General features: G+C 38.0%; 8 protein-coding genes and 1 pseudogene across 20 annotated transcripts; 6 read left to right on the forward strand and 3 right to left on the reverse strand.

The window, feature by feature from the left end:
• Nucleotides 1-2195: 2195 nt before the first annotated feature.
• On the forward strand, nt 2196-43233 carry LOC128017764 (CREB-regulated transcription coactivator 3-like). 8 transcript variants are annotated; one of them, XM_052603270.1, is made up of 16 exons: nt 2197-2529; nt 3503-3673; nt 16398-16508; nt 17158-17286; nt 22503-22564; nt 28612-28674; nt 29236-29339; nt 34821-34859; nt 35199-35284; nt 35650-35699; nt 35804-36021; nt 36736-37001; nt 37999-38271; nt 38396-38479; nt 38562-38787; nt 39624-43233. In XM_052603270.1, exons 2-16 carry the CDS (start codon nt 3542-3544, stop codon nt 39827-39829), a joined length of 2049 nt encoding a protein of 682 aa, XP_052459230.1. In that variant the 5' UTR covers nt 2197-2529; nt 3503-3541; the 3' UTR covers nt 39830-43233. The 8 variants fall into 8 exon arrangements, with proteins under 8 accessions (XP_052459236.1, XP_052459230.1, XP_052459235.1 ...); XM_052603272.1 differs by having other exon boundaries at nt 2198-2529; nt 3356-3673; XM_052603273.1 differs by having other exon boundaries at nt 2198-2529; nt 3445-3673.
• A 7123-nt stretch (nt 43234-50356) lies between these two features.
• Nucleotides 50357-64288, forward strand: LOC128017765 (ADAMTS-like protein 5). Its single transcript, XM_052603279.1, has 15 exons — nt 50357-50492; nt 51024-51211; nt 51311-51557; nt 53403-53475; nt 55741-55892; nt 56259-56319; nt 57219-57324; nt 57432-57559; nt 59929-60052; nt 61181-61264; nt 61545-61708; nt 61839-62028; nt 62289-62396; nt 63135-63206; nt 63306-64288. The coding sequence occupies exons 3-15, from the start codon at nt 51538-51540 to the stop codon at nt 63632-63634; spliced, it is 1611 nt and encodes a 536-aa protein (XP_052459239.1). The 5' UTR covers nt 50357-50492; nt 51024-51211; nt 51311-51537; the 3' UTR covers nt 63635-64288.
• A 43-nt stretch (nt 64289-64331) lies between these two features.
• On the reverse strand, nt 64332-73683 carry LOC128017766 (serine incorporator 4-like). The gene is made up of 12 exons (XM_052603280.1): nt 73329-73683; nt 71046-71213; nt 70667-70845; nt 70187-70266; nt 69283-69376; nt 68662-68873; nt 68387-68482; nt 66010-66136; nt 65863-65935; nt 65696-65735; nt 65453-65600; nt 64332-65273 (listed from the first exon to the last, which is right to left on the reverse strand). The coding sequence occupies exons 1-12, from the start codon at nt 73395-73397 to the stop codon at nt 65063-65065; spliced, it is 1497 nt and encodes a 498-aa protein (XP_052459240.1). The 5' UTR covers nt 73398-73683; the 3' UTR covers nt 64332-65062.
• A 4254-nt stretch (nt 73684-77937) lies between these two features.
• On the forward strand, nt 77938-78935 carry LOC128017768 (huntingtin-interacting protein K). Its single transcript, XM_052603283.1, has 4 exons — nt 77938-78132; nt 78455-78510; nt 78594-78645; nt 78729-78935. Exons 1-4 carry the CDS (start codon nt 77971-77973, stop codon nt 78822-78824), a joined length of 366 nt encoding a protein of 121 aa, XP_052459243.1. The 5' UTR covers nt 77938-77970; the 3' UTR covers nt 78825-78935.
• A 76-nt stretch (nt 78936-79011) lies between these two features.
• On the reverse strand, nt 79012-83714 carry LOC128017767 (microfibrillar-associated protein 1-like). The gene is made up of 8 exons (XM_052603282.1): nt 83546-83714; nt 82709-82925; nt 82495-82627; nt 82227-82414; nt 80226-80495; nt 79978-80137; nt 79811-79900; nt 79012-79426 (listed from the first exon to the last, which is right to left on the reverse strand). Exons 1-8 carry the CDS (start codon nt 83616-83618, stop codon nt 79247-79249), a joined length of 1311 nt encoding a protein of 436 aa, XP_052459242.1. The 5' UTR covers nt 83619-83714; the 3' UTR covers nt 79012-79246.
• Nucleotides 83715-84190: 476 nt separating this feature from the next.
• On the reverse strand, nt 84191-85995 carry LOC128017769 (guanosine-3',5'-bis(diphosphate) 3'-pyrophosphohydrolase MESH1). Its single transcript, XM_052603284.1, has 5 exons — nt 85884-85995; nt 85677-85793; nt 85542-85597; nt 85148-85388; nt 84191-85064 (listed from the first exon to the last, which is right to left on the reverse strand). Exons 2-5 carry the CDS (start codon nt 85789-85791, stop codon nt 84934-84936), a joined length of 543 nt encoding a protein of 180 aa, XP_052459244.1. The 5' UTR covers nt 85792-85793; nt 85884-85995; the 3' UTR covers nt 84191-84933.
• LOC128017770 (vacuolar protein sorting-associated protein 33B-like) lies at nt 85795-91904 on the forward strand (annotated as a pseudogene).
• Nucleotides 91905-92409: 505 nt separating this feature from the next.
• Nucleotides 92410-99890, forward strand: prc1b (protein regulator of cytokinesis 1b). 5 transcript variants are annotated; one of them, XM_052603285.1, is made up of 14 exons: nt 92410-92549; nt 93084-93216; nt 93302-93424; nt 94197-94430; nt 94533-94703; nt 94778-94927; nt 95053-95200; nt 95295-95431; nt 95500-95595; nt 96112-96258; nt 96466-96576; nt 96876-96983; nt 97099-97275; nt 99424-99890. In XM_052603285.1, the coding sequence occupies exons 1-14, from the start codon at nt 92539-92541 to the stop codon at nt 99493-99495; spliced, it is 1818 nt and encodes a 605-aa protein (XP_052459245.1). In that variant the 5' UTR covers nt 92410-92538; the 3' UTR covers nt 99496-99890. The 5 variants fall into 5 exon arrangements, with proteins under 5 accessions (XP_052459245.1, XP_052459247.1, XP_052459246.1 ...); XM_052603287.1 differs by having other exon boundaries at nt 97099-97209; XM_052603286.1 differs by having other exon boundaries at nt 97102-97275.
• An 854-nt stretch (nt 99891-100744) lies between these two features.
• On the forward strand, nt 100745-118162 carry LOC128017773 (tetratricopeptide repeat protein 17). 2 transcript variants are annotated; one of them, XM_052603291.1, is made up of 25 exons: nt 100745-100995; nt 101328-101417; nt 101550-101719; nt 101844-101955; nt 103064-103195; nt 103748-103857; nt 103997-104144; nt 104340-104479; nt 106328-106488; nt 106695-106807; nt 107646-107792; nt 108688-108803; nt 108937-109087; nt 109252-109323; nt 110192-110416; nt 111645-111831; nt 112477-112617; nt 114107-114369; nt 114458-114608; nt 114692-114812; nt 114894-115053; nt 115169-115252; nt 116315-116434; nt 116518-116661; nt 116758-118162. In XM_052603291.1, exons 1-25 carry the CDS (start codon nt 100786-100788, stop codon nt 116887-116889), a joined length of 3600 nt encoding a protein of 1199 aa, XP_052459251.1. In that variant the 5' UTR covers nt 100745-100785; the 3' UTR covers nt 116890-118162. The 2 variants fall into 2 exon arrangements, with proteins under 2 accessions (XP_052459251.1, XP_052459250.1); XM_052603290.1 differs by having other exon boundaries at nt 100761-100995; nt 114458-114617.
• Nucleotides 118163-122777: the final 4615 nt, after the last annotated feature.

Genomic DNA, 122777 nt, shown 5'->3' on the forward strand with positions numbered 1-122777 from the left:
GCTGTGCAAAAAAACAAATGCGGTTTTCATGCGCATCTCGTCAGTAAAAACGCTCTTGTGACTATAAATACATCTCCAGCACGTGCGTTCTAGCCCAATCACGTTACCAGGAGGGCAGCCTGCTCTCGGCTGCTGTCGAATCACTACACAGGAACCGCTGGCCCAATCAGAACTCGTCACGTATTTCTGAAGGAGAGGCTTCATAGAACAAGGAAGTCATCAGCCCGTTTTTGTGACAGTGAAAACAGAAGTATACAGATCAGGTGAATTGTGTGAAAAATACTGTTTTTTTACACGCGAAACATGAACACGTGTTATATTGCACATTGTAAACACAATCAAAGCTACAAAAAAACGCGTAAAACGGGACCTTTAATGACATAATTTTGATGATTGGGTGAACTAACCCTTTAATATAGAATCTGATTTAGTTAAGCAGCATCGAACGTGTCGTAGAGCTGTTCTTGCTGGTTGATGCTTACTTTTTGTAGTAGGGTGTGGAATAAGAAAACTGAATATATACCACAGCATTTAAAAAATCTTATTGACCCCCAAGTTTTGAACAGTAGACTGTGTGTGTGTGTGTGTGTGTGTGTGTGTGTGTGTGTATATATAAAATAGGGTTTGAATGACTTCAGATTTTTTAAAGTAGACATTTATGTGATGAAAGTCTAGTCGACAGGTCACAGGTCACAGGTCAAAGATGACATCATTGATGAACAAAAAATAAGCCTGAACCTTGAGCTGAGACTCGAACACCTTGAGCACAGCTATAGCATACTGTATGACACAGCACTGGCCACTTTTTGCCCACTGCTCATTTTTATCAGTTCTTTTGTCTTTGGGTCGTTATATTTCTCACAGATTTCTGCTCATTCTAAATCATATCCAGATAAAGTAGCACATTAAAGAATACATAATATAACTGTGTATGTGAATTAACCTGGCAGCGTCTCTCTACTAATAGTGAAGCTGTGGGTTTTAGTTACTAAGAAATAAATTATATTCAAAAAAACTGAAATACTGTGGAATAAATAATATTAAAAATAATATTAAAATAATATTAAAATATTAGTACAATTTAAAATAGACAGACAGCCAGATAGACGCCAGGCTGAGAGACAGATAGACAGCCGGACACAGACAGACAGATCGATAGGCAGATCGACAGACAGACAGATAGATAGATAGCCAGAGAGACAGATTGACAGACAGCCAGACAGATCAACAGACAGATCGAAAGACAGATAGATAGATCGACAGCCAGCCAGCCAGACAGACAGACAGACAGATAGACAGCCAGACAGACAGATCGACAGCCAGCCAGCCAGCCAGACAGACAGATCGACAGATAGCCAGACAGACAGACATAGAGAGAAAGACAGACAGATCGACAGACAGACAGATCGAAAGACAGATCGACAGATAGCCAGACAGACAGACAGACATAGAGAGAAAGACAGACAGATCGACAGACAGCCAGCCAGCCAGACAGACAGATCGAAAGACAGATCGACAGATAGCCAGACAGACAGACAGACAGACATAGAGAGAAAGACAGACAGATCGACAGACAGACAGACAGATCGAAAGACAGATCGACAGATAGCCAGACAGACAGACAGACATAGAGAGAAAGACAGACAGATCGACAGACAGACAGACAGATCGAAAGACAGATCGACAGATAGCCAGACAGACAGACAGACAGACATAGAGAGAAAGACAGACAGATCGACAGACAGCCAGCCAGCCAGCCAGACAGACAGATCGAAAGACAGATAGCCAGACAGACAGACAGACAGACAGACATAGAGAGAAAGACAGACAGATCGACAGACAGACAGATAGACAGACAGACAGACAGATTGACAGACAGATAGATATCCAGCCAGACATACAGACAGACAGAGGGAGAGAGAGAGAGAGAGAGAGAGAGACAGATAGATAGATAGATAGATAGCCAGACAGACAGATCGACAGACAGATAGCCAGCCAGCCAGCCAGACAGACAGCCAGAGAGAGAGACAGACAGAGAGATACATGTGGTCATTATTCACAATTTCAAGACAAGTTTTTAATCTAATATTGAGGAAATGTGGAGCAGAAGTTTTCATTTCTATTTCTTATACGATTTTTGAGCTCACTTTTAACATTAATAACTGTGCTGTGTATCCCTTTAAGGGAACGCCGCTGCCTCCTTGTGGCCACAACTTTAAAAAATGGTATACAGGTTTGGGGCAGGCTTGTGTATTTATTATTTTTTTGCTCGGCTTGTTTTTACTCGGAGTGAGGGATCGGAGTTGACAAAACAAATGTTTGCCGTGGAGTCACGAATCGGTGCATCACAGTTCAGGTGGATCTAGAGGATGGACACGGAGAAGAGAGTCCAAAGGAGTACGCGCGGACTACACGATCAGATTTCACCACTGCATTTCACGAACCAGTAACATCTAAACATTTTCTCAGACTCGTGTGACAACAGCAGGTCGATCACTGGCCGGTGGTTGTCCTGCCGCAGGACATTAAGTGAGTGTCTGATGCAGAGTTTGATTCGTTACCTTGCTGCGAGTTGCTGTCGCGCTTAAGTTACCGGTTTATATGAGTTTTGAATGCGTAATGAGGCTTACATTGGCGAGACCACTTGTTGAAATCTAACAAAACTAAGTTCAGGGTTGTGAGAAATAAGATTGATCGACTTTACAATACAAGTGGGCCGTTTAAAGAGTCGACCGACTGTTTGTTGTCATTTATAGTTCGTTTGTGTTTAATCGATTGTGATATTTTGATTGTGTCATATCGCTCATTAGCTGCTTAGCTGTCACGGCTGACTTTATCCTCTAATGTTAACGTTACCTGACCGAGCAGTTGCAATCAATTACACACATTTAGACGGTTATATCACCAAATTTCTATCTTAATTCATAAATAATGGTAGACACTTACATATTTATGCGCAATAACAAAAATATAACGTTTTCGTCAGAATCTAAAGTATTTAGCTCGCTAGCTCGAGTCGTTAACGTTTCTCAACTTGTTTCTTAAATCCAAGTGAAATATTTAAGCTTTTCTGTTTGGCGTTGCACAGTATTACACGTTTTTTTTTCTATATATTCCCCCCCACGATACAAAGCAAGAACTAGTTTACTGATGCCAAACAAAACGGTGATAAACGCTTGAATGTTTAACGTTAACGTTAGCGATGTCCAGTTTCCTGACAAACTTTTAGCAAATTCGGCTCATCGCATTTATACAAATATTGGCGTTGGAATTCCTGTATATCATCGTTACTTTGCACTTAAGCTGAATTAAGTTCGTTAAGTTGTTAATAATACGGTTTCATCGCGTTTTCCAGCTCATTAATGGTGGCAAAGCTCATGTCATTAAAGCCACATCGTCAAACCTCTCTAAAGCGTCTGGACTGCACTCTTACACGCTTTTCAGACATGGAAGGACAAATTAAACACATTTGACTTCTCTATCGACAACATTCAACCGTCAGTTCCCTGCGAAGTTGATCTCGAAACTCTGCGGCCCAACCATGTCTGGATCCCCGGGCTCGAGTGGCTCCAACCCGCGGAAGTTCAGCGAGAAGATCGCGCTGCACAACCAGAAACAGGCGGAGGAGACGCGGGCCTTCGAGCAGCTCATGACAGACCTCACCGTCTCAAGGGTAAGCACAGCCAGATTGGGAAATTACCTCGCTCCCTCGTTTTCATATATCAAAAGCAGCTGCCTAAGTGTGTCCTATGCACAGCTGAATCACTGTTAATGGAAAATACCCGGGCACATCGAGCTCAGGAGAAGGGATGAGAATGGCTGTGGCTGACTGCTGTCAATCACACTTCATAGGGACATCATTAAAGGGCTGATGCCTTGAGTTTATCTCACTATATTTACAAGTCTTCTCCTGATCAATGGTTAATTATATATTGCCTGAGCTGTAAGGAGCAAACCTATTTATCCTCTGAGTACAGATGATTTTGGTAGTCATGCAAAAGTCACCATGCAAATAATAGTTTCCAGCCTAGATGCCATGCTTACTACAGCTACTTTTTCTATAAAATTGTGGTGACAACTTCATATAAGAGAGGATGAGCACAGAAACAGCAATGTTACAATGATGCCGTCCCTCGGCAGGCATTTGGATAAATGTGGATGAGTAGCTCATGATGGTAAAAGTTCAAATACAATTTTCCCTGTAAAAAATCTTTCCAAGCATTTTAATTTCGAGTTAATTTGGACACATGGCCATTACTTTTATTTTTAAACTTATTATTTTAAGTGTGTGATTTTTTTAAAGTTTGTATATTGTACATTTGCTGCTGTGCTAAGGACGGAGATTATTTGTTTGTACTTTGTAATGTACAGTCAGTCATTGGTTATTGGAAAATAAACCAAACATGGCAATCAGACCCTTAAAATGGAAGGGTCTTATAAAAAAAACTGCCTCAGGTTGATATAAGCCCCCTTCACATTGAGGTCTTATTCAATCTATCCAATATATTTATAATAATAATAATAATTCAAAATCTTCCCTTATAAAACTCATGTTTTTTTTTTTTTTTACTGTATATGAACTTGCATATTACAGTGCATGGCTGCTTACCAAATAAATATAGTGGTTAGTGATACAGAAATACTTTACCACTGGTTGTAGTGACTAACCAACCAGAATCATGTGTTCCAAAGAATGAAAAATCAACTAACTTAAAAAAAATATTCCTAAAAGGAGTTTTCACAGTAATTACCTTTCTCTGTACTGAAGGACTGTACTGAATCTATGTTTAGCCTGGTAAACATAGTGGTCAAGTCAGAAGCTTTTTGTGTGCTGGGCTGCTTTGCATGTTCAGTTCATTTACATCCTCATCATGTAAACATTTAAAGGTGCAAATATGAACACATTTGTAACAGTGAACATCCTTCTCAAGCTTTAGACTGACCAGTAAAAGACGGGAGCTAAACATGTTCAGGCTGCTTTTCTGTGAGTTGTGGAAACATGCTGTGTGTGTGTATCTTGGCATGACTGAGCTTAGAGTCTGGGTTATGTTTTAGTTTTTGTTGGTGTCTATGGAATTGTTTTTTTTTTTTTCAGTGTGGTTTAGAGAATGGTTAAGAAATGTCAGTCAGGTGTAGTGCTGGTTGATATTCTGGTTCAAACAGTAAACTGGTTTGAATTCCTCACACGATATGAAAAAAACAAAACTGGCATACCGGTGAGGTGCAAGTGCCTGAGCAATGACAGCATCATGAATTGAGAGAAGATCCTTCTCAACTTAACCTGCGAAGATTGCCAGCAGCCTTTAATAGCCTCTGAATTGTTGTACAACATTCACAGCACACGCTTACTTGATCTGGACAGACTGTGGGAAGCCAGACACACAGAAAGTGGGACAAGATCGCACCACACGGACCTGACATAGCCGCACAACAAACTAGATAGTGCAGGGAAGACATGTTTGCTAGCGCCACTGAACGGACAGCACAGCATGAACATTACTCTTCATACTGCTCCTCAGAAGTTTGTGTTCTTCCCTGAATGTAACATAATGAAGAGACCTTAATGAATTCAAGTTATTGAGTTGCACAAACTCCTTAATACCACTCTGTTTCGTATTACTTTTGGGTTGTTTGGCTTCCCATAACAAACTCAGTATCATTTTCATTGATCTTTCGCGAGTTTAAGCACTCTAAAAAAAAAAAAAAAAAAAATATCTGTTATAATCACTAAAGCTGTATAAACTGTACAAATGAATCTCTTACTTAGTACATTCATCTGCGTTTTGTTGTTTATGATGAGGGATTTCGCAATAGTCCAGAATTCAGCCAGTGAACGTGCACACACTCAACAAAACTGAGGAGTTTCAGCGAGGACTCATCTGAATGCTTCTGTTTTGCCATTGCATTCTTAAACTCAACAGAATTGTGTGTGATTGGTTAAAATGCGCAACACTGTAAAAACGCCTAAGATAACATGAGTAGATCTTAATTTAATGCCGCAATCGACACTGTCTATTCATATTCATTTTGTTAGCAACAGACGTAATATATTATATTTGTTTGTGCAGGGGCATTTTTGTCCAATTAAGTGGCCAGTTTTTTCAAGTAACCGTGGCCAGGGGAAGGCTAAGCCTTTATGATAAAACTCAGTTGCAGTGACAGTAATTTAATTTATGTCTGGAGTGCAAAATAATCCCAACAGTAATTTATGATGTTTTAAGGCAAGGCAAGGCAAGTTTATTTATATAGCACATTTCGTACACAATGGTAATTCAAAGTAGAGTTGTTCCGATTCCGATACTAGTATCGGAAATATCTCCGATACCACAACAAATTCTGGCATCGGCACCGGCGAGTACATGAACCCATATACCGATCCGATACCATTTTCTTAAAAAATACCTAGTTATGACCGCAAGCTTTGCCTAACTGCTGCACGGTTCTTCTTCGCTGCTCAAAATGCATTGAAAACACAGGAAGTTGTGCTGTGTTGCCACAAGCAACCCCTGTTTAGAGCAGCGAAGAAGAAATGAAAACGCGTTAGCAGCCCTGATCTATATATGACTGGATCACTCATCACATTCTAAACTGCCAAAAGACAGTGAAGCCGCTTCTATATTATAGATCAGTGGTTAGCAGTATGTCTCTGTAGTACCGGTAGTTACAGACTCTCAAGTATATTCAGTACCGGCAGCTGCGTTCAGTCGCTTCCGTGTAAGTCAAAGCGCAGGGCTCCAGACAGTAGCCGAATATATACTAGTGTCTGTGAATATTAAACTGCAAAATACTATTTAAATATTACTCCCGCAAAATCTACATCTCTGTGGGTGACTGGCACAGATGCGCGAGAGCTCGCTGTTTTGTAGTCTCTGCTGTGTGTCATGAGGACACGAACGCATAAACCGTCACTTCATGAGAATTTACCGTTTCATTTGAGAATACTGTCATATCATAAACACAGACACTCAAAGATCTTCATGGCAGCCCATTAAAATAAATGTTTGGTTTACATGAGTAAATTGACAATATATAAAGCTACTGTTGTAGCCTACAGTAATAATAATACGTCTCTATAATAATAATAATTATGCCTAGATGGTTGCTTGTTTTTTACTTGTTTTGTTGTAAAGAGATTATCTGATTAATAGATCTTTTTTTATATTCCTAGACTTATTTGTTGCAGTTTTTTTATACAGTTATATTGTAAAACTTAAATACCTTTTTTAGTTTGCGGTGTTAGATTTTTGGCTGCATTTGAAGTTCTTTTTTGCATATGAAAATAAATAATACTGTCAAATTCATGTTAGATAATAAAAATACTGTAATAAATACAGTAGTTCACCATGTATTTGTTCATGTTTTATTGAGGGATCTGTCTGAAGCACACCATAAAAAGAATTCTAGCAATTTACACAGGGCTAGTAGTATATACAGCTGTATATACAGATACACACCCAGGTATCGGATCAGTACTCGGTATCGGCCGATACCCTGAGCCCAGGTATCGGAATCGGTATCGGGAAGAGAAAAAGGGTATCGGAACATCTCTAATTCAAAGTGCTTTACATAAAAGAAATTAAAATAATAATGAAGAAAAATAATAACAAGAATAAAACAAGCAATTTTAAAACTTTTACAATTATTTAAAAATTTACTCATTTAAAATTAATTTAAAACAGTTAGAAAATGATTTTACATAAAATAAAATAAAAAAAAAACTGTTAAAATATAGTGCAATCAGTTCGGACATAGCACAGTGCTCATTCAATAAATGCACAGCTAAACAGATGAGTTTTAAGTCTAGATTTAAATGTGACTAGTGTTTTAGCACATCTGATCTCTTCTGGAAGCTGATTCCAACTGCGGGTGGCATAGTAACTAAAGGCGGACTCCCCTTGTTTTGTGTGAACCCTTGGTATTTCTAACTGACTCGATCCTAGTGATCTGAGTGCTCTGTTAGGTTTATATTCAGTGAGCATATCTGAAATATATTTCGGTCCTAGGTCATTTAGTGACTTATATACGAGTAAAAGTACTTTAAAATCAATCCTAAATGTAAGCCAGCATAAGGACCTGAGGACTGGTGTGATGTGCTCAGATTTTCGGGTTCTAGTCAGAATCCTGGCAGCAGCGTTCTGGATGAGCTGCAGCTGTCTAATGGTCTTTTTGGGAAGGCCGGTGAGGAGCCCATTACAATAGTCCACCCTCCTGGTGATGAAGGCATGAACTAGTTTCTCCAAGTCTTGACTTGAAACAAAACATCTAATTCTTGTGATGTTTTTTAGATGATAGTATGCTGATTAAGTTACTGCTTTAACATGACTACTGAAACTAAGGTCTGTGTCCAGAATCACACCAAGATTCCTGACTTGATTTTTAGTTGTTTGTCCCCTAGAGTCAAGGGATGCTTTCACCTTGAACACTTCATCTTTGTTTCCAAAAGCAATGACCTCAGTTTTTTCCTTGTTTAACTGAAGAAAGTTCTGGCACATCCAACTATTAGTTTCATCAATGCATTTGCAGAGGGAGTCAATGGGGCTGTAGTCATTTGGAGATAAGGCTAGGTAAATCTGGGTATCATTATCATAGCTGTGATAGGCAATTTGGTTCTTTCTCATTATTTGACTCAGTGGAAGCATATACAGGCTAAACAAGAGCGGTGCAAGAATTGACCCTTGTGGGACTCCGCATGTCATGGACATCCAATTAGACTTATGCTCTATACTCACATAATAGCCTCTCCCTTCTAAGTGTGACCTGAACAATTTGAGTAAATCCCGACCCAGTTTTCCAGTCTCTGTAGTAGTATGTTATGATCGACAGTGTCAAACGCAGCACTGAGATCTAGCAATACCAGCACCGATATTTTGCCAGAGTCACAATTTAAGCAAATATAATTTATTAATTTAATGAGTGCTGTCTCTGTGCTGTGATGCGGTCGAAAACCAGATTGAAAATTGTCCAGGTATCCATTTGAGTTTAAGTCTTTGTTTAACTGATTAAAAACTACCTTTTCTATAATTTTGCTTATAAAAGGAAGATTAGATATTGGTCTAAAATTGCTCAAAATGGTGTTATCAAGATTGCTCCTTTTCAGTTTTTTTTAACAACTGCAGTTTTTAAGGAGTTTGGAAATGTCCCAGAAAGAAGTGAGGTGTTCACCACTTCTAAAAGATCTGCTTCTAAGCAGTTAAGCACACTTTTGAAAAAAAAAAAAAAAAATGAAATAACAACAGTCATGTCTGTGGGAGTTTATTTGACATGAACAACATCCATTAGTGCATATAGTCCACAAGTGCGTATACTGGGAGAAGTAATGCTTAGAAATGAAAATTCAGGACCGAAACAGATAATTCTGGATGCACTTGGCCAAAAACGGAGACTGAAAATGCTTTGTAATAATTATTTTTCATTTTATTAAAAAGTTTAAAGTAGCCTACTTTTGTAAGACTTTAAAAATGTGTAATAAATAATTTTATTGATGCTGCGAAACACAAGACAAAATAACCACACTTTTATTAAGTTACACAATATTAATATTATATATCAGTAAATTTTATTCATTTCTATGCAACAGAATCAGATATAACTGTTTTTTGAGTAATTATTAAATTATTTTGTTACTGATTCCAAATTACAATTAAAAAAAGCAATTTGACCAAAATGAAACATTAATTTATTTATAATGCTTATGGTTAAAAAATAATGTAATGAAACATTTTTATTCAACTGTTTTTAGAAATTTAAATGAGTTATGAACCGTACATATCAACTGCTCACCCTTTGACACATTACTGTCATAGACACAGTCACATGATCATAATTGAGGAGAAAAACGCTCTGGGGAGCAGAACAGAAAGACAAATTGGAAAAGAAAAATGATGCATTAAAATATAGCAATGTACAAGTGAAATAACATAAATTGGCAAGCTGTTATTATTATTATTTGTTCATCGTAAGTCATGATGTCTAAAGCTGGGATCACACTGTGCGAAAGGCCTTTGCGATTGTTGCTTATCACACTATACGAACATGATCCCCATTTCACACTGTAATTTCTCAGTTGTCATAATATCAGACTGTATGACGTACACAAGAAGACTTGTCTGGAGTTTTACGTCATTAGTTTATGACCCGCATTCCCTCGCTATAATGGTAGCTAGCAAACAAAAGCAATATCTAGCATTAATTCATTAATTACATGCCTTGATAATAAAAAAACGAAAAAACTAAGATGAAATCTGTGGAGCAAGTCATGGCTGGGCAAAAGAGGACTTTATGGACTTCCAGTTCTACAGAGCGAACTTGAGGTAATATTGTTATTAGAGTACTAGTACTAATTAGAACCTACTAGTACTTATTAGTACTACTATTAGAACCTACTACTCCTTTAAAGGCACAATATGTAATTTTTTTACCACTAGAGGGTGCGTATTCAAAATAAACAAAGAACAGGTTATGTAGTTTGATGCAGCCGTGACTGAGTGTGGAATAAAGGGAGCTGTCATCTTCATCCCCATAGCCGATGCAATCTTACGGGACTCAGGCAGAAATCATGAACACAAGGATGTGCTGTTTTATTTCAAATCAAAGCTAAATACACGTAGAAACTGTGCATCTTTGTGGCGTGGGTGACACACAGCATACAGTGATATTGAGAGACACAGAGGAGACCGTTGAGAAAGGAATTATTGAATCAAGTCGTTAATTTTGTTTTCTTCGCTTACAAAAAGTTTCCTGCCGCTTCATATACTGTAACCCAGATTGCACTTCTGATGGCAGATGGACTATTCTGACGACGACTTTCATACATTTTATGGACCTTGACACTGTTATTTACTTGCCAGTCTATGGGACAGTCTCAAGCCTGCAGGTTTTCATCCAAAATATATTAAATTGTGTTCCGAAGATGAGTTTTTACGGGTTTGGAATGACATGGGGATAAGTGGCGCAGCATATTTTTCGGTGCATCCCTAATATTTACATGTTTCATTCATATTTCTTAAGACAAAATCATAATTTCTATTAATTTTCCTCTGATTTATATTATCTGCTTAGCATTAGCACTTCATTCAGCCCTGCAAAGCTGCTTTGACACAATCTGTGTCAAATATATAAATAAAGGTGACTTGATCAGCAGTGTTGTTTTTTGTTTCTCTTTTGTTTTTTGAAAGGATGCTCTTTTGCTGCTCATAAAATGTCACTCATTTTACGCGTTTCTACCACTGTATCTATAATTGAGAATATTATATTATATTGTTGTATAGATTAGCAGTCCATCTCTTCCTATGACGAACTTACACTAGTGGATGGGAAAGCCATGTAATGCAAGAATAATGGATGAATAAAAACAAAACAATAATGATAAAAAAAAACAATGAGGATTGCATCTCATAATCTACTTGGCAGAGGTCACAACATAAAGAGGAGAAAATACTATAACAGTTAGCAGTCACAAGCAGCTGTTTGTCCAACGAATCACAAAAATATTGCATGAAAATCCTAAATATTGATTTGCAGTGTGGGTTTAAATAAATATATCTCTGAGAGGAACTGACTGTATTCAGAAAAGTTTAGATGTTTTTTTTTTTCATCTTTCCTCTGTGTAATACATATTAAAGTAGTGATTATAAGTAGGGATGGGCATGATTAATCGACGATCGATAATTGATCGTTAAGATTTTCCTCGATCATGTTAATTTGTTATCGATTAATCTAAAGCATTTTTTTAATCTAATGCAGGTTGCGTTGCGTAGTGCGAGTCTTCAAGCAATTAAATGAATTTCACTGTGTGGCAGCAATTAAATATTTTACCACCATGGGGCAATATTTGACACCCTACTCGGTTATCTGTGATCTTCCGTTTTGATTTCAAAGAATAATCATGAAGATGTCACGGCGAAGTGTGGCGTGGGACCATTTTGATTTAAAAAGCGAACTAGTTAACTGCAAACATTGCGATGCCGTGTTTAAGTACAACACGGCCACGACTCAAATGATGTACCTATGCATCCCGGCAAATTTTCATGAGGCTTTAACCCTTTCGAGTCGATTAACGCATATATGCGTTTTGAGTCATTTTCTCCTGATAACCCCTGATAAATTACACTCTCAGTTTTAATCGTACAGATAAGAGCAATACATTAATCGAATCTGTAAAGGGTCTAGTTTTTTTTTGGATACAGACATAATAACAAAAAACCTTTGTGCACTTATAAAATAAAGATAACAAACAAGGTGCGCTGTCTACAGTCTTTCTCTCCGCTGATCGTCATGTACAAACATTTCATTAAAATGAACCGTAACTCCGTGAATACTCAACGAAGAGACATGAGAGAGATATCTATAGAAAGCCTGGAATGTCTACTTTTAAACTAAACAAGTGCTTCCGAAAAACAAATATTCTCGCAGTGTCTGTTTTTCATATCTTCCGTCATTATATTTAATGTGACCACGCCCCCGCGCTGAACGCGCTATTCAGATTCAAACTGAAGCGCGCGGCTTGAATACGCCCACACAGAAGAAAAGGCAGCGAGACTGTTCTTCAAGTTTTTATTTTATTTTACTGTTTGCTTCGCGATGAGAGGACTAAGACATAATTCACCCCAAAAAGATGTGATGTGGTTGATGATTTGAGAAATGGATTTCCTCAGAAAAAAGAATGAAGCACTTTATTCAGACTCAAAACGCATATATGCGTTAATCGACTCGAAAGGGTTAAGAACGCCTGCTAGCAGCTGCAGGTTCCGCTGCTTTAGAGCACTGCATATGCACGCGGATATATGTTCGGTTTGCCTGAACGTAGTTTAACTGTCTGCCACAAGTTGATCTTGTAATAAAGGTCTCACCGAGGAAAAACACGCTGTATTTTTGTATTCATTGCATTTTTTTATTATAAAAATTAAATAATTAATTATATTATAAAAATATTAATGATTAATCGATAGTCGATCGTTAATTCTCCCGACGATCGACTAAGAAAATTTAATCGAATGCCCATCCCTAATTATAAGCACTGCTTTGTTTACAGCGGTAACCAAGGGAACGCTGTATAAGCGTCACCTGCAGTCAGAGAGTGAATTTGCATTTTCTTTATTTTTTTTGTTTTCTTTTTCATGCATGTTTTATGTAGCAAGCTTTAAATTGTTTAATTATCAAATTTACATCAAAATCTGATTATGCTCTATGTAGAATTTAGTTTAGATCGTAATTAAAATGCAGTGGTTCTGCAACTGTTTCATGCATTCTGATTCTCATAAAGGCTCGGTCAAAAGAAAACAAAACAAACCAATAAAACGTGATGAACTATGAACCCCCCCCCCCCCCAAAAAAAAAATCAAACAAAAAAACACCTTGATACACATTTCTGGTCAAAGCACAGAGAACTAGTCGGGTAACTCTAGGTCTTTCACCAATAGGAAATGTTTTAGCAGGAATCCGCTCTGCCTCAGGCTGCACTCTGTCTCTGTGTGGAGCCTGTAGGCGGGGATGAATGAATGTGATCCGCCAGTTCATGATTTGGCTGCCTTCTCTTCTAGGGCACTAGAACATGTGGTTGGGTTATATTTATTTTCAGAGTATAAAGTCATACTTCTTAATAAACAATCTGCCTTGACAATAGAATGAGCCCTGGAGGAAAATTTCCTGCATTTCAGAGATGTTAAAAATAAGCAAGTTTGTGATTTAAAAGAACATTTCTTGAATTGTACACATTTTTAAACATAGTGATCTGTCACTACTCACTAAATGCTTAGTTCTACATCCATAATTCTGAATGTTTCTGTGTGCAGAGCTCACAGCCAAATACTGATTGTTGTGAGAATTATGCTTAACAGAAGAAAAAAAACAACTGTTAGCAATGATCCACAAATGAAATGAATGTTTACTGTTGCCTATGTGGCATTAATCCCAAAAGAAGCAGAAACATCTGTCAGAACTATCCAGTTGAAATGAAATGACTAACAATATTTCTGGCTCCTCAAAGTGATCACATTTCATTATGTTTGATTTTACTTGAGCCACTCCAATGAAAAACAGCAATGCCTCAGTGTTTACACTTTAATCTTTTCGAGGACGTGAGGACAATTGTTAATTGTTAATGTTTATGGTGTCTGCACATTTAAGCTGGTGTCATCGAAGGGATCATTTGACTTCCCTTTTAATTTGGTTAAGCAGTTGTCTTTTTTTAAAGCGCGAATGGTTCAGAATCGGGTACGTCATTTGATCGTCTACTTATAGAAACAAGAGTGGTGGTGACTCTTTCCATTTTCAGTAGTGTAAACACAACTCGTCCATTAAAACACTTGTTGTCTATAAGCCCACTGCATGTTTGCATGCAGGAAGTCATCCAGCTGCTGGTGTGCTGACTGTCTATTGGCATGTCCAGACTTTGCAAGTCGTAGTGGATCAAGGAGTCTCTGTTATCTTTAGAGATCAGCACAGATTTTTAGGCTTTCACACATTTATTGGTAAAAATAAACAATAAAAACTAAAACTGAGAATTGAATGCACTGCTGCATATAGAAAAAGTTGAACAGGGGCACTAAAGAACTCTCAATGTTTAGTTGAATTTTAATGTAAAATAATAGAAAACTTTGGAGGTTGTAGTAAAACTAACAATGGGTGATGTTGACAGGAGAGGAAAAGCATAAGCTTAACCAAGCTGCCCCAGGGAAATCCTCTGCTTCACTAAGCAGCTTGGTGCGGCTCCACAGCTGGGGTGCCATTGTTTTGATACCGGCGTACATTGAAAGGCTCGACGTGACTCTCCATGACCCCTGAGTGTGTGCTGAGAGCGAGGATCCATGCTTGTTTGTTAACAAGCTGTCTGCCTGGAACAGTGTCAGCAATGGTTTGAAGTGACATTTTTCTTAGTGCTTTTAAACTGAGCAATGTGAGTGAGCTAATATTTTGTGTTGTGTTATTGTTTTATGACCAATCTTTTTAATCATGATAATATAGAGTGAGGAATGCAAGTAGAGGCCAGTATGGGCAAAGCATGATATATGAATGTGTTTCTCCCATCTAAATAGGACTGTGCTGTTCACAGAAGTAAAGCTTTTTAAATTATTAGGAAACGCATCATGCACTTCACAGATTCTTGTCCAATCAAACACTTCCTCTAATACTGCCTGTCCCACACTAGCAGAAAATTATGGTTTATTGTAACTAAAGCTTGTTGGCAATTTTTTTTTTTTAACAAATGCAATACAAGAAAGATACAAATTTAATAAATTACTTGTAATTTTTTTTAAAGATACTGTAGGTTTATTTAACAGCAGCATTCAAGTAAGAAATTAAATAACCAAATTATCTTCGCTGTATGTATTAAGAATACAGTTCTTCAGTTTTGTTATTTAATTAATATTAATGACACAGACATTTTAAAATCTTAATGAAGCACGTCTGATTTTCTCCCAACCGTTTACATTCACTTAAGACATCACATGCTGTGTTTTTGTGAACCTTGTGTGTTTTGTTTTTTTTTACAGTTTAAGTGGAAAAGGCACAGTTACATAAATTTCCAACTTGACTGCATTAGACTTAATTGTGAGTGAAGAGTACACTGAGACCCTTTGTACAACCAAAAGAACCAAAATTCCACTCACAAGTGAAGGTTCTTTTTGTCTTAGTTCACTTTTGAGTCAGCGAGAGAGCTCTGAAAGTTAAGACTTTTTTTTTCAAAGAGAAGTGTGAACACCCTTAAATTCAAAGTGAAATTCCACTACGATCACGTTATTGATCTAACTGTGAGCAACTAATCCATGCATATCTTTCATGTTACATTTCTTATTGACCTTGCAATAATTTCTATTTATTTATTTTATTTCAACAATGTGAGATAGTTCTTGAATTGCAATTTCAATATCTGTCAAAACAACTGCAATATAATTCAGATGATGCCAGGTGTGTGTGTGAGTGTGTGTGTGTGTGTGTGTGTGTGTGTGTGTGTGTGTTTGCCAAAACTATGCAGCCTTACAACTAAGCAGTATGTAGCTAAGGTTTTGTGCTCTGGCTTAAAAAATGTCAGTGTGTTGGATTAAAGAAAAATAGACTTGAGCTTATGTGTAGTAACCCATTGATATCACTAAATGAGGTCAGTCTTTGAGATTCAAATTTTGTCCTTTGGTTAGTGGGAGGAAGGAACGCCTACTGATTTGCTTGTGCCTGATCAGAATGGATAATTTTCATTGTTTACCCTTGCTGCACAACAAAATCCACACTGTCCTCCAGCTTGGGCTCAGAAGTACGCTTAAAACCAAACCCATTTCCAAGAATTTCTGTCTTAGTTAAACACATAAGTTACAAAAACAACTAAAGCGCCTCTGCAGACTGTCTCTCTGTCTGTCTGTCTTTCTTTTTCCAATGCATTCACTGTGTCTTCCTCTTGATTAAAGGTGCAGTTCCAGAAGATCCAGCAGCTCCAGCTGTCTCAGAACCGGGCACAGTACTACGGTGGCTCGCTGCCCAACGTCAACCAAATAGGCAATGCCAGCACTGATTTCCAGGTACCCGAGTTGCCCTTCATCCACTTATCTTAGTCTACTAAATCTGTCCAGCAAGTCATGTTCATTTAGGAGAAGATAAGCCCCAGCCATATACTCTGTTTTGCTACCCTCAGAAAAAACGATGTCAAAAGATGGTAATTGCAAACCTTCTCCTTAAAAAACAAAGAGGGTATTTGTCCCAACCTCTTAGTCTGCCCTTACTTCACCTAACTCCTTCAGTACACGGCTTTCCCCACAAGTACACCTGATACAGCGGTGCCCTCTCAAGAGCTGAAGAACTGTATCTGTGTCTATCCCCTATGGAGAGCAGTGTTGTATGCCTTCAGGTGAAACCGCTCTTGTTGCTGTGTATAAAGCTTCCTTGAGACAGAGCAGTGATCCCTACTTTTTGTCTGCCATGAGAAACCAAACCCAGAGAGGTAAAAGCACTTCGCAGTAGAGTGAATTCACCTGGGAACATAAACTAATGGTGGCACTTTGGAAAATCATGTGTGTTTTTTGTCTGAATATGGTTGTGTGTTTTTTCAATCATGCAATATGGACGCTCTGATGTCTTTCACTTTCCATTTTTACGTCATAGTTTAAGTCATTTCTGACAGATTCCTGCATTTGTGAAGAAAATGTTAACCTAGAAGGTGTTTCTCTACAGGGGACATTTCCCTCCGGACTGGACTCTGTGCGAGGGACCAGACACCATGGTCTGGTGGAGAGGGTCCATCGAGACCGCAATCGGATCAACTCACCGCACCGCAGGCCCATTGACAAGCACGGGCGGCAGATATCCTTTAAGTTCACTAGTCTAAAGAGCTTTGTAGAGGGAAAAAAGTGATCTGTGAGGGTCTTCGCTTACACTAGTAGATGCAGAATTTCACACAATGTTGCATGTGTCATACATGTTGACCTTTGCTCATGTGGGCAGCTTTTTTGAGGCTTCAGGGTGTGTGATGATCCTTTATGTATTAATATTCCCACTGCTGCACCGTGGGTGTAAATGAGTGGGTAACTGAAATAACCTGCTGTTTCTCCCCGCTTATGTTTGTTGTTTTTCTTCCTGTGAGAACTGGATATCAGTCCTCTGGTGTCCTCATTAGTGTGTATTGCACATTCTGCCGCTAGTTCTGCATTCATTCAGCACGCAGGTTGGTGAAATCACTGGATATGCCGGCCCGGCCGGTCTTTTTATCCTCCTCGGTTGTGTAGTTGATGGATTTCTTTCATCAATTTTTCAGTGGTTGTCTGTAAGCTTAATGGTCTGTGGGCTCAAAGATCATTTCTGTCCGCAGATTGAGCTTAGCGCTAAAGATTAAATAAAAAATAAAAAGGCCCCAATGCCTTCTGAGTTGCCATAGTGTTTTGAAAAAGTGGAAGGCGTGAACAGTCTTCCGCAGATCTAGTTTTGATTTCATATTCAATCTTTTGAAGCCACCCAGAGGTTTTGAATTATCTAGTACCAGAGTAAGAAGCTACTCCGTAGTCTTTACTATTGGGATAGTTTGTGAATGGTCCACTTGCTCTGATGCCGTGCCATACGGAGAGACAACAAAGGCAGCGTGAGGGAGACAGAAGAAAAAAAGTGTGGCAGAGTTGAGTTACGTAAGCACTTTGAATGATGGGTTCAAAGTAATTCCACACGGTGTGCCACGGCCGCCCTTCTTCTGTGAGCGGGGAGAAGGCATTTGTGACCGCAGTCATGCTAAAAACTGCAAGACCTGTTTGTCAGAACTCTGGCAGCCACAGCTCTGTTCTGTGAATTGAACCACTCCCTCCCCAAGAGATGAAGATATTCTGGTTTATTCTCATGGGTTCCTTCAGAGTCTCAGATTAGGTTTTTTTTTTTTTTTATTCTACATCTTGTTGTGTGTTTGTGATTTTGGATTGTTCTCATGAACACTTGTTTCTAGTTGTCTCTGTAATTCTGAAAATTAGTTTAATGGGTTGATATCGTCTTCAAAGGTCTTTGCTTTAGGCTCCGAGCATTCAGGTTTTTGTTGTTGCTTTCAGTTCAGCATGTGTTTCGTGCCTGTGAATAAGAAGGCTTACTAACACTCAGTCATTTGATGTGGTAAAGAGTCCATATTGATGTTGTTCAATTCCAACTCAATCTTCAGTCACTTGTTAGTACTGCTGGGCGATATGGCCCAAAAATTATCACGCTAAATTTTTTAATGTCAGTCGATATTGATCATTTTCACAGTAAATTTCGAATCTTTATTTCTTTCAGTTTAAAGGCAGATTTTTGCACCCAAGTGAGTGTTGTAGAAACCAGACTGGGTTTCAACTACTCTTTACGGTCAGAACATGACAAACTCTTTTAAATTCTTTAGACTTTTCGAGTCATTTTTCCTTCACAAAATAAATATCTTAATAGAAAAAAAGAATTTCTTAGTTTCTGCATGTTTTAATGAGTGATATTGTTTCAAATCATGAAACGTATCCTCAGAACAGTTTGCAGTGCAGCCTGCAATAATAATAATAATAATATTACATTTTGTAGTATCTTAGAAATGCACGTTTAAAGTAGCTTGAATTGACAGTAGTAGCTTGAGTTAGGATGCAGATGCAAATTTATATACATTATCAAAAACACTAATATTGAATGTAACTAAATAAGAAACGAATGTTCAAAAAAACTTCCAGAATCATCTTAGATAAATGGCAAAAGTCCTAAAGTTTTCAAAATCCCAAATGTTACCAACCAGGCACTTTTGAAGATCGTCTGGAAACTAAATCATTTGCCATGGTCTTGTCTGTCTCGCCTCACTCTTCTTGTCAGTCAGCTCAGCTCACTCTCCTCACTGGAGAAAATAAATGTGAACTGTGATGCGACTGTCGTTTAGCACGCTGCATTGAGCAGCCGTGTTCTGTTTTTAATTGTAGTGTCTGTTCTTTTACTGAACTAAATGATTTTTAAAACTATAAAGAAATCTAAACAACAGTGGGGGTCAGTGCCATGGTGGGCAAGTGACATAACCGGTGTCACAGCTTAACACCGGTATCACCATCAGCACCGTCTATCACGGCAAGCCTATACTGTATTCTATATATAGTACCAGTCAAATGGTTGGACACACGATTGGGAAAGTGTCAAAACTTTTGACTGGTACTGTGCTATAACATACACAATGAATATCATTTTTTATTTTTACTACCTAATATCTGTATCGGCCCCAAAAAACCCATATCGGTCAGGCTCTAATAAATAATACTAAAATAACACTGGCCTCCTCAGAACACCTTGGCAGCCAAATGGCAACACCATGAAACCCACGTACAATGCACTTGCAATATGATTACAGGTTTTTTTTTATAGCCATATGCTACACACATTTTCTTAAATATACATGCACACACACACACACACACACACACACATATATATATGCACTCGACCCACACCGCTCGTTCTCCAATTGGACATCATTCCAGAAATACAGACAAAGCAAGATCAAGGCATCTGGCATGATATATGCGGCGCAAAGGCAACTACATGGGTTAGGAGGAAGTTGGTTAGAGTTATATATATTCCTATAAATTGCAATCTGCATTCAATCGAAATAAACAGAGGCTCTCTAAATAAACTTTCGGTCACTAGGCTTTTCTCTTCATGTCTAAAGCATTTTCTAATTCTGCTGAGTGAGAGAATATATCAGATTTTTTTCCTTTCAGTGCCAGATGTCCCTAACAGTGTTGGCATGTTTTGCTCTCATCAAGTCAGCTATGTCTGCCAAGACATGACTCTCACACAGGCTCACTTTGCCAAACCTAACTCAAACCAACTTCCTCCTAACCCATGTAGTTGCCTTTGCGCCGCATATATCATGCCAGATGCCTTGATCTTGCTTTGTCTGTATTTCTGGAATGATGTCCAATTGGAGAACGAGCGGTGTGGGTCGAGTGTGAAATGTCAGAGCGAAAAGGTTAGCTCACCCACGCCATCCTGGAGCTTCTGAGACGAAGGTGCTGTCACAGCCACCCTGTCTCTCCACACCGCTTCAGCAGCCACAGGCTAATTAGATCTGAGAAAGGATCCCTCGTAATCCAAGCCGTCTGGCTAGTGTCATCATCGCTTTCCCCCTCTCCAGGCCACAGATCAACAACAGAATTCACACAATGTCACGCCAGGAATTTCATACATTTGATGGCAGTTATCGCTGCGTACAGTCTAACTAGAGTGTGTTTGAATGAGGTGGCCTAAGATGGTTTTTCTTTGGCCTGGCTTTGGCTGCTCATTGGTTGGATGTTCTGTGTTGTATCATCATGGTTAGGGTCACGGGGTGGGCTGGTGGTTGAAAGATTGGCTTGAAGAGCTCAGTCTCTTATTACTGCAGCAGAACTGATGACTAAGTTTTCCAGGCCTTAGCAGATGTTGAAAAGACGGTCCTGCTTTCTGTCTTGTAAATCCACCCCTCCCCCGTTTGGAAGTGAGAGTCTTGGCACAGATGGACATGACGAGGCAGCATTGTCAACATCGGCCTCAGTTAAAGAAACAATGTTTACTCAAGGAGTTCTTCAGCTGGGCTGTTTTTTTTTTGTTTTTTTTTCTCCCATAATTCCTGTAACTTTTGTTAGAGTGTTGAGGTGATTTGGACCGCACAAGGAAGTTTTTTAAGGGGTTGTATCATGAGAAATCAAATAAGATCCAAGTGTTTGCAATATGAAAGCATGATCCTTCTTCAGTCTGAAAAGACGTATTAATCTATGGTAACTAAGCTGCAAAATAGTGATTCAAATCAGTTGTGTTTGGAATCAATAAGATTTAGTTTTGTTTTAAAGTTAGTACTTTTGTTTAGCAAGGATGCTTTAATCAAAAGTGACAGTAAAGACATTTATAATTTTACAAAAGATTTCTATTTCAAATGAATGCTTGAATAAAAACAACATTTAAAGGGCTCGTGAACTGCATTAAAAAAAAATATATTTTATAATGTTGTCTGAAGTTCCCTTATAAAGTTAGTGTGAATATTTTTATCTATCTATCTATCTATCTATCTATCTATCTATCTATCTATCTATATATATATATATATATATATATATATATATATATATATATATATACGTGCTCATGGGTCATTTGGGTTAAAAACGTATAAATAATCTGTATTCATCACGGTCTGGAACAGACTATGCAATAGTGGTAAAAACACGTTTACTCGCACTTCTGTTGCTACATCACTGTTGGATACATTCTAGTCAGACTCAGTGCTACATCCTAGTTTACTTTCAGTCTCTCTGAATAGCCTGCATCATACTGTCTTGATTAAAAATTAATCCGCAGCAAAGTAAAGCAAACAAACAAACAGGGTTTCACTGATGCGATCTGGAGCTCTTTGCTAATTTTACCCTTTGTTTACACCAGACATGAGCGGCGCAACATGACTAGACGTAGAACCCATTATAATCTGTGATTCTGTCTACACTGGATGTGACACAACATGACACAACAATCGCATCCTATGTAGATCTCACAAGGATCACAAGGAGGCAATTGAAGACCATTTTCCCCAACTTGCACTGCACAGTGTTTTATAATCTTATAATGTCATCTGTATGGTTCTGTTGATGAAGTAACCCTGTGTTTGGATCTCTCTAGTATTTCCTCTCTACTACAAGCTTGTATCAGTGGGCGGGGCTAAAGAGGCAGTGCTGTAGAAGCAGGTGTTGATCTTCTCATAAAGTGGCACATTATAAATCTTGGTTTCAATACAAGCCGTTTTAAAACTTAACAAGAAAGCTTTGAGTTTTGAAACTTACAGGATGTTTTTATAGCACATTGGTCAGTTATATTGTCAAAAGATCAAGGGAAATTAGATTTCTAAGTTCAAGACCCCTTTAATAAAAATTCTAAATATTTCTTTCCAATATAAAAATACCATAAAACATTTAAACTAGATGAAGGGTGGAAAATGATCTTGAAAAATTTTTTTTTTTTGAAGCATATGTGATTGTGACATTACTTGTGAAAGCTTTGGAGAATTTCCTTGACTGAACTACGCTGAGAGCTCTCCATATGGAACGATGTACCTATCTCCTCCCCCTGACAACAGCTGGAGAAGGTGAGTCCTGACCTTAAAACTATTAGGACCAATATAGTCCTACACACATACAATCCACCGCAAACAAATATGCATCTGTGCATTCATTACATTCATTGTTACATTCTACTTCAAGCAGTATTTGATTATATCTGCTGTGAGTTGCAGGGCAGAGTGCAAGATTATGTTATCTTGAAATGAAGCCATCGCAGTGACATCAAGTGGTGTTGAGAGATCATGCCACATTAGAGGGAGTGTTAATGTGTGTTTTGCATTTGCATAGGCTATCCCCACAGATGCCTGAAAAGAAAACAGTAATGACACATTTGTTTTGCTAGCATGTGGAAAATCCACATCCGCAGTGATGATAGATAACACTGGAAAATGGTTAGGTAAAACAAAAGAGACATACGCACACCATTTAGCCGTTCTCAGCTCTTAGGAAAATGAAAAACTCTTTCTCTGACCACATACGGTCACACGTTTGCCCTGCACAAATGTCACCCTTCTCGGTTCAGCTGCGGTGAGGCGTAACCATTGGACGGTTTTCCTCATTTGTTTACAGAGGAGTGAATTGCAGCCAGTAATAAAAGGCTTAAGGAAGCTTCTCCTCATCATAGTCGTGTTTTGAATGCAGGCTTGGCTGATGGCCAGAATGCCTTCTTTCCTACAATCTGCTTCAGTCTCCATGTTGACTCTGCGACTTGTAAAACTTTCAGAGTCCTCGCCCTGTGGCATTGTTTACACCTGAACACTGGCTGGCCTGATCAGTTTTATCACAGCCAACTATTCCCACTGTGGCGAAACACTGCTGTGACAGCCATATGCCATAGAGTGGCTCACTACATACTAGATCCAGCGCTTTATCTTATGAACTTTATTGCTTTTAGATTGAAATGTGAAATTAAACATCAAAATTTGACGAAGTTTGGAATAATTAAGATTCTGTAATTTTTTTGAAAGACGTCTCTGAGGCTCAAGGCTGCATTTATTTTAATTTATTGTAAATAAATGTATTGTGAATAAAAAGTTGTTTATTGCTGTGATGGCAAAGCTGGATGAATGAATGACGGCACACTTTTCAGTGTCAAATGATATTTCAGAAATAATTCTAATATGCTGTTTTGCTGCTCAAGAAACATTTCTTCATATTAATAATGTTAAAAACTGTTTTAGCTGCTTAATACATGGAAATCGTGATACACTAGCATTCAAAAGTTTGAGGTTAGCAAGATAAAGAAACAATCGAGAACAATGCTTTTATTCAGCAAGGCTGCACTAAATCGATCAAAAGTGACATTTATAATGTTTAAAAAGATTCCCTTTCCTTTTGATCTTTCTATTCATCAAAAAAAAAAAACACCATAAATATTAAGCAGCAGTTTTATAATTGATAAGAACCAGTATTAATTGATAACTTGGGATCAATTATAATTGATGATAACTGAGCACCAAATCAGCGTATTAGAAAAATTTCTGAAGGATCGGGTGACACTGAAAACTGATGACATTGTTGCCATAACAGGATTAAATTCAAGTACAATTAGAATTTATTTTAAAATATACTATTACACAACATCATGTTTTTTTACATTATTTTTTATCAAATTAATGCAGCCTTGGTGAGCATAAATATTAAAAAACTTTACAGAAACATTGCAATTATTGCAAACTTCTGACTGGTTATGTATAGAAGCAGAGATGAGGGCAGCAGAGGATAATACTCTCATGTGAAGTTTAGCTGAATATATGATCTTAGGCCAACTTTTAGAGCTTCATTATAAATGCATAAACAGTGAGCGGTTGACTCCACTTCAAGGGCTGTCTCAGAGGCATCCCATGAATTATGAAATATAGCATTCAGAGGATCAAGCACAGATAGATCTTCACCACTACAATGTATATTTCTGATCTCATTTTACATTGCTTTCTTGTTAAACCTTTTTAATTAAATCCAGTTTTCCTCTTATCTTCAGGAAGTTGTCATTGTGTGTCAGACTGTGTCCTGGTGAAGCCTGAATACTAACCACAGCATTTCTCTCTGATTCTAACCGTCTCTTTTCCTTCCTCAAGGATGAACGTTCAGCTATTCCTCAAATCTCTTCTCTGTGTACACAGCACTAACTAAACCTGCCAGATCTTTTCCTAGACACCCCTCAGAGCCGCCACCCCCTCCTCCCCCAGAACAGATCGTGAGCTCAGCGTGTTTGTAAGCCCCCTCCTTCTTTGCTCTGGACCAGATTAGCATTCGCTAATGACCGTAGTCCATGTTTTGGTTTGTTTTTGTTTTATTCCGTGTGCCCATTTGACCATGCACAGACATATGTGATTGAATTGTGGGTGTGCTGCTTTTGGGATCTTGTGCTCTAATATCATCTCAAACAAAGGGCCGAACAGATGTTTTCTGTCTGCGGTGACGTTAGAGGTTAAGCTAGATTGAGGAGGTTTCAGAGGGCGATCACGAATGATTTTGGCATTTTTAATAATGCTGGTGGTGTTTGTGAAGTCTGACAGTGTGACACGTCACAGAAAATCTGCTGATTCACTACGGTTTGGTTTGTGCAGTTGTAAAATGGCTTAAGGGGACGTCTGCTTGGATGTTTGTGATGCTTTAATGCATGTAAAGAAGGGGCATAGGGAACTAGTTAGTGCTTTGCTCAAGGGAGAAATCAAAGCCAGTTGGCAACAAATCTATCATTATGGTTTTAGGGGCAGTGCTCTTGAAGGTTCAGTGGGACTTTGCATGACAAGAGTATATAATAGGGCCTTAAAAATTATAGATTTTTTTTTCTTTCCAATGTTAGTGTATGTTTAACCTTCAGAAACTGTCCTCAAGAGGTTAGACTTAATGTACGAGTCGTATATTCTGAGGTTTGCAACCCTTTTTTAAATGCAAAGGGTAGTCGCACCAAATGTTGATTCAGTTCAGTTAATAAACTAGATTTTTACACAAGCGCCTAAAACTTTTCAAGGTACTGTAGTGCAGTGGGCGGCAGAGGAAGATCATCCTGCTTTACTAGAGTCTCATCCTAATGTATGCCCTCGAGAAACTGTTTACAGCTCTCTCAACACATCTGTGATGCATTACTTACCACAGTACACACTGCGTACGGGTTAATGAGCTGAAAAGGGCGTCAACGCAGCTCATTAACCCTTTCTGTCCATTTACCACAGAATTTGGTGCGACCAGTGCGGATTTCTGTTGTTATCACACAAAAACCTGGCGTAGGGGCGGCAGATGTGTTTTGTGTTCAGTTCACAGGGCCTCAGATCTACCACCAGAAAAGGAAATGTGAGGACTAAGGTAGTATGTTGCCAATAAAAAGATGTTGTTGGCATAAAAAAAAAAAAAAAAGAAGAAGAACGACTAATACTGTAACATTAATATAAAGTGTTTTGGAGATTTTTATCGTTCATTCCTTTTAACATTTTTTTTTCTTTGACCAATTTTTATCACAGCATATGCTCATGTCCAGTACAAATATGAATATGGTGTACAATCTGAATGTCTGTGTTTTTAGCCAGTGCCCCAGAGCTCAGTTGCGTCTGTAGGGACGATGCTACTATGATACTTACAGGTTCTGCTCTCCCCGGGGTACAGCTGTCCCTCTGGTGTTTGGGTAAACAGGCCTGGTTCTGAATCCTAGGCAACATCCATATGTTTCCCTGTGGAGCTCAGCTGGACTGGGTCAGGAACTCGGGTCAGTGCTGTCCTCTTAGTCCCACGCTCTCCAATCCTGGATCTGAGCCGCTGCTCTTCCCAGACAAGACTTCCTCTGGGAGGTTTTCTAGAAAGGCATTCGTCTTCACTCAAGTGTGATTAAACATCGATAGGCTTTCATTGAAGAATCTCTCAGTTTTTGGTGGTCCGCCTGATGCCAGTTTAAAAACATCTGTTTTTCACATTGTCTCTGGCCATCTGTTTATGAATCCTTTTCTAGCAACTTTTACCAAGACAGTTTTAGGATAGTTCAGGGGTACAGGGAATGAATGAGTGTTTGGTAAACGAATGTTGGTAACCAAACAGTTGCTGTTAGCCATTGACTATTACAGATGAGACACTTATCCCACTAGACGAAACGAGACACGAGACTGGGTTCACAAGAACGACACGGGACAAGATTTTTAGACTTTTAAAAATGTTTTTATAAGAAATTCTCAATTATAAAATATATAGGGGAAGATGGTCTTTTATTCAACTGAAAAACACAAAATGCAAAAGATCAAAAGGAAAAATCAACTTTATAAGATTAAACATTATTTTAATTAATTTTATGCAGTAATAAACATTTAAAAACTGCAGAAGGTTTTGCCACGAACAAACAGTCGTAATGGGTGCATTTTGAAAATATGATTTTAAGCCTTAAAATCTAATTGTGCAAATAGCTAATGATCAAGTAATAAACATTTATGAACAACCGAAAATGCATCATGTTAAATTTATTAGTGTAGTTCAAAATGGAGGGAGATCGTATATGCAATTAAAATACACAAATCTTAAAATTAGGTCTAAAAGTTTTTTTTTTTTAAATTTTTTATTTAAGTGTTTAATGTACAGATATTGCTGTTATTTACAGACATTCTGATTTACAGACAGGCACTGACTTTAGTGCTCTATATTGCATGTGCATCTAAGTCCTAATACACTTCAAAGCAGGGGCGCAGACCAGCTCTCAGGGAAAGTGAAGGAAGGCCACTTTCTGTTGTTACAAGGAGTATCTTTTCCTGCACAGGCTGCAGTATATCGGTGGAGCATTACATCACCCCGGTGTGGTCTGGCATACTGTAGCCTCTTCTTAGCAGTTGGGCAGGCTGCAGGAAATCTGTTTATTATTTATTTTTATTGTCTTGGTGATAGGAATATGTTAACCTTCTTAGTGGGAACCAGCTTCTATGTTTTGGCAGACAGTAGTGTGCACAGGCAACATCTGCTGGACTGCTTGTGCATCTACATTGTGCACACGTCTTGTTTTGTGCTCTTTCATACACTTGCCATATGTTATTACTCGCCATGAGTAATGGCACAGCTGAGTTATTATATCAGTTGTTACAGATAGAAGTGTTTTATACGCTTCCTATACACATCAGTTTAAAAGTTTAAGGTCTGGAAGATTTTTCAACTCTTCATTTATTTGATCAAAAATATTGTCAAAACCGTATTTTTATATATTTTCAAGTGATTGCTTCTAAATTTTCAGTGTCCCGTGGTCCTTCAGAAATCATTTTAATATGCTGATTTGGCAATCAAGAAACTTTTCTTATTATCAATGTTGAAAACAGTAATATATGTTTTAGATACTTTTCTTTGTTTTGTTTGATGAATAAGAAGATCAGTAACATGCTAAATGCCTTTACTGTTAATTATCAATTTCAAAACTAAATATAAATATTAACTACTCAAAAAAACTAAAAACAAATAAGGGACAGAAAAAAATGCTTTTAAAAGCACGCTTTACCATTTGAACTAAAGGACCAGAATTTCAGAGAGGGTAGCATCGGTTTTGTCTTGGGACAGAAAAGAAACCACTTAGCAACCACCTAGACACATAGCAATGCCCAGGAGCTGCGAAAGCAAGTTCAACGGTCAGGTTCTGGTTGCATTTCCTTTAGAAGTTGTCTCTGAATTGCGTGGCGGTCGTAAATATTAAGGTTTTAATTTGTGTCGATTGCATTTGTGGCCAGTAATATGTATTTGTGTATTCGGTTGAGTCTATATCCTGATTGCCCAGTGTGGTTGCTCTGCTGCGGTGTTGCCTGCGTGTTTCTTTTGGTTCATTGACCATTGAAGATATGATAGCACTTTTGTTTGCTCCCAGACGTGGCAGCTCCAATCTAATTGAAGCAGTAAATCAGTGCTGCGCACAGTACTAGACTAACCCGGGGGAATAGGCTCTGTTTCTACGGCTCTGTTTATGTTTTCCTGAAGGTGTCTCAGAGGTATTCTCACCCTACTCGCTGTCTTCTGTCTTTGTCTCTCTGGCTTGCTCATGCTGCTGTACTAACCCCTGAGCCAGGGCTACAGACTCAGTACAGTAGTGATTAACACGTGACTGTTTTCATTTCTGAAGGGAGCAACCGCCATGGACTGAAGAGAAACGCCCTGGATTTAGATTAATATCACAGCTTAACAGGTGACCTTTGACTTTCAAGTTTCTCACAGATCTCCTCTGGACCTGTCTCTTGTTTGTTCTTCTTGTCATCCCTTTTCTCAGCTCGTTATCCTCCGATTTGATTAAAACGGTTTCTTGATCAAGTCTTTACACATACAGAATGATTTCAAGCGAATCACCGATGCTGTTTCTCTACTCAGACAGCTATTCTACGTTAAACTAATATTTCCCTGTGCCAAACTAATCCCAACCAGGGATCATTATTTCTACTAATCTGTTTTTTCCTTTCTCCACACTCATTATTGTATGTAGAGTGACGTTTGCTCTACAAATAGAGAAAAGAGTTTTTTTTTTCTCCATCACCTGAAAATGGTTTTAATGTCAGACCTGATAAAGGATGTGTTGCAGAGGGAAGCAGTGGAGTACAGTGAAGTGCTCTTGAGAGTACTGTCATGTGTAGCTGCGTAATGTAGGCAATGAACGAGGGCAAGGGGTCATGTTGGCATGGCATGGCTTTTTTTTTTTTGATGGCTCTCTGATCAAGCTGTTTTCCTCCTTTCTTCATCTTTCCTTCTGCCACAGAACAAACTCTGACTCAGCTCTGCACACCAGTGCCATGAGCCCAAACCCACAGGATCCTTTTGGCAAGAACCAGCAGATGGGAAGAGGACCTCCTCAGCGAAACGGTGAGCTTGGCTTCCGCCACCTCCTCCCTATTTTTGGACCAGTTTAATACTGCCACAACCATGCTGCAGTTTTACAAAGCCATTGTTATTGCATGGCATAACACTGGGGTTGAAACAGAAATGCAGGGGGTCAAATGCACAATGGACAATGTACAATACAATTCATAGATGGTAAATCAATGATTTATACTAGACCCAAATCAAAATCAAGTCCCACCCAGTGCAGCGTGCTTGCACAACACAGCTGGGGCTCACTTTCATGTTGTTTATCTAGCTGTCTTTGTTAAAAACACAGGCATTTCAGATGGTACGCTGAAAATGGCTGACAATTAGCCCGCCCAGAGATCTGTTGAAGGATGTTTCCTCTACCCTTATTTTTCTGATTTCTTGAGATCTTGAAAACAAATGATTGTACAGTCCCTTGAGCATTTAGTTGCAATAGTCAGGCTCATACTCCCCTAAAAGAACACGTTGCCAGAGTTCACAGACACATGCAGTGTAGATGTTTGTTAGACTAGGATTATGTCATAGGGTGGGATGATCAGTGCAAATGTTTTATCATTATAACAGTGAAATTCTGGCGGAGAAAGTTACCGCTGTGCCGAAACCTGACATTGCATCAGCACTATATTTTGTGTTCATTAATATAACTTCCTTCAGTTTGATTAATGGAAACTGGCTCAGGGAGTGCATTTTGTGGTTGGTCATCTGGTTGTGCTTTACTGATGTTTGTTACATATAAACATTGCTTTGTGGATTATGTCCCATCCCTTACTAGAAATCATACATGTATCATGTGAATTACAGGATTTACATGGTCAGGATGTGAAGAGTTTACATAACACAGACAGACTCTATTATAGTAATCTCATGCCAGCACACACACTACTGTTCAAAGGTTTGGGCTCAATAAGATGCTTTTCTATATATTAAAAAATATATATGTATATATATATATTTATATGTATGGTGAGTTTCTTTCAAAATCATTAAATATTCATCACAAAATTTCAGGCCAGAGAGTGATATATTTTTGAATAATTTAAATATTGTGTGGGACATAATGAGCTCAGATAATGCAGGCTAATCATTTAAAAACTCTAAATACTAATGGTGTTCTGTGAATGAATCGTGCTGAGATGATGTAGTATTCTCACATGAAACGGAGTACAGGCTTAAACCGTATTTGATATGTCAGCTGTTGAATGCTTGAATCTGATTGACTGACAGACATTCATAGGTGTGCAATTATTTTCAGGGAAATGCATGGCTAAAGTAGTTCCAGGCAGGTCTTGACCGCAGTACCTCATGTCCGTATCACTTCGCCAAATGATTTCAGTTATTTCAAGGGTCCCTACAACAGCAAAAGAACCAAAAACGACTGATGAAGCAAATAAATATAGTAAACAATATGATGAAAATTACCAATTATTTCCATGTTTTTGCCTCAAAATTACATTTAATTATGTGCGGAAATGACGTACTCTCTTTCTCCTGATCTCTCCCATACAAAAGCACACGAACACACAGAAACATACATGTAGGGCTGGACGGTATGGCCAAATTTTATATCACGATATATTTCTTAATTTCGGTCGATACGATATAATTTCGATATCGATATGAACAATATAAAAGCCTCAGAAAAACTGCCAATAACGCCCACAATGGATGTCTGTACCGACAATCTTCAGAGGTTAATTCATTTTAAATTAATTACAAAATTATAAATAAATAATAAATTAAAATTAATTTGCCAAGTCTATGAAACCTCCTCCTATAAAACTACATAATATTTTAGAAATAAAAACTGTGTTTTTTTTTTGTTTGTTTAGTTGAGAACAGAATTAACATTTCTTTATTTTTTTTAATGTAAAATTAATAATGGGCTTGTCTTGGACCAGAGGTGTTAGGAGGAGTTGGTTGGTTCATAGTAGCTGCAGATTTAAAAAAAAAAAAAAATAATAATAATAATAATATTATATATATTCTTTCTTCTTTCTTGAGTTCTTGCAGATCTCACAGACAAAAGTCTTAATAATATTGCACATTAGAAATGTTTGGCGAGATAAAATGTGCACGATAACATTTAAGCAAATCTCTTCGCCATCGTCACTCTTTATTATTAAGCAGGAGTTTATGTACAGTTAATGCATGTGCGTGCGCTCGTTGTGGTGTGTGTGTGTGTGACTGACAGACAGCCTCCGCGGCGCGCATGAGAGTTCATGCAGATCTCACGGACAAACGTCTTAATATGATCGCACATTAGAAATGTTTGTCGAGATTTAATGTGCACGACAACATTATTAAGCAAAAATACATAGTACATTATTTTTCAATATCGTGATATATATTGATATTGAATTATTGTCCAGCCCTACATACATGTGCACAGAAATGTGTTGTTAGCACTGCTTTGACGATTTTATTAGAAAAATAGTTTAGCAACTTAAGAGCTATTTGACATTTCACAGTTAGCGAGGTAATAAAGACAGATGTGCATACAGTTTCACTATTAGTAGAGATGCTCCACTCTTGAGAGAACCAGGCTTGGGAGGGTTACTTTAAAAATGTATTCCGTTACAGTTACTAATTACTTCATAAAAAAAGTATTCAGTAACGTAATCCAAGTACCACAATAAGAAAGTAATGTAACTGATTACTTTTGGATTACTTCTGGATTACTTCAAGGTCAAATATTATTTTTTAAAAACAACAGCATTTATTAATTAAGAATTTCACAGCCCTGAATTAATATATATGTAAAGGACTATACAGACATCTAGTGCATGGTATTGGTATTACAGATTATTTTGTTTTATTTTGAAGAAAATATAAAAAATCATTTTAAGGAAATGTTTCTTCAACAGGAAAATAGAGAATACAAATTCATTTTTTTTCCCAAGCAAATATAATAAGAACACAATTTTTTAACAATGGAAAATGTTTCTTAAAAAAAGAGAATACGAATATATATATATATATATATATATATATATATATATATATATATATATATATATATATATTTTATCTTTGCAAATATAAAACTAATTTTTAAAAGTGCAAATGCTCCTTAAAATCCTTCGATGAAGAAAGTGTTTTCTTTGCTGGAAGGCACAGTTTGCACTGTTTTCTTCTTTTTAAACAAAATAGCAGCGGAATTTCCATGAAATGGACGCGTTTTTGCAGCAGTGATTCAATCTGCGTCTGAGGAGATTGTAGACAGCTGTTATTTGCGCATGCACCAGCGGGTGGCACACGTGACTCGCGTGAGTCATTAATCAAGCTGCGCTTAATATAGTGTTATTATGCCAAAATACTGATTTATTTAGTTTTCAATGAAACCATTGTAATCCTGGAAGTATTCCCCCTTTTTTCAAAATGTAACTATAATCTGATTACTACGTTTTTTGACGTAACTGTAACAGATTAGTTACTGGATTTTTTTATCCTGATTATGTAACGCCGTTACATGTATTCCATTACTCCCCAACCCTGGAGAGAACATAGACTCAAGTAACTCACACAAGCTTAATCGCTTTTGCATTCACTCGGTTTATCACTTGCTCTCTCACAGATTGATTTGCAGGCTTTTAAGCTTGAGATTGTGGCTCATCTGAACTGCAGTAAGTCTTTGTTTAGTCAGTAGGTTTGGAGGTTGGGATTTGGAGCAAATAAAATGGTCACATGTACATGGAGATATGGAGCATTATAACTCAGAGGCCGTCTGTGGCCCAGGGCAGTTGTTTTCTCAGACACTTCAAACTGATATGAAACAGCTTCACTTAAGGACATGGCAGACAGCAGGCATTTAATATCCGTCTGGCGGTTATACACACAGTTGACTGTAGAGGTGTGCAGTGAGGCTCACGTAATGTGAACAAGTGTAAACCAGCCCCTCACATGGGACTAAAGTTTGTCTCGCTTCTGATCCCCTGAAAACAGCAAGTAACTGTGTGCCACCTTTAACCACTCGACTTTAACCCTACTGGGATTAATGATTTGAAACCATTTATAATAATTACTGCTGTTATTAATTTTTTTTTGTTTGTTAGTTTTTTACTAATTTGGTAAATTTTTTTGTTGATTTTGAGTTTGCTATACAGATAATTAGAGATAAATGTAAATGCAAATAATGTTTTTTAACGTGAGCCATAGCATTTTTTAGGTACTTTTACACTTCAAGATAAAACGTGACAAAGCTCTGGACTCAGGCCAAGGTTTTTCTGTTCTAGTTGTGTCAGTTTGTAGTGTTGAATGAGACTCTCGGCGAGGGGGAAATGAGGTGTCGCCGTACTTTTTGTTTGATTCATTGTGCGTCGCAGTTGGGCGTCTGAGAGCGGCAGCTTTGCTGAAGCGGTGGAGCTGGTTGATCTGGCTCTGGGCCCACACTGCTTCAGTTCTGGGCCAGCATCGGCAGAGGAAGCAGAAAGGAGGATTGTTTTCCACAGGATCTCTGTGGTGCACTCGAAACAATGCCTCTCCATTGATTCACTTTGCACTTGTGGTTACAGATTTCTCCCAGTGTCCTTTTTTTTTTTTTTTTTTTTTTTGTCTTCTCCTTTCTTAATGAGCCAGTACACACTAAGAAGTGATTTTCAATTCCCCCCTCTGGAGTTTGAGCCCCCAGTCTTCAGTGGGTGGAGTGAGTGTGTACTCTGAATGACTCATTTCATTGAATCAAATGTTCGTGAGAAGATTGAACTGAACTGAACTGAAGATATGTTCAAAAGATTGTTTGTTTGTTTTGAAAAAAATCAATGCTTTTATTTAGCATGGATGCCTAAAAAAAAGTGATAGTAAAGATGTTAAAAAAGTTTCTATTTCAAATAAGATTTTCAAATAATATAAATAACTTCCTATCAAAGAATCCTTATAAAATGTATCATTGTGTCCACACAAATATTAAGCAGCAAAACTGTTTGCAGCATTGATAATAATAAGAAATGTCATGTGACACTGAAGACTTGAGTAATGATGCTGAAAAAATGTAGCTTTGCCATCACAGAAATAAATGATTTTTTAATGTTTAAATAGAAAATAAATGTTTTTTATTCAAATGCATGTTATTTAATATTCCACAATATTAACTTCAAAATGCTTAAGGAGCATGAGACTTTAAGAAATACAAATTGTAAAACATTTTCTCAACCCCAAACTTTTCAAGAGTAGTGAATGAAGGAAAGCATATGTCCTGGTTTGAGCTGTGCCTTGGCGATTTGCTTCGATTCTGCTGTCCTAATCATTTTGAAAGTATGTTGTTCTAAGTTATTACTTAATAATGGAGGGGATTTACCAAGAATAATATTATCAGGGCATATTTCAATCATATGATTCGATACTACATTTATTGTTATAATGTCTTCATCCCTGTTGTTGTCATTACTTGCATAAAATATGAAAATATGGTACATCTGTGAGTGCGAAATGATGAACTGCTCTTTGATCTAATTGGCCTTTCTCTTTGTGGTCGTGCAGCCAGCATGAATGAAGCAGAGGTGGACAGTTCTAGAGACGGTAAGTGTGTTGTCATGCTTGTTGACTCTCTATCATGTGTTCAGTCAACCAAAAAAAAAAGATTCACCCCTTTAATGACAGTACTACGCTGTGGTTTGCTGAGGGTTGATGGATGGTGTTGGTGTTGTGGAACAGTTGGTGTCCTCTGCTGGCGGTCCAACTCAGATTACATGTCTCTCAAATAGTTCACCATAAGATAACTTTAATAAATCTTGCTTTTTTTGTTTTTTTGTTGAGTTGTAGGATACAGATTGAGTATTTACTTTCACTCTCTTTTTTTGACAAAATGAAATTTAAGCGATCATTATTTAATGAGGTAATGTCTTTTTTCCTCGGCAGTGTTCTCATTTCCTGCTGTCCCTAATGAGGAGAATCTGCTCGGAGTGAATAAGCCACTGCCAAAACAGTTATGGGAGGCCAAAAAGGTGAGTGCATGAGGGCAAGTAACAACACAGTTTGGTCGTGAAATCATAATCGTATCAAGGTATCAGATGTGTAACTGTATGAAGGCAGCCTAATAATCCTCTTACTTAAAATGTTATTTGAAAAACGAATGTTGTGCGTGGATGAGTGATTTATGTTAAACACCTCAACATTCCCTAAGCCAATTGTTTTGATTTCATGGCGACTTTAACAGAATCTTTGTGCTGTTGATTACATTGTAAGTGTTATTAGTATGATGACCTTTGGTCTTACTAGCTACAATATTATTTGATTGTCTGTAGATAGCAGTTCGCAAAATGTATCTCTTTGAGTGTGGATCTATCATGCGTATGTTGCCTGGTTGCAGGTGCAGTCTCTATCCTCCCGGCCAAAGTCCTGCGAAGTGCCTGGAATTAAGTAAGTCGAGATAAATTTGTGTGCATGTTGATTGATTGGTTGCTTACTAGGTATTAGCTGTACATTTAAACATGCTGAAATTGTCCGTCTCTGTTTCTCTGCAGTATATTCCCTTCTCCAGAGCAGAATGCAGGTTTGTCTCACTACCAGGGCACTTTAAACACTGGCGGGTCTCTGCCTGACCTCAGTAACCTGCACTTCCCCTCTCCGCTGCCCACTCCTCTGGACCCCGACGAGGCTGGATATCCCAACCTGAGCGGAGGCAGCAGCACCGGCAACCTCCCCGCAGCCATGATGCATCTGGGCATCGGAAACTCACAAGGTCAGTGGGTTTGGTTAATACCGCATAAACAGACACTGCACTGGATTTCACACATGCGTAATCTCCTTCTCGCACAGTCTAAGAATAAAAAGAGCTTTTGTTTGCGACCGAATCGTTATTCAAGGAGGTTCGTTTGCTGTTAAAGCATCTCCTGGCTTCAGAAGAGTCGGGCTGAACACTCCGGTCTTTGTTTAACGGCACACTGTAGGCTTAAACTGTAGGCGCTTTCTGGGGTATGAATGCCATGTGTTTTCGAAAGGGCCACGTCCATGCAGAAGACCACAGCTCTCCTCTTCTATCTTCGCCCCTTTTTTAAATCCATCCGCCATCTGATCGCTCTCTTTGACTTCCATTCTCTTGAGCTTTATTCTTTCCATTCGCTCTCATGTCTGGGAACAGGGTGTGCCGGGATGTTTCTGCCTGCCCCGTTTCAGCTGTGCTGCTATCTGATTGGCCGATCCCCAGAGACACAGCCGACCTTTAACCCCTGAATTGGCTGCTCATAAACCGCTCTTTTCTCTCTCGTTCTCGCTGGTCCAGTAACCTGCAGACAATTGCTCAGTGTCTTTTCTGAGGAGTGGACATCAGGACAGGAGCTGGCCTGCACGCAGCGACGCCTAAAGCAATTATTGGCTCATCTCGGTTTCATTAAGGCAGTTCAAGATGCCCTTTTAACCCCTGAAGCTGATTATGTCATGTTTGTTGTCCTCTTAGGGCTGTCATCCTCTCTAAGCAACCCTTCCATCCAGGCGTCCCTCACCAACTCTCAGCTACACTCATCTCTCAGCAATCCATCGATCCACACGTCTCTGCGTCTCTCCTCGCTGTCCAACCCTCCTCCGACGGGCATGGCGAGTTCACCCAGGAGACGGCCGGCCCCCATTAGTCCCCTGACACTCTCTCCGGGGGGCGATCAGAGGCGAAGCCTGGGCAAGCAGCTTTCCCCGACAATGTCACCCTCTCTCTCTCCGATCACACAGGTAAAAAAAAAAAAAAAAGTGCTCATTAAAAGTGCTCTTCATGATTTATGTTCTTAAGCTCTTCTGTAGTATCTTTACTCAATCCTCATCCAGAAAATCACCGGCTTCTTGTATTAAACTGCTTACTGGGGTCCAGAGTGTGTCTAACGTGGTTAGTCTTTTCAGGAGTACGAATAAAAAAGGAAAAATTATGCAGAGTTTTCTGCTGTGAATGCTGAACGGCGAACAATCAAATGTGTGGTGATACATCTCTGCCGATTGAACCACACAGCACAGTCCAATTATAAACATGGCATGAGTGAATAGCAAAGGGTCTTTGGATGGCTGCCCACTGATCAGTTTTGACCTTGCAAGGGTTTATAACAGATTTCTGTGTTAAATTGAATTGGTTGCACTCAGCAACACTGTTCAAATTGGTCTGGACTTTGTGGCACAACCATTTGAATTCAACACAGAATTGTTTGCCACAAAAGGTTATATATTCGTTTTATACTCACTCATGTCATTCCATTCCAAAATAAATGTTTTGTAACGTACCGAAATCAGATGCTTCCCTGTATAATATTACAGCAGCCACAGAGAAATCAAGACTGAAATCATATGAATTCAAGAGCTTGGGAATCTTGGGAATCTAAATGTAGTCTAATCGAAGTAGGAATTCTGTGTCAACACCCAGCCCCAGTTATTAATTTTGAAGGAGCTCTTTTCCAAACAATGGCTGTTCATAATTACCAAAAGTAGTGGTCCCTATGACCCGTGTAGTGTTTTATAAAATCCTACATCATCATTTTTGTGAGGAGCAGAATACCACACCAGGTGCAATTAACCATCTATAAAACTTGATGCCATCATTCTCATGGTTTTCAAAAAAGTACCAACTTTTACTCATTTTGTGCCGCTGGTTTATTGTTCATGCCTGCCAAGAACAGGGTGTTCTGTAGTGTACCTTAGCTAAGCTCCCAGTCAAATGATTTTATAACTTGCCCATTCCCATTAGGGTGTTGCCTTGGACACCAGAAACCTGCCGATGGAGCCGCCCCCTCCCTACCCCCTTTACCAGCAAACCCAGCAGTCCATGCAGCAGCAGCATCAGCAGCAGCAGCAGCATCAGCAGCAGCAGCCTCCTCCCCAGTCCCATCCGTCTATGCAGCAGAGCTCCCAGCATCCAGGGGTGCAGCAGCGACAAACAGGTGGCCAACAGCAGCAGCAGCAGCAGCACCAGCCTGTGTCCCCGCTGCAGAGCGTCCCGCTCGACTTTAATTCCAGCGCTGTGAGTTCCCATTGAAACATTAGTTGAAACAGCGATCTCAGGAGAATAACTAATATTCAGCCGTCACAGATGCTGGTTATTCTCGTCTGAATAGGAAATCACTGAATCTTGTTTTTGCTTTCAGCACAACAGCATGGGGGGATTTTTTAATGATCCCTTTATGGAGCTGCAGTTTTCTGGACGTCAGTCCAAGTGTTCGTCCTATCAGGTAAAGATACGATCTCTGATTCCTAACTTGGTCATGTTTTGTCTTCTAAACTGTGTAACATATGTTGTGTGTGTTTAAACAGCAGGATCAGTATAATATGTTGGAGAATGTGATGAGCTCTGTGGCTGGAGGATTTGACCCTTCCTCCAACCTCTACTACTCCCAGGCTGCCCTCATGGGCTTGGGCGGCAGCCATGGAAACCTGCAAGACCACCTTCAGATGAGGTCCAATACGCTCTACTCTAATTGTGGAGGAGGAGTGCCCAACATCATCCTCACAGGTTGGGATGAGCAGACAGCAGGTCGTTGTGAGTCATTAGGAGAATTTACCCTCTTTGGTTTTCATCCTTGTGCCCTGCTTTCAAAGCACAAACTCTGATTCTTAACACAAGTGCCATTCATGGACTCTTGTTTTATATAACTGCCAATAGAATGTAAATGGCAAAAACAAGGAAATGTCACATTCACAAGAAATGCTAGTTGACTATCACCTAGTCGTCCACCAGCTGACTACTGTGTGTTTCATATTATTATGTTAAGTGACATACAAGTAGGATTTCAGTAAAACAAAGATTCAGAGTTTTGTTTTAATAGCAAGTGTTTGTTTTATTCCTCATATTTTTTAGATGACTGGTATCAGTCGCAGGCAGGTTTGGTAAATAGTTTGCCTGGTCTTAAGTAAATGGTGAACCTACTTTAAAGAGGTTTTTCCATGTTGTCAAGTAGTCAAGTTTCTCATGAAGTATGTGGAGGAAATATCTTTCTGAAGATGGAAAGCATGAAAATGACTAATATTTTGATTTATAAGTTATAAAAACTGTCAAAATATTCGTGAGTGAATCAGAACATAGAATAACTCGATCAGATAAAGGCTTATTAGGAAAGGTTTCTGTTAAATGAATTAATTGTATTAAAAGGGCAGCTGTAAAAAGGCATTTGAGCAGCAAGCAGGTATTTGAAGCTTCTGCTGTCTCTGGACTCTCAAGAACCTCTCCATTTATATAGGTGGATTCTTTAAGGCTGATTACTTGACTAGGCATATAGGGAACCTACATATCTTATTTTATTAAAGAAGTATTTCATATCTTCTTTCACATCTCATGTACTACTCGCTCACAGTTCTGCTGTTTTTGTTCTCTCTCAGACGACTCCAATCCCAGCCTCTCTAAGGACATCAGCAGCATGTTGTCTGCGGTCCCAGAGTGTTTGGACTCGGAGGGAGTTTTTCCACTGGAGGATGAACTACGTATTGAGCCTCTCAGTCTGGATGGACTTAGCATGCTCAGTGACCCTGATATGGTCCTCCCTGACCCCTCAGTAGAGGACAGCTTTCGCAGCGACAGACTCTGAAGAGCCACATTTATACATACAAGTCCACGGACGTGTCGACTGAAGCACAGAACCTATAGCACTCAGATTCCTATAAACATAAAAATACCTTTACATTTTTTTTTAAACACAAAGCGCATGCATAAACACTACATGCTGATATAAAGTGAATCATCATGTTCGCATGAGTCACCCAGACGCCGTCTCTCAGTGGCCGCCATTGCTCAGCATGCTCCATCTGCCTCCCAAGACACCGATCATCACTCAACAGATGTGTGAAACCCATCTGGATGCTCCACATGTGCTTCGACAAACAAATAAACATGCACGAGCACATGAACCTGCCGCGCGTCTAGTGACAATCACGACACAAAGCCATAGCAATGCCAAACCGACGGTTTGATCAGGCTTTTGCATTGTTGGTCTGATTCAAAGCCATGCAACCAAAACAAAATGAATGTGCTTGTTTTACACATTGCTTTTGGATGTTATCGGAAAGGTCACACCAGCTTTCAGTAACATTTCGGTAGCAGCAAAAGGATGGGACCATCCTGAATGTGGAGACGGTGCGAAGATGTCAATATGACGTGTTATGGAACAGAAGTAGTCGACAGCCGGCCTAATACCAGCCCATATTGATGCACCAAATGCTGTGATATGAGACACCAGCAGGATGGGTTGAGCCTTCCCCTCTCGCCACACCACCCGATCTCTGTTTTAATACCGAAACCCCAGAACATGTTCGGGGTAATGAACCGTCTGCCTCGGGCTACTGAGTATCAACGGTCTCTGGTGTCACTGCCTGAAGTTTAGAGCACGCGCTAAGCAAACCGCATGATAATCAGCGATTACATTGAGCCAAAGCCACTCATACACGCCTCAGGCTGTGAAACCCCAGTCCCTCCTTCAGAATGTGGCCAGTCCCCTTTATTCAGATGACAGGAGATGAGAATTCAGTGAATTATACCTCTCTTCCTGCACAGTCTACAGCCTACTATAAAGAGGGGGGGGGGGGGGTGTAGAAGATGTGTATAGAGCATTATTTAGCATATTTTTGGTATAAAAAGAAAAACTATAAAAGAGAGCTTTGCCACTTATATATATATATATATATATATATGCCTCACAATTTTCTGACTAGAATGTATTTTTAAACAGAAAAAGGGCAAACTGTTTACAAAGATAAAGTTTAAGAACTACGAATTGTGAGTAGGCGCTGAAATTTGTATGATTTTGGTATAAATCTAAAAGAAAGAAAAAAAAAAAACATTTGTATGCGGCTGTTATTGATCCAGTCCATAGTTTGCGAATAGAAGCTTTGGCTATGCAGAACTTTAGCACAGGGCTGTTTCAGACGGCCGGAACAATCTAGACCATAAAAAGGAACTGTTTTACTTGTATATTTACTATATTTCTTTATACCGACTTGTAATGCAGCTTCTGATATGTCAGTTGTATTTGTACTGTTCATGTTCTCTCTCTTTGAACTGTCGTTTGTGGACGTCTTTGGTGAACGTCTGTTGTGATGGTATTTCTCACCGTTGTTCAGCATGGGCCCTCTCTCTGCAGCTCCGATCCTTGGGAGGGATTTTTAAGAGGAAAAAAAAAACACTTTGGGATTTTAAAAATGTTTTAAAAGGTGTGATTTGTGGACTTGGGACATAATTATCATTGTTATTGCTCGTGTTGAAGTTCGCACTGATCTGAACTAAATTGATCTGTTGGTTTTAAGCAGTAGTTTTTCTTTCGGCGATGATGCAGGCTCTTGCCTTCTCAGCATGTTATGCATGTGAGGACTTTGAAATGAATGCAATATATTTTGTGAATTACCAGATTCAAATGACCAAATATTTTGAGTTGAAGAAAGATGTCTAAATATAGTTCAGGAATGTTTTTTTTTCACCATATCGTGAGTCATTTTATGCCCATCTCTTGCCTCTTGACTGCCAGATCTGGGCAAAAAACTGTTCTCTGTTCCCTCTTCTATTTGTGTTTATCTGTGTAGCTTTCTATTCCACTTCCAGAGGTTGGTGATAGAAAGCAATAACAACGTTATCTGTGTGCCATGTCCACAATTTTATTTTATTTTTTTATGTATTTTTGCATTCATCCAGGTCATTACAGAGTTTTGAGTTCAAAACCATCTTGTTGTCAAATCAGTCAAGTTACTTGTACTACAAATCTTCCTCTTTTTTTTTTTTTTTTTTTTTTTTTTTGTGCATTGTTCATTTTGGTCCAAGTAGGCGAGAAGAGAGGATGATTGACACAGGTGTGGTGACATTAGCTAAATTTTGTGGGTAAAAAAAGGTCCATTGTCTTGTTTTCTGAAAAAATTCCGAATTGCATAGATTTCTGTTGAAATGACTGGATTCACCCCATGAAAATTAGCCGAACAACGTAAATATAGACCCCTGGATCTACTATTTGATAAATCTGGTCCCCCGTGTACCAAAGGTAGAACCAGATTTGACTTTCACCCCTTCAGCTGCAGTTTTTTTGTTTCGTTTCGTTTTGTAACATTGTTCTTTTGGTGTGGTGTATTTTAAGAGAACATACTGTTTAAGAGCGGTGAAAACAGAAGTTGCTGGGCTGTGGAGCGTGTTTTGCTGCATCCTGTTTCTGCAACAAAAAAAATATTTATATAACAAACCTCTTTTTATCATCTCCCTCATTGTGTCATCCTCTCAGTTAACTTTGAAATGTTTCATGAATATTAGCAGTGGGATCATATTGTATAGTCTTCGGTGGTTTCATTGGGTCTGCTGGTTTGTTTCTGCCTCAGTTGACATGAGAGAGTCTGTTCCCATCATTCATTCTCTCTCTCCAGAAGGAGTTTTTGTCTTCTCCTGCCTTTTTCTTGTCATTTACCATTTGTTAACCCTCTGGGTGTACGGTGATGCTCTTTTTAACCCCCCTTCTGTATTTCCAGGCCCTGTGCTCTAATGGCAAAAAAAGGTGTTTATTGGCTTTTTTTAATGTAGTCTTCATAACAAGATATTAGTTATGTTTCTTGTGTTTATAGAAGGAATTCTTTTTTTCTTTGTTTTTGTCTTTTTTTTATGTCACCTTTAAAAAATGTACAGTTCTATTATTTAAAAATATATATTTTCTTGTCCACTAGTGTTACTTCCTTGTTTTTTTGTAATATGCCATATAAAAATCTTTCTTTTTGTGATATTACAGTTTTACTAAACCAGTGGTTTTCAATCCCAAACCTAGGGCGCCACAGCACTTCCTTATTTAACACGCGGGATCGAGATCATTAGCAGAGATCCATGCGAGATGTACAAAATACACAGTGCTGAGTCCCCAGAACCCAGACTGAAAACCTCTGTATTACACCACAAGGTGTTTGGTTTGTGAAGTATATTATAGTGCTTTCCTTTGATTTAACATAAACGAATAAAACTCTTTACTGGCTCAGACATCTGCTGTGGATTTTCATTTCTGTGATATTAACTCTTTGGTGTCAGCCGTTTTCTCTCCACTTGTCTTTTTTATGCTCAACCACTAGATGGAGGCAGTAAGACACTTGTGCCATTTAAGGCAATGATGCAGAAAAATGACTTAAAAGAAACAAAAAAATAAAAACGCTATGCTAATATGCTAATAATTAAAAATTATAGTTCACCCAAAAATTTAAATTGTGCCCCCCATGTCATTACAAACTTGTATGTACACAGGATATGATATTTTGAAAAGTATTAGTACAGAAGAAAGAGTGGTTCAGGTTTGGAAGGACATGAGGAGGAACAAATGATTGCAGATTTGTGTGGTACAGGATACGCAGCACTCTTTTGTAAGACAATGAAGGTTTGAATTCCTGTGCATCCAGATGAAATCTCATCTGCTTTGACTTCGCTGATCAGCTAGCCTCTGGGATCTGGTAATACATAGCATGACACCATTATATATTATCTAGTGCTTGTACAAACCAAAGTGGGCTGGTGTTGTATAGATGTTTTTATAACGTGTGAACAGTCTGTCTGATTCTAATGAAGCAAAACGTGAAACGTGCCTCAAATATGTGGAGAGATGCCCTGGCAAGCCTTTCATTACTGCGATGCCTTACGATAATGGATTTTAAAACCCAGGTAGCACAGTAATAACATGTTGGACAGCAGTGAGAGGAAGGGCATGATAAGAGCCTGCGAATCTCTCTCACCGCTGGAATTCACATAAACTCTCACAAGGCCAGCTATCGTTCCCTCCTCCCCTGTTTCCTGACACCAAGCCGAATTTTATTTCACTTTTGTGTCTTAATTAAAAGAGTCAGGATACTGTGGTCAGAGCAGATCTCGCTCATTGACTTTTCATAGGTTGTGACTGTTTTCTGTGTGCTACACCACACTTTCCTCTTTTGATTCCCACCTGGCAGGCCACGTTGTTAATTGAACACACGTCTGATGACTAAACTTCAGTTTCAGGACAATGTCTAAAGCCGACAACAGTTTGACATCAAATACTGACGGTAGCTGATGTTGATATTTTGCTGATTTTACACATTTTATGTACATAGCCAACAGTGTGTCCAACGCTGGAGTCCAAAGTCTTTCTCCTTACCTTATTTTGACACCCAGTACGTGTTGGGCTCTTCCCATACATTTTTGCTTTTGACTGTATAAGGAATCTCCAGAGAAGTTTTATACAGCTCAGTCCTTTAAGTTCTTTCTGCTATCTACATCCAGGATGCTTTTTATCGTGTCTACATTCTAGAGCTTAATTATCTTAATTGCAGCTAGATAAATACCTAATCTATTCTAATCTCGAGCAGGGAGTGAGAGAATTATAATATTGAGAAAATTTTTATTTTCATTATTTTTTCCTTGCGTGTCCCTTCTTAGTTTAATGAATGGTTCAATTAAGTTATTTTGATATTATTTAGGGAGGATGCCAGCAACTCCTTGTCCTGGAGAGGAGACTTGTGACCTCTGACTGCAGCTGAATGTGATGACCACCACAAACACATCAGTTCAATGTGTTCTGATTGATGAAATCTAAACCGCTTTAAATCACCCATTCAAAGGAACCAGACTATTTTCTTTCTTACTAATTCTTAGATTTTGTTTTTGTAGATAACCGCTCGCACCTCAACCCTCACTGGGCTTGTTAAATCAGTTCAAACCCTGGAGCTTTTCTTACTTTATACTCACTAATTGCTTTGCCTCATTCGGCACGTAGCTTTCAGCTCTCTGCTTATTTGTTTTAATTCTCACTGCATTTCAAACTTTAAGGTTGACTGTGTTCTCCACTCAGGTACTAGCTTTTTTTCTTCAGATCTCCATACTCTCAGGAGCCACATGTTTCTTTTGTACAGTCGTGTCTGATAATTGTTGATAAATTTTGCTGTCACAACTTCCTCATTATGTTTCTAATTTGTAACACTGTTCAATCCAGTTAAATGTGATGTGGATATAGTGTCTCACATGAAAGTAACGCACTCTCTGGTTTGAAACAAGACCTACTGACACCATCAAGTTATTAACTACTGCAAATGACAACTTCAGAATTAATACTACTGTAATATTAATGTTTATCTTTTTGCTATGCTGACAGTTTTGAGCATTGTAATGGATTATTTATTCTCAGTAAAAACTTTAATATACAGGTAAGTTTATAAAAAATTATCATTTCAACTCAAAACAGTATATCATTTCCCCGTATATATTAAGTTGGTAAAAAGCCATGTAATAGGCAGGAAATGGGCAGTCAAGACAGTTGTTATTGCAAAATAAACGTGACGAGGTGAACAGAAACCCAACGTATAGCGGATCTCGTACATATTGTTAATTTGTGATTGACTTGAGTGAATCAATGTGCTCTGTGTTGCATTGTTGTCATTATTCAGCTTCAAAGTCACTTCACTGCATCACTTACCTAAAGAAGGTTTGATCATGGCTAATTATTCAGTCAGGCTGGGCTAATTTTGAACTTGTTGCAGGTCCTGTAAAATCTTTTTTTCCTGATGAATGTCTCGTTCTTCTTAGAAGTCTGGAAAGTAAGCAAGCAAAAGCTGATTTACGTTCACTTCCCCGACAGACTACAGGTTCGTCATTCATTTGCCACCCAGTATTATAAACAAAGGGGTGAGTGACTTTTCCCCAGTTCATTCAGAAACCATGTGTGTGGACATGACTGCTCTTTTTCCGGCTTCTGTTTCATTCTCAAAAGTATCCCCAAAAAATCAACACACAGCTACAACAGCAAGTCCATTAATAACTTTTAATTCAAACAGCGACACATAAATGCATCCAGCTGCTTCTGGGTTCTTGGATTACAATAGATTGGCTTAGTGGTAACAGAAATAGCCAACACTGATGTAGGATCAGCTAACTTAATACTAAATTTAACTGATATTTATGGGAAACAAATTCAATTGAAAGATGTTACTTTCCTAAGATAATCAATCCAGTTATCGGTTAAAGAATTTTACTTTTACTTTTTTGGTTTGCTAAATTCTTTATTTGTAGGAAGTTCACTTAATTTCATTCTACCATTGTTACATGTTATGACAAAATAGGCCGATTTAACCCATGACAGCCAACCGAACTGACTGACATGCTAACAGAGGATCATCTCTCACAAACGTGTCTACGGACACAAACACTGACACTGTGTAATCACTGACTTGACCTTTAATCGAGTCAGAGCACAGCTATGTTTAAACACTGTGTTTTATGAAGATACCCGGAAGCGGTTTATTCACCCCAATATCCCCAGGTCCCCTTCATATGTCAAACCACTGTGTTTCTCAAGGACCTCACATAAGAAAATGTGGTGGAATGGCTGAACTTGTGTTTAATAGGCCTGGAGTGTTATCAGTAAATCTCTGAACAAAGATGCTTGATAAAATCAGGGCTGGAACTCCACAGTTTATCATGGCAACTCTTGGGATATAGTTTGCACAGCCATGCTGCTGTGAAGATGTAGACATGGCACTGCAGTGCAAATAGAATACATGAAATTACTCATAGTAGATCTGGACAGGTGGAGCTAGGGGAGGTGGAGGGTGTCAAAAGAACTCTACACTGCAGGAGCAGGGGTGTGTTCCACTTCGCTTTTAGACACACACTCACAAACTTCCCTAAGCACTTATTTTCTGTGCAGTCTCAACCTCCACTAAAGTGCGTTCCACTTGACTGAGGGACCCATAATACAGTATGTATACTTCATGCAGCTCCATATAACACAATGCAACATGATTGTGATGATACAGCAGATCACAACAATTTTACATCATCTCACATAACTATATGAATTATTTTGAGATATAACTGCATATTTTGTGATATAACTGCTTAATACTTGTTGCTACCTCAAGCTGACTGTTAAACAGTATAGTTATAGTTAGCGGACGTGAAGGCCAGAGTTGAGAACCCCCTTTTTTTTTTTTTTTTTTTTTGTAAATGTAATTTAAATTATTTTCTCCAATATCCCAAGCATTCTTGATCAAGGGCTTAGGACATTCTAGTTCAACCAAGTGTAAGGATTCTGCCAGTAGTGGGTGCTTGTGCAACATAAACAATGACATGTGAATAAGGCCCATGCATGAGGCAAAATAGACCAATCAGCTTGTGCTCTGTAGTGAACAATGTGATTGCTAGAAGATTATGGAGCCATCAGCATGTGCCATCTAGCGTTTAATGACAGAAATAGATATTTATCTATCACACATCAAACATGAAATGAAAGCATGGACAGAGAACCAATAGTCATTTGAGTACTGTCACTGTGGGCATCACTGAGAGGAAATATGTATTTAATGGCTACAAGAGAAATTCCCTTTCAGTGTTGTCAATGACATTTGATAGTTATTTAATCATTGTTTTTTAATTCATTTATTTTTGCCTCCCACACTCTTTTTCTGTAATGGTGTTTGTGCAGATTTCAGGTTGAGATGGGGAAAAAAACCCTCTCACACATCTGCTGCCCTCTGGGCTTTCACACTGTGAGATTATTCCAGCTACTAAGCAGCTGTTCTATATTTTAACCTTTAGCTGATGATCCTCCGAGATTTCATTCCAAATCACTCAGCTGTTTACATCGTGATGAGCAGAGCCTCGTATGAAATACCTCCTGGGTTAAAATAGTGGACGTGTTTGTTCATTTTCCTATTAAACTCAATTCAAGCCAGAACATTGTGTGGGGAAAGTGCTCTCTGAGCTAAAACGTCATGTAACGATCTGTCAACACACAATTAGTGGATTTCTGTTCCTCACTACTAGGAATGAAGCAAAGTTTGTAAAGCTATGCAATCCTCCAGAGACTTGTTATCATCACGTGTGCTATCTAGCTCACAAGGACTATCCCAAAACAGCCCTCATCATGCAGTCATTCCACTCACGTACTGCACACAGGGAATGGATTCATTCACACTTTGGGATACATCAATACTGCCGCTAATAAACAGCGTGCAAGTTGAAGGCTAGTCAGGTTGGCAAGGCAACTTTGCACTTGCTGAATGAAGACGAGTTGTGTACAGATCAAGAGAGAATGTGTAAACTAGCTGCTGTTTGTACATCATACACAGCAAGCATGTATATTCTTGAATGTTATGCTTTTATATGGAGTGATTTATATGTTTAGTTGTCTCTTCATTAGACTTTTGTACTCAGTAAATTAGCTCCATTGTTTGTGGTTGAAAGCTAGGAATGAATCACTGAATGAAATTTGGACATACTACAACCCCCTTATTGTTTTTTTTACTTAAGAGTGCGCCGCATTACTGGCATTCACAACTCCTGTACCATGGCCTCGTGGGATAGATAGTAAAGTGTCCTGTTCATAATAGGTCACTGGGTACTTTTTGCCTATTGTTTTTTGAAAACTGGATTTGGGCATACTACTCCTTTCACATGCTGTTTTTTTTACCTACAGTATCATGTAGGGAAATATGCAGCCATAGTCACTTGTTTGTTCCTGAATGAATCAGTATTTTAAACTAATGGGTTGAATACATTTTGCAGTGACTCACTTTTTGCCACCTACAGGTGTTATGACTTAACCTGCAGAAAGACAATACGATCCCACTCATATACTTTAAATTGCTTCAGATGGTGGTGCACTATGTCAAGGATTCTGTTGGCAAAAAAGTTGAGTAAGCTGTGTCGGGTTTACAGGGATTACACACATGCATGGAACTCTGGAACTCTGTCATTACCAGTATTTTTATTCCTTTGTATTATGGTTGGTTACTAAATAATTTTAGTTTTTCTGATTGACCAGTCAAGTGGTTATTGACGGAGTTATACATCTCTGACCTGAAGAAATAAAGAATGAATAAAAATATGAAAGTATATAGATACAAGTGAAGGTCAGCAAACCTGAAGATGCACTTTGGTCTGTTCAGTGCAGCATCCACTGGGACTGCTTGTCCAAACTGCTACACATTCAGTTTTCAAGAAACATTTTGTTGAGCAATCGCACAAATCTCCATCATATCAAGGAATGTTTATATTTTCAAACTGAAATCTCTATGCTTGAATGCAATACATGGCTATCTATTTAAAAATCCTGACTGGGATCTGTAATTTGTAATTTGCTTTAGTAAAAACGAAAAACCCCAAAATGAATCATTATCATTTAGAAATTTGGACATGTTTCGAACAACTTCAGGATGAGGACATGGAGACAACATTTTTTGGTTGAATTATTCCTTTGGCTGTGAATCAGAGGTTGACTTTGTTCATTGAGGAGCACAAAGATGTGATACACTTGCTAAAGACATTCTCTGCAAGCTGAAACTTGCCATTCGAGGCTCCTGGGCACTTTATGATCATGCTAAAGTGCTTAGTAGAGTAGCATCACTTTCTTTTTTGTTTTGTTTTTTAAATCAAAGTACCTAGAGACAAGAGACATAACAATGCCTGGGTCTGTGGTTATATGTGATGATCCATTGCAGCTGATAGGAGTTATTTTAGGGTCTGTGTCCATGGTTATGACTGGAGTCTGTAGAAGAGCTCAATATAACCGCAGCCACTTGTTGAGCTGTGGCCTGTCATTGTTCTCATATTTCTAAACATCTAGAAAACCGTGACAAATTTCCAGTAATTTGTATCATATCTGCCTTTTGTCATCCACATGAAGAATGTTTCACACAACACTTCAACATATATGACTACACAGGCTATCTTACCATTATATTAAGACATGATTGCTGCGGAGCGATTTCCTTCCATCAGTAATGGATAGTATATTGATTAAATATCATTTAATACATTTATATGGTTATACATCACACGAAGATTACCTAACCGTATTTTGTTTTGAAAGCCTAACTTTGCCAGCAGTGCCAAAAGACTATTTGACTTCCACAAGACGAGCCTCAACAGACTGAGCCTGGAAAATTACCTATGGAAAATCCATTTAGAAAGTTAATCCCTCTGGGAGTTGTTTTCTAATTCCTAGTCTGATGGCATGCCCATCCTTCAATTTATTTAAACTTTCTGTAACATAAGGCTCACAATACACAAACAGTACATGCACGAACTACAGCTACTGGAGCATTTACAGTCTGGATTGGGCAACATTCCGTTTAAGAGGGGCGTGTTTACTAGTTTTTCATCGGAATGTAAAAGCTTCAGGTGAACACGGCGGCACGCAAAGCTGCGGCTCTCATTCACATCAGTACAAACTCTGGCTTACTTCATTTACATTATAGGCTACAAGACGCTGCTCTTGACGGGTAACTCACTACTACTTTATTATGCGTGCTGCGCCTGCGTTTATATAATTTTTTTTGTCATCTGAAATAAGTTTAACTCTCACAGAGAATGCTCTGTAGCCTGTAACAAAATCTGAACTGTAAAATGTTTAATTATGATGTAGGCTACATGTTTTCCCCTCCCCATCTTTTTAACTTGCCACAATAATTTCTGTCATTTCTAATCAGTTTCAGCAGTTTCTTTATCAGTAACTAAACTCAGAGTGCACGTATTTTATTTTACTGGGGGAAAAGCAGCAATTAAACGTGATTTAATTTAGCGATAATATATTATGCTAACATATATAAATGTTGTTGTTGTTATTATTATTTTTATTTTTATTTTTTTTATTTTTTTTTTTTTATTTTTTTTTTTAAATCTTGTCGAATTTTGGGATACAATGACGCATAACGTAACGATCAAATTAGAACAAACGCAATATTCAAACTCTTCTCAGATGATATATTTAGCGCCGGATGATGTGAATCTGAAACTGAATGTGAAACCCGCAGGAGGACCAGGTGTCCTGACCGAAGAGCCGTTATTTTCTCTCTGGGAACACGGATGTTGTGTGTGCTGAGAGGCTCAGGTAGAGTTGACAGAAAGCCACCTGAAGACAGAAGATCTCAAGTCGGAAGATCTTCTAACCAGAGCTTCTTGTGAGATCGGACGCTGATGTGAAACTGAAAGCGGTTCAGAGGTTTGCTCTAATTGGAAATTGAGAAGGACCTTAATGCAAATAAGCAGGGATGATGTGAGAAAAACCTATATTTATTTTCAATGATTCATTTTTATTCAGGATTATGTAAAATTCAGGACATCCTCTTTGGGTTCTGCGCATTTGAAAACTTCAGGAAAACTATACCAACAGAGGAAACACTTGTGAAACATGAATACTATTAGGTTTCCCGATTTCTTTGGTGATAAAAACCACTGGGATCACACATCTCGTGGTCTTTACTTCATTAGATGAGTCCAGTTTCAGACCTCAAGAAGTTATTCTGTGACTCCTGACGAAGACCTAAAATGCAGAAGTCAAACAACAGGTATGTGGATCATGCCCCTCTGCTGTGAGGGGAAACACGATGCTTTTATTGCATTGCTGAAGGGAAGATGGTAAAGAACAAAGAAATCAAATTAGGACAGACTTGAGATTAAGACTTAATGATTAAAAAAATGCAGTAAAAATTCAGAATGTAAATGTAAAAAATGTTTTCACTTCTGAATTAAAATGATTAAAATTATATTATTATTTGATGCTTGCGTTTTAAATTTAGTTAAAAAGCAGCAACACACTGGAAAACATTTGAAAACTATATATATCAAATATATATATATATATATATATATATATATATATATATATATATATATATATATATAATATTTATAATCTCAGACATCCTCATTTGCTTTAATTTGCAACTGAATTGTACAAAGCAAATTTTTACAGTCACAGATTGTACAGTCACAGATTACAGTCACACATTTTTTTTTTCTTTTTTTTTTTAATAGTATTTTCAACTAGGGTTAGTCACTGTCACTGTGGGCAAAATTCTTGGTTATGGATGAACATTTTTCTAAATTGGTTTTAAAATGCTCCCACATCCAGGAAACAGCTGTTTAATCTTTAAGAGGAGAACAGTTTACTGTTCACATAAACTTGAGGTGCTTCAGCGTGGCTCAAAACAAATTTAAGATTCCAGTTAGTTCAGATTTAGCTCTTTGTGGTTTGTCTGCCTGAAACCCCAAATGCTTGCAAGCCCTTTTAAGATTTCATTTTTTAATGTGGCTTTAAATTGTTTAGAATTAAAAGCATTGATAAAGATAAAGTCATATATATTTTTTTAAATCACATTTTCATGACAGAATTAGGTTTATCTATCCTTTATTTTAGCAGGATAGTCCCACTGAGATATAAAATCTCTTCTTCCAGGGAGTCCTGGCCACGATGGCAGCACAGAAAGTTTCACATAAACAACATACAAACATAAAACTCAGAATCTTTCCTAAAATCTTGTCCAGCACTCAAAATAACAACAAAGACTACTTAACCAAACATACACACATTTCCCTTAAATTGGTCATTTTTTTATGTTCTTACCTACAGGCAATAGCAGTCAAAACCATCTAAACTAACATCATTATTGTCTTTTAACCATTGAGCTTTTGACCCTTGACCTTGCTAATAAACTGAGCTAATATGCTAAACAGTTGAGTGCAGGTTTTACTGTTGAGAATTTTATTTTAGGTATTTATGATGCATTAGTTACCATCTGTATCTCTTTTGATCTTGTTTTTTTCACAATGATTAGAGGTGCACATGTAATCAAATGAACATTTGTAATCAAATGAATCATTGTTTCTCTTCTGAATCAGTTCTCAATGGGAGTGTTGTTTAGAATTGACCAGTGTCCACTCTGGGTTGCTATTTAAATAAAGCCTATTAGCCCGTGTTCATAGAAGATTAGGAAGAGGAACAATGTTTGTACACAAATCTATGATGGAGAAAGAAACACTGTGGCATGTTTAAATGAGTTTTCCCCTTATAAACTTTTGAATTAATAGGCATTACAACAATACAAAGAAGACAGTCAGGCTTTAACAAAGCTGTAAAGAGTTTCTGAGAATCTGCTTCTTTGATGATTCACTGCTGGGAGTCAGACTCATGCTCAAAAAATTGAACGTAAACATGTTTTCTCAGTGGCGGTGATTTCTCAGTGTAAAGGACACACTGTCACTATTTGTTGTCATTAATCAAGATTCTTTGATGTAGAGCAACAACACTTATACAGTGAGCCCTGGAGTCTGGGGTCCATTTTAAAGTCAAATAGGGAGGTGTGTAAGACTTGGTGTGATTGACTTACATGATTTATTTTCTCTCTGTCCAGGAAGCTGTCTCTGAGCCAGACCCTCACCCTCATAACAATACTGTTGTCTCCAAGTTGCCTGTCCTCTCTGCCTGTAAGATGGTCCCTATCCCATTATCCTTCAGTTTATAGACTGTTTGAAACAGTAACCTTAGTGTCCTGTCATGCAGTTAAACTGAATTTCTAGATTGCCAATTGGCAATCTTGAACAGTTATATGTGTATGCTCAGATTGGCAAGGCTCACTGCCAAGGCTTTGCTCACTTTAACTAGAGTGCTGTCTTCCTGTTGATTGTCAAGAGCGGAGCTTAATCAGGGCAACCTGGGCAGGATCACCTACAGTGGGACAGGGGTTCAGAAACTGGGATGTCACCCTGCGTTGTTTTGGATTTGCTGTTTATACACATTGCAGAAATGATCAGTTAAGAAGAACATGACATTTGGCTCATGCTGTCTCTTTAACATTTAAAAGGGTTGTTCAGGAAATGTTTTTAATGAAACCTGAGAGAAGTCTGTCCTTCCATTGAAAGTCAATTAATCCAAAACGTATGATATAACCGTCAACAAAAGGAAAGTTTAAGCTTGCCTTTACCACATTTGATGATTTTTATTTATGTGTGATGTTTATATATGAATGAAAAGCCTTAAATAAATCTGTATAAAAGGATTGTGTCTCTTCAAAAGACTTTTAAACCATTTGATACAAATGGATTAGCTATGTCTCCACCAAAGTTTTGGTGGAATTAATTTTTCAGTGGAGGGAGAGAAATCTCTTAATTTAGGAATGAGGGATGAAAGTCTAATGAGTTTGGAATGACTTGATTTGAGTAAATGATGACAGACTTTTCATTTTTGGGTTATCTAGACCTTTAGTTTCACTGATACCTATAGAGAAAGTCTGCATGTACTACTCTGCCTTTGGTGCCTTCTGGACCTCACCCAGTCATTTTCCCAGTTTCCCTCCCAAGATCCAAACTAGGTCTTGTCCACCAGTTTTTATCATCTTCATTCCTCTGGAATGACTTTCACATCTCCTTTAAAACAACACAAAAGGGAACTATCGACAGGAAGCCTACAAGTTAATTTCAGAACTAGGAATTACATTTCCCCCCCCAAAAAGAACATACTCCAAAGACAACATGTCTTTTTAAAAATCTTGCCGTTGGGTGGAAGCTGGTGTTCTGAAGTTGAAAGGTCGATTTCTTTAATCTGCCTTGCCTACAGGCCCCATGGCATACTGTCATCAACACTAATTTGAGTCTTGAGGTAAGGAGGGCAGTTCCAGGTATTGAAGATGATGGACGTCGGTCATAAAGCAGCACTATTGTGTCTGTGTGAGTGCAGTCACCTGTCGTTTTAACCCTCACAGCTAGACGTCCTCACTCATTACCAAACCTCTATTCACCACAGGCCTCTAGGCTTAATAAGGTCAGGAGATTCTGAAACACATTCCATTTCTTCCTGCAATGGTAATCTTATTAGATGAGTCCAACCAAACCTAATTTCTCTGTAATATTTCCACTGAAAGGTTAATCTCAGAAACCAGTACAAAGCTCTTGCCCAGAAAGCGGTCATATATGTGCCCGAAAAACATCCTTTTAGGGGTCAATGTTCTGTTTGTATGCTGAAATCATTACATTTTTACGACATGTTTACTCACCTCATGTGACTCGGAGTTGCTTAAATTAGATTTGTGTGATACGGTGGATGAATATTATTTTAGAAAGACAAACAGCTGCTCTGTATTAGGTTGTTTAACATGATAGAGGCAGAAAAAATGCTTTCCACACCTAAATTACATTTACAAGAATACACATACCATACACCTTGAGGGAGACGTTAGGCTTCAGGCAACCCATGGAAGCTCCTCACTCTTCACAGGCTGTTACGGCCTGTTTGTCTCAGATCTAAGCCAGAAATGGATCTAAGAATGACAGAGTAATGCTATCCTTGAAGACGATTAGTGGTGGTCTGATAGGAATACTGCTTGTGTGATGGAGGCTGTGTGTAATAGAGCTGATGTGGCGTCCTCAGTCGAGCGCCTGGGGAACACTCAAACACTTCCACAAATGTCAAGTGCAGTCTAGCATAGCTGATGAGCAGGAAATTATTTGGTGGCCTCTCATATCATGTGTCTTGAGAACTAGTGCGCAATCATTTACACTGAAAGCACAGGATTCCTTCAGTTTAGTGCATGACATACATCAAAAGATTTTTTTAAGTACAAATATATTTTACAAACTATTGTTATAGTGTATGAGCTTGCTAAAAACCTCAACTTTGATCAAATCTGCCACCTCTGCTGCCTCTCTTTGTTGTTGTTCGGCTACCTTTAATTCACTTTGTTTATACATATGCAGTCATCCAGACGAGTACAGCTGGGAGGTGAGGGACCACAGATGCACAGGCTGATATATTTCATGAATGAGTGGGCCTCTTGGGGCGGTTGGTCTGTGTGTTCACGCTCCTGTGGGGGAGGGGCGTCTGTCCGGACACGCACCTGCATCACCAGGTAAAGCACAGACTTTGTTTACCCCCTCATGCCATCTTCTCTGCTGTCGGATGATTATACATGTTTTCTGTGGGCAAATAAATATTAGTAGCCAAGAAAAGCTCTGTACTCTAATTTTTGTCTTCTTGAAGGCATACAATCTCATTTCAACTGCACATCGCTTAATTGCAAAGGTTCATAGTTGTATCTTAAAAGTACATATTACTACTTTAAGGTACTAATATGCATCTTTTAGGTGCAGATAAGCTGCAGTATAGTTTACTTCCCCAGTGACAAGCTGTTGTAGCTCTGACAGAAAAATGCTAGAATGCATCCTGTGTAAACAGCCTTATGTTGATCATGCTTGATTATTGTTTCTCCCTTTAGAAATCTGGTTGGAGGGCCGTGCCCGGGGGACACCAGGCAATACAAGATTTGTAACACAAAGGTGCAGTAAATAGCCTACTTTACTGTTTGAACAGGATGTCTGCATAGAAATACATTTCAGCTACACCTTATCTTAAGAGGGCTACACCTTTTCTGCTACACCTTATCTAAAGAGGGCTAGCGTAATATCAAGAGTTTTTATATATTTGGTTATCTAATTCTACAGTGCATTTTGTGGTATTTTTTGCTTGAACTTAAGGTCATCCACATTCAAACTTGTCATTCACCTTTTACATGTGTGTGTGTGTGTGTGTGTGTGTGTATGTATATATATATATATATATATATATATATATATATATATATATATATATATATATATATATAAATATCACTTACTACACAAGTGCCTTGATGCATGCTAGCATCACAAAATACCACAAAAAAAAGTTTTATCCCCTGTATTAATTTTACTTTAGATGTGCATGGTTCTCATGGTCTGTGTCACTATTGATGTCAGACAAACTAAAGTTCCCTGAAGCCTTGAGCTTGTATATGTATGGACTTCTCCAAATTTTCCAGAATGACAAAGAATGGTTTTAATGTTAACCTTTGTTTTAGTACAGGTGAGTAAGCGGCCATTCACTGTTGTCTGGGACACATCAAGATGGATTAGCACTTACACTAAAAATGCAATATGGTCATGTGTGTTCCTGACTACCTCTTAATGTGGATTGGGTGATTGGATCATGAAATATTCTGAACTTGCTTACACTTGTGATCCCATCAGCCTCGACAGATGTTAAAATCAGCTTTAAATGGAGTCATTGTGTCAGCACACAGATGCTTGTGTTGTATTGATCCTGAGTCATCCAGGGCTGTTCTAGTAACTCTAAGAGTGTTCTTAGCAGCTTTAGATGTGTGTGTTTTCTCTCCTGAGCTTTGCGTCTGTAACATCAGGAGTGTCCTGCTGACTCTATGGACTTCAGGGAACTGCAGTGTAAAGCTTTCAATGACAGACCCCTGGTCGCTGGCAACAGTTACCGTTGGACTACCTTTCATGGAGGTCAGTGAAGCATGGCATCTCTTTTGAAGCATGTGTTGTGTTACTGTGTGGATTTTCCTTCTGCTAGGTGATTATACAGACTGAAACCTGATTTATATTTCTTTCAGGATCCCAGCCATGTGAGCTCAGTTGCCTGGCAATTGGACACAACTTCTACTACAACTTTGGACGGGTGCTGGACGGCACACCATGCCAATCAGATCAGGGGACAGTCTGTGTGAATGGAAAATGTCTGGTGAGTATATGTTTCTTCACTATTCCATAATCGCTGACAACCACAAAATACTGTGCACCCTCAAAAAAATATTTAAAAAGCTTATTGTAAAGAACTGTTTCTACCTGATCTGACACTTTAATATTAATTTTGTTAGGTCTAACAATTCTATTTTTAATAGGACAACTTAACATAAATATTTAAAGTATATTTTATTTTATGTTATAATATTATAAGATCATTTTGGACTTGTGTTGTTACTTGTCACTATCATTGGTAGATGGTATTCTGCACTGTGGTATATATCACAGTATCACCATCTGATTCCTGCAATGTACATTTATTTAGTTATTTATTTATTTTTTGAAGATATTTTTTTATAAGGGCAAAGTAAAGTATTTACAAGTACATATTACAAAAATCGATATATGCACATGTAAAAATGACTGAATAGACCATCTAATAGACCAAACCCCATCTAGTCCTGAAGTCATGCTGGTATGAATTTGGTTTCCATCACATGAGGATTGGAAAAGAAAAGCACATGCATAGTGGGGCCCAATTATTAGCACCATGTGTGTGAAGCACACCTTGTGTGTGTGTGTGTGTGTGGTTCCCTCTCTGTGAGGCCCCCGAATCATGGGAATGTGCCATTGATGAATCATTATTTCACAAACTACCAAGATTAAGAAAAGAAAGGCAGGGAAAGGCAAAGAAAGAGATAAGGATGGGAGGTCATGTATTAAGAGAAGGGTTGCACCTGAGATCTAAAGGCAAACAAGGGATTAATTATATCCTGCAGAAATTGCTGAAGACAGTGCACTCCTGCACACCTCCCTTCTACCTCTGCAGTCTCTCCTGATGTCTCTTTCTCCACCCCTGCACTCTGGAGCTTAAGCCAAACTTCAGCTTGAATGGTCTTGAACCCTGCCCGGGCCTCATGATCCTACTGTTTGTGTGCGGTGGCTCAGAAAGAGATCTGTGTCATTCTGCTGCCCGTCTGTTTTCACCTGACTCTGTTTGGACCTGTGGACCTAAAAACACACAAACGATGGATGGTGCAGCTTTACTTTAGAGTTAAGTTAAGTGACATACAGCTAAGTATGGTGACCCATACTCAGAATTCATGCTCTGCATTTATCCCATCCAAAGTGCACACACACACCCGGAGCAGTGGGCAGCCATTTATGCTGCGGCACCCGGGGAGCAGTTAGGTTTCAGTGTCTTGCTCAAGGAAACCTCAGTCATGGTACTGAGAGTGGAGAGAGCACTGTACATTCACTCCCCCCCCCTACAATCCCCGCCGGCCTGAGACTCGAACTCACAACCTTTGGATTACAAGTCCGTTTCTCTAACCATTAGGCCATGACTAACACTTACATAGTGGAGGTGCAAACAGATTGTTTTGTCTTTGAACGTGTTTAAAGAATTCAACCCACTGTTATTATTAATTGATTTCCATAATGTGGAGTAGATTGTTTTGGAATGATTCATAGTATCAAGATGTTGATATCAGAAAAACTGCATATTGTTTGCTTTTTGTTTTTTTCCCAATGTATGTTGAAAAACAAAGCATTCTGCACCACCTGTTGTTTCTACATGTGCTACTATTAAAAAATCATTCTAATATGTTGATTTAGTTCTTAAGATTATTATCAATGATGAAAACAGTCGTGCTGCTTAATAATTTTGGGGGAAACCAGGAAACCTTTTTTTTCTGAATTATTTGATGAATGGGCTAGAAAGTTTAAAAGAACAGCATTTAGATGAATACAAATGTTTTGTAACATTATAAAACATTTATATTATCTTCAATTTAACAAATGCTTGCTGAACAAAAGTATTCAAATCTTGCCAACCCTGAACTTATATGCATTCCAAAACAGCAATTAGACATTTAATAATTGTGAATAAACACAACAACAGCATAATTCAAATTAGCAAAAAATAAACAGCGATCTGCGTTATGTATACTTCAGTGAATTTCAGTTTGCAGTGTTCATTGCACCTAATCCATCCAGAATATACTGTACAAATATGATTAAACAAGTTGAAATACTGAAAACTCATGAAATTAATGCCAGAAAATATTGTGCCAAGAAGAACGGATGAAAACAAATTGTCTCTGCTATTACAACGATAAAATCTTTTTAGTGTAGTAGATAATGGATTTATTTTGAGGGTCTTTAATCTTGGATGCTTCACTCTTTATTAGTGTCTAAATTTATTTCTTGGAAGGTCTCCAAGATTCTGTGGGCCATATGCTGTTTCCGTTTTTCGTCAGGAGTGTTGCGGGATCAGCTTGTACTGTTAAAACAGAATGTGACGTTGCTTGATATTTTGGCTTCTAATTACAGGGTGTGTGTGTGTGTGTGTGTGTGTGTGTGCAGAAGCCAGGATGTGACTTGATCTTTGGATCTGAGCAGCAGGAGGATGTCTGCATGCTGTGTGGAGGCCACAACTCAACCTGCCTTCATCACAGAAGTGTTTATCAAAGCAACGGACAGAACAACGGTCAGCAGTGAATCTACCTACACACACTCTGATTCTAAACTGCACAACAGAAAAATAAGCTCAGAATTCAGCAAATATGTTCAGTCTGATTTATATAATATAACAACTTTGAAATGGATATTTTCATTTAAACATAATGAAAGAGATGTGAATAAATGGTAACTGCATGAATCTTGTATGAATCTTGTTCAGAGTAGAGGCCGATGACCTCCGGACTGTAAAATCTTGCATTTAGCCATGAAATTCCTAGCCACTGTTCAAAAATGTCTTTCTATAAGATTTTTTTTTATGTTTTTGAAAATAGTCTCTTGTACTTATCCAGTATACACTGATTTGATCACAAATACAGTACAATGAGTTTAGTACTGTATAACCATTTTCTGTTTAAATATATTTTAAAATGTAAAGCTGAATTTTCAGTAGATATGTCTCCAGTCTTCAGTGTGACATGATCCTTCAGAAATCATTCTAATATGTTGATTTGCTCCTCAAGAAACATTTTTATTATCATCAGTGTTGTGCTGCTTGTGGAAATTCAGATTTTATTCCGGATTATTTGATGAATAGAAATTTCAAAAGAACAGCATTTATTTGAAACAGAACGTTTTTGTAACAAAGCAACACTCTTCACTGTCACTTTTGGTCAATTTTATGGATTCTTGTTTTTCTTTCTTTCTGACACCAAACTCTGAACTGTAGTGTAAGTGGTTTCTGGGTGACTCTCTCTCTTATTACGTCTTTCTCTCCCCCTCACACATATCTACATGCTTAGAACGCTGAAACTTCTAGCTTTGAACTTCTCCACATTGAATCAGAATCACGCTGGCCAGCTAAAAAGAAATACAGAGCATTTACATTGGAGAAAACACAAAGATAATAGTGGCATTGTTTGGCCACCCAAAAATGGAAATCCACTCTATTCCATCTGGATTTCTGAGAGTAGGATTCCAGATTCAAGGCTGCCAGCGAGCAGAGAGAAAAAAACAATTCTGCAGTTCAGTGCCTTGCAGCCACACCAATCCAAGCTGCAGCTGCAACAAGACACAACATGGAAACATACAGCTCCATGAAGGGCTTCACACCTGTTGGAATTAACTTCCTTTTACTCTCTCATTTGTTTCCCTGCAGAACTGTTTGGGTACAGTGAGGTCACTATGATCCCGGCCGGAGCCACACACATCAGAGTGACTGATAACAGCAGAAACTATCTAGGTTAGAGCACAGCCCTGTCCCTGTGTGTGATCTCTCCAACATGTGCTTCTCAAAGTAAAAGTGGCATTATGCACAGTTTGACACACAATTGTAGAAGATTACAGCAAAAAAGCACTTACTTTGTCTTTATTGGCGAAATAAAACAACATATTGAAGAACTTGCAGTTTTTCACTAGGTTCCTGCAGTAACTAAACTTGGTGCAATTTGTCCGATTGCTATATAAGGTCATTACAATAATGCTGTGTTGTGATTTTTATTTTATTTTTTTAATCACTAAAGCGCTCCAGAATGGGCGTTCTCAGTTTGTGATCAATGGGAACTGGAAGATCAATGTTCCCGGCGAGTACAGTGTGGCAGGAACCAAACTTCAGTATCGGCGCTCTGCTGATACCTGGGAAAGCTTTGAAGTTCCAGGACCAACTCAGGAAGACCTGCACATCATGGTTAGCTTTAAAATTACACAACAACTTGTTCAGTTCAAACTTGAAAAAAAAAAAACAACAACAATAATTAAACAATTATTAACCCATAGTAGCCAGCGCAACTGTGTTCATTGTTCTGGTCTGATTTTAGGTCTTGTCCACTGATAAGAACTCTGGGATTGAATATGAGTACTGGCTGCCTCCAGACCGTTATGCCCTGTATCATGGGAGTAGTCAACTTCGGCAGCCTCACCACACATCAAACCACTTACCTTTTGAACATCCAACCACTACGACCACCACTGCTACAACACAGCCGGTCACAAAACCTCATTTCTGGGGTAAAAACCTTTCATTTCTGATATATAGGAATACAATCTAGTAAGCTTTGTTTCAATTACAGTAGTTGTATATATGGTATTAGAAGTATCTTATCTGTGCAGTGTCAAGATCTTGGTTTAAGATAACTTTACAGATTTAATGTTGTGTACACTTGAAGTCTGTGTGATGGTTAATAATTGGCAGAAATGTCCCAGTCGCTTAAAGCTTAAAGAGGAGTCTTTTGTAAATACAATTGTGATTTACGAGGTTGTGCTCTCAGACCCTGCTGCTCGCTGGCCTCTTCATCCCCCCCATAAACAGCAGCCGGTCTCACGTTTGGAAAGAGATGAAAACCGCAGGAACCGACTGCCTGAAATACATCGCAGAGGTCAGTGCAATATCATTGCCATTAGTGTATGCCACCGCAATTCTAGATTCAGTCTTGCCTTTAAATATGGTTATCACTTCCGAAACTTTGCAATGTGTGCTTAGCAGCATGAAAAGTAGAACTTTTATTATTGTGAACTGGTCAAATACAGAAAGCGGAAAAATAGGTCTCCCTTTACCATCACTGAAGCTGTCAATCACCTCAGTTCAGCACAAATTGATCACTGGCTGAGTTCTGCACTCGCGAAAACTCCTGTTATAATCAATGAAGCTGTCTATACTAATCGAATAATCTCTTACTTGCATTGTGTTTGCGTCACATTATAGGGATTCATTAGCGTACAGAATAAAAAACTTTGTGCTAAACAAAATGCCAGCATTTTGAATGGTATTCTGCAGATTCTGTCTATCTTGAATGCCTCTGATTGGCTACTGCATTGACATGCAGATGACTTTGATTGGCTACAATTCTCAGAAGACACGTTGCAAATAGAAACCTCTTCACACAAACACTATTTGCACAGGATCTGTTTGAAAGCAGCTGTCTATCAGTGGATACCGAAGTGACTTGGTACTTCACACTACCAGTACTGCACAGATGGCAATGTTAAATTTTTTAAATTTCAGTGTGAACTTTCTACAGAAGTACACCTAGTTTGCTGTTATTTGCAAATTATCATGTTTCTTGTTCATTCCCTTTGGTAATTGTTGTTTGCATGAATACATTGTCATTTTGTAGGCCACTGTGGGAAATGTCGCCGGGTACGAGGGAAAGGTGAGCGCCAGAGACAGTATTGCCAAAAAGATTTTGGTGAGTTCAAATCAGTATGTCTCCAATGCCAACATAAACCAAGTGGTTTCATATACATAGTATATTGGATGGTGACAATAGATTTGTCTGCTGCGACAGTATTTCGAGCAAAAGTGCTGGAAAAAGTCTATCTTGGAGAAGAGACCCGCTATGACGTCCAAATCCTCCACACATACCGCAACGGTTATCGTCTGGAGCATCGGGAGTTCCTGTGGGCGCCCAACAGATGTGACTGTCCCTTCCTGGAGGAGGGGCATCAGTATGTGTTGATGCTGCGACAGCATATTAATTATGAACGTACTCTCAATCGCATCCTGTTGGAGGAGGACAGCTATGCTCAGCCTTATCGAGCACGTGAGGACAACCTGCTGCGCCCCCTAGAGGAGCTCTGCGGTAACAGAGGCAGCAGGACTCAGTTCAGGGGGTAAACACGGGGGCGATCACACTTTCACTGCACACTCTGAAGTTCACTCTTGTGCCAAAAAACAAGGCACAGACAGAAACCCAGCTCTGACGCTGACATTAAATCAATGATGACTTTACTAAAGCATTTTTGCATTCCTCTATAAAGACAATGGACTCTCTGTTGGGATGAATTATGAGGAATCCATGAGGACAGTTATGGGCATGAGGCAAACCAAAGCAAAGAGTCACTAAATGAAGCACTTTAGGTGGAAAAAAATATACATCAAAGTAAATAATACGATTTATGATACCCTTTCTAGCACCACGTGTTTGTTAATGGCATAAAATCATTTGACAGCTTGTCTAGTTTTATCATGTGCATCATCATGTATTTATAAGCAGACAGTATTTCTAGAGGAGGTCTTGATTTATATATTGCCCTATAATTTTAAATGTTTTACCATCCGTATATTTGCTTTTATCAGCAGTTATAAAGTCCCTCAGTGAAATGATAATGTGTTTATGAGTCACATATATATTTACAGATTCAAGATAAGCAGAATATACATATAACTGTCACAACAATTGTTTTCCGCTTTATTTTTGGCAGCTATTTTCCCCTTTCATCATTACTAGACTTAACTAAGATGGTCTTATTACCGTGATGTGGTTGCTAAATTATAGTCCAGCCTTTCTACAAAACACACATGAACTCTAGTATATGTTTTGTTAAAAATATATTTACAAAAATAACTCATCTTTTATGACAGCGACATCAACGTTTCTAACATAAACAATGCAATTAGAACCAAATAGGCTGTATCAGCCACTCATTACACTTTAGATAACAGCTTTTTCTCCCTGTGGCATCTGATAGCTGAGAAAGTGGGAGAGCCAAACCCTCAGAGAATATATATATATATATATATATATATATATATATATATATATGTGTGTGTGTGTGTGTGTATGTACAAGCCACAGATCAATGAAATATAGCATTGCTCACATAATATATCCAACTTAATATACATAAATATAACAAAAGCTTAAATTAAACTGGAAAAAGCCTATTTCAGGTAGTTTCCATATATTTATGCTGTAAGCCAATGAAAACTTATTCTACATTTTAGGAAAAAAAAAAACCTCCACTAAATGTACAGACATCCAGCTTGTCCAGAAAATGTTAATGTTCCCTTTGGCAATTGTTACACATCCCCTAAAGGTATGCTTGTACAGTCTTAAATATTGTTAACATTTTCTGTTCCCATGCTGAATTGCATTCATAGTGCTGACTTTAATCCTAACAGGATTATCTGGAGGATCAATGTTCATTTAACTGAAGTCTTCTCTTCAGTGGATCCACCGTGACCCATTTCCTGTGCGGTGGAAAGCTCCAGTAACCTGCACCCATCCCCGATGTCTTTGACACTGTTCAAACAGATTGTAATTCACACGCTGACGCTAACGTGGCGGTGGGTGGCAGCCCGTCTCTTGATGCGGGCTCGGCGAGGTTGTTTGTGATCAGACCGGCAGTGGCACAGGGGGCCGAGGAGCAGCCACAGATACAGAACCACACACGCCCAGCAGGAGGACAGCTTGACCCAGAATGTGGAGTAACTCCCGTGGGTGAAGGTGGTCTCCAGCACAGCAGTCTCATAACTGGGGGAGACACAATAGTATTATCAAAATTGTGATCTCTGTTTAGATAGTTGTGTGTCTGTGCTTGTACACATGGCTCCATTCACAGTAAATAAGACTAAATATGAAAACTCTTGGTTGTTCCAGTGCTTTCTACTCTGATCTCCAGAACAGTTCAGAGGTGTTCTTTAACAACTGACCTGAACCAATTAGTGAGAGTCATCATTACGTAAAGGGAGGCCAGAAAGAAAACGAAATGGAAGAAGAAGTAGCTGTATGCAACGCGCTGGCTTTCATTGTGGATGACTTTCTGACAGCCTTTGTTCTCATCAATGACAAACTCTTCCTCTGACGGGACAGAAACAAAGATGGTGATACCTTATATCTCACACAATACAAAGACATTAATATGTTTGTGAGATCTGTGGTTGTTATATTCTCACCATCTTCAGCCTCTGGGCAGCAGAAGCAACAGGAGGCTTTCTGTTCAGGACAGAGAGTGAGAGACATTGTCAGAGGTGCTATTTCAAACATAAAAACCTGTCCCTTTAAGAGTTAAACCCCTCAAATCACGAGATTTATCATGAGGAATTCAGAGAAAATCACAAACCTGGAACTCATAGCGGTAAACCTTTATCATCCAGAAAGGTCCAAAGACCTCAGCTAAGTATGAAGCCTCATTGCTGTGAGAGATAATCAGCAGTTAGCCATTTTATAAATATCCTAATAATTAATAACTCAAAACGTTTTTACTCACCATGCAAACAGAACACAGCAGTACATGATTGCAGCCCCAATAATGGCCACAGCATTGCCTTCGTTTTGGATCTCATCCCTGCTGACTTTAGGGTAGCACACCGTCATGTTGACCCCCTGATACTCCACTGGAAGAACACACAACAGACGGTGTTAGTCATCTCACATATATTAATACGTTTCGCATTTGTTTTCCACAAACTCCTCATTCGGGGTTTCTGAATCATGGCCTGGAAATGCCTGTTCATTTAACAGCAAATGCTCAGCTAATTGAAAATGACTAAATGACATTTAGTGCTACATCTTGAGCCCATTGCTGCTGGGTTTAGAGAAGCTTTAGAGGTCTGTGGATACTGCTAAACTCCCAGCATGCCTCAGGGTGCACTTCAGTCTTTTATGAACTCATACAGCAAACAAAAGCTATAAAAGCACTGATAGTTAGGGAACAAGACAGGACACAACAAACACACATATACACACACGCCGCCATTCACCAAATGAAAAAAGGCACAAGAAGTCAGTACACTGTTTCTCTAGAAGCAACAATAGCCTACTGCCATATTAATCACACTACAAGCATGATATTTCAAGCCAAAAGCGCTTCATCAGGCATTATGTACATCATATGAAATCCAAAACCCGCCATATGTAAGAATAATTCTAATAATCTAATAATCAACAGCTGTATTTTTTCTTCTCTGAACTTTACCATCCGTATAACATCTGTATCTACATCTGTGTTACATGCTTGAGAGCTTTTCTATGACCTCAGGCACCAAAGCTTTTCTTTCTTTCGTGTTAAGCTTGCACCATTCATTACTTTTGCAGTGAGCCACAGTTTTCTCGGAAATTCTCGAATGGATGAAATGATGTGAGATGAGATGACGAACCAGGAAGACTTTTGCGGGCTCCACTGATTACTTTTTGTTAATGACTATGTGATTACAGCCAGTTTAATTAACTTTGCTGGGGGATAAATCGATTGAATTACTCCGGTCCAGGTTAGCACGCACCGCTGCATGGAGGCTGCACACTGACCTTAAAAGTCTGTGATTCTGCATTGCTCTCTAAAAAGCATTTTAGTGTTTCATAAAGTACAGAGAGTATCAAACAGGTCATCAATTACTCTTCAAGTTCCCGTCATCATTCGTGTGATGGTTAGTTACTTGGTTTTGTATTGACCGAGACGGGCTCAGACTTGCTGGATCCAGGATAATTTTTTTCCTGAACAATCAGGGTTAAGTGTTTAATGATCTTGCAATCAGGATTGTTGTGATTCATGTTGTTTAAGAATAGTTTTTGTAGAATTTATTCATATTTTGGAAAATACCTATATATGGGTGGATTTTTGGTGGGTTATGGGTATATGAAGTGTGTAGTTAATAGATTACACTAACGTTAGGCTACTTTAGCCTTACCCTGCAGTTGGTTCACTCTCTGCCTCTGGGAAAGATATTTAATTCAATTGCTTGGAACAGCCAATTAACTGAAAAAGCTTTTATCTTTAAACAGACGAACAGTCATTTGATAAGAAATAATTATTAGCTTTTCATAAAACTAAAAAAACCCTGCAGTCCCTTCACAAACCTGTTTGAAAGACCTTGACCTTGTTCATTGCACTTCATATTATATTATAATGTAAGACAAGAATTCTGAAATGTTACTCTAAAATTATATATATATATGAAGAGTTCAGATGCAAAAGCCTCTAAATGCCATCTGAAATTTTCATCTAAAATTAGGAATTTTTTCAGGCTCCTATATTTATGTTCACTTATTTCACTTTAATAGCCTGGAAAAGGACCTGCACATTGCCATTAAAGTAAAATGACTCAACCTAAGCATAGGCGCTTGATAAAAACCCTAATTTTAGATGAAAATTTCAGATGGCATTTAGAGGTTTTTGCATCTGAACTCATACACACACACACACACACACACACATACATACACATACATACACATATATATATATATATGCTTTCTAGTTTGTATATATTTTCAGAACAGAAATCTAAACACTGGATAGATGTTTAGGTTCAAAATACTTGTTTCTTCATTGGTGATATATTAGAGTCAAGGGTTTTTAAAAGGGGGATGTTGGATATATGTTCTTAAATCAGACAATAGTGTCAACAACCAGCAACTGAAGTGACTCATGTCGAGAAAATGGCCTTTAAAGATGCATTGTAATTTGTAATCTGCTGACGCAGTGAGTGTATTTTGGATGTTTTCTTTCCACTTAGTCTGAAAGAAGACATGTTATGAAAGCAAAATCCTAAAATGTACCAGTGCACGAAACAACAGGTTTAACCTGTAGTATCATGCCTTAAGACCTGAAACAGTTCTGCATGTGACAAGCAATCTTTCTGACTTACCCTTCTCTGGGGGGCGGCTGGATAGAGCAGAGAAGGTCAGGTACATGACATAACAGCAAATGATGGAAGCCTGCAGGAGTCCTGAACGAGGCTGCTCTGAGCGGGACAGCAAAACAAACTCTCAGCTTAAATGACAGGTCATACTTGATTTAGATACAAGAGCATTCCCAAAAACAGCTTGATCTTTTCTTGATCAATATCTAAACTGCTGATATAAACTACTAAACTATTGTTTTGGTGAGAGAACAGGACCAGATAAGAAATGTAGCACTAACTTCGCTGCACACAGGGAGTGACTGCAATGAAAGACATGATGGTGCAGAGGGCCAGGTTAGTCCACAGCAGGGCTTTGTTCAGGTGGCATCCCGCTGGGTGAGTGTAGTATTTGTACATGAATGTGAAGGCCATGGTGGCGATGGTGTAGAAAAAGAGGGTAGCACACAGGACTGCCACGTACCACCTCTTATTCTCAGCTGCGCCGGTTAACCTGGGAATGAGAGGCAGGGCAGAGACGGGGTGCGATCAATGACACCTCACGTCTAAATCGAAAGACAATTCCCAATTCCATTGTGTTAAAATGACTTTCGGCCTGAAAATGGCTTGAGGTAGACTGCACAAGCTTCTGGGAAAAGCTGGAAGTCAGTGTGTAAATGGAGAGATAAGTTTGAAAACGTGTTTGTATGTGTGTGTGTGTGCGCGTGTATGAATAGGTGAGATACCGGAGCTTGAAACAGGAAAGGACAGTGATCATCTAAAACTAGGGTGATATTATATCACTCCAGAGCGAGAAGGGACTTCATAGTCTGGTAAAGGGTAGTAGTTGTTGTTGGTTAGTGCAGGTTTGCCTCAAGAGAACATACCCATTCTGTGTGTGTGAACCCAGTTACCTCACTCACCAGTTTTTATTCCAGGTGTGAGCGAAAGCAGTGATGAGAATGAGTTGAATGAGGATAAAAGCAAAGCCTCCCACTACTCCAACATAATGCCAGACTACATGGAGAGAGGACAGAGAGGACAAAAGAAATGAAATTGAAACAGTGAAATCCAATCAAAATGAGATTTATAGGACACTGGGCTTTATTTATGAATCTGAGTAAAGCAAAATCATACGTAGAACCGTTTTATGTAAATGTACCGCTGAACTGAATACAACAGTTTACACACATTCTGAACCATTTTCAATTAAATGTGTTCAGGTCGTCTTTCATTAATGAGGAAATCCCAACTTTGTGCTCTAACGAAAAATGTTCAGTGTGTCTATAGGGCCACCTGGCGGAATTAATTAAGAAGTGCAAGCCTGTGATATAATCACCATAAGCTTATAATCACTTTAGATACAGACTTTTCGCTGCACTCACCGTGTTTGCAATGTATTGATGATGCGCAATGTATTGGTATCGTATTGGTTGCCAATTGGCTGCCAAATTTAGAGGCTGATTAATTGGTATCAATGTTGATTATTTAAGTGTTAATCATTTCCCACTATTTTTTTAAACATTTCGATTATATTTACCATTATGTAAATATTTTCGAATGTAACATATTCCTGTAAAAACTGAATTGTCAGCAGCCATTAATCCTGTCAGTGTCATATGATCTTTCAGAAATCAAAATATGCTGATTTGGTGTTCAATAAATAAAAATAAAAAAATATTAATTCTGACCTCGCACTTTTTAAACAGTAGTGTTATCATTGGATTTATTGGTATCACTCTACATCTTGATGTCAGTGGATCCCTATATATTATTGATCAGAAATTGTATATATATATATATATATCATGATCATGATCATCTCACCATGCAAAAAGGATTCTGTGGGAATAAAGAAGGCAGCAGCAATCATTCCAAGCATGGTGATGAACTTCAGAAACCAAAACCTGAGTGAAGATGAGGAGAAATTGGAGTGTGTTAATTTATCTACATTAAGTAACTTAATAAAGCTCTTAGATGAGGCAAGATGTAATTTATATTTTTAATCCAAAATCTGTTGGGGTTGGTCCAACAAGAGCCTCCAAAGATCTGGTTGACCCTTGTCCATATCATGTTCTTCTTCTTGAGAACTAAACCACCCAATGTCTTTTTAAAATATACACTCTTAAAAAAAAGTTTTTCTCAGCAGCTTCATTGAAGAACATTCAATAATCTAAAGAGGAGGAAATAGTCCACCTCTTGCCACCATAAAGAACATTTTTGTGCAACAGAAAGTTTCCATATGTTCAGTTTCTTCATGGAATAAGAACCTTTATTTTAAAGAGTGAAGGGAATAATGACACTGACCCATTATGAATGAGGGCTCGGGAATCCTGACTAGACTTCACATCAATAAGGAAGATGGCCATCATCAAGTAGAAACAAGCTGTGCCGAAGCACACCCTGTAGACAGCAGAGTAGCCCACCAGCATCTGACAATCTCCTCCACCATGAGCCTCATCACACACCACGTTAAAGAAAGGCACCTGAGGAAAAGTGACGTCTGTTAATGCGTGCTACAGTGTTTCTGTAGGGTACAGACTACTGGCATGTGTAGCTGGTGTGTGTCCTGCCATGCAGATTAGCCAAGATCTGATTGCATGAGACTAGATATACAGATGAACTGATTTTACGGTGTTTCCAGCTCCAGCGGTGCGTTAGAACCACTGGAGCCTGTGCAACTTACATTCTCCCTCACTGCCTCTGACACAGTCTTAGACAGCATGAGGCATGAGACGGTGCAGGCCAGGATGTGGAATAACGTGTACATGATCCGCGTGCTGGTTGATGATTTGACGGGCGGACACAAGGAGCAGCACAGGGAACACGGTGCCGGGCCACAGCAGCAGTATATCTGACGGAAAGAAAAGCAGACCGGTCAGGGGTTGTGATTAATCGAGATCACTCAAAGCATCTGATGGATCGGGGCTGGTTGCCTGGATGAGGTCCAGGTATCTTTTATCCTCAGCTAAACCCAGAAGCATAGATTGGGCTGAAACGCAGTTCCCACTGACTTTAAAGATTAACAAACCATCTTTTATGAGCACATACAGGATTTGAAAATGATAGCGATATATGTTATAATGAAAAATGTGCTTCAATCCAATATCCTGTTGCAGTTATTCACTACTTGAAATGCAGGGAAAAGCCCTATATTAAAATATATAGTAATTCCCAATGGAAATGTTCCCATCATATTTGCCTGGAGGATTTTCTTTCTCCCGAATATTCTAGATAGTGTTATCTCATTGGGCTAAAACTCACTGACTTTGCTCACGCAAATATTATACAAATATTATATATATTATACAAATATATACAAATATTATACAAATATTATACAAATATTATATATATTATATTATATTATATTATATTATATTATATTATATTATATTATATTATATTATATTATATTATATTATATTATATATATTATACAAATATATACAAATATTCATATTAATTTTCTTAATATTTGTACTTTTGGGGAGGATTTTTACCCCTCGTTCTAACACTTGTGGTGTTCCCAGTCAAAAACAACTGACCTGAAAAAAAAAATTCAGTCTTTTTAGCAACATGTTTTCTTTCAGTTAGTACAGGTTTTGTATTTCTTTTGGAAACTAATCGATAGTGATCTGAGCTTATGCACCTCAGGTTTTGAGTGAACATGGCCAAAATTGTATGAAAATAATTTATTTTTTCTTTCACTCAAAAAACTGAAGTGCAGATTAGTGAGGCCTATGATCAATCAGTTCCAAAAAGAAATACAAAACCTGTGCTAACTGAATAGAGTAAAATAGTATAATTTGAGATTTACAAGCAACTATTAAAAGGCCATTTTTGATCACAGCACAAGGAATAATTCACATAATTGTATATTCTGTCATTATATACTCACCCTCATTACGTTCAAAACGTGGGTTTCTTCCTTCTTATATACTCAAAAGATGATATTTTGAAAAATGTCTCAGTGTTCAGTTCAGACAATGAATGTCGTTGGGGGTCCAGCATTGTTTTGGACCTCACGGATTCATTGTATAATACAGGTCATACAGGTTGGAAGGACATGAAAGTGAGTAAAGGATAAGTAAATTATCATAATTTTTTTTATTTTACATTGCTGTTTAAAGCAAAATCCTCAGGTGTGCATTGATATATTGTACTTAAAGTACACTCGAGACAAGCTGTCTAATATAGATCAAACTGCTCTTAATAAATCAGTGGCAATAGTCCTACAGCCAGTGAAGGAGGATGAAAACACACTGACTCTTAAAGCCCATGATGAAAGAATGAGTCATCCATCGTCTTAATTTCTTTTGACAGAAAGAACGTTCCATGAAAGCCTGTGCTTTCTGTTGAGAGAGGAGTTTTACCCTTTCATACCAAACAACAATAACATCTGACCAAACGATTTGAACAGCGCAATAACAATGGTAGATCTCTAAAATAGTAGTGGAATTAATGTTTAAAAGTGGATCGTTCTATTCTATTCTATTATTCATTTATTATTTAGTCATTCAAATTAAAATGCACTAGTGCAGGGTTAAATAGTTAATACAAATAAAATAAGAAATGTACTGAGTACTAAGAGCCTTATGCCAGAGCATTATGACAACCTGTAAACACAGCGTGCCACTTCACAACCTTTTAAGTAATTTTTTTTTAATGATCCAACTAAAGCCACATCCAGAAATTCTGCAATCCAGTACCTGAAGTTGTTATAGTCATATGATAAGTGACATTAGAAATAGGCAGATTCCTTATGTTTATCATTCATCATAAATTGTCTTTAGTTCTAAGTTCTATGAAGGCAGATTCGGTTCTCGTAAGAGAAGCTTGAATAAAGCTTTCCTTGTATTCAGGAGATCAGAGAATTATGAAAAATAAGTCTCATCTTAAATAGCCTGGCATGTCATTCTCACATCTCTCCTCATTACGAAACAATCTCCACCTCTCCCTCTCTCACCTGATAAGCCACCATGTTCAGGAAATAGTTGTAGACACCGTTTTGGTGAAAAGCTTGATCGGTCGACATGGCTTCTTATTTTTCAAGGATGCTTAGTCATTAAAACACGACCTCCGGAAAAATCAAAACGGTATATGCAGTCACCGGACGGGGTCGGGACACTGTATGATCTGTAGGAGCTCAGCTTTACAGGAAAGATTCCTCAGCTAGTTCCTCCTGAAGCTGTAGTTCCTCTGATCCCCAACTGCACACCCTCATGTTGCTCTCGTGGGAACATCTGAACATCTTCTCATATCATACACGAGCAGCCTGGTGGCATCGAATGGTGCCAGGAGAGTGTGTGAGCAAGGGTGGATGCCCAGTTGTACTCACGCAGTGCGATTAGGCAACAAGAGCAGCGAGAGGAGGGGGCAGGTTCAGTGTGTTGTCCCATCTGTCCCTCCCTTCCCCCTCGCTCCAGTGCATCAGTGCATCCTCAAGCTCAATAGGATTGCTCCAAGGTGCTAATCGGTTTAGGACTAAATAATGAAATTATACTTGCAATATTGTGATTTCTCTCACAAAGTAGACAAATCTTTAGATCCCCCCTTTTGACACCTTAGCAAGCGTTCACTTGTCTGAGTTTATATGTAATCTGCTCATTATGCTTTGACCCAGAAACCGAAGGGCGCTATTAAAGTGGGTGTTTGGAGGAATGCACAGGACCAGTCCTGCGTTCTTTTACATACATGGACCACAGCCTCAATGTACAGTGAGGGTACACTTCAACAAACACTTGCAAACTTTACATAATAAGTCTTCAATATCAGAGACAGATTGTTTTAGTTGTTATAATGAAGTGGATATGAGTTGTTAGCGTGCAGAGCGGCCAGTGGCTCTATATTTAGGTCAGTGTGTATTTGTGAGGATATGCACTGGGATTATCCTGGAGTTTTTAGTCCTCGTCTCAGCCTGGGTGACCTTCTCTCTCCGGTAGAGTGACACACTAATCCAGACAAACACAGTCCCACTTCAACTCATCATCGGCCTTCAGCATCATCGTACATGACATGGTGACTCAGAAATCACACTTAAAATCATTTCAAAGTAGAAATTGTTATTATTTACTCATCCTCATGTCATTCCAAACCTGTTTGTCTTTCACACTGCTTCCACGGAACACAAAAGAATATATTCTGAAGAAAGTTGTGGTCCAAAAGACCCTGGACCACACTGACATTCATTTCATTTCATTAAATATTTCATTTTATTTTCACAATATCTTCTGGTTACACTTTATTTTAAGGTGGTGTTGTTATACTGTAATCACTCATATAAGTTCTGAGTAATGTTAATTAAATGCATTTACTATGGGTTAATGTTAGAGTTTATGTTAGTTTACTGTTGTTATTATAGTAAGCACATGAAACGTAATACTACATGATGTTAAAGTATTACCTTTCTACTTTTATATTTCCTGCAGATGAATTATATGGGAATATTCTGGAATTATATGAGGTTGAGTAAATGATGACTAAATGATGAATTTCATCATAGAACCATCCCTTTCTGCCACAAAGAAGACATTCTTTAATGTAAAATTTTACACTTTTTTCTTTATATGTTATCTTCAAATGCAGGGAAACTGTCAACTAAGAGGGAATATTCTCTGAATATTAACATGCAGAACTTACTCTCGTGGTTTTCTCAAAGTTCTCTCAGTGACTTTAATAGAATGTTTGTTCCAAGTTATCTGGCCTTTAATAACGTTCTCAAAATGTTAGCATACATCTTCTTTACAAACTGTCCATGGAACTTTTTTTCTGGAATATTTTATTATCCTTGCTCTGTAGGTCTGGTGCAGTAATTAATTTCCTTTAAAATCTGGCAAAGAAATGAAAAGAAGGATGAAAAAAATGACAGCTATTGAAAGTGAGTGTTTAAGTTTATTGTTGTTTAAGTACTTCAGTAAAGACTCTTGTGTACTATTTCAGTCTTTTTTCAGTATTGACAGTTCCACAGAGTCTTGTGGCCAAAACTTGCTGGACACAATATCATTACATAACACTGTTTGTGGACTTTGTAGTTTTCTTACTTAAAAAAGAGGAGAAATCTATGAAATATGGAGGAAGACATTTGTCTGTCCTTCTTTATGAATCAACATTATTTTCTTTAAATAGGTGCAGTGCAAAAAAAAAAATATATTACTAGTAACTGACTGTTTAATTTAGCAGCTGTAATCTCTGGTTAGCTAAATCACAGAGGTATGAACTTGTCAAAAACAATTATAGTCTTTTAAAGTATACAGAGTGGATACTCAATGAAACTGCAGGTCTTTACACTCAATAATTGGGACCGTTTTTGTGAGAGAGGAACACTAGCATGCTGTTCAAACAAAAGCTTGGCTGACAACATACAGTGCAAATCACTCTGCTACACCCATGAGAAACATTTGACCCATGTTATTTCATCGGTCTTAAGAAATGAAGAGAAAATTCCTCACAGACGCATACCCTTTCACAAATTAAGGCTTTAAAAAGGTCTTAAATTGGAGCTGAAGGTCTTGACTTCATATTTCTTTCGTTTTTTCAATACAAATAAACTAATTTCATTTTGATCAGTTTCTCAGAAAACTTTGCACCACGGTGTACCTTGATTTAAATTACATTTATGCATTTAGCAGACGCTTTTATCCAAAGCGACTTGCAGTGCATTCAGGCTATCAGTTTTTACCTCACATGTGTTCCCTGGAAATCGAACCCACCTTGCCCTACTAATGCAATGCTCTACCACCTGAGCCACAGGAACACTAAGAATTTTAAGAAGATTTATGATCAGCAATATTTAAGAATCTTTAGACATTTGCAATGAAAAACAAGACAGAAATCATGAGGAAAAGGATCACTTTTTACAATGTGATCAGAAGGTACATTAAAATGTTTTTTCCATATTCTATTTTTTTTTACTTTATTTCTTTATATAAATGAAGCACACATTAATGGCAATATTTTGTTAGCTGTATTTTCACTCTTTGAAGTGTTGCTATAAGAACTCTTATTGTCTCTTATTGTCTTATTGTCTGCTCCTTAGACTTTTACATGTACAGATTTTTATTGTATTGTGTTGCCATTAGTATATTCCTCAGATTTTCTCTGCATGCCCTCTTCTTCTATTGACTAATTTACAGCCACAGCTCAATCCCATCCTCACTGAAGCATGCTGTCCTACTAAATTAAAAATCGAGCTACATTTTAGGTCAATCTCTAAATGCTAAAGCTCACACAGTGCTACCATCACATGCAGGAAAGCTTACTTGGGCCCAGCAACAGCGACAAAACATCACTTCCCACTGATCAGGCTGTCAGAGGAAATCTCCAAGTCCAGTGGCTGTCAGAGATCAATCGTACAGTAGAATAAACAGATTGGAAATGATGGGGAAAGGCTTCCTATAAAACCTTTGCAACATTCCTTAAAGATGGCAAACATATTACACTGAGAAGAGCAGGTGCTGCACTTCAGGTGTGCGCTGAAAAGGCTTCCTTTTTTGTTAAGCTGATTACGAGTTGAGGAGGAAGAAAACCCAGGTGGAAGAGAAAGGCACATAGTAACAGTGTAGTAGTGTTTGTCTTCAGTAAACCTATTAAGGGATAAAAATAGTTACAAAAAAGCTTTTGAAAAGAGACACTTCTGAACCTATAAACAACATCTGTTTGTCTGTAAGTGTAACTAATCATGTTTTTATTTCTAAATGAAAAACAGAACTGCCATAACTGTCTGATGATGCTTAAAGTTTAATTGTGAGGTAAAGCAGCAGATGAGTGTCACTTGGATTGATTTCTAGAAAACATCCCAGAATTAATTTGGTTGAGAGAAGGAGAATTTGTGTTATCTTAAAGTTTTAATAACTCTCCTGGCACCAGTGACTGTCACCCTTTGGCTTGAGCAATGGTTTCCCACTATTTGTATTGTGTTTTGAAAAGATTTCTCCTTTTTTATTTATTATATGTTGAAATTTAAATTTTAGAGAGTATTATAGATTATTATTATGTTATTTTAATTTCTGGATGGCTGGAATATATATTGGGTGATGTTCTCAAGGGGCAAGATGAAGTGTTACAAGATGTGTGTTGATGGAAAATAGTGATCTGTGACCTAAATATGTTGAATATCACATTTTTTTGTGTGTGTTTTTAGTTGCCATATCTTCAATTTACATATGGGCAGTTAAATATATAAACAAGTCTGCATGAAAACTTTCAGATGGATCTTTTTCACTGGGATTCTGCTTTGTCTGTAATCGGTTATTCAATTTACACATTGTCAAAATACAAATTAGTAGTTGTTTTAGTATATTACATTAATGACACTTTTTAAATATATAAATATTAATTGGAATTAAATCAAAAGTAATTTTACCCTTCTTTTAATGTTTTACATTTTGTGTAACATCTAAATTAGGAAGCATTGACATTGGCTGATGCATCATATCGCATATGTTTTGTATCTTAATATGTAACAGCTTAAAAATAAATTTATGTTATTTATTTATAATTGTTTTTTTTTTTTTTTTTTTAAACATGTGACCTTCTACAGAGTGTCACATGAATCTCAGTCCGGGTGTTTTCAGCGCTGTTTTGCGTTCCGGCTGTGTGACGTAGCAAACATGGCGGCTGAGGGAGATGTGGATCTGGACCTGGAGGCTGAGGAGAACTGCACGGGAAAACCGACAGAAAAGCCCCGAAAACATGATAGCGGAGCTGCTGATTTGGAAAAGGTTACGGACTATGCGGAGGAAAAAGAAATATCAAGCTCGAACTTGGAAACGGTAAGTTAATATAAGTATCAGAAGCTAATGAAGCTAGTCTGGTTAGCCGAGTAACCATGTGTATGTGTGCAAGGAGTAACGTTAGAATTGAGTGTTATCACCGACTGAGACACGACCTACAGAATCATTACATTAATAGTTTGGTGTTTCAGCAGTGAATTGATCTAGTGAGCTAAGAAGGCAGAAGTGACGTCGTTTCAGCTCACAATATATCTTCCTTGACGTGCTCAAGCCCAAAAAACATTTGCGCATGAATGCTGTTATTTTAATTTCTGAATCATTGTACCCATTGTTGATGTGTTTTTGACATGTGGCTTTGAAGGCCATGTCCGTGATCGGAGACAGAAGATCCAGAGAACAAAAGGCGAAACAAGAAAGGTGAACATTTTTGATATCTGGTTACTATCCTCTGCTATATGACTGTGGTTAATAAAGCATCACCATGTTTATCAATTCCACAGAGAAAAGGAACTAGCCAAAGTAACAATAAAGAAGGAAGATGTGGAGCTCATTGTAAGTATGCACAAGTGTATTTCCATGCCAGATTGGTGAATTTAACATGGAGCACAATAAATCAGCTGTCATCTTCCTGGCAGATGGGAGAGATGGAGATTTCTCGAGCAGTGGCGGAGCGCAGTCTCAGAGAGCACATGGGGAATGTGGTGGAGGCGCTGACCGCACTGTCCAACTGAGTGGATCTGAGATGTTACGGACACATTGGACTGCCTTCTTCCTGCTTTTGATGAACCTTTTCTTTTCACACTGTACTTATTCTGTAATAAAGGATGCTTTTATAAACAATATTTTCCAGTACCCCTTCCCTCTTTGCATTTCTTAGAAGCTCCAACCCTCTTTTCAGTAATACATTCCAGAATAAACCAATGTCATAGTAATTTATTGCTGTAAAACCAGAAAGTACATTATCCCAGGACCTAAATCCTCGGAATTCTGTACAATCAATGAAATGTTTCGTAGGTGTATACAGTTCAAATGCAATAAAGATTTGATGTCTTTGTTATGAGGTTTCTCCAACACTGAAACAAAGGTGACGGGAGCAAAGAGGTTTAAAAGTGTCCTTGTTTGAGGTGAATGTGCTCTTCTAGCATAAATAAGATTACGTCTTCCTCTTGTGCACCGTTGGCCGATCGAACACGTCTCTCACGCCGCCTGCCTTCTGCTTGAAGAACTTGCTGTTCTGAGCACTCTCCTGAGCCCAGGCAGAGTCAAATGAAGTGGTGTCCTGATCCACCAGATGTGTGTATTTTGTACGTCCTGAACGTCCAAAGTTTTTGACCTACAAAGCACATTGAATAATTAGTCATATAAGTGTTACACGCGGATGCTAGGTTTAATAAAACGGGTTCTCCACTTCTCAGCTCATCAAGGTCTTCGGGGTAATCAGAATGACACAGACAGTTGAGTTTGAGCAAGCTTGGAGCTAAACTCTACAGGAAAGAGTTTACAAGCCCTGTTCTAGAAGGTAGTTGCTACATATAACTGTACTCTCAAACTTAGAGTCTCACACATGACATGGGGAAAATGTGCGTCGACCTGTGTGTGTTTAATATTGCTAACTTTAGAAAAACAAACTGATTTGAAGAATTTAACTATACAACTCGGCTATAAAATGGCATCAATGCCGAGACCAATATGATGAATTCAAATCGATGGCACTGACCTGCATGACTTTGGGTAAGATTGTTTTGTTGAAATGGTCCTCGAGAGTTGGAGCGCTGAAGTCTCTCCTGAAGACATCTTGCTCTTCATCCTGCAGAAAAGATTAAATAGAAATCATACAACGAGAACCGATTATGATCAGGTAATGATGATCTGCTCATTACTCACCAAGAAAAACGCTCCTCTGTGATAGTACTTCTGCAGAAACTTGTATTTGCCCTTTGCTGCTTTGTTGGTGATGAGTTTTCCATTTGTCCGCAGTTCTGCTCTACGCTCTTCCTCGGTAAGATTGCGAAACCTCTCGATTTCTGCTTTCTCTTTCTCTATTCTGTCATTTAACAAAATGCCACGTGGGGTTATCATTCGTGTTACTAATGTGAAACAAAACTGTTTTTGCATAAATGAGGAGTACTCACGCTTCTCGGTCTTCTCTGTCCCTCTTAATACGCTTCAGTTCTCTCACTTTCCAGGCCTCGTACTCCTCCTCCTCGTTTTCTCCATCAGTGTCCAGAGCATCAAGAGCAGCCAGAGTACGTTTGTTCTCCTCGTACTCTTTCTTGGCCTCCTCCTCTACGATCTTCAGCGTGTAGCGGCGCCTCTCTTCAGCTTGTTTTTTGGCCTCGATTTCCAGCTCTTTCTGATGCTGCTCCTCTGCTTCTCGTTCTGCAACTGTTACTCTGTCCTTCCTGAGAAGTCATTGATAAGAAATTATAGAAATCGCAGTGTTATTTACTTTCATTATTATTTCAATACTTTATTCATATAATGAATTAGATTGCATTTTTACATTTCAATATATATATGAGCAAAAGCAATCTTTATACCACACCTGTACAGCGGACACACAAAAATAGTGTGTAACTTTTAACTTTAATGTGCTATTTATATTTGATTTGATGATCAAAATAATTTTGTGAAATATTATTGCAATTTAAAATAAAAGTTTTCTATTTTAAAATATTATTTATTCCTGTAAAGGAAAGCTGAATTTTTAAGTGTCACATGATCAGAATTCATCGTAATATGCTAATTTATCATCAATGTTGGAAACATTGCTGCTTAATATTTTTTGGGACCTGTGATAATTTCCAGGGTTCTTTATAAAAAAAAAAAAAAAAAAAAAAAACCTTTTTTTTTTATTTTTATACTTTTATTCAGCAAGGATGTGTTAAATGGACAAAAAGTGATAGTAAGGACTTATATTGTAAGAAAAGATTTCTAGTTTAATGAATGCTGTTCTTTTTAACTTTTTATCAGCCTAATCAAAGCAGCACAATAAAAATATTAAGCAGCACAACGGTTTCAACTCTATGATTTCTGAAGGATCATGGGACACTGAAGACTGGAGAAATTATGGTGAAAATTCAGCTTTGCTTCACCAGGAATACATTACATTTTAAAACAGGCTATATTAAAATAGGAAAGCAATATTAGAAATAGCACAGTTCACAATATTACTGATTTTTTTTTTTTGATCAAATAAATACAGCCTTGATGAGCATAAGTGACTGCATTAAAAAACAAGGTAAATTATTTATTAGCTTTATAATATAGGCCTAACGTAATATAATATCAAAACAAACTGAAGCATTTAAACAGAGATCTGAAAGTTAAATATTTTAAAAGAAAAAAACATGAACGTGAATTCTTCTGTAGCTATCTAAACATCCCAAAGAAGTGTAGTTTGCACAATACACCTGTGTCAGACTGTAAATGTATCAGAGTTTTGTTACAATTCTGTGCCCATCATCCACTATATCCAGCACTTAATCAAGTCATTCTTCTTTAAAACATGAGGACGTTTTATTTCACGTCATTACGTTTGCGCCGACTCTCGATTATATCGATTTCCTCCAAACCCATTGCAGTATTCAGTTTCTACTGCGACTCATTTGGTGCACATCATGCTCTTTCTATGAAACCTGAAATCCTAATTCACTGGTTCTAACTCTATAGCGATCAACCCGATCATTGCAATTTCATTTTTACTAGAATTGACGCGTGTGCACAGCACATTATTTCTTCTGCATGTCCGCAGTGGAAGAAGTGCATGACCACGCACATGCACAGCTTAGAGGGAGCATTGTTTACCGGTATGAGAAGTTTCAACATTAGCAGTAAATTACACATAATGTGCTCTGTGTGAACGCAGAACGAGAGTATGAGTTCAGAACACACTGATGTAAGATATCTACTCTGAGCCAATCATAACATTCTGACACTGATGATGCATTTACTCCACGCGGTGTAGCTTGGTTTGAAGTCGTCTAATATGATGTCTTGGAGCCAAAAGCAGCTGCATGAATTCATTGTTTAGAAAAAAAAAATTCAGACAGATTTGGAACAACTTTACAGTGAGTAAGTGACTGTAATGGTGATCTGTCCCTTTAAGGTTCACTTATGTTTAAGAAACTCACTTGCGGATAAACACCGGTTTTAACCGAGGCTCGGCTTCATCCTCACTGTCTGTGTATTCCTCGTACTCTGACTCGGATTCAGATTCATCACCAGACTTCCCCTCCTCCTCCACCTCCAAGACCTCCATTTCCTCGTTCTTCCTCTCTTGTGCACGCTGACGCATCATTGCTCTCCTCCTCTCAATCTCCTAAACAGGACAGAAGACATCAAACCACTTATCTGTAAACTCATCTAGCTTTTCCTAAAAATTCTGTTCCATTGACCCACTTCGTCGTCGACTTCCTCCTCTTCCTCATCTTCGCTGCTCTCCTCTCGCTCGGGGTGCCACGTCCCTTCATCCGAGTCCTCACTGCTTGGAGCGATCAGCTCTGGCTCTGCTATCTGCCTGTGTCTCGCAAGCCTGCAGAAGCATTTCACATTAACACCAACACATCCCTATCACAACTGTATAAATTGTATTGCACAGATGGATAAGCTGTACCTTTCTTCAACATCTTCGGTCACTCGATTCTGGAGACGACGAAGACGAGGATCCGATTTCTCCTCCTCTTCAATCTCCATCTCTGGCTCGGCCTCCTTACCCTTCTTAACGAACTGGAAGTCCTCCTCTTCTTCATCGGAGGACTCCATCGGGGCGTAGTCTGGACGCTTTCCCGACACATATCGCTTCACCTTCACCTTCTCCATAGAAATCTCACCTGAAGTTGGATTAAAAACAAAAAAACATTGATAGGGTCATAAACTGTTTTTAGTATGGAAATTGATAGGAGTTTTCAGCATGTTTTGTCATTTTACTTTGTTGCCATTTAATAACTAAACCCCTGTGCTGGTCTATTCCAAAGGTACCAAGACCAGTAACAGTAACTGAATGAAAAATAAACTACGGTTACTGATATACATCTTGGTAAAACAGCAGTACCTTTACATTTGTATTATTTATACTGATGCATTTAGGAGTATTAATAATACACAACAACACTGGTCACATTTAACAAAACTTTAATTGCATTTCATACCAGTGCAAGTATTAAATACAATTCAGCAATGTGTAACGTTATTAAAAGGCGGCTAAATTCTAATCACTTGCTTTGGCTTCATGTTTTCTCAGACATACTTAAATGTAAAAGTCTGCCCAACTGTGTGTAGAAAAAAACGATCAAAACAAGCTAACTTTCGAAACTAAATATACGAGACAAGATCCGCTTACAACAAATACAATTCAACTGCACGGGATTTATTTTTGTTTAAGCCCAAGACTGTCATGTTTTCGTGTTAACACATGCTAATAGTCAACGGTTTCTCAAACAAATAACGTTACCTTTTTCATTGCGGATCGGCACGGCTCCTGCCGTCGACTGAATCGGCGGCTGCTTGGCGTTTGTTCCTGACATTTTGGACACTTCACGCGGGTCCCTTTACACTAGAAAAAACACTGAAAGTCCCAGTAAAAATATTGTTTACAGTCCTTTACCAACAAACACGGACGCCCCGGAAATTGTACGCCAGTAGGAAAGCGCACAAAAATACGCCCCCGGAAACACTGATCTGTTAAGTAGTTCCTACTTGTAATTGCACGTCTGTTATTCAACACATTTGTGTCCTGTCCTTCCCGTTGATGAAAAGCTGAATGATAGCAATCAGGTAAAAGCACGGTATTTCTAAAAATATGGATTAATATTTATGCCCCCCCACCCCTCACCCAAATTAATGCGATTGCCTTCAAGCAGTGTTTGTTTGCTCTCAGGATTGATTTGCCATTTAATAACCACTATAGAGGTTTATTTCGGTCTTGAAGCCTCATACAGTTTTACCGTAGAAACATTAATAGTAACTATTTCACAGTAATTTGTGACAACTAAACTATGGTTACAACAAGAAATATCTTAAAAATATAATAAAGCAGCATATTTGATATTTTTATTATTCATATTGATCCATTCAGGAATATTAATACACAACAACATTTGTCACATTTAACAAAACTTTTATTGCTTTTTATGTCTTTGCATGTATTATACACTTTTTCATATTATTAAATACAATTATCGAATTAAACCTTAATAATAAACCATTCACCCGCCCTGATGTTGTTCTGCATGACTTTATTAAGTGGAACACCAAAGAAAAAGTAGAGGAAGCCTTCCTTACTCCACCCCAAAATGAAAATGTTGTCGTTAATCACTTACTCCCATTTCGTTTCAAACCAGTAAAAGCTCAGTTTGTCTTCGGAACACAATTTAAGATATTTTGGATTAAAACCGGGAGGCTTGTGACTGTCCCATTGACTGCCAAGTAAATTACACTGTCAAGGTCCAGAAAAGTATGAAAGAAATCGTCAGAATAGTCCATCTGCCATCAGTGGTTCAACTGTAACGTTATGAAGCCACAAGAATGACGATTTCTTTCATACTTTTCTGGTTTTCATCCATTTTCAGCCACCTGGTTTTCATCCAAAATATCTTAAATTGTGTTCCGAAGACGAACTGAGCTTTTACGGGTTTAGAACGACATGGGGGTAAGTGATTATTAATGACAAAATTTTCATTTTGGGCTGGAGCATCCCTTTAAAGTCTCCTCTTGTGTTCCACAGAAGAAAGACTGACTTCCAGGTGACCTGAACTTTCCCTTTATTCCATGATGATCAGTTAAAAAAAAAGAAAAGAAAAAGCACCATCATTTAATTTCAACCAGTGGCTTGTGACATCATCATAACTGCACTCCTCTCTCCAAAAAGAGCTGCTGCATTTTCTCCTCGAGTGCTGCATTGGTCCCACGGAGGCCTTTTACCACTTGAGAAGCCCACACAAAGTATTCTTGAACCCTTTCTGGCGTCCAACCTGCCAACACAGATGCAGGACACAAACAGTATCATGACAGATCATATTTGCATTCATCCTGAGCAGCAGTTTCAATATCTCACCAGACGGAGTGCAACGATTGAGGTCCCGCAAATTATACAACTTGTCAGCTAGTTTCACCAGCTTGGCCTGATGGCTGCGGTGCGGTGCGTGCTCCACTTGCAGCCGCTTCCTCTCCTCTTTTGGTAATGTCCTGTCATCAGTAACCTCCTGGACGATCCTCGTCACAGTTGGTCCAAACACAGCCTCCAGCTCCTCGAAGCTTGTGTCAGTGTCCTCGACGGTGTCATGAAGCAATGCAGCCTGCACACAAGAGCACACAGATCAACCACATACATTACATTAGCCTCTATCATTACTGCATGGTTCATCAAATATAACTCTTGTTATTTCTTCGCCAATGACGCATTTTTAGATCATGTACAAACTCATATGTTCTTTAAGAATCTGACTCACTTGTAAAACTTCAATATCTGTAATTCCACCCTCGTGACTTAAAATCCTTGCCACCCCTGGAAAGACGAGAAAAAGCAGCTTTATTTCCATGAGTCTGTGGGAATATAAGTGGCTGAAGCGTCTGTTGTACAGTACCTATGGGGTGATTGATGTATGGTGTGGCATCAGGATCTTTGCGGCGCTGATTGCGATGTTTCTCTGCGGCGAAGTTGATCGTTTCCAGCAGCACCGCGGTCGACGAGGAGCTCATAGCTACTTTAAAGTAGAATAAGAGATTAAATGCACCTGATGTTTTTTATAAATAGTTCAGTTTCAATACATAACCCAGAACATATAACTCACTTGTATATTAAAACCAAGAGTAATTTTACGATATAGTTATGTTGTTTGTGTATAGAAAACGGTTGTTTTGTGTCCGCGAGTCTAAGATGTTCGTAGTGAAACAAGCGAGTCGTGAAAGAATTGTTCGTTTTATTTGGATCTTTTCAATGAATCAGTTCTAGGGTTGAAATGAAACAAATAACTGAAAACAGTACACATATGTTAATATGTACTACAGGTTTATCAATAAACATATAAACTATGATAATCATAACTATACTTCTATTATAAGCGTGCAAAAACCATTTTATCTAAGTGATGGATTAGTTTGTCTGTTTATTGTCGCAAATGACTTTTTCATGATGAATCATGGCGAAAATGAATCGTGTGAAATAACAATAAACACCTGCATTAAACGAAAAACGTGGTAAAAAGAGATATGTGCCTACATGTACAGTTTTTCTAAACGTTTCAGAACCTCCGAAGTCCAAATGAATCACTGGCTTTGCTGTTCAAAAGAACCGATTCGGGGAAATGAATCGGACTGTCAGATTGCGAAACCACTCCCGGAAAAAGGTGGACGAATTCATTGCTTATCATACTTGTAATTTTGAATGAATGTTTAATAAAAATAAAAAAAATTAATTGCTTTTTGTATACATGCACATTTAATCACTTCGGATGACTACAATTATGTTATTATTGTGGCTGACTTGCAATGTGTAATTGGATATTCCGAAATGTTGTTACAATGTGTAAATAAAATAGTCTGAGCTGCTAAAGGGAAAACCAGCCTCAATGACATGATCACAATCCAGACAGAAGCTGCAGTGATTGTCATTCTGCACATGCAGCTTCCACAGATAGGAGTGACAGTTATCTTATATATAAATGTTTTACAGGTTTATACAGCTGTGGAAAGTGTGGTGGGATATCTCCACATGGCACACACAGAGTGGAGAGATGCTCCTGAGCGGTGAAATGCTCGTTTTCACTCAATATCCTGTTAATCTTGAGTACCTATAGAGTAGTACTGCATGCTTCATAACTCCAAAAAGTCTTTAGTTTTATTATATTCATAAGAGAAAGATAGTCTGTACCGATTTTTCCCGGAAAAACACGACCGACTGGAGGTGTGACGTGTGGGCGGAGCTAAAGAATCACGAGTGCCAGTAGGCTTTTGCGTTGAGAGCGTTTGGGGCTCGAACCCAACCCGGGTCTCCGATGGGAGGCGGACGCACTAACAATGAGGCAGAGATATTTTAAGCAGTTTTACTCACCGCCTGTGGTTCCAACACACGATCGTGACCCTTTTTCGTTGGGATTGCATCATCCTTAAGAAATAAACGATACGCAAATCCGGCGTCAAACTGGGCCTTGTTTGTAAAACAAGCATTTTCGAAATGCAGGGAACAAACACAAACACTTGCACAACTCTGTTGATGCTCTGTAAAAAATAAACTCCATCCACTGGTCCCTTAATGCTGTTTTTTTTTTTGGTAATCTGTGCAGGGTTGTCTTGCCCTGGCAACCAAAAACACACTTCTTTTGTGACATTTCGCGACGCTCTCGCTCTGATCAGTGAATGCCTGTTGTGCTCTCTCTGCTCTGCTATACTGGAGCACACGCTCTTCCGGCAGACGTGCCCCTAGGACCCATATAAGGAAATTCCGCTCCATCTAACGTCACACAGACCCATACTCGCCAAAAAAACTTTCCGAAACTTGTGACAAACTGGAAGGAGTTTTTTGGGAACGAAAATACTCCTTCAAACGTACAACTTAATTTTTGAAACTTTGTCCATGTTTAGCATGGGAATCCAACTCTTTAACAGTGTAAAAAACTCAGTATGCATGAAATAGCATTTCACCCCCCCTTTAAGGTACGATATCAGGCATACAATTATAGGAGAAAGTATTGGCTAACTGTCTTTCTAAATGTCTAGCAATTTCTATATTCTTTTTGAAATATTATGAGTATGTAAATGTGTATTCTACCAAGTCTACGCTTGATTTCGCCTTCAGCAACATGAAGTCGACAAACTGTACAAAGTTGAGCTGAAGCCAAATGTCAGCAGTTCAGACAAGTAAGTAAAATGATGTTTTTAACAAGGTTTGTTTATATACTTCCTCTCTGAAATATAAATATTTTTTCTCTCTCTCTCTTTTTCTTTTCTTTTTTTGTGCTATGCCGTTCTTTACAGTTTTATGCATGTGAGACGGTTTTGGAAGAGCAGGGTGTCTATTGAGGTAGATTAAGTGTGTTCTTGTTTCTGTCTTTGGCACTGTGTCTACTAATACAAACATTAACTATGATAATAGCATAACATTTATTTGAAAAAAACCTAAAGGTCATAAATCTCTTTTCAGAGTTTAGATGAATTCAGTGTATCCTTGCTAAATAAAATATTAATTTCTTAACTTTTGACTGGTGGTGTAATTTATGAGTAATGGTTGATATATGAGTAATTGTTCTTTGATTCATCAGGAGGGAGACCAGTGCTGGGTGACCACTGCAGGAAGTGCTCTACATCTTTTACAGTCTGTCTATGGTTCCTTCTCAAAGGTGTATGGTATTGGTAGATGTGCCAAGGTGAGGATTTGTGACAAAACCCTTCTCTTCATAGATGAACAGATTTTGGTGGAGGAAAATCAAGGCAGTCTTTCTGTTGTAATAACTTGCAGAATTTGTATTTTAATATTTTAGATGTGGACTTTGTCACTCCTCTCTGCTCTCAAGTTGTGTATGAGGGATTGGTAGAGGATCTTTTTAGAATAAAATGTGGTAAGCAAGCAATTTTATATAACATGGTCTTTTTTTGTTGTAGTTGTTTAAAACATGTTCATGTCTGTCTATATAACAGGGATAATTCTGAAATTCTTGTGTTCATCTTTTTTTAATGTTATTTTGATTTTGTTTCTAGGCAGTGTGGAGTTAGGACCTGATGTCACATCCTCTGACAAGAGCATCAAAGTATTGTTTAACTCAAGATAAAGTAAGCGTTAGATAGACTTTATATAATTGACAGTGGATAGTAACTGCTATTTGAAAAAAATGACCCTGCTTGTTTAATTCATCAGGTGTTCAGTGAAATAAGGAACGGGCATTTCTCCAATGTGTTTGGCTTTTTAAGTCAGAAGGCCAAAAATTTTCAAACAGCGTATGATGTAAGTGCCTGCTACAGATGGCATGTGTTTCATAGCATGTTAGGATACATTTGAGCATATTCTCAGTGTTACACCAATAATCAAAAAATTTGTGAATTGGTAACAGAAACGGCGTGGGATGGACATCCAGCAGATGAAGGCATTTGTTGCAGATGAACTGAAAGGACTGAAACAGGAACATCGTCTTCTCAGTCTCCGTAAGTAGTGTATACACTACTGCTTAAAAGTGTGTGGTCAGCAAGGATGCATTCAGTTGACCCGGAAGTGACAGTTATAACACACACACTCTTACAAAAGCTGTTTTTTTTGTGCTCTCAATTAAAAAAATCCTGGCAGTCATGATTTCCACAAAAATGTTGATAATAGCAAGAAATGTTTCTTGAGCACCAAATCAGCATATTAGTGTTTTCTTTCAAAAACATGTATAAAATCTCTCCGCAACCACATTTTTGAATGGACGTGAATGTTAAATATATCATTTGGCATCATAAATAGAGTAAACCCTGTTAATTTAGTACAGTTTCATGAAAATAATGAAAACAGTTTCTTAGTAATAAATAAAAGTAGTCCACTAGATATTGGTGCAAGTGAATCCCTGATGAAAAAGAAAACCAAGCAAGATTTCCAGGAATTGTTAAAGACTGAACACTGTAAGATGCCTTGATAATTATGAGATCACACAAATACGAAATCTACAACATCTCACTCATTTCTGTATCTCTTTTCCAAACATTAGCATTACTTGAAGGCTTTGAGATCCGTGAGTGTATCACCTACATTGAAGAACATATCAACAGACAGGTATGAGAAAACAAGGAATGTTATTGTTATGAGACACTGGTGTAATAATGCTACAGTGATAATCATGCTTGAGGAACCTCTGTCCATCAGGTGTCAATGATTGACAGTCTTAGACTCCTTTGCCTGTTGTCCATCACAGAAAATGGTGAGTCTTATCTACAAATTCCATGGCTAAGGGGGTTTATGTCAACAGTTTCTGTTAAATATTGCATTCAATTCCCCGACAGGTCTTTTGTCCAAAGATTATAGATCTCTTAAAGCTCAGTATCTTTTGTTCAGAGTTATGGTATAGAGCACCTGTTGACGTTTGCAAACCTGAGGCAGCTGGGTCTGCTGGAAAAACAGCAAGCTGGAGAAACACTGACAGTCAAGGAAAGTGAAGTGGGGAAAATTGTCAATGACAAGAGTGTAGGTGAGAAAGTGGACAAGTGCACCCTCTCATTCACTCTCTCACTCATATTTATTACATTGAATACATTGTACACATTCATGCACTGGGTAGAAGGTTTCTTATGTTTTCTGTTCAGGCAGGGAAGCTGACTGATGCCTTTTCCTCACTGGCTAAGAAGAGCACTTGCTCTGGTTAGGTAACATACGATATTTAATTACTATGAGGAATGAAAAGCAGTAAATATTAACATCATGGTCATCTCCTTTCTACACCTACAGGTACCAAAGTCTGGTGAGGAATATGATCTCAGCGTTCCGTGAGACATGGCTTATGTTTTCAGTGGTGCTTATATTCCTCTGAGCTGCAAACTGATGGAACAGGTTAGCTTTAAAAAAAGGCTTTGAATGCTTTGCCCTTTTTCCTTTCTTCCTCGATCTTGCTAAACAGCATTTTACAGTGTTTGCTTCTGGCCCGTGCTGTCTGCAGGTTTTGGAGAGAGATGGTTGGACAGGTCTGGAGGAGGTTACACGCATGCTGAATGGACAGGAATTTGCTGTAACAGGTTTGAACAAAGCATTTGTTTGCATAAAGCTTTATATGATGATTGTGAGCTATGTAAAGTTATAATACGGTGGTGTAGCAGTTCAGAATATATTCATTATTGTTTGAAATTTGTAAAACAAAATTGTCAGTTTTCTTATGTTTAGAAAAATGCGATTATTAATAATAATTTTATTGATGTTTTATTTTTTGCTATCAAGCATAAACGTCCCCCTCATCTGTCCTGTTTTTGTTTCAGGTGGCAGTAGTAGTTCAGAAGCCAGGAACAAAACTGATGCTCAAAGGATTGTTCTAGTGATGTTCCTTGGTGGCTGCACCTTCTCTGAGATCTCTGCACTCCGGTTTCTTGGCAAGGAAAGAGTTGAAATATTCTAGAATCTATTTTGTGTTTTTATAGGTACTTGTTACGTAAAACATATTGAATATATGGTTAATATAAAATTGTCCATTTGAAAGGTTCCAGATTCATAGTGGTCACTACAGCCATCACAAACAGTGCACGGCTTCTGGAAGCATTACTGGATAACAGTGCTTGAGTCTGAGACATCATTCCCGAGAAAACACTCTATGATCAACTCCAGGAGAGGGCAAACAGGACAGAACATGCCCGGATTATCCCGGACATCTGTATCATCCCCAAACAAATGTACTGTTAGAGGGGATGATGATTATTATTAAAGGGTTAGTACACCCAAAAAGCTAAACTCTGCCAACCTTTTACGCACCCTCATGTGTTTCAAATCTCCATGACTTTATTTCTTTTGCGGAACATAAAAGAAGATATTTTGAAGAATGTTTGTTACCAAACAGCTTTTTTGTGACCATTGACCTTGTATAGAAAAACACTGAAATGTTTCTTGAAATTTTTTTTATTTGTTTCACAGAAGATAGAAAGTCATGCATGTATGGAATGGCTTGAGGGTGAGTAAATTACGACAGGATTGTGTTTTTCGGGTGAACTGTCGCTTAAACTGTCTGCACAAGTGTCCTCTGAATTTATGCGTGGATAATTGGCAAACATGGGATATAAAAAACTGCACTCTATAAAAATGTTTTATACTCTCTGTCTCTGTCCAGTACTTGCCATGCATGCAGTAACTGAATAAACTGATCAATAAAGCAGTTACTGGTGTCAGGTGTGTCTTTTAGTGAATTGGCCCAGTGAACCCATTTGCTATGTGTATATTTTCAAGTCAAATTTAATTCATTTATTTTTTTTGATTACCAACAATAAGAAAATAAGCACAGTGCACAAATATTGTACATGCCATACACTTTGTTATGAGATGTATTAGATATGTTGAATATTATTTATAATCTAACATCATAAATGTAAAGCGTCTGCTAAAATGAATAAATGTAAATGTAATCTTGTATGAAAAGCAGTAAAAAATAAATGGGTGTGGAAATGAAATATAAATGCAATAAACAGAGACATTTCAATATATTTGTTATACGAAGTCGGAAATAATGGACCACAACAATTACTTATTTATTGTTATACAATATTCATGGAAAAAAATCAGGAGTGGTCGTTTAAAAACGTTTCTGAGGTCATGACGGAAGAATCTGACACATCATCGCGCATGCGCTGGAAAGCTCGAATCAGCCAATCAGACGAGCGACGCTCTCTCGACGCGTATTTTGAATTGGACAGAAACGGTTACGCGCACAGTCGGAGTGCAAGGACTGTACAGTCACTTATTCCTGTATAAAACACAAATAAACAAGCGAAAAGCCTTGTCTTGGGGTGAAGATGAGGAAGAGGTGAGTACGTTTGCTGATATATTTTAATTTGGGGGTGTTTATCTACCCATGCTGAGGCAGATTTATACGCGTGTCATTTGATCAAATTGTAGTTTGAGCTGCAGCTTGTTTTGAAGATGACATTTGGCATTGTAGCTTGTGTTAATCCACACACGCGATCATTGACATAAATTACATGTCATTTAACTTTCTGAGAGTCACGTTACTGCCGTCGACAGATATGTTGTGATTTCAGCTCCACTCCAGCTCTTTTGGGTGGGTAACGTTAACGTTATTTATATAATGTCATCATGGCAAACATGACTCAGTAAAGCAGTCAGTTATTCAGTGCATTCACTGAATGAATACATGACAATGTATGAAAATGTTTATTGAAGTTTCTAAACAAGTTAATGTTCATATCGAGAGTTTTATGTACATAATAATAATAATTAATGAACCCCATTTCGGTTGGATATCTTTTAAGTACATATCTGTCAACGAATGGATATTTATCAGCAATGAATGTTCTGTTCTTTATCTCAATGATTTTAGTGAGGTGATTGCTGCAGAATCAGTGGCATGTCTGAATAAAGCTCTCTGCCATCTGAAGGACATCTGGGAGGAAATCGGCATCCCTGAGGACCAACGATTAGAAAGAACAAACGTGGTCAAGAATCATGTCAAAGTGAGTACTTGAGCAGCATCTGAGCATTTGGTGAATCCAATGAAAGAGTGTTTTGATGGGTTATTACTGAAAACGTGTCCTTTAGAGTCTTCTGGACATGATGATTGTGGAGGAAGAGAGTCTGCGGAAACGACTGAGGACAAGTATTGAGAAATGTCAAAAAGAGTTGAGTCAATTGTGTTTGGAACTGCAGCTCCCCCCATTTCAGGTAATTTATTCTGGATACAAACTTTACATGACACCGTGGTAACCAGAAACAAAAAGGTTTTGAATAAAGTTTGGAACTGAGATTTTCTTTCTTTTGTTTTTGAAAGCAATCTCATACCCTCACCAAGGCTGCTTTTATTTTTTATTTTAAAAAATACCGTACACTACAGTGCACTAAATGTTGAAAACAGTTGTTAAGCTTAATATTTGTGTGGAAACTGCAAATTTTTTTTGTTGTTGTGATATTTCTAAAGTAAAAAATAAATAAATTATATATATATATATATATAATGTATGTGTGTGTGTGTGTTATCACTTTTTATCTTTTTGATCCTTGCTGAATAAATGTATTGGTCTCTTTAAAAATCTAACTTTCCCCGAACTTTTGAAAAGTACTATATCAAGGTTTCCTCAAAAATATTAAGCTGCACAACTGTTTTCAACATTGATAATAACCGAAATGTTTCTTGAGCACCAAATCAATGATTTCTGTAGGATCGTGTCATTTTAAAATAATAAGAGGTTATTTGAAATTTTATTATTTCACAATATAACAGTTTTTACTATTATATGAGGACTATTATAATTACTACTATTATTGATCAAATAAAATGCAGTCTTGGTGAGCATGAATGATTCCAAACTTTTGATCAGTAGAAAATGTCTTCATAGCTAATTCACTAAAAACCACAGAACTCCAATTTTGATTGTATGAGGTCACAACAGAATGTAGAAACATATTTTTTTGTGGTTCTGGTTCATAATCATTTTAGGAGGACAGAAGTAGCACAATGCTACAGCAGGAAAAAGACCTCCGGATGCATGTTGAAGTGATGTTAAAGGAGAAAAATCAGAGAATGCAAGCGCTCAAAGCCTTAACTGAGCAGGATCAGGATCTCTGTGACCTGCTCTGCTTACAGCCGTTTTCTGTCTCTGCCGGTTCTGTTCCTTCCCTGGAACAACTGGACAAATTCCGTCAACACATCTCCTCTCTCACTGCTGAGAAAGTATGACATTAAGTCTTTGTTTTAAATACTGTGCTCTTATAAATGTCTTAGCATTTGACGTATTGTGTTCAGTTTGATATACAGTGTTTTTTATGTTTAAAGGAACGAAGACACAAGGAATTTGTCACATTGAAGAAGCAAATAATACTTTGCATGGATGATCTGGATCAGTTGCCTGAGACTAGTTTTGAAAAGGATGTCGTTTGTGAAGATGAAGAGAGTTTTTGCTTGTCTAAAGAAAACATTGATTCACTCAAAGTCCTCCTTCACCAGGTACAACATAAGCTCAGTCTGACATACTCGAAACATTATTAAGCAGTTACATAATACAGTATTTATCATTTCAGTTGGAGAGCAGAAAGGCAGAGAATGAATGTGTCTGTGGCTCTTATCGGGAGAAGATCCATGAACTATGGGAACGGTTGCAGACTCCACAGGAAGAGCGTGATGCAATATGTGAACACATGACCCTGTCAAAGCAAAGAAATATGCAAGCTGTTAGTAACCTTTTGACTTTTTGCTTCTATGAAAAACACATTTGACACTTTTTTTTCCCTTACTTTAATTATACGACATGAACGTTGAACACAGATGATTTATTTTTCGTGTCCTTTACTGTCAGTTACAAGCTGAGGTCAGACGTCTTGAAGGACTGAAGCTTAAAAATATTCAAAATGTTACTGAGGCCATTCGGAATGAGATCGCAGTGTTCTGGGATAAGTGCTTCTATAGCTCTGACCAGCGGCAAGCTTTTGTGCCCTTTTATGATGGTGAGTAGTCATTTTCTATATTACATTGTTGACTCCAAAATCTGCCTGTCTTTTGTAATAAAATAAAGATTTAAAGGTTGCTTTTTTTTCTAAGATGATTTCAGCGAGGAACTCCTGAGCTTACATGATGCAGAAATAGTGCAGCTTAAACAGTATTATGAGGATCATAAAGATCTTTTTGAAGGTGTTCACAAATGGGAGGAAAGCTGGAGACTTTTCTTGGAGCTTGAAGTAAGTTGAACTAACTGAAAATATTCATCATATGCTTTTGCATATCCTAACTCTACATTATGTGGTAGGAAAAGGCCAAAGATCCATCCAGATTCACCAACAGAGGAGGAAACCTTCTAAAGGAGGAGAAACAGCGGGCTGATCTGGTCAAAAGTCTCCCCAAGGTAACTATGACACGTGTGTGTGTGTACATACTGCCATAAATTAATATTTTATTTCCACAAGGATGGATTGGATTGAATTGAAGGCTTTTACATTCAAAGATTTTTTCTTTTGCACTTTCTATTCATCAAAGAATCCTGAAAAAAATTATCATGGTTTCTACAGAAATATTGAGCAGCACAACTGATACCTAACTGAACATTGATAATAGAAATGTTTCATGAGCACCAAATTAACATATTAGAAGGATTTCTGAAGGATCATGTCACACTGAAGACTGGAGTAATGATGCTGAAAATTTAGCTTTACATCACAGGAATAAGTTACATTTTAAAATATATAAAAATGGAAAACTGTAAATTGTAATAATATCTCACAATATTAAGGTTTTTAATTCATTTTTGATCAAATAATTACAAACTTGGTGAGCATAAGAGACTTTATAAACCGTGCCAAAACAAACCTTTTGAATGGTAATATGCTATAAGCTTGGTAGTAACTGAGTCTCTCTCATTTAGCTTGAGAAGAAGCTGAAGGCTGAGATTGAACAGTGGGAACATGAACAGAACCGAGAGTTTCAGGTGAATGGTCAGAAGTTCATGCAGTTTGTCACTGATCAATGGGAGTTGTACCGGCTGGAGAAGGAGCGGGAAAAACAGGAGCGGGTATGTATTTATTTAACTTTACTGGGCATAGGAATTTATATGTATTCTAGAGCTGTGAATTAAGTGTGACTTTGATGCATTAACCCAAATTTTAAAAGCAGTTGGTATTCATGAATTGTGCATTATAAAAGAATGACCAGTTGAAAACCATGAGAAAGATTTATATTAACATTGATGGATTTTAATAATACAAGAACTTTCTTGCAGCAACTAAAGAAGAGCAAACAGACGGAGGTGGACATGGTCTATGGTACTGTGGTCCGGACACCAACTAAACGAAGATTTCTGGGAAGCACAACACCTTGTAAAGCTCGAAAGGTAAGTACAAAAGGATTTTAATTATTTATTTCCTGATGAAGACAGCAGATTTAAAGTCAACGTGGAACCCTGTTCGCAGCCCATTTTACACGTAATGGGTCTAATTTGTGAGTGAAAACCAGCGTATCAGTAGAAAACATGCAAGGCAGGACTTGATCTATTTAATGTTTTTTCCATTGGGAATTGACTGGGTTGTGAAAAGTTCACATTGACTTTATTCTCTTTACACACCTTGATGCACAATATATTATGAATTAATGCATGGCTGTTGCAGTATTAACTCTTTGGCTTTTCCTCAGCTTAACGCTACCTCCAGTACTGGCACTTCTAACAGCACTATCCGATCTGTCTTTGGTGGTACTGTCTGCCATTCTCCTATATCACGCCCTCCGATTTCAGCATGCAAGGTCAGTGCATGGCCATAACAAAACTATTGTACTCAAGCTTAACTAATTTGCTCAATCCTTTACTGATTAACTAAGTTAATGTGTTACATCTTCCCTTACGTGTCTTCTTTCAAAGCAGGGTAATGTGAGGACACCAGGCCACGGCAAACCTCCTCATCAAGGTTTGCTAGAACGCAATAAGGAGAATGTCTGTCATCTAACTGGTGGCGTGGCTGGAATGACAAAGGTACCAGCTAGTCCACAGCGTAACTTCAGCATTAACTCTGTCGCAAGCACCTATTCAGAATTTCAGGTAAACTCTCCATCTTCTTCATCAGTAACTCACAGTCTGGACAAAGAGAGCAAGAGCTTGAACTCTATTGTGTTTTAAAGGAATAGCTCACCCAAAAATAAAAATTTGCTGAAAATTTACTCATCCTCAGTTTATCCAAGATGTAGATGGCTTTGTTTCTTTATCAGAATGGATTTGGCAAGACATTTGCATTACATCATTTGCTCACCAGTGGACTGCAGTGAACGGGTGCCATCAGAATGAGAGACCAAAGAGCTGATAAAAACACAATAATCCACAATTAATCCACATAAATCTGCGTAATCAATTAACATCTAACATGAAAGAGATTTGTGTAATAAACAAATCCATTATTAAGATGTTTTTAACTTGAAACTGTTGCTAAAATACAAGTCCTTTATCCATAATATTGGTTTCTCTAGTTAAAAACTGTTCTCATCTGAATCAGGAGAGAGAAATGCATGCACGATTTTCAAGAGACAACAGTTCTAAACAAGATTTATCTGCATTTTGATGTGGGAGGACAACAGGGTATGGACTCTAGGAAATGTTATTATGGATTATGGACTTTTACCAGAAGTGACAGTTTAAAGTTAAAAAGTGTAGATAGTTTTTTTTTTTTTCAACCATGCAGCTTTTCACTTCACAAGATGTTAATAAATGGTCTGGAGTGGATTATTGTAATGTTTTTATCAGCTGTTTGAACTCTCATTCCAGTAGCACCCATTCACTGCAGAGGATCCATTGATGAGCAAATGATGTAATGATAAATGTCTCAAAATCTGTTTCCACAAAGAAACAAGCTCCGCTACATCTTGAATGGCGTGAGGGTGAATGAAGTTTCAGCAAATTTTTATTTTCGTAGATCTATTCCTTTAACAGGGTTTCTGCGAGGTCTTAAAAACTCTTAAATTTAGTTGTATATATTTTTCAAATGTAAGGCCTTAAAAAGTCTTTAAATTGTACAAGAAAATATTACTTATGATTTCAAGAGGTCTTAAAGGGTTAGTTCACCCAATAATCAAAATTATGTAATTAATAACTCCCCCTCATGTTGTTTCAAACCTGTAAGACCTCCGTTTATCTTCGTAACACAGTTTAAGATATTTTAGATTTAGTTCAAGAGCTTTCAGTCCCTCCATTGAAGCTGTGTGTACGGTATACTGTCCATGTCCAGAAAGGTAATAAAAACATCGAAGTAGTCCATGTGACATCAGAGGGTCAGTTAGAATTTGTTGAAGTATCAAAAATACATTTTGGTCCAAAAATCGCAAAAACTACGATTTGATTCATCATTGTCTTCTCTTCCGTGTCTGTTGTGAGAGAGAGTTCAAAACAAAGCAGGTTGTCATATCCGGTTCACAAACGAATCATTCGATGTAATCAGATCTTTTTGAACCAGTTCACCAAATCGAACTGAATCTTTTTAAACGGTTCGCATCTCCAATATGCATTAATCCACAAATTACTTAAGCTGTTAATCTTTTTTTAATGTGGCTGACACTCCCTCTGAGTTCAAACAAACCAATATCCCGGAGTAATTCATTTACTCAAACAGTTTTTTTGTGCTATTTTTGGACCAAAATGTATTTTTGATGCTTCAAAAAATTCTAACTGACCCTCTGATGTCACATGGACTACTTTGATGATGTTTTTTTTACCTTTCTGGACATGGACAGTATACCGTACACACAGCTTCAATGGAGGGACTGAGAGCTCTCGGACTAAATCTAAAATATCTTAAACCGTGTTCCGAAGATAAACGGAGGTCTTACAGGTTTGGAACGACATGAGGGTGAGTTATTAATTACATAATTTTGATTATTGGGTGAACTAACCCTTTATATTTGGGGACAGAAAGACCAGAATTGCGATATGGCTTAATGTGATGATTGAACTTCAAAATTAAACTGCTCTTTACACCCTAATTCACACTTCTTACCAAGACTATCTGTATTTATTTATAATTCAGGTAATGCCTGACTGCCAACATCTGTCATTCTTTGTTCTGCCATAGTGAATTATGTTTTATATTGTATTCCAGGCTGTAAATATATCCAGAATATGTTATGCATAACTTAATTGTTCCATGAGAAAACATATTTACAGGTCAAAATGTCTATTTATCTGTAATTTTTCTTGTCACAGCGAGACCTCTCCAAGTCATCTAAATCAAAACATGTAGCTGAAATCCTGAACTCAACCATCATTCAACTTTAACTCTACTGCATGCAACACTTTGTGCTATTAGGACTGGAATCTTTAGATGATGGCTTATGGGCTCTTGTTCTTTATAGCTATGCTTTTTTTATATGTAAATGAAGGTAATATATATTTAAATTTCTCTAAGGTATTCTACATGTATGTTCACTTTAACACTGACAAGCACTGATTTTTCAGTACTTGTAACAATTGCATTTTAATGTTACAAATGTTCAGCTGTCCCTAACAAATTAAGACTTTAAAAAAATAAATTTATACTAGTTATTCCTCAGTATTGTCAATACACAGTGTATTTTATGGTATGATTTTGAATGTTTTGCACAACGTAAAATACTTTATTTCATTCTTTAAAGTATTGTCCAATTCACTACATAAAAGTTCACTTTTGAACATTCTGTGAGTCCTGTCATTATTTTAGTCAAACTATTTCTTCTATCAGTAATATTTAAGATTTCTCTTGTTTTATTCCAAACAAGTTGCTGTTTTATGTATTTAAGCAGTTGTTATATTCCACAAGCATGTAAATTCACATTCAGTTGTTGCTCTTACTTTGCAATTTGTTAGCAAGTTACATTACAAACTGCATATTTAAATAACGGATAATAACAATGGAGTCACTGTAATGGGTCTCACTATAACTTCTCTATTTTACATATCTTTCTTTTCAAGCACGAAATGATTAGAATAAAAATATAAAAAATACATTTTAATAGGAGTCTTAATCTTTATAGATTTTAAACAAGTATATTTACAGAAGAAAAAAATCTGCAGTTATTTGGAAATCATGCTTTTTGATTTCACCGATTAAAATAATTATAAACAGTCTTATGTATTATCGCATATGTAAAAGTAAACTTACAAATATAAACCCCAACGTTTTTCTAACGGAGTTAAGTGGGTAGATTTCATTATATTACACAGTCTACATTTGATGGACTTCTTAAAATGCGTGTATAACTGAATTATACATGTAATTATATATATATATATATATATATTTGGCTTTATTAACTTTCTGCTATTCTTGGTTTTTATGTCATAAAATCTTCTCTGATTTAAATAAAAAAAAGAGATTTAAACAGAAACCTTAGCGTAGACCTGGACTGTTACATAGTAAGTTTGAAACAAAAGCGTTTTACTTAAATGGCATAACATTGTTGATTTTTTTTATTTGATTGTTATTATTATATATAATATTTATTGTAATAATTGGACAATTTAAATCAGTTTGGCGGATGTTTTGGGGTAGGCGGGGTCACTCAGTAACCCGGAAGCAGATTGTGGTGAATGACTAGAACCTTTAGGGTCGAATGGACAGACGGTAAAAAGATGGCGGATGACAAGAGCAATATCACAGGCAATCATTCCTGTAATAAACGGTTCTGGAGCATCTCCGTCCGAGCACCGGCGTTCGTGTTCGTCTGTATACTTTTGGCAGAGCCCGCGGGAGCCACCACGCACTGGGTGGTGACGGAGGACGGCAAAATACAACAGCAGGTACGAGATAGTTTCGTGTTTAGTCACTTCTCCGCTCTCTAACAGACACATATTCACAACACGAGATATCGACCGTTCTCAGCTGTAGTTTTCTAATTGGGTGGTTCCTCACTTCATACAGCTGTCAGACAGACAGTCTGTCGATCTAACGCGTTGACAGCCGCAGTCTGCTGCTCAGAACGATTTAACAGCTCACTAGTGTGAGGGGATTTAATAACACTGACCGAATCATCAGCCTGATCTGGCTTCTTGATGTCGTGTAACCTCTGACCCGATATCTGTCAGGCAGTGACTCTTGATTGAGCCTTTTTCATGCTCCCTCTCGTTTCCAGGTGGATTCTCCTCTGAACTTGAAACATCCCCACCATTTAGTTCTGTTCATGCAACAGGAGACTCGTGTGAACTACCTCAAGAAGTTAGAGGTGATGTTAAGCCTCACACTCATCATAACAAAACCTTTTACAGTGTACTTTGTCTCGAAGAAGGCAGCTCTAGAGGTAAAGTTGTGCTTCCCTGAACACTTGTCTGACAGTGAGTTATTGTACACTTTGCAGACGCAGCTAGTAGCTCAGAAGATTCACATTGAGGAGAATGAGGACCGGGACACTGGTTTAGAGCAGAGACACTATAAAGAAGATGCTGACTGTGTCACAGCTAAAGTTCCTCTGGGGGACATGGATCTCTATGATGGCACTTTTATATCCCTGGATAGCAAAGACGTAAAGTAAGTGGTGTTTGCTTAAGGAAGAAATATGTTTCCTTTTTTGTGTGCTTTTTTAATATGTATTGATAATTTCAGTTGTCACTGTAGAATATGCCGGTCTGGTTTAATTGTTGTGGTTTTCTAGTCCAGAGGATTTTTTGGATCAGATGTCGCCTGTCCCTCCAGACCTGGAAAAACCTGACTGCGCTAATATTCTTGATCTTCCTTACAGCATTCATGCCTTTCAGCACCTCAGGGTGAGTTTTGAGTGCTTAAGCTGCACCCACAACATACTGTACACATACTGTTCTTAATAAGTGTTTTTAAGAAGTCTTTAATGCTCATCAAGCCTGCATTTATTTGATACAGTATAACAATAATATTGTGAAATATCATTTAATCAATGAAAAATTTTGTTTATCTATTTTAATATATTTTAAATGTAATTTATACCTGTGGTAAAGCTGAATTTTCAGCAGCCTTTACTCCTTCATGACATTTCAGAAATCATTCTCATAAGCTGATTTATATGCATTTATTATTAAATAAATGCAGTCTTAGTGAATGTAAAAAAACTTATTTCAAAAACATTAAAGATACTATCATAATTATTCCGAATGAAAATGAGCTTGCAGCACGGGGTTTAACCTGTTAAATGTCACCCCGTCCCGTATACGGGACGCCTACATTGACTATACTATATTACAATCAAATTTAATCTAATCTTGACAAACTATATATTGTTGGAAAGGTCTAAGACTCCCAAATATATATTATACCAATATTTTTTGTTAAAAATTATGTAGGAAAAGTAATAGATCAATTTATGACAAGAGTGCACCCTCAGAAATCTACATTACAAAAGGAGCTTTGACCTTTGTTTAAAAATAAGACTTCCTCGTTGCCTTTTTCTCTATCACATTTTAGAAATCATCAGAAGTTATATATCACTTGAAAACATAAAATCTCAAAATTCATCCGTTAAAACCCATTTTAAAATCAGACATTGCATTACCATGTAAATGGCACATCAAAATCATGTTACAAAATGTTTTCAGTCATGAAATATAAAAATTTAGGTTTGTATCATGCACATTCAAGTCTATCTTCAAAAACGTGAGTGACAGTTATCAGGTTAAGCTCTTAAGTTCTTCTTTATGTGCCTCAGAATAAGTCTGCCGTTTTCACTAGGAGGTCAAGTTATGTCATTTTGGTTAACCATTATGATGTCAAAACATTAAAAAAAATGAAACATGCCCAGATGAATTAGTCACAATAGGATCTATAAAGTGATTCTTCATTTCATGGCAACTTGTCTCTTGAACATGGGCTCATTGTCTTTGCTCATTGGTTTTTCCCTCTCAGGGTGTACAGGAAAAGGTAAACTTAACGTCACCCTTGCTTTCAAAGGATGACCCGATCTTTACCTCGCTGTCTCTTAAACTGGGACAGAGTGTGGATGAGGTTGGGCATCGGATACACGAGGCACTTTTAAGAGTAAGTTGATTTACTTTGTTTAAAATGTTCTGGGATCTCACAGTCCTGGAAAGCCTTCAAATGTTGCAGTTGTGATTTCTAGGCCTGGAAAAGTCTGTTCTTTTTTTTTTATAGTTACTGGAAATCTTTGCAGTTATAGTCTCCTCTAAAATAATATCGTTCTGATTCATAAGATGCAACCCAGCATCAATATGCACAACAGGGAGCTTTATTAGAAACATAAGAAACCTTATTAGCTTTGAGACACACAAAGGCATCTTTGTGAATCAAAGCTTATCAATTTTTATGACGCATAAAGTGCTTTACTTTGAGCCATTCTTCTAACTGCAGTAAATGTCAGGAAATTTGTACCTGACATAAACATGTCATTCAACTTGTTGTGTACTTATGATTAACTGGAAAATAATTAAGATTTATTAGTGGGAATGCGTGGGAACTTTGTTTATCTTTATGGTTCAGTTTTTAAAGGCTTGTAGATAAAGCAGAAGTCTGCTGAAAATGTCATTTCTTAAGATCAATGAATGATGACCGTCTTTTTCTCACTTTTTTAAGAATTCTTCTTCATGGGAGCTTTATAACTTGGCCTCCTTCTACTGGCGGATGAAGAATGATCCCAGGCGTGCTGTGGACTGTGTTGTCCGTGCTCTCCATTTTTCTCCAAGGTAAAGTGAAATGACACCTGGACACAAATAGAAGATGTATAGTGGGCATAACTTATCAAGAGTGAAATTAGTGTTTTGTCACCTGCTCAAAGACTTGCATAAGTTGTTTTACATAAATTTGCATGTGCTCTTTTTGTAGGCAGCACAAAGATGTTGCTCTCATCAACATGGCAAACATACTTCACAGAGCACACTTCTCGGCTGACGCCGCCATTCTCGCCCACGCTGCTCTGGATCTCACCACCGATCTCCTAACCAGCCATTACACCCTGGGCAACATTTACGCTGTGAGTGCAAGAGTGTTGAAAAGAGGGATGGTTTCTGAAAATACAAGTTGTTTTTGAACTTCCTCATAATCCTCTTTTCGCTTTCTGTTGGACAGGAAATGGCAGTTTTTCTTTAGTATCTGATTTCCTTGTTTTTATCGAATGACACTCACTTCCTTGTTACGTCTTTTTCCCTTCCTCCTGCCTCTCTGGTAGATGTTGGGGGAGTATAATCACTCCGTGCTGTGCTATGAGCAGGCCCTGAAGGCTCAGCCAGGCTTTGAGCAGGCCCTGAGGAGGAAACATGCCGTCCTCTGTCAGCAGAAGCTGGAGCAGCGGCTTGAAGCTCAACACCGGTAGCACAGACTCTTTTTCAGTGTAATTAATGTGTGTCTCATTAAGAAACCATCTGAGTATGGAGTAGCCTTTTTCCTGGTATTGAGTCTTGTTCTTTCTTTGGTGCCGTATTTCTGTGGAGAACTTTCCCTTTGCTCTTTTTATGATGAAGAATTCATTATGGATCGTTGCAGGGGTCTTCAACAGGATTGCCAGTTATGTAGTTTGTTCTCAAACTAATTTTATGTGAAAGGAGAAAGATACATTAAAGGAACTTTTTCTGAAAATAGGCTAATTTTCCAACTCCCCTGGAGTTAAACAGTTACATTTTACCGTTTTCGAATCCATTCAGCCGATCTCGGTGTCTGGAGGTAGCACTTTTAGCTTATCTTAGCATAGATCATTGAATCTGATTAGACTCTCGCTCAAAGATGACCAAAGAGTTTTGATACTTCTGTAGTGACATCGTGTACTAAGAACGACAGAAAATGAAAAGTTGTGATTTTCTAGGCCGATATGGCTGGGAACTATATTCTCATTATGGTGTAATAATCACATAACTTTGCTGTCGTACCATGTGTGCAGCAGGTGCAGTGATATTACACAGCGCCTGAAAATAGTCCCAGCTAGTTTGTGTAGTTGCAGCAATAGCAGAGTTGCTGGGAACTATTTTCAGGCGCTGCATAATATCACTGCACCTGCTGCCAGACCCGGAGCTGAATGCATTCGAAAATGGTAAAATTCAACGGTTTAACTCTAGGGGAGTTGGAAAATTAGCCTAATTAAAAAAAAAAAAAAAAAAGGAGTGTTCCTTTAAAAAAAAAATGCTTCAAGTTAAGAAGATACAATTTAACTTCATGTGTCATTGCGCCTCCCACAAAATTAAAAATATTTATTTAAAATAAAATGTACAAGTGAATGACTGAATACTAAAAATAATTATATCATTGGCTTTGCAATGCATGTGGGCATAATTTAAACATGACTATGAAGACATTTATTGTTATTAAACATTCTATTTTAAATAAATAATGTTCTTTCTAACTTTCTGTCTTTTGAAAATCCTGGAAAAAAAAGCAGCATAACTGTTTTCAACATTGATAAAAGTAAGAAATGTTTCTTGATAAAAAACAATCATTTTGAAAACTTGAGTAATGGCTGCAAAAAAAATCAGCTTTGTCATCACAGGAATAAAATAGATTTTAAAATATATTAATGTAGAAAAATAATCTTTGATAGTGATAACTTTTCACCAGGTTTTAATACATTTTTTAAATTGTGTATTTGATCAAATCCAGCCTTTTATGATTTGTAAGAGACTTCAAAAACATAAATCTTACTGACCCCAAATATTTGAACAGCACTGTACATTAATATGCTTCTAGATAAGTTAAGATAAAAAAGTTGGTTTACACAGAATGCTCTGTTTTATTTAGAAGTTAGTTTTATTGAGATTTATTTTCTTAAATGTATTTTCTTACTATAGCAGACAGTTTTTGGACGAAAAAAAAAATAGAACCACAAAAATAGTATATAAGATGAAAGGATGTTATTTTCACACTAGAGGTTTGATTGCACATAAAGTTTGATTTGTTTCATGTGAAGGTCGACTGACAAGCTAAGAACCACATTTCATGTGGTAAACACAAAGTGACATGCTATTGTAAATGTATATTTTGTGATATTGTGTAAATACTGACAAAAAAAAATGTTGACTATTTTGGTAGTTACACCAGATAAACAAAATCCGATGCTTTCTAGTTGCAACATTCAGACTTAAGCATTTGTTTTCTGGCAGTGATGATAAATATCTTGCAGTTATTCTGGTGATGGTGTGAAAACAACATGCATCTTCCCTCTTTGTCCAGGTCTTTGCAGCGCACCCTGAATGAACTGAAGGAGTACCAGAAGCAGCATGATCATTATCTGCGACAGCAGGAGATGCTGGACAAGCACAAGCTCATTCAGGAGGAACAGATCCTGCGAAACATCATCCACGAGACCCAGATGGCTAAAGAAGCTCAACTCGGTTAGACTGCATGTTTTACCTTTCAACTCCAGTCAAACAGTTTCTTTAACACAGACCCTCAAACTCAAGGTCCTAAACCAAATAATATTGTGCAATATACTGGATAAAGTTTCACAAGCCTGCCAGATCTTGTTGGCACCGTGTTTGTTCTCTTCCACTGTTGTACATATGAATGCGTTTAACAGGACTTCAATGGTGTGTTTTAGGAAATCACCAGATGTGTCATCTGGGCCAACAGAAGTTCACCCTGCACTGCCCGTTTGACTTGCCTGTACGCTATCACCGTGGAGAACTGTTTGAAAATGTCCACTACATTCAGGTGAAACTGAAAACACACTGTTTCTGTGTGTTAATGAATAGAATAAATATTGAAGCAGTTTAGAACAAAAAACACCTTTTACTCGATTTCTACACACCTTGAAAAAAGTATATACACAAGTATATATATATATATATATATATATATATATATATATATAAGTATATAAGTATATAATCAAATGCTTATGGAGTTTCAAGAATAAATTACTTTTTACGTGACTTTTGCTTGAGTAGAAAAAAAACAGTAGATGTGTAAATTAGAATAAAAAATATCTTGATTTTTAGTTACCGTATTTTCAGGACTATAAGTTGCACTTTTTTTTCATAGTTTGGCTGGTCCTGCGACTTATAGTCAGGTGCGATTTATTTATCAAAATTAATTTGACATGAACCAAGAGAAATGAACCAATAGAAAACATTACCGTCTCCAGCAGCGAGAGGGCGCTCTATGCTGCTCAGTGCTCCTGTAGTCTACACTGAAGACACAGAGCGTCCTCTCGCGGCTGTAGACAGTAATGTTTTCTCTTGGTTCTTGGGTCTCAATAAATGCGACTTATAGTCCAGTGAGACTTCTATGTTTTTTTCCTCGTCATGACGTATTTTTGGACTGATGCGACTTATACTCCGGTGTGACATATAGTCCGAAAAATACGGTAAACAAATTAACTGAGTAGTTGAAACTAACCTGTTTATGAACCAGTTGTATGAAAACATTATTTTTCACACTATAATGTTGTTGATATTCAGTATAACAGCACTCCTCTTTGCTAGATTTCTTAATTGTCAATCTGCTCTTGTTCTGACGTGTGTGTGTGTGTGTGTGTGTGTGCTTGTAGTTTGGTGAGGACGTGTCAGTAGCCAGCAGTGTGGCTCTGGTGTCCGAGTTGAGTGTGAATGAGAGTCACAGTCCTCAGCAGTCCTACACCATGTCTTTAGGACGGGAGCCTGCAGCCCACTGGGACAAAGAGACCACCTCCACTGATGTAAGAGTGTGGTTCATTCCTATTATTATTTTTTTTTTGTTAAACACTTTTGTATTTTTGATAAACACATTGGTAGCTGTAAACAACAGAATAAGCCTACATTTTAAATGAACACAAATTCATAAGAAAGAGTTGTGTTGAACTTTGTGAATGACGATTGAATGATTCCTCTTTTGTGAAGTTCAGCCGGCACAGACACCATGTTGGACTAATTATTGGCATATTTAAGGCCTGTATTTATTTTGTGGCATATTATGATCTGCATACGGCATGTTTTTTATGTATGTTTGAACACAATGTAAACAAGTGTTCTGACTTATACCTTCTGACCATTGTAATGAAAACTCTCAAAATGGTTGAAGTTTAAGGTTTTGACTTAAATTATAGTTAACTAATTATCTTAGAAAATTGATATTCAATAATTTCGAAAAATCAATGCAAGCATAATCTTAAAAATAATATCATTAAAATACAATTTAATGTAACATTCATGGAGTTACATAACTAATGTCTAATTTGTGGTTCTGTAGCTCAATCGGTAGAGCATTGCGTAATCAAGCGCAAGGTTGTGGGTTCGATTCCCCGGGAACACATGATAGGTAAAAATTGATAGCCTGAATGCACTGTATCGATTTGGATAAAAGCATCTGCTAAATGCATTAATTTAATTTAATTTAATTTAATTTCCTGCTAAATATGATAATTACACTAACATTTTATCAATAAGGCATTTGCATAACTTGTTTTACTGTGGTTTTGTCTATCGATTACTCAGATTACACAGAATTATTTTGGAATTAATAATGTTGCCCTGGAAATTGATTGTTTCTGTATTATCTATGTTATCCTGCATATTTACACTAGAAAGCACAATCTGTTTTTTGTGTGTGAACAGGAAAATCATACGGTGCTGTGGCCCAGGAGGTCAGACTGTGCACAAAGGTTCCCCACAATTCCCCCTGTGCACCTGCTTCCCACCTATTACCTGCCCCCTGAGTCCCGCAACTTTAAGTAAGACTGTGATGTGAACACTTACGTAACATACAGTATACACAGTCACAGAATCACAGACTTATTGTACAGTTGCTCAGCCTTTCAACATGTGACATGTAAGCTTGTTTTCTTTGTCATGTTACTATAACAGGGCTCTGAATATTCTCTTGGAGAGCAAAAGTCCTCCTCCATCAGGACAGACGCCGGATTGCAGTTTTAAGAATCTTGTCACTGCTAGAGACCCTCTGGACTCTCTGACCTGGGCTTTAGAGAAGGAGCTGTCTGACCCACATGCTGCGGAGGTATGAGCCAGCTTATTCAACATTATTAGTCTGAAGGAGCTCTGTGCCACACCCTTAGCCTACCTGGGCTATTTGTGGAGGTAGATGAAGCAGGGAGAGCTATTTAGTATGTGGGTGTGTTGTGTTTTCTCAGGTGAGTCATTCTGCGTGTGTGTTTTACGCAGGTGTTGCTGAAGCGCAGTGGTGGGAGGAGTTTGGACCAAACTGGAGCACTGATAGCTCAGGCTCTGGACAAGGTAAAATAATAATGTGGCTCATGTTGAATACATTAACAGTTGCACTGTTCGCTCTTTGTAGATAATTGAGGACCAAATTATGCGAATTGAAGATTTTAATTAGTAAGAAATACTTTTATCTTACTCTACTCCCATATACTGTTTATACATCAAGTATATATATATTTTTTGAGCAAAACATATTTTTTCTATGCAACGATTGTTCATAGTGACTATTGACTGCTAAACTCAGAAAAGGACAAAGCACTAAAAAGGCACTATAGAAGTAATCATTATGATTTGTGTGCTGTAATGCAAATAATATAAAGTGTTCTGAAGCCATATGATAGTTTTGTGTAAGAAATAGACCCAAATGTGAGGCATTATTCAGTGATAATCATTATCTCTGCTGCAGTGCAAGAGTAGCATTCAAATCATACACACATTCCTTTGACGTCAAAGCTGAAATCAGCAGCCATTACTCCAGTTTTGTGGAAGCATTATTTCTTTTTTTGTGATACAGTTTAAAAGTTTTTACTGGGACTTGATCTGATTAATCTACCTTCTAAAAAAAAGTTGGCCCAAACAGTGGTGGTATGGGTTGGGCAGTGGTGCTTTTATAGTGCCGATTTGGTCTTTCCAGGTCTGAATAGCACATGTTGGTCACTGTCATGACAATGATTTCTATGTGAAGAATCTTTTGAAATTATTTTTGTACATGTGTTTCTCTGAAAGGATATTACATCTAATTAAATAGTGATGTTTCACTTTTGTTTGGATTAACTGTTAGCTGCTCATGATTTGTCGTCAGATTGTTTGTGTGAATTTTTTTATATATTTTGAAAGGAAAAGCTTTAAGAATATCTAAAGGGAAGTCTCTTTCTCTCAGATGAGTGGGGCTCAGTGGATGATGCAGAATGAAGCAGGCCTTTTCTGGCGTGCTAAGGGAAATGGCACACAAGCTTTGGCGTGTCTGCGTCAGGCGCTCCATTCAGCCCCTCCTCAGCACAGAGACATGCCTCTGGTCAACACTGCCAACCTGCTGCTGCACTACGGCCTGCATGACGAGGCCCATGAGCTGCTGCAACAGGCCCTGCAGATCAACCGCTCCGAGGTATGCGCTGACACTGACCTATAATGCAGACCGCTGAACAGCCCACTGTTTTTCAGTGCAGACCACCCAGTTTACACTTGAATTGATTACATCAATGAGTGACATGCCACTCACATGGACACCCATGGAATATTCCTCTGATGCTGTAGAAAAACATACAGTGGGGCTAACTAGGGCTGTCAATTAGTTAAAATATCTGATCATATTAATTGGATTATTTGCTTTAATTAATTGCAATTAAATTTAAATATTAAAGGCCAAGGATAAATGTAATCCTTGCATTACATGCTTTTTAATCTAATCAGTACACAAATTGCACAAAAGAGTACACCATTTGAGTGGTTAGAAAAATCTGACTGTGCACTTTTGTCACATTTCATATCACACCCTATAATATGCGTAGAAACTGAATTTGGGCTTTACTCCTTTAGTGATTGTGCAGCTGATTAACTGTAAGTGTGGCGAGCTTACTGTAGACTTGCAAAAACATGCAAGTGGCACTTCTCAGGTTCTTCACTTATATACACGGATCAGAGGGCATACATTTTTTAGGTGCCTTCAGAATGAGAGTTCAATCAGCTGATGAAAACATCACAATAATCCACACGCTCCAGTCCATCTATTAATGTCTTGTGAAGATAAAAACTCTATGTTTGTGATAAACAAGTCCATCATTAAGACGGTCACTTTTAAACTTTGTCATCTCGTCTGAGTCGGGAGAAAAATCTGCACAGATCAAGCACTGCTTACAAGTGTAAACAAAACGGTTCCAAACAAATAGGTCAGTGGATTTTGATGCGAGAGGAAAACGGGATGGACTTACTGGATTAAGTGTTCAGTATTATATTGGATTCTAAACTTATTGGACATTTTGGCCAGAAGCGACGATTTAAAGATGAAAAGCCTTAATGATGGATTTGTTTATTACAAAAATGCAGCTTTTCACTTTACAAGATGTAAATTGATGGACTGGATTTGTGTCGATAAGCTGTGGTGTTTTTATCAGCTGTTTGATCTCTATGACGTCACCCACACCTCAAAGGATCTATTGGTGAGCAAATGATGCAATGCTATATTTCTACAGTCTTTTCCAGTACAAGCTTATCGTTATCTTCAATGACCTCAAATTGTAAAAACTTAAATTGTCAGCTATTCCTTTAATCAAAACAGAAATCTTTTTTATGTGACATAACTGTATTTCTCTCTCTCTCTCTTTTTTTCACACCAGCCTCACACCCTGTTAAGCCTGGTCAACGTTCACCTCGCTCAGGGAAACCTGACTGGTGCTCTGGCCATGTTTCGTCGGGCCCTGACTCTCACAGTTCACTGTCCCCAGTGTCGTGCCAGCCTGCCTCTTATGCGCTGTCTCCAGTTTTACCCCTTCCTTTACAATCTCCAGCACCAGGCCTGTCCATGTAAGTAGCTTTCTCCGTAAACCTGAAGGACCCTTGCAACACTGAACCAAGAGTTTCACCCCTGGACAGCTACCCCACTTCACCTTCCTCCATCACTCACTCTTTCCTCCTCCCTGGTGTTGCAACCTCAGCGGCAGAGCGTGCAGCACTCTTTATATAGCCCTGGCACTGTAATCTTTGAGCCAATTTTAGACTCTTTACCGTTGCATCTTCTATTCCTGGTTTGCTCCATTCCCTCTCCTGCTCCCCTTTTCTCTTCTCCTCAGCATCCTGCACTGCTCCCCTTAGCTCAGCTCTCTATCCCCTGAGTGAGAGAGACTTTGAAATAGCGAAATCGTGTCCTCAATAATTCAGGGCACTGAAAATAGCTCAGGCTTTATTTAGATGCTGCTGCGCTCTGCTGACAAAAATGAACTCATTGTCCTGTTCTCGTTTGGGGGAACTCAGAGCTATTGATTTAGGGATTAATATGGCAATGCTCTTTTGAACTAACACACTGCTCATTTATACAACAATCCGAATGATGAATGTGTGTCCAAATAGCTTGTGTTTCTACTTTCTTCTTTCAGTTATAATTATAATGAAGTTATATTGATTTAAAAAATGTATGTTAAACAACATGTGAGCTGAATTCTGTGTGTGTAGCTGGCTCTGGCTGTGAGGCAGAGGAAGACACAGAGCTGGAGGACTGGGACACGGCCAGCAGCAGCAGGAGGAGGAGGCAGGAGCCCTGGGACACCGATCCCATGCCTGTCTCTGCTTTAGAAGACTCTCTCCTCTTTGAGAGTAAGATTAATGATGAAGTTTATGAGGGCTTGTTTCTCTGTGTTTGATGTTCACGTAAGATACAGAGGACTAAGTTCCATAGTCTGAGACCACTAGCAAAAATAATAATTTAAATGAAATAAAAACATTAATTATATTATTAGCATAACAGTTGAAGTGACGTAACAGTTCACATGCTTATTGACAAAAATGTTTATTCCATTAGTGACTTAGAAATACCAATGAAACTTAAATATCCGGTCATTTTTATTTTTATTTGTTTTTACATTATAGCGTTTCTTTTTGACATTTGTCAAAATTCATGGTCTCAGACTTTTGAACTCCACTGTCTGAATGTTTCTGAGAATTGGGATTATTGTGACAGTTGTCAAACAGCATTTGACCTAATCAATGGCCAATCACATTAGCAAGATTTCTGTGAAAATTTGGCAAGAAAAGCAGATCCATTGTCAGTACTGTAGCAATATATGAAGCTCATCTCGCACAGAAATCACTTTCAAAACAAGTAGCTTTCTGTTGGCAAACGCAGGAGAAATCACACAACAAACTTGAACCTGCTGCAAAATCTGCATGTAGAAATATTTTGCTTTCAAATGAAATTCCCAATTGTGTGGATTCCTATCCAAATGCCTGGATTTTGCCCTCGTTCAAAAATACAGTAAACTGAAAAAAAATAATGTAACTAAACTGTAAACATGACTGATCATTTAGGGTCTTAGGAAAATATACTACAATACTATATCATTCTAATCTAAACTGCTATTTTTATGTCCTCCTCAGCTGTTTTTAATTATTTTATCTGATTCCTAAAAGTTAACTTTACATATATTACCTTTCAGTAAATTGAAATATTTAATTGCCCCCAACCGATTAGTGGTAAATGTCCATCACCTGCTTTCAATGGAGCGGCACTTACTATGCAGAGCAGTAGTTCGCTGACAAGCTACGCAATATCGCGTTCATAATTGCAGAAGAATTGCATGCGGTTAATCATGCAGCACTTTTTAATACTTATTAATATAGTCACTTTCCCCATGCTTTATGGACTTAAACATATTTATTTAATGGTAAGCCTTCATATGCTCAAGATTTAATTTAAAGATGCGGGGGGAAGAAGACTCTGAGATGGTACTGTTCTGTCCTTGCTCAATTAAACATACAGTGTAGTGAAGTCATGTGATGTAGCAATATAGCACCAGTACTATTTTAAAGATTTATGGTTGCATATTTTATACTGTTTCATATTTCATGTTGTTTCACTTACTATTTTTAAACAAAAGCTGGCAGAATACATGCGGTACAGTAGTTATTTTTTATTATTTTTTATTTTTTACAAACAGCCATTGTCAGACCGCTGATGTCAGTGTACATGGAATTGAATTAATGAAATCTTCTGAGCAAGGACTTAATACATTGTGCTTCTGAACAAGCAGCACTCTCACAGCTTTCCCTTTGTCCTTTTCTCCTGTTACTCTCTTGTCTTCTGCAGAGGTGGTGGTGGACAGCAACGGTTCAGGGGAGGCGAGTGGGCAGGACAGGGGCAGAGAGCAAAAAACTGATGGGACGGAGGAAGAGGAGCAGGACTGGCGTCTGAAGGAAGAGCTGATAGGAGCGTTTGAGGGGGCTCTGGACATGAACGGAAAGACAGGGGACCTACGAGGCATCCGCGTGCTGAAAAACGACAGGGTCATGGGGACGAGAAGTGGAGGACCCTGCTTCGGCAACTGTGAGGACGATGAGGGAGCTGAGTGGGTACGTCTCTCTGTTGAAATGTTTAAGAAGTTTTTGTAATTGTAATTAAGGAGAATTTAACTGTTTCCCATTCTCTTCATTTCTTCAGATAACATTCCAGGTGAAACGTGTGAAAAAGCCAAAAACAGATACCTCGGAGGGCTGGGTGGGAGAAGGAGAAGTTCATCAAGGTGAACCAACAGCAATGAACTCGGTCCTTGAGATCAGTGGGCCCACGATCCCCTCACCTGGACCCTCAGGTGCCTCAGGTGACGCAGAGATGATTCTACTAGTACTGTAGCTGCAAAAGACGTCATGACATCATAATATTTTGTGTTTTTAGAGAGATGGAAGGACTACAGCAGTCTGGGTTGGCCCGGTCCAGAAGAATGTCAGCGCACGCGTCGTGTGGACCTCACAACTGTGGCTAGTACTTGGCTGGCTGTGTCTGCCAAGAACATAGAGTAGGATATCATTTTCATTCTGTTGGAATATCTTTATAGTGGGCTCTTTTTTACTAACATATGATTTTGAACTCCTCCCAGTATCACAGAGCATATAGACTTTGCCACTCCGCTTCAGGAGCCAGCAGTGGAGCCGGTGTGTAATGCCAATCTCCCTGCCAGTATGCACACACTGGACCATCTGAGTGGAGTGGCCAACCGCGGAGGCATTCACTATACTGGAGAGAGTCAGCTCAGAGAGGTGCTTTTTATATCGCATATTTACAGCTGTGACTGATTCTGCTGATCTGAAAAGTTCTGATGTTTGTGAATGGGTGTTTTGTCTCACCCCCCCCCCCCTTATTCTTCTGTCACAGGTGTTGCAGAATCTGGGAAAAGATACATTTCCCTCGCAGTCTTTTGAACAAGTGGGAACACGTATTGCTAAGGTGCTGGAAAAGGTGAGTGTTGTCTGTTGTGACTACAAGTTACATGCACTTTAAAAGTTGGATAAAAGCAGTTTGTTTTTTTATAAGGTTGTGTAAATGCTTTATTCTGAATGAAATAATCTGGTTTTTGCAAAGTCAGACTAAAAGACCCGCATTGCTCTTTAAAAGTTTGAGGTTTGGTACGATTTTGTTATGTTTTTGAAAGCTTTAATGCTCATCAAGGCAGCATTTATTTGTTTAAAAATATAGTAGAAACAGTAAATATAATTGTGAAATGTCACAAAATTTTATATATATATATATATATATATATATGAAATTGCGTTACTCTCAGACCCTTGCATACAGATAACTAACAGTAGAGCCTAAAAATCTATATCAAATCTAAAACAACTATACAATACACTATACAATAAGGGCATTTAAAAAAAAAAAGTGGATATATTAATATAATAATATCATATGTCTTTAACGTCTCTTTTTATTATTTTAATGCATCTGTGGTGAATTTTTTTTTTTTAATCTCTATCAAAAAAAAAAGGCTATGACTTGCTTTATCCGTCATGTTAAGCGGACTAAAGTTATATCAGCTAAATTTGACTAAAATTGCATCCACCATAAATTTAAGTGTTGGTGTGGTCATATTTAACTTGATTGTGCGAGGCTTCTTTGTGATTTGCTTGTAGTTATTTTGCCTGTAAATGTCCATTAGCCCTGCTATTTATGCTATTTATAACTGCTATTTATCATATTCATTCATTTCCTGAATAATAAACATAATGATTTGTAGCACAAACAGTTTTACAGTTCACTGAGCTTTTTATTTATTTACCCTTTAGCAGCTAATGAATTGGAAGTTTTAAACTTTCAAATAAAATAGTTTGTTTCCGTGTTGCAAAATCAGGTGGATACTAGGACCGACTATGCAAAAACCCAAACTGCTTGATTATAACTGTGTGTAAACAGAATTTATGTCTGTTTCTGTACTTCTCGCTGAGAACAACTGTGGAAAATGTGAAAAAGAGTAATAGATTTCGTTACATTTCATGATCTGGGTGATTGTCTGTCCTTTAGAATCAGACATCCTGGGTTCTGTCCAGCATGGCAGCGTTGTACTGGAGGGTGAAAGGTCAGGGAAAGCGAGCCATCGACTGCCTCCGCCAGGCTCTGAACTACGCTCCTCACCAGATGAAGGTTTTTTACAGTTCTTCTCCATTGGTTGGCTTGTACAAATGCAAACCTTACTGCATGATATGAATATGTTTCTGTTCTGGTAGGATGTGCCTCTCATCAGCCTTGCCAACATCTTCCAAAATGCGAGGATGTGGGAGGACGCCCTGACTGTGGCACGCATGGCAGTGGAAATTGCTCCTCACTTTGTGGTTAACCATTTTACTCTGGCAAACGTTTATATAGCTATGGTAAGTGAGTTTTTTGAGACACTCATTGTCTTCTGAAGGATTTTATTGACGTTAAGTGATGACTGCTTTTACTACATACTTAATATGACTTCATAGGAAGAATTTGAGAAGGCCATGCATTGGTATGAATCGACTCTAAAACTTCAGCCAGAATTTGGGCCAGCCAAAGATCGTCTGCGCACCATTCAGTGTTACCTCCTCTCCAAGAGGGACCGGCGAGCTCCCTGAGGACACAACACACACACACACGCACGCACAAACATAACATTAACATAATCCTTAATCTGACCTATCAATGAGGAACACGGTGTTTGTCTATTTGTTGTCTTAATTTTATGAATATAAACCATATCATTACTGTCTATAAGGTTGGATTTCAGTTGGGCTATGAAAATGGTTTCCCTTTTTTTTTTTTTTTTTTTTTTAGTCTTCATGAAAATTTTATGATTTTGTTTTATGGCTAAAGGGTTGTTTATTTCTATAAAATATCTTGATATTCCTACAAAGGGATATTTTTGCTGGGGTCAAGATTCAGTGTTTGAATATGCCAGTGTGTTTTAATGCTTTTTTTAATTTTTTTTTTTTTTTTTGCAATAATATCAATGCATCTTTTGTACCCCTCTTTCAGCAGTAGCTGCTAGGTGTATGAAGGGTGTCTTCAAATCTTATTCAGACTACAGATTGTTAAAAGAAACACTATAGTTCCTTTACACAACCATTCTCTGATTTAGTTATGTCTAATGTTAACAGTTCGGGCTGCTGTATTCTCAAATGACTATTTTGTATCTGCCATGAGAAGAGGGTTAAGCATCTTGTATATACTCTTGTTGTTGTTGTTTTTTAAGCTAAAATATCAAATGCTTCAAAACTTGGTTGTTATAGCTGACATGGAATAAATCATTAGTGTTCAGGCTGAAGACAGAGCCACTGCACACATTTAAGCTTAGCAAAACATCAATAACAAAAGGAGATTATTTTCCTCAAAGTTATAAAATACACTTCCACTTACTTTACTTTGCACAGCTGAGCTGTTGACTCTTAAGATTGGTTCTGTGCTGTTCTATTTAATATTTAGAAAGTTGAGATAAACATTTTTTGTCCATAGTCTATATGAAAACATAAAAGTTCCTCAAAAATGAAAGTGGACATATGAGTTTTGAAGACATTTCTATGATTGTTTACTGATCAGTTAAACTTGAATCAGAGTTCAGAACTGTTAAGCATAAAGTATAATATCATTCAGGCTACTGTGTCTCTTTTAAAGTCTTCCAACCACCTTGTGAATGGGTCACATTAAGAAAAAATATCTAATTAACCCCCTTTGTTAAAGGTTTAAATGTATAAAAGGCTGCAGGATGGATATGTATCTGTGTTTATCTGTTTACAGGCTAATTTTTATTGGCTGTAGAGGTTGACGCTATTATGCCATTCTGAGTTTGACCACAAGGTGGCTGTTAAGCCTCATGACATCCAATACATAAAGACATGCCATGATAATAAAGCACTGGCGTTCATAGGTGATTTTTGACACATACTAGAAGATCAAATGTACATTATAATGTACTATTATGTAACATTTAAAAAAAGAAACATGAATCCATGTTAATGGCTATCGATTTATAATTAACAGTCATAGGTTACAATTGTACCTATATACAGTCTAAAGTTCTCACTTCTCAATAATCAAATAAATAGGTGTTTATACAAGAGCGAAATATAATCATGATTATTTATACAGAATATTTAGGCTACTAAGAAATATGCCAGCAGCCCCACACTGTCAGCTGGACTCAACAGCCCTAAAAAAGTAAAAATAGCCCTCAGAAAATTTTGCATGACAATTCAGTAGTAACACTATAGCTGAACGCCACACTTTTAGGAGAGCCCCCACCTGCCCATCCCCATCAAATCCGTTTTAGATGAATTAATTTGATGCTATTTTTAAATCTCTGCGTTTCCCAGGGAAACCTAATGACGCAATGACGTCAGTGCAGGTCAACAGCACAGTGATAGAAAAAAAAGGCTACTGGCGGGAAAAACGGTGCTCTCCACAACAGTAACGACACTGCTGTATCTAAACAGCCATTGTGTCCATTAAATTAAGCATATATATATATATATATATATATATATATATATATATATATATATATATATGATTTCATACACATGATTTCATACACATGCATACACTACAGTCTGCTTTACTTTACAAACTCGTGGTTAAGCACTAATAATAAAATTCTCTTTTGTTAGCAAATTTAACTCTTACCGTGCATGTGAAGATCTTCCACTCACAACGTCGCATTCATGTGTCTGTCTATGCAAAACAAGTTTGCGCGATGCCAGCTCTCCTTTAATCTCTCAATAATCAGTTTCAACCGCCACCCCCAAATTCACTGGGAACGTCCATACTTTAGGTATTTCTCTTCATTCAAAAAAAGCAGTGATCTCATTCACGCAGTGAGCATGTGGTGCAGGCGCACGTCTGTGACTCCGTGCTAGATTCCTCTCAGAACACTGTGCCAACATCGCTTTTCACTTCAATGACCGAAAACATGTACCGGTATACGGTAAGTGATCTCTGGTTTCTTTCTGAGTTCTCAACTCATCTGTAACTTTAATTTTGACTTCTCATCGCTTTAAAGTGATCAGATATTGGTAACTCTATTGAGGTTGATTGCTTGTGGTTGGATTGTACAGGCATTTGGAGTATAGACTCGCAACAAGATCGAAAGATGCCACTTTTGTGTCTTGCAGTATTACAGAGAAGCGCATGCCACTTATGAGTCTCACGCTTCAGTTCTTGAGCTATTTGAGCGTTGTTTTGATTCTTTTTATCACTTTTTATTTATCTCGATACTTCGCAGAGTGTTATAATAGTAGCAGATTAGTCGTCATTGGTATTATGCGGCTCTTTCACAACTTTAAATTCACTACTGCGATCTCCACAGCGTGCTGTTCTTATTGTTGCCGAGTGGTCACGATTCGCGTGAAAACACTGAATATGACTGTCTAGACTTCCCAAACTCTGCCCTGCTGCACCCAGCAAGAACAGAGAAAGGACTGTAAGAAAGAATCTGTTCCCTCATCAGTAGAAATTAGTGGACAGCGGTTTTCAGCACCACGGACAGCGACCCTACGCTGCCTCAAGGCCTCAGCTCGAACGTGTGCGTCGCACTACATTTCGCGTGAAACAGTATGAAATACAAAGTCTACTGCTGCATGAACGCGATGGCACCACGGGATACGTATTTTTATAGCCGTTGATCATCTTGAAAACATTTTCCCTGCATTTCCATATCTTTTTGCGTGTTACGTCAGGGTTTTTGCAAGGACCGAGTAACCCTATTATATGACTATATGAATAGCCCTATTATATGATTGACTGTGTTGGGCTTTATTGTATAAAGTCTGGTTTAGATTAGAATATAAATATATTTGGTCCATCGGTTTTCGAGAGTTTAAACATTGTGTCCATTCTTGTTCTTACACTGACATTGTTTATGTGCTTGGTATAAGGTGCTTGTGTGTTTCTCCTCCTGCTATAAATGATGTTTACATTTTTGCCTCAAAGCATTTTACATACTATCGCCTTAAATGATAAAACAGCCACCGAATCCAGCAGTAATGTCTTTCATTAAGGCATGGACGGAAGGAGGGGTGTATGAACGTGACGTCAATGCAACTGACGCAGCTTTGGATAAAGGAGGAAACAGAAAATTCTTATTTTCCATATATACACAATTGCATTGGATGAGTTTGTTAATATCGTTTTGATGCAAGTAACTGGGGCATAACACGTTGCTCAAATCAGTTGATCAGTTCATCAAAAAAAGAAAAAAAAAGAGTCAGTTTCATTCGAATAAAAGCAGAAATCAGGATAAGCTTTTCTTCTAAAGGGTGCCATGTCTCCATACCCGAGTGTCACGATCCTTTACGCAGACCGCGTTAGAGAGAAGATGTGAACGCGCATGTCACTGTGATCACGTGCTATTCCTCTGAGGAGCATTTGTGAGTGCCTCTTTTTTTCTCCAAGTGCTCTAAAAATAGTAACAGCGATCCAGAAATAGACAGGGGTATCACTCTCATATACAGCCTTCGTTTTGAGGCATAAAAACACACCAGGACGGCACGCTATGTCCTCTCGTTGCGTCCTTGAGATATTTCCTTGTAGTATTATTGAACGTTTCGTTCAGTACTGACACAATGCATTCTTCTCACCGAGGGTTCCCTCCACCGGCGAGACCTCTCGCTCTCCTGGTGACTTAGGTTGCATGTTCTGTATAAATACTGTATGTATTTATGGACGGTTTTGAATAGTCACATAATTCTGCAAGCGCAGGATTAGTTATGGCAAGCCAGGGAATCACCCCGTTTCTGTTCAGTGAATGAGGCTGGAAGTGGATCACACTGGAGCTTGCTCTCAAATACGAAAAAATATTTCCTATTAATGAACTATTATTGTGAGTCGTGGCTGCTATCATGATGAAGCCTCCATTATATAGAGGAGCTGTCCGCCATCAGTAGTGCTGAAATCAGCTGACTTTCACTCACAATGTTGCAGCTAAAGTGTCCAGTCCAAAGGTCCAGTTGTTACGAAGAAAAAAAAGACGATTCACTCTAGACCTTTAGTAATGAATAAAACTGCCCTCTCGGGTCCTTCATCTTGTGTAAATTGTTGTAGGCAGAGCGTTTTCTGGTCTTTAGAGCCTGTTATTCCACACACTGAATCTGCTTTTGTAAATATATGTCCATTTCAGTAAATTGGTTAATTCAAGTTAATTCAGTATATCACATATGTTTAATAATTTATTCCCTGCACGGGATCCTGAGGTTAGTCTGGTAACCCTACTGAAAACGTAATCTTAAACCAGTTTAAAATTATTTGCTGGTCTTAAGCCTGGCTAGACTTTATTGAGTTGGTCTCCCAACCTGATGGAAAACGCAAACCAGCTTGTGAATCCCTCTAACAAGGACATGTGAGAAACCATTGAACCTCAAGATCATGTAAATGGTGGCACCTTAGATGTTTTTTATTTTATTTTTTTTTTTGGAAGGAAAAGCCCTCAATGTTTTGTGTATTAGCCAAAGCATAAAAATAAGCAACGCTGATTTGTAAACAGTTCGGTTTGTTTATAGACCCAAGTGCGTGGTCTTTGTGAAACCAGTTCGCAGCTGTAAAATCTCGGTCATACATATGGTTTATGTTTATCACTTCAAAGACCAATCAATTCTTCACGTTTGCCAAACGTACGAAGTGGGCAAGAGTCCAGTGCTCCTTAGTAATTCATTTTTGGCGTTCAGTTTAATCGGAAACAGCACAGATTGGCGAGTCGTGACTGCTAAAGTGAGTAATGCGCGTCGGCTGCGTCAGTAGGGGCAAAGCGCTGGGTGCCGGAGACAGATGGAGGGAATCGTGACTGACTGGAGACTTCCACAAAAGAAACCACAACCTCATCATGTCTCATTCAGAGCGCTATCTGTTACGATTAGACTTAAATGTTATGGTCTCGCTGTTCTCCCCTGTAATCTCAGTCCTGACCTTGGAATCCGGAGGCAGTTTAACACATTCAGAGAAAAGCGAGAGCAGGGCTCTCTGGTCAGAGAGTTTATGTGTGCGTGTGTGCTCGTGCTCGTGAAGAGGACGAGGTTATTTTATGGTTGTGTGTGTGTGTGTGCGCGTGAGTGCGATAGATGTGTGGGGTATCCAAATATAGCCAGACTCAGAGAATGATGTTCATTATTTTATGAGACAAGGAAAGGAGGAAGCTTTGGTAACTACAGACCTAGTACACAAGGATCTTGGGGAACTTGTGGTAAGTGTCCAGTTGGATAATTTTGATATTTATTGGCGGTGGTGGTAATGCGTAGTTGAAAAGGATATATGCATTTTGTATTTGAATGAATCGTTCCAGATGCTTTGATTTGATACTCTTAGATTATCACCAGGAAAACATCCGAAACCCATATAATATAACACTTTCATTACTAGATATGTAGACACGACAGGCACGTTCGGATTTTGAAAGCGCGCTTTGCAAAGGCAACAATGAAGGAAATTTATTAAATACATTTCGCACACCGGTGGAGAATTAGTTTTCTATATTTTTTCC

This window comes from Carassius gibelio, chromosome A7 (assembly GCF_023724105.1).
Source record: "Carassius gibelio isolate Cgi1373 ecotype wild population from Czech Republic chromosome A7, carGib1.2-hapl.c, whole genome shotgun sequence".
Classification (NCBI taxonomy): domain Eukaryota; kingdom Metazoa; phylum Chordata; class Actinopteri; order Cypriniformes; family Cyprinidae; genus Carassius; species Carassius gibelio.

Bases quoted from the DNA above. Each gene is read 5' to 3' on its own strand.
- LOC128017767 (XM_052603282.1), bottom strand. From the start codon at position 83,618: ATGTCAGGAACAAACGCCAAGCAGCCGCCGATTCAGTCGACGGCAGGA. The intron at 80,496-82,226 runs GTGAGTTTCTTA...ATGACTTCTCAG, and splicing joins AAACCGGTGTTTATCCGCAA to GAAGGACAGAGTAACAGTTG. The intron at 79,901-79,977 runs GTGAGTAATGAG...TCTTTTCTGCAG, and splicing joins ACAGAGGAGCGTTTTTCTTG to GATGAAGAGCAAGATGTCTT.
- LOC128017766 (XM_052603280.1), bottom strand. From the start codon at position 73,397: ATGTCGACCGATCAAGCTTTTCACCAAAACGGTGTCTACAACTATTTC. The intron at 69,377-70,186 runs GTGAGATGATCA...CTCTCCATGTAG, and splicing joins CACAGAATCCTTTTTGCATG to TCTGGCATTATGTTGGAGTA. The intron at 65,601-65,695 runs GTGAGAATATAA...CTGTCCCGTCAG, and splicing joins CTGCCCAGAGGCTGAAGATG to AGGAAGAGTTTGTCATTGAT.
- prc1b (XM_052603285.1), top strand. The intron at 93,217-93,301 runs GTGAGTACTTGA...CGTGTCCTTTAG, and splicing joins TGGTCAAGAATCATGTCAAA to AGTCTTCTGGACATGATGAT. The intron at 96,577-96,875 runs GTAAGTACAAAA...GCTTTTCCTCAG, and splicing joins CACCTTGTAAAGCTCGAAAG to CTTAACGCTACCTCCAGTAC.
- LOC128017765 (XM_052603279.1), top strand. From the start codon at position 51,538: ATGCAGAAGTCAAACAACAG. The intron at 55,893-56,258 runs GTAAAGCACAGA...TTCTCCCTTTAG, and splicing joins ACACGCACCTGCATCACCAG to AAATCTGGTTGGAGGGCCGT. The intron at 57,325-57,431 runs GTCAGTGAAGCA...TATTTCTTTCAG, and splicing joins TTGGACTACCTTTCATGGAG to GATCCCAGCCATGTGAGCTC.
- LOC128017768 (XM_052603283.1), top strand. From the start codon at position 77,971: ATGGCGGCTGAGGGAGATGTGGATCTGGACCTGGAGGCTGAGGAGAAC. The intron at 78,133-78,454 runs GTAAGTTAATAT...GTGGCTTTGAAG, and splicing joins CAAGCTCGAACTTGGAAACG to GCCATGTCCGTGATCGGAGA. The intron at 78,646-78,728 runs GTAAGTATGCAC...TCTTCCTGGCAG, and splicing joins AGGAAGATGTGGAGCTCATT to ATGGGAGAGATGGAGATTTC.
- LOC128017769 (XM_052603284.1), bottom strand. From the start codon at position 85,791: ATGAGCTCCTCGTCGACCGCGGTGCTGCTGGAAACGATCAACTTCGCC. The intron at 85,598-85,676 runs GTACTGTACAAC...TCGTCTTTCCAG, and splicing joins ATACATCAATCACCCCATAG to GGGTGGCAAGGATTTTAAGT. The intron at 85,389-85,541 runs GTGAGTCAGATT...TCTTGTGTGCAG, and splicing joins CAGATATTGAAGTTTTACAA to GCTGCATTGCTTCATGACAC.
- LOC128017773 (XM_052603290.1), top strand. From the start codon at position 100,786: ATGACTAGAACCTTTAGGGTCGAATGGACAGACGGTAAAAAGATGGCG. The intron at 110,417-111,644 runs GTATGCGCTGAC...TTTTCACACCAG, and splicing joins TGCAGATCAACCGCTCCGAG to CCTCACACCCTGTTAAGCCT. The intron at 114,370-114,457 runs GTACGTCTCTCT...TCATTTCTTCAG, and splicing joins ACGATGAGGGAGCTGAGTGG to ATAACATTCCAGGTGAAACG.
- LOC128017764 (XM_052603270.1), top strand. From the start codon at position 3,542: ATGTCTGGATCCCCGGGCTCGAGTGGCTCCAACCCGCGGAAGTTCAGC. The intron at 28,675-29,235 runs GTGACCTTTGAC...CTTCTGCCACAG, and splicing joins TTAATATCACAGCTTAACAG to AACAAACTCTGACTCAGCTC. The intron at 37,002-37,998 runs GTAAAAAAAAAA...CATTCCCATTAG, and splicing joins CTCTCTCTCCGATCACACAG to GGTGTTGCCTTGGACACCAG.